The 118,729-nt window shown below is 38.6% G+C and overlaps 1 protein-coding gene across 6 annotated transcripts; it reads left to right on the top strand.

Annotated features, from left to right (window-relative positions):
• The first annotated feature begins 25,989 nt into the window (after positions 1 to 25,989).
• Positions 25,990 to 99,738, top strand: LOC122821699 (BAH and coiled-coil domain-containing protein 1). 6 transcript variants are annotated; one of them, XM_044099831.1, is made up of 29 exons: positions 25,990 to 26,260; positions 29,006 to 29,333; positions 64,049 to 64,231; positions 72,500 to 72,622; positions 72,712 to 74,994; positions 75,459 to 75,570; positions 75,663 to 75,862; positions 76,099 to 76,260; positions 77,927 to 78,180; positions 78,266 to 78,611; positions 79,987 to 80,931; positions 82,620 to 82,789; positions 83,142 to 83,278; positions 83,461 to 83,574; positions 86,789 to 86,903; positions 87,209 to 87,443; positions 87,553 to 87,744; positions 88,590 to 88,763; positions 89,201 to 89,481; positions 89,649 to 89,729; positions 90,501 to 90,627; positions 90,969 to 91,083; positions 91,526 to 91,601; positions 93,917 to 94,025; positions 94,104 to 94,217; positions 95,030 to 95,191; positions 95,933 to 97,179; positions 97,288 to 97,524; positions 97,647 to 99,738. In XM_044099831.1, the coding sequence occupies exons 2-29, from the start codon at positions 29,162 to 29,164 to the stop codon at positions 97,854 to 97,856; spliced, it is 8,676 nt and encodes a 2,891-aa protein (XP_043955766.1). In that variant the 5' UTR covers positions 25,990 to 26,260; positions 29,006 to 29,161; the 3' UTR covers positions 97,857 to 99,738. The 6 variants fall into 6 exon arrangements, with proteins under 6 accessions (XP_043955766.1, XP_043955768.1, XP_043955767.1 ...); XM_044099833.1 differs by lacking the exon at positions 25,990 to 26,260 and adding an exon at positions 28,711 to 28,803 and having other exon boundaries at positions 76,102 to 76,260; XM_044099832.1 differs by lacking the exon at positions 25,990 to 26,260 and adding an exon at positions 28,711 to 28,803 and having other exon boundaries at positions 87,212 to 87,443.
• The last annotated feature ends 18,991 nt before the right edge of the window (positions 99,739 to 118,729 follow it).

The following is a 118,729-nucleotide window of genomic DNA, read 5'->3' as shown; positions in this document are numbered from 1 at the left end:
GGGACAAAAAAAATCTACACCAAAATCAATACAATGAATTTTACACTTTTGTTTTTTTTTTTTTTTGTTTTTTGTTTTTTTACAATGAAATGACATGGCTAGTCTTTGCCCCCAACCTAGTTTTGAACATTTCAGGCATCAGTAATGTTTTGTTGTTTTTTTAATTCACTGACTGACGTTCACTCAAAGTTTTAAAAACACTTTGTCTTTATATATATATATCATTTCTATAATTAGCAATTTAATGTTTTACTCTTATTTATGAGTTCACAATGATATATTTTGAAATAGAGCATACTGATCTTATTTTTTTTTTCTTAACTGTGAACTATCCCTAATATTTTGTGTGGAATAATATAAAATTATTAGATTGAAAATGTGTATTATAAACCTTCCTTTTAAAGTTTATCAGTGTAAATTAATAATTAATGACTTCATGCCCCCTGTGTGTTACAATATGACACAGATAACAACAGATAACAAACTAGTAAAAATAAGAGAAAATATTGAACTATGTCAGATATGTGTTATCATCATACATCAAAAAATTGATACAAGAAAATAGGCTTAATGAATCTTCAGTACAATATTAAAAAAAGTTTAAATCAGCTGTAACTATGGGAAACAAAGCTGGATAAGCACCAAATACAATATTTACACAAAGGTGCCAATTATAGTCAATCACAGTATATTTCCATCTTTCTTTCAGTTAAGAGACTCATAAGTATAAAATTAAGACCTAAGACAAAGTGCTCATAGTTCTTGAAGTCCAGTAATTTCTTAAGAAGAAGACAGAAATTAAAACCAGTGACAATAAAAGTTAAAAGATCTGGTTGACCTTGACATATTTTTTGTTAAACTTTGACAGAAATGTATTTGAACAGCTGCTGCCTTGCTTGAAATGGGGCTTTAGTTGGCATCAGGTAAGCAATTTCCTCATCCTAGCCAACGCAAACATCTGCTTTGCCCTGGCCAATATTAGACAAAACCCCACTAGCTCTGATGCCACCCATAACCACCTTTGAATGGAGACACGCCATATACATTGACCCGGCTAGAGTCGATCTGTTGTAGTGAAATCTGTCATACCTCAGAGAGCTAAACAAGATCTGTACTTAATGCTAAACTGTGCAGTTAATACAAAATTCATTTGACCGCCCTCGCTGTTGCTAGCTTCTCTGATTCTGGACAGAGATATTCCAATTACTCTCAATACAGCTGTCTTCAGTTTTAGTGCTTTCACAGAATGAACAGACTACCCACACAGACATCAGGTCCTGCATACATAGGTCACTGTCTCCAATTCCACTTTATGGCCTGCCTTATTCAGTTTCACACAATGCATTCCAGCGACAATTTACAGTTTTTATTGCAGAGCAAAATTACTGTCGAGGCTCCAATCAGTAATCGTAAGTGTTCACCTCCTAAAACAGGAACAAAAGCAAGCTTAGAAGCAGTTTCCAGAGCCAAACGGTTCAAATCTGTTTCTATATTTTCACATACACTATTTTGCATCTTACTTTAAAGGGTAAGGACAATAAATTTTTTTAAAATATGCAAAAGTACAGACAAGCAGGCCGATCTATGCTTTTCATTCAAACAGTGCAATTCAGGGGGCAAAAAGGAAAAATCAAAAAAAGCAAAGTCATGTTTTTTATGCAATAACCAAATATCGCTCTCTCTCACACACACACACAAATACACAGATACAAATAAACAAAAAAAATAAACAAAACAACATTCCTATTGATGTATTTACACTATATACTTACAGTAAAGTACATATAGAATATTTGATAACAACTGAGGGTAATATAAAATGACACTATTTATTTATTAAACATAACAAAAAAAATTGACTTTTTTTGCAATTTGAAACCTTGAAATTGGCCTGCGTCTCTTTAAGAAGCTCCTGCTATTTACAACACTCCACCTTCAGCACATTATCACACCAATGCCTTTCCATTACTCTGTTTACAATCATCATGAGAGCCTTGATTTAAAGGAACTCAGCATTTCAGCATGTTTGCAGCTTTCTGGAAGTTTGTTCCAGATTAGAGAGACACGAGAAGTGAATGTTGCCTCTCTATGTTTGGTTCTCATGTTGGAGTGTAAGCTACAATTAAACCAGAAGGCCTGAGTGGTTTGGAATGTTGATGCAATGAAAAAGATTATTAATGTATTTAGAAGCTAAGCCATCTCACTGCTGAGAGTCAAGATCGGGACAAACCTCCCTTGTATGATGTCAGGGACCGGCAGATAACTGCTAGAAATATCTCAAGTAAATTTGTTTCAAACTAAAGGGAAATAATAGCTAGTTGGTAGGGTGTCCTAACTTTTTCATCTTGTCAATAACTGAGCTGTGTAGCACCAGGTAATCCTTTGGTGTCCACCTGTAAAAACCACACAATTTGATATTGATACCGTATGTCAACATTTCTTTGAAATACTTGAACATGTGGTGTGTGATCAAATTTTGTTGTGGTTGTATTGGTGGCTTTCCGCTAAACTTGGATCCAAACCTTATTAAAGGGGAATATGCATACATACACACCTTTCCACTCACACACTCTGGATCATCTTGGTAAAACTGTGATGTCTTTGTGGTTCAGTTTTGATCCAATGAGCGGTTAACACTCTCAGGCTTTAGCCCCAGAGCTGAAGAAGTGCAATAGTTTAGAGAGAGCCGTGCTAAATGGGAGGGTTTCAGCTTCACTGGGTCGAGCGAGCACTCAGAGCTTCATTGTATAGACCACTGTTTTCTAAATGGCTTTTATAACTGAATGGGAAAAGGTTGAACTGCAGGAGTGTGTTGTTAGCTCAGAGAGTACAGGGTACTCAGCTATTGCTGTCCTGTGTTGTCTCTACAGCAACTGACCAACCACACTGCCATGTTTCATCGCCATCGGACTGATACGGCGCCGCTTACGGCCACTAAGGTGCAATTTGTTGCATTTGGACTATAACTGTCAGGAAGAGATATAATGTACCCTCACTTAAATCGCATCCCATAATCTGCCCCTCTCCCTGTATTATCCTAATTGAACCCATGGGCAGCCAACGCCATCAAAAGCTGAGCTCATCTGCAAATTAATAAAACATGGGCCCTCACCAGCTCCATGTCTGGGATACAGCTTGGAGCTACTCAGACACACTTAAAGGGAAGAGAGTTTGCGATTGTTATGGAGGCACAATAAAATCCTTTTATTTTGTTTTCAACACTGATGGCTCCCACACTCTCACATGTATTCCCATTGAGCTCTTTTTCCTTCTTCTCGCTTCCTGGGCATAATGGAAAATGCTTATTAAAGCCATCAAATACCATTTACCAAAGCAGGCTTCTGCAGTTTCTTCTAATGCATTGTTGTTAGGTCAGCAGCTATGACGCTTTGAGATGCAGATTCTCACCAATTCAACAGGTGATCAACCACCAGAATGTTTTTTTCTTTTCTTTTTTTTCTTCTTTTTTTCATCATTGCTGATTAATGTGAGGCTATATCGCCCTTAGTCAGGACTGAGACATGCTGGCACCATTTACAAGTGCTACATCAGCTCTAGTACAGGGGGGTAGGTGTTGTCTTTGGGTTTATTTTGAAGCTCTCCTAGACGTGGGAGACAATAGAAGAGGTGGTCATCATAATGAGATCTAGTTCCTAATAACAACACATCCCGCAGGACCCTGAAAAAAGCAGCCAAAGGTTATTAAAGGCATCTATCACATCTGTTGAGTAAGCAGCCTTTCACTCACCAACCCCACCTTCTCTTTTTGTCACTGCTGATGACTCTTCTAAACATGCAACCAAGGCCACTGTGATAAAGCACCAGATTTCAGCGTCATGTTACAACCATAGAAATACTGCCTAATGACATTGCGGAAGGGAAATAATAAATGGTATTCCCTTTGTCCGATACCAAAAATATGAAGTGTGTGCCATTGATCTGTGGTTCATCCTTCAGACTACATATCATGCATTAGCACCTTTTTCTGTTCATTTTGTTTGACTTTTAGCCAGTTGTTCTTTGCTAAATCACTAAAGATTAGTTGAACTGATCATTAGTTCAACTAAAGGTCAGTTCTCATGTGACATTTTCTGTCACATGAGTAAAAGGATAAAATAGGTTATAAAATAGGATAAAGAGTGTTAATGGAAATTTTGAATCTTCCCACAGATTGTCAGTTAAACCAAGGTCTAGACTTTGGCTGGCCCATTCTAACACATGGATATGCTGTTGTATGAACCTTTACTTCATGTTTAAGATCGTAGTCTTTCTGAAGGGCAAACCTCTGACCCAATGTTGCCTCTTTAGCAGTGTCCAACAGGTTTACTTCCAGTATTTCCGCCCATTTTCCATTCAGCTTTGACCAGCATCCCTGTCCCTGCTGAAGAAAACATGTGTGCTAAATTTCTCAGTCATATAACAAAACTGAGCTTTAAACTTCTCCATAGCTTCTTCCCAGCTCTGTGTGGTTTGTTTCTTGGATGTCATGACACATTTTCTTTTTCTAATGTTCTCCAACAAATGTCTGAGATTAAAGTACACAAGAGACTTGTAATCCGAAGGCAGTCGGTTTTACTTGCTTCAGAGTAAAGTGGGCTAAATGCAAATCCATGCCACATTTTTCAGCTCTTTATTGGTTAAAATGTCAAAAGCAATACATTGTTTTTCTTTTACGCTTAATTATCCATAACTTTGATAGGTCTGTCACATTAAAAACTAATAGAACACAGTGAAGTCTGTGATTGCATCATGAGAAAATGTGATGATGTTCAAGGAGAATAATTATTGTATATACAGTTCAAATCAGGCATTTAAAGCATGTGAGCTCCTATTCTTTCCCCAAAAAGAGGTAGGCCATATCCAAAAAAACACTTACATCTGCAGGAGGTCAGAACTCCTCCAACACCAACACAGTGTTTCACACCAGGTACAGCAAGGATGTAAAAATACTCTGTTATAAACAAATGAAGGCTATGTATGTTGTAAGGCCAAGACAACCAGATGAGCATCAAGAGATACTATGAACACTCAAAATTATTCAGAGAAAAAGTTGACAACAGATAAATTGGATCTGAGGTCATTGATATATAGACTCAATCAAAAGAAAACAAATCCCCTCTCCAAAGAAAATTTTGAAGTCTGTGGGAAGACTTCAAAATTTCCATCTTTGGCTGGGGTAATGCTGGAGAATGCTCCCAGTTCTTGACGCACTTGTGTGTCTGGAGCACTTGCAAAGTGAAGAGTGTAAAAATACGAGGAAAATTAAATCAGGTTCCCATGGGCGGAAAATTTAAGAAGCTTAGTTTTCATACATTTATCAGTCAAAATTAAATCAATTAAATAATTAAAACTCCCATCTGGGCTAAGAAAGTACGTAGAATAAAGAAAATCTGTGAAAATAACTTGCAGATCTAAATTAGATTGTACTCAAAGTGTGATCTTTGAAGCTGAGCGTTTAAAAAGGAGAAACCAAACACACCATTTTTCAGACATATTAGACATACTTTAAAATTGCTTCCCAACCGATTCTAAAGGTTTAGTAATTAAATATTTTTACTGAGTCCTTAACTTTGCAGCAATACTTCATACTGAGCATGTGTTTGACAACAGTTTCCATTAAAAGGAACAAACCAGCAGTGTGAGCAGCTTGTGGTTCCTATAGTGGCTTCGTTTAGGACAGAAAGACAGCTAAACACCTCTGTTTGAGAGCTCAAAAAGAAATAAATAACTGACCTTGGATTATCTTGCTTACTTTCAGCAAGAGAAAGAAACTTTTGCATGTTGTTTACTTTTATGTTTCTGCAAACAGAGACTTTAGGAGGTGGAAGCAAAATTAAAGCAATTTCTATTGATTGGAGCTGAGCTCTTTGGTTGGTTTTGGTTTTTACAAGTCAAAACTTATATAAACCAGAAGGAAACAAAGCAATCTGGTTAAACACCTTAGAGGTATAAACCCCCGAAATGTGATTTTTTTATAGATCTCTCCAAAATACCTTTTTCAAGTTTTAACAATTTTAATATTTTTTTATAGTTGTTTCAAATGATAATAGTGGTTGAGACTCCCCAAGAGTGCAGAAAGTAGTTTGCGGCATCTATATTAAAATATTCCCTGCTGCTTTGTGCATAAATAATTTACCTCGCTGAATGGGGTCGTTCTTCACAAAGATGACTGCTCCTTTTGATCCCCAACCTAAAATAAATTTCAATGCTTTCGCTTACCTTCAGCTTTGTTTGTGATTTTCTACCTGATTTGTAACACTAAATGCAACTTCTAGAAGATGAAAGATGGATGGAGGGACAAAACTAAACGAAACAGATGTAATTCGTCCAGTGTGGTCTTTGGATCATTTAGGAGCCATTTGAACTGTTTTCTCGTGAATTACATGAATTACAAAATTCCTGTCGAAACACACACATCCCTTTGAAAAGCTTGTGCTCTGTAATGGAGCAATAAATTGTCTTTTATTGATGGATTGGGAATTGCTTAATTTAAAGACTAAAATCTTGTTCTAGGCAGCCTTGTTGAAATTTGCTGTGTTGACTAACATTTCTAAACGCAAGTCACTCAATGTCATTGCCACTGACCGTAAAAGTGGAGCCAAAAGGACATTAAGTGGTGGATTTATGGCCCCTATATATCTGAGTGCTAAAACCTTGTGAAGTCCCTTCTGGCGCTGTAAGGTTTTGCTTTCTCTGCCTCGCTCTGTTGGGTTTTTTCCCCCTGTTTCTTCAGAGTGTCTACATTTTCCTTTCCCTTTATTTTCATTGGCATTTAAAGAGCACGGTGCGCTGTTCAATGTACTCATTCAATACTGAACTTTTCAACACGGACACATTAGAACACAGACGCATGTACACACAGAAAGCAAGAAAGGAAAGCAGCCATGGACATGCAGAGAGCGGAGTCTGACTCTGCTGCTTCGGGCCACAGCGCGCTGGAAGCCCAGCAAGTTGCAGACATGCGCAGCGGCTCTGAAAGCGCTCCCCCCCCCCCTGCCTGTACTCGTTATTGTAGAAGGGCATTAATTGATCGCTTTGGTTTTCATTCCCTTTTGTGAAGTGGGTTTAGACGTGGCTTTATGGAGGTTGGTGAACTCTATTGAGACCGTCCTCTTTGGCCGGAGCACAGCAGTAAAGCAATCACCGTCTCCACCTTTATTGGTCTAAATTGTAGTTTTTAATCGGCCATTTCCTGAGTTTTCAGTGTCATTACGCTTTTTCATCTGATCCTTGATGTGCATATTTAATTAAAACTTTTTTTTTGGTTTGTTTTTGACATGTCCTATTTATTTCATATGTTTTCCATTAAATTACACATTGTAACATGTTTCTAAGTGATTCAAGAAACAGAAATTTACACTGCCTTAACTTTTTTTTGAGAAATTTTGGAAGGTTTTTCTGTCATCACTAAACATCCACAACTAAATAACGGGAAATAAAAGGAAAATCTCCTTTGGAACTGAGCTTCATCCCACTTACTAAACACCCCGAATTCTAGCGTTATATTTCCCAAAGTGTTCGCAATCCTTCACTTTTCAAGATTTTGTCATGTTACAGCCTCAAACTTCAATGCATTTTCTTTGGATTTTATGTGATAGACCAATACAGAGTAGCCCGTAATTGTTAAATCGAGGGAAGATTACACATGGTTTCCAAAAATGTTCAAAAATGTGTTTTTAAAGCGTGCTTGTATTTAGCCGCTTTTACTAAACTCCAGTGCAACTAATTGCTTTCAGACATCATCTAACCACAGTACACCAGTGTGTAATTTATTCTCAGTTTTTTTTTCTGAGACAAACCTCTGAAAGTGCCAGAGGTTTGTCAGAAAACATCAGTGAACAAACAGCATGATAAAAACCAACACACCAGACAAGTTAGGAGAAAAGCTGTAGAGAGGCTTAAAGTGAGGTCAAACATGTCCCAAGCTTTGAACATCTCATGGTAATAAAGTACAGGTCTGTCATCTGGAAATGTGATGAACATGGCACTACTACAAATTTACCAGGAAATGGCTGTCAACTGAACTGACATGTGGAACAAGACAATGAAACAGAAGCAGCCAAAAGGCCCATGATAACTCTGGAGGAGCTACAGAGATCCACAACTGAAGAGGGAATATCTGCTGTCAGCTCAACTATTAGCCACACACTCCACTAATCTGGCCTTAAATGAAGATAGACTAGAAAACAATATGATCCAAAAGTAATCATGCTGTCAGGATACATTTTTCAGCTGCTGCAGGAAAGCTGACTAAATACAAGGCAATACTGAAGTAAAATTCATTAGAACATATAAAAACATTCCTGTTCTAGGTCTAGTCTTGAGCCTGGATCAAAGGTTCACTTTACAGCAGGACAGTAACTGTAACACACAGATCCCAGCATAATTCATGTGTCAGAATGATCTGGTCAAAGTTCAATCTGCAGCAAGATGTAATCTTCATAGATTCATTTCACTTAACCTGACTGAACCAGAGTTATTTTAAAAAAAAAACAAAAAAAACAAAAAAAACAAAAACAAATCAAATTTAAGCTTTTAGGGTCTCTGTACAAAGCTTTAGGAGGTGTGCTCCAAAAGGCTTGGAGAAAAGATGACTAAGACCCTCTGACTGACTGAGGGGCTCTGAATTCAAATGCAAAACTAGAACATCAAACATTATTCTTATTCAAATTTAAAACGATGTTCTATTTTGGGTTGGTGTGTGGCATAACCCCAAGCTCTTTCTCCAAAAAGTGGAAATGTTCATGGGTATGAATACTTTCTTAGTGAGTACAAGAAAGTAAATTTGATTATTATTGGTTTATCTTGTTTATGTATAAAACTTTAAATTTTATGCACAAATGGTAACAGTCAATGAGTGTTGAAACTTTACATTTCCAATGAATAAACTAATTTATTAAAAAAGAAAGCTATGCTTTTATTTCTATTCCTACCTCATGTGAATGATAAATAGCAGCAGTTCTGCTGTGCAGCTCTAGTTTATGTTCTGCATTTTAATTGGATTAAACTGTGACAAGATCATGAAAGTTTATGAACACACTTGAAGCTATGTTCCACTAATTAAACCTTTCACAGATTTTCCCCTTATTAAACAGCCAGCGTGAACAGTGGAGCTATCAAGATCTTCTGTAACTCCACGGTGTCAGGATCAAATCCTAAAAAAAAATAAAATAAAATAAAAAAAACAGGAACATTACTCAATCTGACACAGATTTCTGCTCTGGCTTCCTTCTTCCTTTTTTCTTTCAAACGCACACATGAACAAGCACAGACCGAGCAACAGCTCACACAGATGGTTTTGAATCCACATCTGGCAACAGCTGGGAGGTGCGAGGACATCTGTTCCACTGTAGGTGGAAACGGAGTGCGTTGTTTCTGCTTTAGTTTTGACCTTTGTGTACATGTTTCTTACTTTTCAATGTAGTTTGGGACAGTAGTGTTTTCACATCACTGATATTTTAGCAGCCCTTCATGTAATTTTCTGGGAGGAAATGTTTTCAGAAATCTCGTAATTCGTAATATTTTTTCATTTTATAATTTGTTTTATCGTTATTTGCTTTATATTTTCAGATGTTTTCTGTCTGATTAATTTATACAGCCGAGCCTGCTTTCAAAAATATTGGGTAGGAAATTGAACTATGTACACATCCATCGCAATATATTAGAATACCATATAAAGTTTATTTATTTCATTTTTCCAGTTCACAAAGGTGAAATTCTTAATCTACAGAAACTAATTATACAGAGCAACATATTTTAAGTGTTGGGGTTTTTTTTTCTAAATTGAGTTTCTTAAAATCAGAATATTATAAAATACCGCTTGAAAATATTTCAATGCAGAAATGTGATGCTGTGGGGTAAACAATAACAGGGAAATACCACTGACTTCTGAGATGAACATCAGTTCCTCCAGAAACTCTCCATGAGAAAAGAAAAGCAAAAATGGTGAATGGTGGAGAAGCTAACTGTCCACAAATGCGAACATTAATAATGGAAAGTTCAGTGGAAGTACAAATAGTGGAAAACGTTTTCAGTCAGTGATTTAGGAAGTCATGTTGGCTGCTGTTGCGCTTTATCAAATCCAAAGTCTCTGCAGGTATCTACCAGGAAATGTTAAATTGCTTCATTCTGTGCTGACAAACTTTAGGGAAATGTCAATTTCACTTACCAGCTAGATGTAGCTCCTGCCCTCACTGTCCAAAGTAGCAAACCTGGTTTTATGACCATAGTTTCATTATATTTGATTTGTCAGCACAATGGTCTGGCCTAAATCCCATGAATGAATGAATGAATGAATGAATGAATGAATGAATGAATGAATGAATTAATTAATTAATTAATTAATTAATTGAAAATGGTTTATTAATACCAGGGGAGGAAATTGGCAGATGTGAGATGGCAGACCAAACAGTACAGAAACACTGAAGGCTGATAATAAAATAATCTGAGCTTCCTTAACAGCTCAAGAGTCCCACAGGCTGATTGTGACCTTGACACAAAGCATTTATGCAGTAATTCATGCAAAAACAAAACAAAACAAAACAAAACATAAAACTGTAATCAAGTATTGAGTGCTTATACATTCCAGTAGCAACTATAGGGATATTTCAGGAGCTTTTTGAAATTTAATTTTAAAAATGTGTTTTTTGAGTGTATTTAGATGCACCTGTGTGAATACAAGAATGTGATCCAAGACAGATCAGTGTTACTCCCAGAAATAGACAGAAAATAACCCAAATAATTACCTTATAAAAGCCCCCTCTCTGCTTCTTCTATCTAAGAAGATACATGAGATCTATTTCCTTTCTCCTCCATCACCTTCTGCTTCTCTACGTCTTGCTTTTCACTTGCTCCATTTTGCGATCAATCTGATGCTCATTTTGTCTAATGAGCTCATTAGGATGTCTTAAGCAATAGTGATGGATTATAATGGCTTTGAAATATCCCACTGATTCACGTCTGTAGCAGGCCGGTAAAGTTGAGGCCCTCCACTGAACCTTGTCTATTGTGGTATGACCTCTCTCGTGGGTAAAATCTCTGTTGCAGCTGCCCTCCCTTCTCATTTTATCCGGGCAAATCCATTTTTAAAGCTTTCTTTAGAACAGTGTGAAAACACATCACAGTTTATTCACTCCTCTCTGCAGCACCTTTCTAGCCTCAGCGCTGTTACATTAAGTCGTATTTTACACAATTACAGAGATGAGCTTGTGAAACCGAATGTTAAATTTAGAAATCCCATCATCCCACCCTATCAAAACAAAGGAAATGTGTTACAGTTGGTCAGCCTGCTGAAAGTCTTTAATTTTTATGGCTCGCCTTTTTTTTAACAGCCATGACTGATGGAGCCATGCGAGTTTAAAGCAGTGGGAGTCCCAGTTTGCAATGCAGGCATGTTCACGGCTCCACCAGTAACACATCTGAGGGTATGATACGGCTTTGTGTGTACTGTTTGTGTGTTTGCATTTGCATATGTAATTGCACGTGCATGGCAGCGGTAGATAGGGTTGAGGAAAAGAAATGTCCACACTTTGCATCCACGTAGATATTGCGGACTCAGCATTCAAGCTTGAATATCTTCAGCAGTTTTAACGGCCCAGTCCTCTGCCGGTGAAGTTTGCATTCCAAATCCTGTCCATAATCTAATGGCCTTTGAAAGTCTGCCACTTCCTCCTGGCTGACAGGTTGTGCATTTGGATCTAATTGAATCCATTTACATCCTGCACAAATGGAAAGCACATGGAGGCCACATCCACCTGGTTCTGATCAGCTACCGAGTTGGGAGAAGCACACTCTTCAGAGTATGCCTCGTGCCAGCAGGGATACGCTACACAGAGCCGACTGAAGAGAAAAGGAAGAAAGGACACGTTTTGATATAACAATTGGTTCTAATTTCAGTTCAGCTGTCTTTTCTGAAGCGTGGCCTGTCCCTGTGTTTAGACTGTGTTCTGTGACTGTTGTTCGCTTTTGCCACAAGGGGGAGTCTGGCAGTAATTTTGAAAGTGTGCATGTTCAAAATGTGTCCAGGTCACTTTAAGTGTATCATTTCTAACTCTCTGCTCCGTTAATGAGAGCATTTCCATGTGCAGTGGAATTCCACTCATGATTGGAGTTCAGGAAATATCTTAAATTGCTTTTCTTGTTTTACCTGTTTGCTTCAGCATGAAAAAAAAACCTATTCAAATTTCTGAACCTTCTCTCCATGTGAAGTTAGTCAACACTGGGCCAATCCCACATTAAGCACAAGTCTTAATGTGGGGTTAAGACTTGTGCTTCATATTTTCAGTTCAGAGTTCACGTAATGTCCCAAATGTGATCAAGAACAGGGAATGACTCCAAATCCTGGACCAGATTATGTGCAGTGTAACTTCAAATCTGAATTCTCAATAGAAACATGATGTGAATACCAAACCAGGTTATTTAAAGTGAACCAAACATCAATTGTGACTCCAACATTGTTGTTTCTAGAACAGCCTGGAAGGATTATTTAGTATGTCAAAAATTTGATTGCCTAACAGGAATAAATATATTGTCAAATGGAAATAATGTTCATATTTCATAAGAAAGCTGTAACTCAGTAAAAAAAAAGAAGTTCCCTTCCAGTTGGAACATTTTTGGTGGAGTACCTGGTAAAACTCTGTACTTATACTGATTAACTTGACATCCATTGTGATATCCACTTTGACTGATTCAGCAAGACAGTTTAAATTGCAAAAATAATCAAACTATGCTGTATGGTTTGTGTTCCCCAACATAGAAAGAGTGGTACCACTCAAAACTCATTTAAGGAAATATATGCATCTTAACCAATCAAGTTTTTGCACAGAGGTGCATCAGCGACATTGTTAAAAGATAAACAACAAACAAATAATTAATAAGGTATATAGCTGCATATTCTGAATCAGAATGAACTTATTATTTTTGTTTTATGATTTGTCCTTTGATGCATTTTCTGTAATAAAAAGTATTACAGATAAGTAATTATTTGCATTGAAAAAGACACTTTAATGACATTTTTGGAAGCATACATTCCTTCTCTGATTGTGATTTTCATAAGCCTTTGACAGTAAATCATATAGTACGAGCGGAAATTCTATGCAGGAACTATTTTCGGTAACCCATTTATATATATATAAAAAAAAATATTTACTGTTTTTTCTGTCTTTTTTTCTTGATGAGACAGATATGCTTTTGTGAGCAGCAGAATGCATCTGCAGTTAAGGAGTGGCTTCTGGATAATTAAAAACATCTCTTTTTTCTTTCATGTATTCCTCGTGGTTTACTTGTCACTCTTTTTTCTGATAGTTCTTTTCTCCTAGTTTAAGTCTGAATGCAAACTTAAATGCAAATGTATGTTTACAAGGTACCTTAATGCTACAACAAACAGATTGTGCCATGCAAATGAGAACGTTTGGGTGCACTTTACCCTCCTAAAAAAGGGTAATTTGAAAAGAACAGTCTGGAAACATTATAGGAAGAGGCAGTGCTACTGTAAGCACTGCTATTGTAATGTTTTAGCCTTAGCATGTCACAGATTTGTCACTATGACTTCAGAAACTTGATAATAAAATGGGATTATGTGACATCTGTAGGCAAGCTTCTCAAAACATATAGAGACCCACATTGTACCTAAACTCTCTGTTGCTAATAATGCACATGAACAGGAAAAAAAATTAAAAATGCTTAGAGGAACAATGTCCAGTTGTGAGGAAGGGAGCGTGTGGTGAAGTAGGGACTCACCCAGGGCACCGTTAATACAAGAACAGTCACTGCAGAGGAAATAATAAAACACTACATTTCAGTCAAACTGTCAGACAATAACTTAGATTTTTTTATTTATTTTACTATCAGTAAGTCTATAAAAAATATATATGTATTTTTTTTAGTTTTACATATTCCATTCTGGTAATTTGTAAATAGCATATTTAGGTTTTAGGCATTAAACCACAATGAGTACTATTAATATGATCTGTGGAATCAGAGGCTGCGCATGTGTACTGCAGCTGAAAAATATATTATTAAAATAACATTTTAATTATTGACAATTTGCATTACAGTTGCTTATTTTCGTATTACAGATTCATGTCTTCTTACAATGTTCTCTCTAACTACCTAGTCCCCTGTTTTGCTCTAGCAATATTTCCTAGAAATAAAAAAGGCAAAAAATATTATTAATTTAAAGTTTTGCTTCATGACTTCACTAGTTCTGGCATGTGGACATTTGAGCACATTTAAGATATTTGCAAGCAGCAGCTTGTTATTTTGGCTCAAACCTTTATTCACTTCAGTTTATAATTTCATTGTAAAGCGTATAAAGGGACTGGGAGTTATAATACAAGCAGTCTCCAGTCTCCAAAGTTAGACTAGTGCTGACTGCCAGCCGTAACCTCATATTTACCACACAGATATTTGACTCATACTCATTTTTTTATCCTTCTTCCTGCAGCACAATATGCCCCATTCATTTTAATTTTAGCATTATTTCAATACAGCATTCTGTCTTTGTAATGCTGTTGTAGTGTAATGAAGTTTTGCTGGCCAGTGTCTACATTGTGGGAACGGCTGCGCTGTGAAGGGTAGCAGCATGTGGAAAGCAGTGTTTATGTGTCTGCATGAATATACAATCTGGTCATTGTAAATGGCCTACATTCATGTGTGTGTGCCTCTGGGGGCGTGTATGTGTGTGTGCAAATGGAATGGGGGCAATGAGTAACACCATGACCTTCATCGGGTTTCCCTCCGTCCATCCCCAGCCCCACTTACGCCACATCTGGTTTGACCATCTCCACCTCAAAACCCCTGCTAGCCACCCCCACCTGCACCTCATCAATCCTCGGTGTCATCATTGCCACATTTCTGGCTATTGCCAAAGTAAGCCACGACGCTAAGATGTGAAAATGATGAATAGACTTTTTCCGGACAGGAAGCTGTCTGCGATGGTTGAAGAGACACCCCACCCTCACTCATCTTTCCCATCTATTTGGCACTTTGTGTTTTTTTTTTTTTTGTTTGCTTTTTTTTCCTGCTGTGCCTCTCTGTTGTCTACCACTCTTGCATGGAGCAAATATGAGTAATTACACTTTCCGATACCCTTAACAAACACTTCATATAATGCATAGATGTGAAATGTTCTTCAGTTATTCACCACAGAGTCCCTGAATGTGACTGAGTTTCTCACAATTGCTCTAACTGAGACATTCCTTCTAAACTGTGATCAGATATGGTTATTAGCTTCACAAATAGTAGTAACTTTTTCTGTCATATGATTTTTAGTGTTTGTAGCAGGGGCATGCGTTAAAGTCCTCAGCCACATGTTTTCTCGAACAGAGCCCGCTCATAAAACCCCTCTATGGTCAGTCCTATGAACTTAAGCTTCCAGCGTCACAGCAAAGAATCACTCTCTTGTTTCCTTACTCCCCCAGGCCAAAGTGGCACTGTTAGATATTTAAGAGATTTAAGCCTTCTTTGTCAAGGCACTGAAACAGCGTTTCTGCATGCCCAAAATTGTGGTATTCTGTGGGGGGTGGTACCATTTTTATGGCTAAATTTCATGTCAACTCAAAGAGTATGTGGCTTTGCAATGTGGTGAATTAATTTAGAGAAAATTAGTACATAATCCACAACTTTAGATTGTCCAACCCTTAAGAGTTGTTTTACTGTTTTTAAGGACTGTCTGCTGCCTTTGACCATTTCTCGTTCAAAATATAAAATATTTAAATTGAAATTTAAGCACGATTAGATACAGATGAGGATGTTTATATCTAAGACTGAGATTCAGAAAACCTCACTGGCACAAAAACACAAAACCCCATTTCAATGTTTTCTTGGCACATAGTAAACACTTTAGATTGAGAAAACCATAAAAATGAAAGAGAGAATAATACATGTAGTGTATTGGAGGGCAATGTAGACATACCAGGGGATAAAACACACGTTACTATAGGTTCACACACACAAAGCTCTCATTTAACCCTTTATGATGCGTCTAGAATTTGTAACAATTTTAATTAGGAAAGGTGCAGGAGAAATCTGCTCCATGGCGGAGCTGAAACTCCAGGGGGGCCTGGAGCCAATTAAAAATATGTGCTGATCAAACAGCCTACCCTCGCCCTACACGAAAATCACCAGAGCCTCTGCTGCCGCAAAGGGACGTCCATGCTCAGGGCCTTTTACTCTCACTGAATGAGATCTGGTGTTGCAGGGCTCCATCCAACTCTCCACAGGCCTGAGACTCAGTTTGTTCCCATCAGCAGTGGGTGACGAAGGAACGATCCAGTGAATGCAGGCCCCTTAAGAGGAATCCTTTAGCTCACAATCAAATGTTTGTGAGGAAATGTCACACACCCATTTGATTTCCAACAGAGATTGGATTTTCTTCCCCTTCCCACATAAGGGAGTTGGCCCAGCCCACTTTTCTTTCACACCTCCAGTGAGAATGTCATATTACATTAGAATTATATGTCAATTTAAAATGACAATGAAGGTTGTTATTAATTACACTGTTCTTTTTGTTTCAGGCAATTCAGACAAAGTTGCCAGACCCAGGAGTGCTCAGAACAGATCCTGTAAATTTAAACAGATATGAAAGATGCTTAGATTTTTCTTTCTTTTTTTATTACAAAATGTAATTTTCTGGAGGAATCCTTCATCTCTGTCACACATTTTTTTTCTCCTCCCTTGGCAAAGTCCATCCTCCCTCTATCATTAGACATTTCTGTCCCTGGTGATTAATGATTCTAATGAGCATGTGCAGCCATTCACTCAACACTACACGTTATCCTATCCTCTCTTGTCTACGCCATGTATAATGTCCTCTAGAGAGAGAGAATACTGAATCCTGGTCATCCTCAGCCAAGAAAAATACAGTCTTTCTGTACGCCTTGTTTAGTATATCATCAAATGAAATACAAATGTATTTTCATCATAAACCATGTTACCCTTTTGTATGCAAGTAGATTATTTGTGGTTGCAATTTTCGTCTGCAGATATCTTAAGTAGAAGACTCATTGAACATCACATTTCAGAATTTTTACAAGCTTTCATTTTCAATTGTGTAAATTGATCTTGGTAAAGATACTTCTTATCATTTCCATGACAAAATAAAGATGTAAAAAGGTATGGATGAAAAGAAAAAGTGAGTATAGAACAGCTGAGAATGCAGGAGAAAAGTTCCCTGGCTGTAATTCACCATAGAAGCAAATTTACAATCGATTTACAAAACCAGTACTTCGATATAGCATCATTTTTGCAGCATTCAGATAGACATTGTGATAACTGCTCCAGTTCTGAGCAGGATTGTCACTTTGAACTACAAAGGTATGCATCAGTATGAACTCCTGCTAACAACTTTGTCACCAAATGACTAGCGATTCTTACCTTAATCCACATAATCAGTTTGTGTTTTAATCATGAGAATTCAACTACTCCACAGTAATAAATCGCAAACTATTATTTCTGAGAATCAGTCTGTCGTGCTTTTAACCTTTTTGAGTCAATCTCTAGCATGTTTCTTCACAAATATGTTATTTCTTCCTAAAAAGACAGTTTACTACAATCCTGGCTGCATATGTGGTGAAACAATTGAATGTATAATACTGATATATAATCATACAGATTAAGCAATAGTCTTGCTTTCATTTGGCTCAGACACAGAAAAAATTGTTTAGTTGAAGATTCCGATGGAGCTGTTAAATAAGGATGGTTATATGAGCATCAGCATACGTTTGTACTGACAAAAGACAATTAAGAAATTATACATATATATATATATATATATTATATTTGTTATATATTTTTATTTTATTTATTTTTGTTTTGCAGCAAAAACTGTAAGCCAGTTCTTATTAAAAATATATTTTTATCAAGAAAACAGTTCATGTCCTAACTACAATAGTTTATTGGACACTGTTGATCCAGATTACACATTAACAAACAACGTATGATACTCATTTATTATTTTTTTTTTAAAGGATGTGGCTACAATGGGCTTTTGTTCTCAGAAAGTGCTAGCTAGGAGAGGCCAATTTATGATTTATTAATGTCTCATTCTCATTCAGGATTTCCAGGTTGTACAGCACTCAACATTTGTTCATGACCGAGATATTTCAACGTTCCTAAATTCCCTCTTTAAAGGAAGGTATTCTGTAATGTCGACTAACTTCAGCATTATATCATGTTATAATATTATTTCTTCATCCAAAAAAGTAGCTGAAGAGTTGCCTTGATTCTTTCAAATCTTTGAATCTCCAGACAATTTATGCAAAACGCCACCTATTTACACAAATTTCCTCCTTGGAGCTCCACCCTCCTCTGTGCTTTCCCCACACAGCTCCACCAAACAAGTGGCAGCAGCAATTAGCTCATCATATGGACTATTTTTCAGTTCAACGCTCCTAAGAATGGTTGTGAACAGTAAAATAAAGGAACATGATTTTGATGACAGAGGCCAATTTCAAGGTGTCAAATTGCAAAGACAGATTTCTTAAGTCTTTGCAATTAAGAAATCATATATATACATATATGTTGTATCTGTTGACATATACAATGTTTTTAAGAGCTGAATGTGAAATAGTTGCTTGATTTGCTATAAAATGGAACCATGTGCCTGGAAAATGCATAATACTCCCTCAACCCTCTAAATTTCTGCTTAATCTTTGTCATGTTTGTTTGGACATTTATTGCCTGATTGGTTCAGATCAGAATCAAAGGTCCACTTAATTCAAAGATTTTAAAATACTATGTGTACAAAAGGCAATATGATTTAGACCTATTAAATCTTTTCATATCAAAGGGTTACTGGGCTTATCAGGGCATATTTTTCTTATTGAAGCGACAATATTTGTTCTGTTGTTTTCCTCCACATATGGCTTGCTGCAAAGATCTGGCATAGTTAAACCTTTATTCTTGGCAGACATCGCAGCCTTGTCAGGTAGACGATGGGAACGATGACTGCATTGTTGAAAATCCATAATAAAAATAAAACTAAAGGCCACCATATCTGTGGGATTTCTGGGTATCAGCCGGAGCGCTGAAACACGGCTCATCACTTTTATGTTGGAGTCGCAATTGGCCATTGGGATGTGAAATTAATATGACAGAGGGGCCATCTGCTGGAAGAGGGGTGGGGTTTGGGGAGGAGTGGGGGGCACAATGGCTACCAGAAAAACTGGTTTAGGTCTTGCAGAGGACATTTTTAATTGGATGCATCATTCGCAAAATAATATACATGTCACATAAACTGATTTGTTGTACTGATGATGGGTTTAGATTTATAGAAGCTTGAAACAAAGACAGGGAGAAACACACAGAAGGGAAGGTGTGTTGTTCATTTTATTATTTTAACCATTAACCCCCTAAATTGGATGGCATTGCATGAATGCTTCATTTTATTCAGATTATTCTGCTTGTTTTCAGAGTCAATGACATGTTAACATGTCCCAACTTCAGTGCACGCTAAGCCTTTTAATTACTTCTCAACCAAGCTACACGTTATCAAAGCAACAGCTTGCCGTGCAGGAAGGCGTAAATAACTGAATACATATTGATCATTCTTCGGGAGGCTGCGATTCAGCAACAGTTTTCAGTGAGGTTGGAGTTTTGCACTGTTTCCACTACTTAGCTCTAATTTGATTTTCTAGTATTAAACATGCTCTTCTTTGAGATTTTAATTTTTATTTCTTCAAGCAAAGGAGCAATTAAGGTACTTTTTATTAATACCAACCTTTTGTGATGTTTCTTACCCTAGATTTGCATCGGCTTTTTTGTTGCATTTAACATGTAAGACCTCTATCTGTTGCTGTAAATCATAGTTTCAAGGTGAAACCCTATTTCGGTTTGTGAAATATGTGTGAAATTTTCTGATAATCTTGTTAATCCTTCAAATAAATCAAATTTGCATTAATATGTTTTAGGGAGATTAAGAGTACATAGCCTAAATTGACTATGCAATTTAGGCTATGCACTAAATTTCATGTTTGGAAATTTTCATGTATTTCCAAACATGAAAATTTTGTGCTTTCATGTTTATTTGCACCTTTCAGCCCCAAAAATAATGTCGTATTGCTTTATCTTTGGAGAAGTTTGCAAATAAGCAGCCTTGATAATTCTCCAGGCTGTTGTGCAAAAGTTCAGAAGCTTGGGTAATTGAAAATAAGATGCCCAATCAACTTATCTGGCTTTCCATAGGCATACTTAAGTATTAGCAGACCTGTTTCAAAGAGTCCAAAGATGATCTTCATCGCTGCTGCTGGTTCAGCTATCTGATGCCTTTGCAACGCTTCTCCAACCTACAGCTGTGTGAGAAATCAATCACTCCACACAAAAATGCCTTGTCCTCTGTAAAACAAGGCTTTTATCGTAGCAAAACATCTGCAAGACATCATGATCAGACTTAAAGATTGTAGGTTAAGTTGATCTAAATATTGTCAAAGTGGCAAAACTCATCTCTTTTATTAGCACGGCTTTAAACGATCAGAAAAAAAGAGTGTATGAAAGTGCTATGTTAAAGGCATAGAAAATTTGCATGGAAATTCCCATAACAATGCCACAGAGGGGAAATCTATATAATACTCTGGTAATTTAGGGGTTAAGTAAACAATGTTTATTTCTTAAAACTGAAAATCAAATGAGAAGATATCTATCAACTGCAATGCAAATAATTAATACAAGTTATATTACTTAAATAATATTTCCTGTTTAGTTTAATGTGTGTGTGCAAGTGTGTGGGTGCGTGTGCGAGTGTGTCTAGGCCCTGATCTGTCTTTCCATTGTATACATTGGCTGTGCTGGCAATGCTTCCAATGATCTTTTGTTTCCAGTCACAGGACATATGATATGAATAAACGAATTGTCTTCTGGCACAGTACCTACACAGCAATGTATTACAGATGCCCTTTTGTAAGTGTTACATTTAAGTTATAATAACCTAAAAATAAAATCATCATGTTTTTAAAATAATGAATAAAATAAAGGGAAGGCAGATCCATGCAGGGCGCAGCTTTAAATACACTGCCGGTCTTCGGTAGGCTTCTGGTTATACCATATGCCACTACAATTCAAGCAGTTATTGTGTAGGACCCCCCTCCTCTCCCACAAATGCCCAAGAACTTACCTCCTCCCATTGCACAGATTTAGATTATGCCAATCCATAATAAGCATAGCAACAAATAAAGAGTTAGTGTATCTTACAAACATTTCTCCTCAGTGTTACGTAATCTCCAAATATATCTCTCCATAGTAAATTACACCACTTTAATTCATGCACAAACACTCACACAAGCACAATCATGTCGAATGTTATCCGCTTTCTTTTCCAGACTTCGTGTAGATAGGGGATGTAACTTGATAAAAAAAATATATATATATATTTAGTCAAACAATCAATTGTGGATATTCTTTTAATTTCTTTATATTTTGACAGATAATCATTTGTCATTTTTATCTAAAATCAGGTAAGCGTTTTAGACTGGAATGATGAGTCATACCCTCATCCTAACCCTATTGGCAAGGAAGATTCCCCTTGTAGTCAAAAGTAACATATAATCAACCATTTTCATTATACTCCAATAGTTTACAGGTAATTTTATACTTTGAAATCAAGGACAATGAATTTGTCTACACCTAAACATCCAAGTCCCCTTTATCCATGTGTAGATGTGGGTGGGAGGCAGAGACTGTCAGTCATCAATGCTTCATTGATCAAGGACAATCCTTGTCATAAAACTGGTCTTTTTCTTAAGAAATCACTCACTTCGTATTAATTATCAGCAAGTCTGCTGCGTGTGGGTGTGCATGCAAGCATACGCATCATTGTGTGTTCCTAAATGTGCAGCTAACCGGTTAACCGCCTCCTTTTTCTCTTCTGCACTGGATCCACTCATTCACTCATTTGACAAGAGCTCATGGACAGCTGAAAAAATTCCAGCACCTTCCAAATACAAAAAAATCTCAACCAACATTTGAGAAGATAGAGGGGATCTTGAGCAAAAAAGGGGAATATTTAATTTATATGCTGGCTTTTACACACACACACACACACACACACACACACACATACATACATACATACATATATATATATATATATATATATATATATATATATATATATATATATATATATATATATATATAATTTTGTTCTGTGAATAACAAATGAAGTGAAGAATTAAATACATAAATATAATACTATTACATGTCAGAAATCAAACACACATCATGATCCTGCACTGCATTTATTCACTTCATCTTGTGAGGTTTTTAAAGCAAATAATGCTGTCCCAGATTTCACCTATACAATTAAACTATATATAATATACATTTTTTTGGGCTACTTTTTTTTATTTTGTGATTCATCGTCACAGAAACCAAAACAAAATGCAATAATGTAGCTTTTTCTTTTCCAAACACATTAAAACCCTCATAATTTTAGCAATCAAGTCATACACAATGAAAATAATAAATAGACAAAAACTCACATTTCAAAAAAGTACAGTATTTACTTTTCTGTACCCCTCGAAATTACGGACAAACAGCCAAACCGCGACTATTATTACAAACAGCATGCAACGCCATCATCCGATTAACTGCATGAGAAAAAAAAGTCTGACTTTTAACAAATTGCGCTGGTTTTTATTTTCACCGCACCGACCAAACAACGACAAACCTCATGCAGACCCATTTTAACACGGTGAAAAGACTCCATGCAGATTTCCTCCATTAAAGCAGGGCGATCCACAGACTGAGTTGTTTTCTCTCCCAGCGCCCTCACGTGAAGCCTCCTTTAGCCCTGAATTCTTCGCTTCACCTCTTTCTTTTTTTTTCTCTTTTTTTTTTCAAACAAATATAAACAGAGATAAAAGCGTTGCTGGTCCACCTTTACACTTAAACTATAGCCTGGATTATTTTAAATATCCAACCTAAAAATTCTCCCTCTATGCAGCATTCCCTTTGATTCACGCTTGACTCATATGGCTTCAGGGCCAATGTGGGTCCGCCTATAGGGCGCCTTGAAACTGTCCCATTTTATCCCCTTTCATCATCTAACCAGGGACGCCTTGAAACGGTGGGGCCAGTTATTGCTTTTTTTCCCCTCCCCGGACAGCCCAATGCGGACTGGCTAACAGCCAATCACAGTCTTGTTTACAATCTATGACTGACAATGCTCTGGCGCCATGCCAACCAATCAGATCACCACATACAAAAGTCGGGGATTCATTTGTAAACATTAGGAGCAATAACCAAAGTCCATGGTAATAACATATCGAGAGATATTGGGTTTGCTGTCTTGTCTGAATGATTCATCGCAGACTTTAAGCAGATTAGTTTAGAAAGTATTTGTCAAAAATCCCCCAGTGCCTGAGCATATGAAAAAACAACATTTTGAAACATCTTTAACTCTCCATTTACTAGAATAGCTGAAAAAAAAATTATATATATATATATATATATATATATATATATATATATATATATATATATATATATATATATATATATATATATATATATATTTCACTTAAGCAATATATTTGTTTAGAATTCCACAATATGCATACATTTTATGCAAAGAGATAAAGCTTGATTTATCCAAGTCAGGAATGGCCACAGAGCCTCCTAGTAATCTTGGAATATCTCCATAAGTGTTGCCAGACCTATTTTATTGAGGCATATGCCCCAGCATTTATCTCTGGTGAACTCCCAGAAAACTCCAGATCAAACTTAAGCAAAATGTTATGACCTTTAAATGGGAAAATGCCTAAAAATCCACTTTAAAATATTACTAGAAAGTCTGATTGCTTGGAAGAAAAATAAAGAGTAATATAAAAGACAAGGGGATTATGGAGAGTACTGTTTGTGCAAACAAGATTGTATTGTGAAGCAAGTTATATAAAATAAATGCATCATACAACTATGAATGTTTATTAAATAGTATATTACAAGTGCAAAAAATGAAGCCACAAGATAGCCAAAATGCCACCACTTAAGGATTTTACAAAAAGATCATCCTGTACCAAAGAATATAAAGGCTATGATTTAGACTGTAAAATTAAGTTGGAAGGAGTTAACATTTTCATTTTATTTTAATGATTGCCATTATCTCTATTGCTCTATAATTATTTTTGATTGGCAACAAAATGCAGCCGGCTCAGAAAGCAAGAAAGATTTTGATATGGGTACGGCTCTATGCCTAGGGTGCCACTGTGTCACAGGGTGGCACAATTATTTGAATAAATGTTTTGGGGTTTTTTTTGTTAGAAATGCTTTTTTTAAATTTTATGTCCAATCAAATATGGGGTGGATGGAAATTTATGCTGTGCATTCAGTAGACTCAATCCCCGTCCATATGGCAAAATTTTTTTCAAAAATGGGATAGTTTTTCTCTATCTGTGCCTCACTCCACAAGGTTACAATGTTATAGGGAATCCTAAATGTTGTTTTTATTTTTTTTATTTTTAATGGGTTCCAGAGTAAAAGTTTGATCTGGACAGAGAAAATAAATATTTTGTGAAAACACTGACATATTAGCTCAATATTTAACCTGACCTATAACCCCAAACACATCGTATGTGTCATACCAAACAACAACAATAGCGGATTACATGTTCATGGTTGTGCTGAAGCTGCTGCTGAACCTCATTATTCAACTTCAAGTAATCCTCTGTATGTTAAACATTTTGGCTGAAACGAGAAGGCTGATGCGTTTCCTTGTTGTGTTTACCAATAAACTAAGGCTTTATGTGCTTGCCCCATAGTCCATGATTAGTGCTATTTCCAAAATAAAGTAAAAAGAAAGTTTTGGGATCTTCTCAGTGATTGAGGGTGGTTAAAAACATACCTGGAAACGATTCCGTGTGGATGTGGGTGGTTTTGAAACTAACAAAATGTTCTTTTGTGGACAGCACCCAAGTTTTATGGTTTACCAGTTAACCAACATTTAAATTGGCCACACCACAGAATCAGTTTTGCTTGAGTCTCTTAGTCAGATTAATCTTTAAACAAATAGAAGTAAATAAACTGTGCAGGCATTTTATTTCTCTGAACTACTATTTTGGTCTTGCAGTCATGTTGGGTGTACAACTTAATACCAGGTCTCGCTAATGTGTGAGAGGAGTAATTTGTTTGTTTATTTAGTTGTACTTGCAAGCAAACTGTCAATTATTTATTCAGATTTATTTACAAACTGATGATTTTACTCTATGATTCCTCTTTGGTCATAATCCGAATCAGTTTTTCTTGAATCTTTTTTCAAGACCCAGCTCAAAATCCTAATTTTAAATTTATAAAACTTTTAAAATCTTTTTAAACTGATGTTCTTCCCAGCAAATTTTAAAAAGCCTCATTCTTGATAAGCACAACAAATATGAAGGTATGAGATGTAAGTTCTGTGAGAAAAGGAGGGCCGCTGCTGCTCTGGGTTCTCTAGCTTAGCTTGCTTATGCCTTGGGCAGGTTTATGGAGAATGGCAGGGTTGTGGTGAGCGCTTTGGATTTTGCAGTCAGCCATATCCATTTTCTATTTACATTAAATGCACAAATTGATTTCCAAATGACTGAATATTGATTAGATTCAAGATTTACTTAAAAAAAATGAATCCTCCCCACCCCCACTGAGCCATGTTGAGTTAAATCTACTTGGTTTATTTTTTCTTTATACTGCAAGATTTTTCTTTGTAAAATAAACATCCAAAAATATATCTAATCTGTGTTTTGGCCTCATTCATCCAACTCCCCTTCCTCTCCCCCTTCCCTCCCTGCCTCTGCTTGACCTCATAGTTCATTTTAGGTTGTGGTCTGATGCACTGAGCGTCATTGTGAACAGTCTCACCATTACGACGCTTTAAATCTGGCGCTTTTCACTCAGTTTGCCATCGTCAGTCAGCACGGCATTGGCTTTCGCTGCGGGCCAATCGCAGGCCACCGAATCTGAGGGCGGCCGGCACGAATCCATTAACATGCACTTATCCAACCAATGGGAGGGCGTGTTTACCCTGCCCCAGAGACGCCGAGGTGCGCAGTTGCATCGGGAGAGAAACCGCTGCTTGGAGATCCGAGCCGCAATCCAGCCAGGCCGGAAGCCCCAGTCCCACTGGCCTCTGCTTTCACAGACTGAAGCAGCAGACTACTGCACAGCCTCAGATGGAGATATTCCACTCTAGCCACACTAATCTCAGATTCTGATTTTTAAATGGGCGTCGCACTTGCACCTTCTGTCCCAGAGTTTTGTGATTTTAGAATTTATTGTTATGCAAGGATTTAACACACCAGTAAGTAGTAATTTTATATACTTGATATTTTTTTTATATTTTAATTTAATAAAAACATTTTAGGGCCTGGCCCCTCGCTATGAGATGACTGAGGCTGTATTTTGTCCAAATTTTCTGGATGTGACATGCTGTGCATTACACACAGCACATTGTTACAATTTTCCAAATAACAAAGCAGGATGTGTCCATCCTCTGGAATAGCCATTAATTTATTATTAAATTTATTATTACTATTATTATTATTGCATGATACAGTTTCTGTAATTACCATCCATTTTCTTAGAGATTTTTTCACCTACGTATTTGTCATTTACTCATCTATAGTTTAGGGGGGATAATAGTTAAAAATAAAGGTTTGTAAGAAGGATTTTGAATTTATATAATCTATTTGTAAATTATACTAAATTGTGGTGTTCGTAAATTGCGATAGGTTGTTACAAATTCCGAGAGGCTAGGTTTTACCGGGGAGGAGAGCGGAATGCATGCCCAAACGCGACCGGCTAAGGAGCACTCTCTGCCGGCCAGCTCATCCGCGGAGGTCGGCTTGTTTTCTCAAGACCCGACCCATAAATCATAATTTGTTTAGCACACGCGGGTAATCTGTAAATGCAGCTGACAGTCGTCAAAATTCTACACTTTTAATTTTTGAAAATTTAAAAATAAAAACGAAACATTTATTTATTTGGTAAGCGAAGCCGTATCGTCTCGTTTGAAAAACGGACCAAACCAAAACACTGATAAATTCAGATTTTGAACCGCATAAAGGTGTAGCTGCTCATAATTCTCGTAAATGCGTCAACTATTTTATTCCTCGCTCATTCCTGGGGAATACAGGATGGAAGGAACAGCATGGCGAGGGGGGAGGTAATGGCCGACTGCAAAGCGCTTTCTCAGTGTGAAGACAAAGGCAGTCCTCCCTGACGGGCGGCCATTCACCTTGGATTCCCCCTTCCAGACCACAAACCTACGACCTAAATGCTGCAGCGTGGCCTTTTTTTTATTGGTAAACGTCTCACCTTGTGAAATCACATGCATGCACACAAATTAACAGAGGAACCTCTCAGCTGAGACGGATTTTTCCTCCCCTTGCATTTGGAGCGATTTTATTGTTGCATTAGCTCTGAATTGTGAACTCCACCTGGAGACAGTAATGATAGAACTGAAATGAAATGGTCATTATAATAACAATATACTTGGTCATTCACATATGCTACAAATGTCATAAATGTATTTTTTATAACTAAATTTATTGCAAGAGGATTTTTTTTTCTGAAGAAGTAGCCCTATGGGTCCTCAGAGTGACACCATGACAAAAAACAAAACAAAACAAAACAACTTGTTTATATTCCTAATAATTTGGTAATACAACCCACATCTGCCTTCTGATTACCTGCTTTACTTTTTAATTACCGGCAATGTTCTCTGAGGGAATGACATGTCTAATTCCCATATTTAACAGCAAAATATATTTTATTGTCATTTTATGAAGACTGTTTTCCAATTTAAACCAAATAATGCATTTTTTTTTTGTTTTGTGTCAGAGGATGTCACTATAATGTATTTACTACTCAATTTGATTACCTGACCTGAAATAGGTCAAGTCAGATAAAGACAGTGAGAGTGCAGTTATTCACACACACACACACACACACACCAACGCATACAGGCACACACACACACACACACTCTAGCAGGGGTGTGCATATGTGTGTGCACGCAAACACACACATACACACACACACACCTACACACTCACATGCAGAGCTGCTGCATATCTTACCAAATGTATAGCAGGGATATTTTTTCACAATAAATATTTATCTTGCTTTGTGACATGTCCTTTTACCTTATGAACTCTGTTCATGTTCATTTAGGCGTCAATATCCCTCCAGTTGAAACAATATCTAAAATATATATTTTTTAATTCTTTTCCAATCCACCAGATTTGTTAAAAAATCTTTTATTAAAATAAATAGGAAAATATTAGATATATTTTTTTTCCATTCACGTTGATTAAAATTAATTTGCAGTAAAACGTGGACAGTTTGGGATTGGAGATAACAGAAGCAGGAAAGATCGTCTGCATCAAGTCGAGACAATGGAAGGAGCATGAGACGGAAGGCAGCGTTGTTTACCTCGGGATGTAGACTGAGTACCATCATTTTAACCCAAATGGATAAACAATATCTTCCCCCTCTTAAAACACAATCATCTGGTAGTTTTTTTAATTTTTTTTATTTTTTGCAAATCAATTTATATAAAAAAAATACACATTATATATTAATATTGTTATTGTTTTGGAGTGATATTTGCAGACATGTCATTTGGATTGGTTATCTGAAAAGATGGTGCAGAATATAAAATTTTAAGACTAGAAGCTTGTTGTGCACGTGCGTGTGCGTGTATGTGTTTGCGTGTACTTCGCCATATCGGTCTATGCATCCCAGGCTGATCAATAGAGCTGAAGCTGAGCCTGCAGTGACGCCTCGCTAGCCGCCTGCATGCATTGTGGCTTCTTTGCCAAGGAGATTTCACTCGAACTGGTAGTTTGTTTGTTTTTTCGCAAAAGCTTTAATGCAAAGACGAGTGGAAAGATTTTAATTAAATAAATAATCATTTTATCATATAGGCACTGAGCCTTTTTAAAAATATAAAATCAGAGTGCAACGTAAGAGTGTTGCATCGTGGTTGAGTTTTTAATTTTCCTGATTGTGACAGTCGCTTTGAATTTCTCTGTCCTGACAGAAAAGATGATCGGGAGCTGCGCTTTTGGCTGGAGAAGCCTGCGATCGACCGAATGCAACACATAGACAACGAAGGGAAAGGATTATTTTATGGGTTTGCATCCGATTTCACTGACCTTCCCCGTCCGGATTTCGGATTACTAAACATTCCCGCGGAATGGAAGGACGGGATTTTGCTGCTCCGGCGCACCTCCTTTCGGAGCGGGGCGCCCTGGTGCACCGAGCCGCCTCTCGGATCGCTCCCTCGGGCCACAGCTCCGTGCAGCACGCCGGTCATTTCCCACCGGGGAAGTACTACCCGTCACACATACCGATGGCTCCCCACTCAGGTCAGTGGAATATCCACGGAGGTTTTGACATTATTCTCTGCTCTTGATGGGGGGTTTCTCTTGTTTCGAATGGAACCTCAGCGTATGTGATATGGGCATTGTGTGGTGTCGTGCAAAGCAGAAAAAAAACATTAGATTTTGCTTCTCGCGAGTAACTTTCGACAGAAATTAACTGCTCAAACATAAACTAATGATATAATAAAATTAAATTTGCATTAAGCTCCTAATTGGACGATTTTTGAATAATCTAAATCTACACTTGAATAAGCTTATTCCAAAAGATAATGAAACAAATAGTGATTTGATTTTAAAATGCCATGCAATTAAAAAAAGAGAGAAAAGAATCCGTCTAGAACCTGGCCTGGTTTTTATACACAATATGTGTGGACTGGTTTTCTCTATCTTGCATGCATTGAGGAGAATCTGCCACTTCACGTAAAACGCATAGGTGTCACCCCAGCGCCATTGCTTAACCAAAACCTCTATAGGTCAAACATTAAAAGTATAAAGCTCGGGTGGAAAGGTCTTTGCTCTACAATGCAAGCTAATGGGGGTGTTAAAGGAATACAAGCAATGCTGGGGGAAAAATCCCATTCTGTATTGGGCTTTGAAGTGTCTGGGTGCAAATGTGTTCACAGTGCATGCGTCAGGTTTAACAAGTGACTTAGGTATCATCTGAACCCAAATGAGCACGTTTACAAACAGGAGAGCATGAAAAGAGTCCAAATGTAGCTCTCAGACTGCACACTGCAGATTTATTAGGAAAAAAACATAAGAAAAACAATTCCACACTATAGCGCCAACCAAGCAGACATTAACAAATCTATATATTTATAGCTTCAATTAATTTTTTAACACTTCAGGGCCACAATTGACACATCTTAGTCATTAGATTAATTTAAGCTTGGCATTATCATGAAAAATACACAAAAGTATATGAAAAAAGCAAATTTTGCAGCTGTTGTAATTGCTTTTATTTTGCAGGTAGATTGTGTTTATGTCAAGCATGCATTTAGTGCATCAAACAGTTTCCCTTCTAAAATGCTGTTCTGTGATAATATGCTAATGAAGCTTCTAAAAAGACGCTTATGATGCATCTGAGTGGTTCTCAGCTCTATAAAAAAAATGGATACATATTTAGCCACTTAAAAGTAATTTTAAGGGCTGTAACTATACAAAATTAAATATTTGTGTAGCTGGTTCAGTTGGATAAGAACACCATGAACCTCCTATATGTATTTTGTCTCATCTTTCCAAACATTTTAGATATCAGTTTATCTATTTCTTGTACACAGTGTTGTGGCAGGCTGACTAAAGATATATATATTTTTTCAAATCAAATGTTTGTGAAGGTTGTGAGTTAATTCTAAAAAATAAATAAATCCAGATAAACAAGAAGCATAATTAGTCATTCAGGAGAATTAATGGGTGCTGTTCACCATTCATCTCTCACCACACATGTTTGCTTTTGGCATTGCTCATGTATCCACGGAGAGCCTGCTGCATTTGTGCATCTTTTTTTTTTTTCTTCTGCATGCAGATGTTTCATTGGAAACATGAAGGCTAACGTTGTTGCAGGTGCTTACACCAATCAGACGTTGCGTGCCTATTGAACAACATCAACATGCAGACCTATCCTCCAAATGTCATCACTGTTCAATGAGCAGCAGAGGTGCTTTATTGTTCTTCTTGTTTCGTCATCAACACATGGGGAGGGACTGAAAAGCGGCCCTGTTATCCTGCACATAAATATGATTTCATTATTTACATTTTCTGCATTTGATTAAATTAACTTACAGGACAGCCTGACATAACTTCACAAGATTTCAAAACCTGTACTGGGTTCTATGAAAATTATTTTGCTATTACATTCAGCTGATTTGCACTATTTGATTTATTGTTTTAATATTATATGAAAATGTCAAGCACTTGACATTTGCATCATAATGCAAATGGGTGGATGAGGGATGGAGCTTAATTTGAAATTATTCATGATTTTCATTTTTCAGGTGGTGATGCACTGAAACAATAGATGTATTATGTTGAAACAGACTGTTCTCGTTTATAAGTTCATGTTTTCAGTGGACTATAAGCATTTTTGTGAAACTGGTTCTCTTTATTACTTTGAAGTAATTTGAACTCAAAGCTGAAAATAATTTTGTTTTGTTTTGTTTTCGGACATATTTATTTATTTAAGAGTAATTAGAAATACACCAATTACGCCTTTTCTCTCCAATATCGATTTCCAATTTTCTTTAAGGACTGACCTGCCATTTCCAATTTTGACTGAGTCAGACTTTTTATTCTTTGGGTCACAAAATAAAAGAAGGAAAAAAAAGACGACGTGCTGCAGGTTCTTTTATAGAGACAGTAATTTTGAATTCAACAGAAAATGGATATAGCAGAGCATATTCTCTTGTTAATGTATGTATCTAGACCAAAGATTTTGAGTTCTTAGTTGGGATGCATGTCTTAAATAGGAAAAAATATTTGACCTATTAGTATTTGACCCTCTCATCACCATTCAGAACATTTAGAATACAACAAAAAGTGAAGGAATTGCAAATTATCTGAATGTCTTAATCAAATTACAAGTTCCATCTCAAGTAATAATATTAAAAGAAAATAGAGATGTCTTTTTATTGGAGCCTGTCTATTGTATTTCATCTACTTTATTGGATTTTTATTTATCTTTTTACGTATTTCTCCTTAATTAATATGAGCAAGTCTGGAGTTTTAGGATGTCAAACTGGTTGAGGGTTGTTCATCTTGATGGGCCAGGTCATTAGCGTTCCTTTGAGTGACCTGTGTGGAAGCAACATAACAACACAAACTGTGTGTGGTGTTTGCTGAGTGTGTTCAGTTTCTCTGCACTTTCTTTCCCTGGGGACTAACTTGCACACTAGTTCACATGAATACTTTACAAAGAGCATGAATATTTCAGGGTTGATGTAAAAATGCACTGAGAGGCAGGTTTGTGATGTGGCTCCATGAAAGGCCTCGTCTGACTTTGCAGAGGTATTTATCGCGAGCGCTTCCGACACCTTTTGCTGTTGAAAAGAGTGACGGCAGCTGCAACACTCTCCCTTGGCATCGTTCCCAGCAGGGTTGCAGAATTTTAAACATATTATGGGAGAAAATATTCTTTTTTTTTTTTTTTTTTTTTCAGTTGCGCAGACTTGTAAGTTTGGCGGTAATTAGGCTACAGCGGGCGCCGGCATGCAGTTCTACCTTCTTACTCGCTGAACCGTGTTGCTTAGAGCCGATGGAGATTCTGTCAGCTCCCATTTGCCTCTGTCCATCTTCACCTACTACAAGTCGGTCATTTGTAACGCACGCCAGGTGGTCGATTTATAGTTTTCACTTGCACTGTGTTCTGGGAATGTGACATTGGAGCGGCTCCTCTCTTTGTGTACTCCCTGAAACAGTAAGACCTTTAAATGCATCTAATGCTGTTTAATTTGGCCTGTTCCTTTACAAGGACTTTGAAATAGAAATTTTATCTCCCATTGGCTCCAGTGCAAAAGTTGGAGACAGACTTGTCTTTGGCTGTAAACCCTGGATTCAGATGTTGGGCAGTGTCAGTGCGCAGAGACACAGTGGGGCTGTCTTCCACTGCTGGCATTTATGGCTGTGGGTTCATCTTTCAGCCATATTGTTCTGATCAGGCCACTCTGGCTGAGGTGTGGCTGTGTGAAAGCAGCGTGGGGGTTCAGAGCTCTGCTCTAAACACCCCATATAATCAAAGGTCATATTTGTGTCATCTTCTTCCGTCGGCCTCTCCTTCCTTTACATCTGTCCTTCCCTCTTTCCATAGGCTTTCCTCCCAGTCTCTTGCCCTCCAATTTTTCAGTCTCCTTTCTTTCCAGCAGGAAGACCCTCGTGTCTGGGAAGCAGTGGTCTTCCTGCCACTTCTGTTTTAGCTACCCTTCTCTGCCTCTGGGCCATTGTTGCAGACCCCAGCTTGGTGTGTGTTTTACAGCTGCTGTTAAAGATAAAAAACAGTCCCTTCCACCCCCTTTATTGTTTACTGGTAGGATGTCCCTGTCATTCCCTTGGTTTTTATGTCCTAGCTGGATATCTTAGACCCTCCCCGCCTCCATACACTCCCTTCAAATGTTAGCCGTCTTGTCTTCTTTTGCCCCCCCGAAGAAGAATAAATAACTTTACAGAGAGTTTTATTGAACGTCTCATTGCAGGACTATCCCATGGTTTGTGATTGTTGAGGAGACCCTTCAAAAACAAACATAGGTGTCTCTGGTGGAGTTAGCAAACCTCGGTGAGTGGTTAACAGTTTTTCAAGGAGAGAGAGGTTTCTGTTTCAAGGCCTTGGTGCTCATGTTTTGTGAGCATTTAAAAGATTGTGCCATACCCTATACCCACCTTATGTCCTTGAGGATCCTTGGCTGTGCTGTTCAAAGGCATAGCTCAGATTTTTTTTAAGTGAGTTTCTGTGAAGTAGATATCAGTAACAATTATCTTACCTGTAATAGACAAAATGTCTTATGGCATGAGTTTGGAGAAGGAAGGGGAAAACATCCTCAGAGAAGTGAAAGGCTATCCATTGGATTTATTTAAAGATGATTTTAGCAACTCAAACTGAGACGTTTCATATCAGTGGGATACAATGGTGTACTAATGAATATTAAGAGTTTCTTTCAGATCGGGGCAGTCCAGGGGACTTGCTGCAAACAGGAGAGAAATGGTGAAAAATGTCATACTTTTATTTTGATTTGATCCATGTTCATGGCATTATTTTTGAAGGTGGACCAAACTGTCCGGACAATGGCATGTAGCTACGTCAACTGCTCATTTTGGCTTTTATCACAAGAAGCTGCCCAGTATGAGCAGCATGCCAGTCAGTGACTTATCCAGACTTGTTTTTCTGTATACAAGCCAAGAATGCAGCAGTAGAGATAAAAATGGCAAAGAAAAAGAGAGTATGACATGCTGGTGTTGCACAGACTCAGAGCGAGGAATTGCAACAATTTATAAGTTTTTAGATCACCTATGTGTCAATAAATCATGTGTCACTTTCACCATTGAGTTCACTTTCAATCTCTCTCACGTGAATCACAGTTGGGTTCACTTGGTAATAAATCGTGACCTCTGTTTTCAAGAGCTTGCATGTTTTTCCAGATCAGAGAAACAAAGTGGACTTTTATGGTAAAAAAAAAAAATAAATAAAAAAATAATAATAATAATAATAATAATAATAATAATAATAATAATAATAATAATAATAATAATAATAATTCTGTTGTAAAACCTTGCCAAATGGTTTAACTGTCACGCAAAAAAACGTTAAGTTAGTTGTTGCTTATTTCCCTGCTGAGTCGCAATTGTTTTACTATTCAAAGTAACGTCGGTTGAGGGTCCCAGATTCCTTTGCCTGCCTCATCGGCTTTCAGTAGATGGACTTAAATGACGAAGAACTTTCTTTGTCATGCCAAGCAATGAAAACACTGTCCCATTCATCCATGTGCACTATCAAACGCTTCTCCAAGTCTCCAACTCTAATCTTCATTTTACAACTTCAACTGACAAAACTTTGTGAAGTAACCCAGTCATTGTTACTTCACAACAATGAGAAAACAGCTACAAACTTAGCTGTCTTCGAACTTACAAAAGAGCAAACATTTATTGCATTTATTATACCATTGTATCTCAAGGCTATGAATTTTGCCATAGTTGGTTGTTTTAAATTGCTAGAATTAGCAAAAACAGGAACAAGTATCCACTGGTAAGGTTGGCTTGCAACCCCTGTCATTCTCAGGCCTAACCAGTCTCGGTCCTTTTCAGGTTCCTTAAATTCTTTGCTGTCAGGCTCTGATGCATAAGCCCAATCAAAACCTTGAAACCAAACCATAACACCTTTCAGTAATGTAAACCAATGCAAAAAAACTGCATTGATAAGACACTAAAGGATTCCTTTTTATCATTTGGGGAGTTGGGATCAGAGAGAACATTGGTCTAGGCTTCCCTGGGTGCATGTGCCAAAAGGACATAATGTCATGTGTAAACCTGAAGGAATTTGAACTTTGTGTGGTTAAGGTAGTATTAAAAGCCTGCAGCAATCTGTTATTTAAAATGATGGCCTCATATCTGACTAACTCCTAGCCATATAACACGTTGAAGATGCCATCACTTTTTTTCTTGTCCAACATATTTATGTAGCTTCCTAACACCAACATTTACTAAAAAGTGTTCCAAGTCTGTCTTTCTAAAGACTTGTGGATGTTCTCAAAAGGCAACTTGGTAAGATGAACTGGAGAAGGTGCTATGACAGGATGTAGGTCACTCATTTAACTTGGTCTCCTCCATGGCCTGTTGTTAGACTCATTTGTGGATCCTTGTGAGATGACGCGGCTCAGGGAGGGCAGTCACTGGAGTCCGCCGTTGCTTGGCATCCTATACCTGGCTAAAATAGCACCTTGCCTGGAGCTGCTACTGCTGGTACCATCTGTCCCCTTCCCCATAACACTACACTCTTGCAAACTGTAACGTTTGGCAAGTCTGGTTAGGTATTGTTGAGAGGTAACCCTCTCAACAATGACTAAATGGCATATAGCCCTTGACATAATCGTGAATAGCTTTTTTCTACAAGAGTAAAATGTTTTCAGTATACTCAAGTATCCATGAAGCCATGGACATTTTTTTCAGTACACATTTTTTTCTTTCCATTCTAGTATGTTTATAAATCAAATCAAAAAATGTATTCTGCCTCTGTTTCAGAAAATTCTCGGGTCATCAGGAAAACTTCTCCAACTGTTTGCGATCTGTCTTTCAGAGAGAATTTCAGCAGCCATGTTAAAACAGATACTTGCTCTTCAAACTGCTTCCTCCCCAAAGTTACACCATGTGGCACAGTGCAACACATCCCTCGCCTCGAGCGTAGGGCGTGCACACAGGTCCAACACAAAGAATATCTACAGGTGAGAGTGACGGACATGAAAATACCTTCCTTTATTGGGTTTCAGAGCATTGGATTTCAAAGCCCTCTCATCTATTATGAACTAAATATAAGGAAGCGAGAAGCTGAATTAGGAATTCAGTAGTTTTATTTCACTTCCTCTGACTAAATGGCATATAGACCGATTCATTTACCCCAAATCAACTAAGTTAGTTCTGTGTTTCCTTTTTCTTTTTACTCCTCCTTCTCTGACCCTCTCCCAACATCAGGCGGCTTCTCATCAAGCCGCCCCAGGCCCACCTCAGTGCGTTGCTGTATTGCATGTGACAGCTGTTAGACATCATTAACGGCTCATGCGTAAAATCCAGATTACTTTTTTTCCCCAATTTTGTTAATGTGAATGCTCAATGAAAAGAAGAAAAAGAAAAAAAAAACAAAAAAGGGGGCAATGGCTTCATTTTTGTCACTTTATTGTCAGTGTAACAACACCTTTGTTAGTGTAGGTGTTGTTAGTGGATGAATAAATGTGTGGCAGTGTTTGGGTTTGTGGGTGGGTGGGATTGCATGTGTGTGTGTGTCTGTGTCTTGGGTTTTTCCAGATGTCCAGCCTCCTTTTCCACAGCTGAGACACCCTGTGGTTGGTTGTGAGGCGGGGACAGGTGCACTGTTAAACCCTCCAACGGCCGAGTTTGTCTCTGCTGAAGTTGAAATATGCTATTAAAATTAACAAGAAATGCACCTCAAACAAATGCAAGTATTTTCTGAAAAATTAGTTTTTGTTTTTTTTTTACTTTCTGGAAAAATGTTAGTGTGGATCATTGTTGCAGGCTTGAATTTTTATTATCGTACAGAATTTTGTTTGAAAAAGAAAACATTCACAGAATCCCGAGGCATTCGCAGTATTTATTTCTGGCCTTGATGCTCCAAACATTTCTTTTTTTGTATTAGAAGCAAATTTGACATCACATTTGCTGTAAAACTGAGTTTTGCTAATATTGTAAAATAGAGAAAAGGCAATTATGGCAAGGTTCATCAAATCCATGCCTCAATGGTTGGTGTCCAGCAACTTGTAGACATTGGTTCAAGCACCTCAATCAAATGGCTGAATTATTTCCCCACCTTACAGTCAAGTTTTCCAGAGTCCTGCTAATGACCTCAGCATTTGATTTGAACCTGCAGGACACCAGCCCTTGAGGCCTGAATTTTAGGATTCCTATATTATGGAGACATCTTAAACTGTCTCAGTCAGTTAACAGTGGTTAATGTTACGAAATGTAAACAACAGTTATTGTGTGTATTTCTTTGATAATGTAGAAAGTTATCCTAACCAAGATATCAAAAAATGCATCCAACATTTTAACACACAGCATGATACATGACCAACCGATAAATTAAAGCAACTTTGTTGTGACTCCACCTTTATAAGTATCTGCTGCAATTGACCTTATGCCAATTCACACCATTGCCAGTGCAACAAAAGGTTTGAGGTACAAAGTGATCAAATTTGCAAAAATACAAAACACTAAAGGGAAAATTATCATTGTAGCAGTCTAAATGAAAAGCCAACATAAGCACAGTTTACTTTTTATGCCCATTGTTCTTCTCCCAACTTTATATTACAACACCTCACTGATACATAAAATATCTAATTTTGAGTCTTCTTCAGTCAGTAATAGACATCCAGTCTGAAAAGGGTTGGTGCATCCTTTTAGCACTTAGGTATTGCCTGTAAATACAATACAGGCAATATTGTATAGCCTGTAAGTTGAATACAAATTCTACTTTTTATTCAGCAATAAAAAAGTTGAATTCTTGAGTTTTCACTTGGATGGATGCCTGTCAAGTCAAGCTGAAAGTCAACTGATTCTAGTCAATTTATCTGTTTATCTTTACTGCTAACAGTAAGTAGAAAGTGTGTGTACAGATGTTAATCTTATAATTGCATTGATAATTGGATAATTGCACTGTCATGGGAACCTTGGAAAGTACTGCTGCAAATGTACAAAGATTTGCCATCAAATCAAGATGCATCATACTTAATAAGGGTGTGGAAGGCCTTTATTCCATATTGAGATGATTAACATCAGGAATTCCAGTGTAATACGTGCCCTGAAACCATCGAGCCAGATGCCTGGATGTCAAATGAAAGGAAACTTGACAGTTTTCACAGATTTCTTCAGCTTCTTTAACTTTTATTAACTAAGATATGTTTTGATTACCCCTATCTTTAACCTCCAGTTATGTCCACATTCTCTTTTACCCTGTCCAAAGTTCTCAAAACTGTAGTCATGGATGAAGATTATGGATTAAAACTACTTTAAACCTGGTAAATATTAGCTGTATAAAAACCCCCTAAAATTCTAGTCTAGAAACAAGGAAACAGATACTTTGTTTTTACTGAAGCTATATGTCAGAAAAAAGGGTCCTTCAATGATAACTTTTAGCACCGATTTGCATTTCTCTTTCATCTGGACCTCTTTGCCTGTTATGACCACTAGGCTACACTGCATCCTCTCTGTAATACAGCATGAGATGTGGGGCAAACAACTGGCTCTGCTGCAACAGATGTGTGTTTGTCTGCTGTTGGTTCATGCATATTAGCTCATATTAGCTCGTCTTGCTGTGCCTATCCAGTGACCTATAGGGGGATGGGAGAAAGAATCGAGGTGGGGGGATGGGATAGACTCTTGTGTGTGTGTGGGTGTGTGCGTGTGTGTGTGTGTGTGCGGGGGGTGGGGGGGGGTTGCGCATATGCATGTGTGTGTGTGTGTGTGTGGTGAAGACGGAGAAAAATCACAGACATGCAACCAGACTGACAGACAGACAGTGCAAAGCGACATCAAGACTAGATGCACACTGTCACATGCTGTTATATACTTACTGGTGCATCTCAACAGAAAAGATGCACACGGGCACACACGCATACACATGCACACACACACACTTGCACTCTGCACAAGCATGTCACACAGATTCACACATCTTGCCTCCCAGGAGGCCGTGGGGCCAGTGGGACAGAGAAAGCTTGAGAGTTTGGTTCATCTGTTTACTTCTAATTATAGAAACAGGACTATTTCTGCAAATGCCGCTCCAGCTTTTTTATATCCTTTAGAGAGAATGAGAAAAAAAGGAAAAGGAGGAAAAAAACAAAGCTTTGACAGCCCTTTCTCACAACAGTGAGCAGTTATCTCATCCCTTCAGCGCCGCTAAAGTCTGCAGTCTCTCAGTACAGTACAAGAGGACACTTAGAGGGGGAGAGCAGCTTGTGTTGTAAACCCTCTCATCTTTGTATAACATGAATGTGCAGATTTACAAGATGACACTTCCTTTATTAGAGAGCCAATAGGCAACTACCCTGATTAAAAGAAAAGAAATACTTCACCTCTGTCCTGTGGGCTCTTACTTTGCTTCCAGAAACAGAGAGAAAGTACTGTCCCTTGCAGCAGCCATAAGTAAAAGAGAATGAGTAGAAGTTATGGATTAGCATTGTATCTAATGTATCTAGTGCTAAAGAGACAGTGCCAAGGTGGAAATTAATCTTCAGTCTTGGTTGCTGATATCCAGCTGAGTTGCTGAGTTGCTGTTGTCTGCCAGGGCTGCCTGGAGGGGAAACATTAAGGGGGCGGGGGGTGGGGGAGAAGCTAAGCCACGGCCTAGGGATGGCAGGTGAGAGCCAGCTCAGGAAGGGATTGGGCTGGTGGTGTTGTGGTTGCAGCTTCTTGCAGGTGCTTTCATAAAGATCCCCCAAGGCCAAACCCACAGCCTGCTGGGTGCAACCTGAGCCAGGTGGACTCCCCCTTCCCCCCATTCCCTTTGTAACACACAAACCAGCGCACCACTGAAATGTACACTTGTGTGTGCTACCTTGCCACTGCCAACTCCACGTGCTTAAGGCTGAGACGTGGCAGGTAAATTAATTGGCTGTGAGGTTCTAATGTAAATGCCGAGATAAAGGTGTGCTGTCTGGCCAAGGCGTAGCGTAACGGGCGCGATGATAGCTCCATTGTGTTGATGTTAAGAGGGGTGTTTAGCAGCAGAGCCAGCAGGGCCTATTCTGGAGGGCTGGATAGCTTCTGATTAATAGTGGGGAATGCTTTGAAGTGACACCCAAGTCCTCACGCTCACAGGCTAATAGCAATACCATCAGTATTTGGAGCATTCCCTCTTCCTCAGTCTTCATTAGACAATTTCCCAGTGCGGCTCTTTCTTACCACCTGGCCCCCTCACACCTGCCTCTTTCTGCGAGGAACTTCCGGGAGTTTTCAGACTTTCACTTATTTTGTAATTGTTTCATGATTTGAGGTTGTTTCTCTTTGTCATGTTTGTGAAACATTTACAGTTTCTTGCCAATAAAGTTCTTACAAGCCTTGAAAATTTGCCCCATTTTGTGACGTTGCCTCTATAAACTTAATAGGGTTTTATTGAAATTTTATGTGATATTCAGAGAATAAGTCACAGTTACTTAAGAGAAATACAGAGAGTCCTTGCTCAAATGGGAGAATTTGTTCACAGAACAAATACTAGTTTTGGCCTATATGGCAGAAATCTTGCGTCAGAGTTTGTAGATTTGCAACAAACCGGCAGAATGAGGGGTTCTGTTCAGATAAGAACAAAATTTAATTTTTGGGTCATATTGAAAATGCAACAAAACAATCAGAAAATCATGGTTGGCGTGGGGATTTCTTAAGCACATCAGGGACTCTGGTCCAAGTTAGACATAAATGTAAATACAGGAAATTGAAGTCTGGTCATTCTCTTCAATAGCCTAGCCGAAGTCCATGCTTAACTACAATTTAAAACCATTAGAAAAAACATAAAAGGGGACACTTACAGTCTTTAGCACATATGCATTGCAAACAAATTCTTATATGTAAATATCATTTTAAAACATGCTATTCTCCTTCCATTTCATGATCACACAAAACTTTGCAAATCTGTTGGAAGTTTGCATTTGTGGACATAGCAAAATGTGGAAAACCTCCAGGAGTACGAGAGTTTTTGCAAAGCACCATACTTTAAGAAGTGAATTGTGGTCCACACTCACAGGGTTGATGTGGCACAAGTGGGACACGGCTGGGGGACTATTACCAGGATCCATTTTGATCTCCCGTGGTGACAGACAAGCCACAGTTGTGGATGTGTTTGCGAGCTAGCTCGTACGTGGGTGCTTGAGTGTGTGCGAGTTTAAAAAGCCATGCCAGGAGAGGCAGGGTTGGGTCTGTCAGCTGTTGGAGTAAAGTAAACTATTAGCGGTGGGACAAGGCAGTGCTTCCAGTGAAGAATTAGAACCAGTTCTAATTGCAGTGAGGTTGGGCTATGATTACATGCTGGCTAATGCACTGACAGACCTCTTACTTGGCTGCCTCTCAGAACGCTGCTGAAATGGCTGAATGCCTTTTGGTTATACAGCATAATGGGAGGGTGTGTGAACACACTTGTGCGCTCGTGTTGGCTATGTGTGGGTGGCTGCCTGTGTGTATATGTGATTAAACTTGCTATAAAGACTTCTTTTTTGCATGTTTTATTTTTAAAGTTTAGCATTTCCCTTATACTGTGTGTGTGTGTTTTCGTGTGATAATGGTGCGCCGCCTGTTCCTCGAGTGGCTGTCATTATTTGTTGTAGAGGCAACTTTTCTTCCTAAATCAAAACTCAGCTGGCACAACTGTCTCTGAGCAGTGGGGAAGGGCTGCATTTGAGATTTTATGCATGCATGTGTTGTATTTGTTTTTGTATGTGTGTGTGTGAGCGTGCATGCCCACGGGAAACGGCAATCAAAGGAGTTGTGTGGTGGAGAGATTGTATGAAAGAAACGAGAGAGGAAACAGAGTGGCAGGCAGATGAGAGGGCAGCATGTGGGGGTGCGGGGATGGAGTGGGATGATGCAGGTGCCTAATTCTACCTCATCCCTGGGCATTTGCATTGCAGCCGTCCATCTTGTCTCAACTGCTGTACTTGTCTGTTGGTGTTGTAGATCCACCTGCTTCAGTTACAACAATGCTTGTAAGTCTTTGACTGCAATTCATATAATAACAAACAGAAACACTTAATCCAGTGTCAATAGAATTCAATAGAATTACTTGGATATTTTCTGTCTATACACGTCTTATCAAAATGCCGAAATATGGAATGCGGCACAAATATATTTTCTGTTTTTGTTTGGGCTGTAATACAGACGTCCTTGCAAGTTTCACCAGCAGTCAGAAGGTCAGAGAAATCATTGACAGGAATTTCCTGGAATTTTGTCATTTTTCTTCGCTGATTGCTTACTAGGTTAGTCAGGGTTCACTAAAACCCTAAGGTTTCTTCGTTCTTACATGCACTTCAAGGTGTTTTATATAAGTGTTAAAGTTACACATTAGGTGTGTTTGAGGAAAACTGCATCGCTGGAGAAATAATAATAAAAAAATAAAAACATTCAGCTTACCAAACAAGTAAATTTATGATTACTTTGCATGTTAACATAAGCATGAACAAAACAAAATAGCTATGCTGATGATGGTCCTCCATCATCCTCGTTTGTATAACCATGGTGACTCATTTCTGTCCTCCTAAGGTTTTCTTATGTCTTGTGAACAGAAGGTTTGGACAATTAAATGTTACAATATCAAGAAGACGAAACTCTTACAACAGTCAGAATTTGGTGGCAGATTTCTAATTTCTGGTTCTTAGCTTTTGCCTCCCAATACTAAATATTGGCCTATTTAGATTTCACTTTAAGAACTTTATTTTAAGAACATATAAAGATTCAAAACAGTTTTCTAGCCTTGAAATTACAGTATAATTGGTCATTCATTATTGATATTAAGAGAAGAGGTGATTTCACGTTTTGTGTCTGACAAAGCAGTTGCTGGTGTATATATTATTTCATAATATTTTGACAAAAAACATTACATTTTGCCAGCATCATCCAATTTTAGCGGTTAACACATTTAGCATTACAAAAATTAGTCTTTTTTTCCCCTTGTGAATGGAGAGTTATTGCCTTAACTCTCAGATTTCCAAAAGGATGTCAATATTTCCAAATAAAGCATGTTTTATAACACAAGTCGAAAGCTCAAAGGGAAGAAAAAAACAGAGCAGCTTGGCTGTACTCCATTTAGCCTTCCTGTTGTTGACTTTAAAGGCTGTTTTTGCTTGCACCCTTACTGAAATACACACAACTCATCCATAATAAGAAATAGAAAGTCTGTCAATAAAGACATATCGAGGCCATTATTTGTCAAAACAATTTAACAGGCTATGTGAAACTTAATTGCCCATTGGTAGATAAAGCAACAGCATTGTAGAGTTTTTATGGAGCAGAAATTCCTTTCACTTATGGCATCAATGTTGACAAAATGTTTTTACACAACAGCAACAGCAGTAAAAGAAGATAAACAGGAAGCACAGTAATGTGACACAATTGTAACCAACATCAAATTAATAGCAGCTTTTAATGACTGTTCAAACAATACTGTGGCTGTTTGTGGAATATTTTAAAATTGTACTATCATCTAACGCAATTGACTAGTGCTACTATAGCTAGCTTCATTGATGCTAGTGTACAAGCCACCTTTCGACCTAATGGCATAAAAACCAAGATTAGTTAATTAGTTATAGTTAATGAAAAAATAGCATACTTTTTTTTATTATTTAGACATAATTTACATATAATTAGACTGTGTATAAGTGATAATAATACTGGAAGGTTTTCAGACTTAGCATGTAATTTGGCAGTTATATCAGTTGCTGACATCTTGTTTCATTTTACGGTTGTTCGGAAACTAAACAACATGTCTTTGAGTTATTTTGGTGATGTGGAAAGTCTAGACCTCTCAGGCTTATGTGTGACAAAGCAGTGAGGTATGATGAGAGGATTGGTCATCCTTGGTTCCTGGACGTTGCCTGGGTAGAACTATGTAATGATGGAAACTGGATGGATAATTTGATTTACACATAAGTAAACTATGCAGCTGCCTGGAATAATTATGATTTTGGCTTTTTTTTTAGTATTTTAACTACTTTGTGTTCTGTTTTGAGTGTGTATGGGTAAATGTGTGTTTTCTCATTAGACAGATCTTCTTTCAGAAAGTGGAGCTGCTTTGAGGATCAATACTGAAACACTGTATGCATCAGTACACACATAAAACACACCCGCACACACTTCTGCTGCACTGTCTCATCTGTCACTTGACAGAGTTTTCTGCTACTCTATGGGCTCTCTTTTCCTCCAAGCAGATGGTGAACACTCAGAATGAAAGCAGATCCTAAGTCCTTTTGGATCTTCATCAGTCCACTGGTCTCTGGATCTGTTGTGAACAGCAGCTCATGTTTCTCCAGCTCTAAGTCAACCTTTTTAGCTCTGCAGCCCTACAGTAGAACAACTCAGCTTTCCATAGAGCATATACATATACATTAGAAATATTACCTGCTGACAGTTTCTCCTATTGGCCATGCTGTTAGTTTTGAGGAAATACTTCAAAGCAAACTGTTCACTTTGGGTTCTACTCTTCTTTAGTGATTACCAAATTCTTTATGGACCACTTTCTCCAGATCTCCCTGTCCTACTTACCTGTAGAAACAGCTGCACTATTCTGTCCTTGGCAATGGGTGTGTGCTTTTATGTGGGCAAAGGAACAGGATTTACTTATGCATGCCTGTTTGTTCCATGCTTGCTTTGGAAGCCTGCGCTGGTCCTAACTGTATGTGATTTTATGAGACTAGCTTCTGTGCCATTAAGCCAGGCTGCTGTGCAGGAGCCAGGGCGAATGGAGAGCTTTAGAGATGCCATTGCAGCACACAACATCTGGGGGGGACTGTGCTGTGCAACTATGAGGGCAGAACACACATGTTCATGTTGGTGTTTGTGTGCATGTAATAGGAGGAAGGTGGTTAGCTTTGGCTGTTAGGAAAAAAAGGAGTTTGGCTTTGTAAGTGAGGCCTCAGACTTCCCTGCATGTTCCTCTTGATTTATGGGCTTGTGTAGGAAATCTCCCATTTGTCACTTTTCATTTCTTTTCCCTAACTTATCCTTCATTTTTTTTATTCCTAAATTTTTGCTCTTATACCAAATGTTGAGATGATTCCTAACAGAAAGGAAGAAATAAAAGCTTTAATGTGCAATTTTTTTCAGCCAGGGCAAATAAAATACTTGTTTTTGTGGCTACGTTTTAGTTAATATTCACACATCATTTTGTTTGAGGTAAGAATGTGTGTCATTGTGTGGCATTTATCCAATACTTCTAAATATTTGAAACCCCTTGTAACTATAATATTTCAGCATTGTTACATTATGCAGTTATTTCTGGTCAGAACAAAACCTTTTAACCAGGTTTGGTTCAAATACCTGGTAAACAGTCATCACAGTTTGATACTGAGTTCATACTGAGGTCAGATTTAATCTGAAGTGTCTCTCTCTTTGTGCGTGTTTGTATGCATTTGAAATAGTAGTGGGTAAGTGTTTAAATTTCATGTCGCTTCTTCCACACTCAGGTGGAAGCTATAAATCTGCCTTTTTCTGGTTTGCTGAGGGTAACGCTGGAGCAGTGGAAGTTTCACTCCTATGTGAAAGTAGGGGAGGAAAGATGTGTGAGGAGAAGAGGAATGGATTGGAGGAAAAACTAAGAAAAAATTAAAATACAGTTTCTTTAACAACTACCAATATTCTAAAAACCTTCAGAAATTTTGTTGTGCTGCAACTATAAATTTTAGTGTATTTTATTTTCTTAATGAGATAGATCACAAAATAGTGCATGATTATCAACAGGAAAAAAATAGCAGTATTTTTAAATACATTTTGAAAAACGTGTTGTAGGGCTGCAAAATAGGTCGTTAAAATATTATCATCTTGAGCTAAATACAGATTATGTACTTTAAGCTGATTTATCATTGTGCTTTTGCTTTTAGCCCAATCTACTCAGTTATCTCTAAATAAAATCTGAAGGCTTCTGGTTGCAATTTACTTTGGGGTAAAAAAAAAAATGAGGAGGTAGATTCACAATTTTGCAGTATTTTGTGTTTCTCTATCATTTACAATCCCAGTAATATTCACTGTTGTTAGTTTTAACATGATAAAATGTAATAAAATGTGATAGGAATACTTTTGCAAGGCGCATAAAAAACATAAAGAGGCTTAATGAAAGACCTGGATGCCATGATTATGGGATTGGCTGATAAAAATCAAGATCTTTCTCAAAGAAGTCAATTTAGCCCCCCTCTTCCTACCCTAATTATAAGTAGATTGCTCCACTGGCTCTTTACTGTACTGATAGCACTGCTCAGCACAAGTCAATATGCAGACTCATGCTGTCTGACTCAATGAGGTTCTGTGTGTGTGTGTGTGTGTGTGTGTGTGTGTGTGTGGTGTGAGAAAAATCTTGAAACTCAGAATTTTTTGAATGCCACTTTTTTTTCTTTTCTCACCCGACAATAACAAAACCAGTACCAGTATGATCCAGCAGGAGGCTCCACTCTCAGAGTCCGCTGGCCATCAGTGAATAAGGCCTCAATGACGGCCGAACTCTGTGGTCAGAGTAAATAAGCAGTGTCGGAGAATGTCAACATGACCAGGCGGCTCCTTCACAGCGTCCACTGTTGACATAACTTCTCTCTTATCTGAGCCGAGCGCCACAATAGAACACTGTGCCAGAGCAAATACAGTAAGAGTTGCAAAACTACACACAAAGCGATTCTAGCACACCGCGGCTGATAGGGAATGCATTGGCGGCACGAGTTAAAGCCACTGCTGCTAATGCAGTGTGTCCAAGGACAACGCATTAAAGATGGCTGTAGATCCATGACAAAGCGGTGCAATCAAGTAAAAAATATGTAAGGCCAACCTTACGGCCTGAAGGAAAGTTATTCCATCAAAGCCATAATGGATGAACAGCTTAGGTTGGAGCATCAATTACCACTTGTGTGTGTGTGTGTGTGTGTGTGTGTATGTCAAAGCAAGCCCAAAGAGACACAAGACACACACATGGAGAGAGAGATGTCACTGGCCCGCTTTTAAACATGTGTATAAGTACCTGTGTCACATTTGCTTTTTTCTGTGTCAAAACATTTCAGTGGAGCTTCTTCCCCTCATTGCCTCACATCACCTTAATAACTCTTCTTTAGTCTCCTTCCCCCGCCTGTCCCCGTCCTCCTTTGCCTCCGTCTCTTTTCTCTCCATTATGGTCTCTGCCAGCTCTAAGACTGAGCTTGGCTCTCTGGCATGTGATAACCTGTTGAAAGCTGTTGCTCTCCCGTGAATATGCAGTCTCCTAACTGAGGTTTATGTCGCTCTTTTCCTTTAAATTGCTGTTTCATTTCACAGAGTCTCTGAATTGTTCAACATATGATATTGGTATACTCTCTCTGCCCGACATAAAGCATAGTGCTACCACTTGGTGCAAAGTTAAAGCTCACATCCATGTGAAAGAATAAGTAAACAGCTTAAAGATAGTTAAATAGCTACTATGGGATTTTGAGTTATTATTTCAGATCCTCTGTGGTGCTATTGAGCATTGCCATTAGGAAAATACATAGTTTTAATTTTACTATGTGTGCATGTGTGTGGTATTTTTGAGTCTTTGTGCTTGTGCTCTTTTTTGAGGATATGCAAAAACAGATCAAATGAGCAGCTGCAGCACATCTGTTAAATTCGATCAAATGGTGCAATCCTCATGTAACCCTGCAAGTGCTCCGTCTTTTCCATTTCCAAATGGCTAGCTAGAGGAGGAGGCAAACACACATAAGTTCACACTTATCGAGGACTAGTTCTAACTTTTACTTCACAAAGGTTAAAAAGGTCACCCTGTAAACATCGTGAAGTAACTTTGCTTTCCCCATATCAAGTAGTTCTTGTTCATTAATTGTAAAATCAAGTTAAAAAAAGAAAAGAAAAATTCTCTGGTCACGGGTCAATTCAGAAATTGATGTCATTCCTTAGATTATAATGTCGGATTTGCCAAACTTACTTGTGTCGGATTTTCTTCTTCTCTCACAACAATTATATTTTAATAATTTGAAACTGCAAAATCTGTGCTATTGTCGTTGCAATATTGATCTTTTTAACCTCTAGAACCCGACGGACCCACCGGTGGGTCCGTCGGGTTCTAGAAGTTAATATTGCGAGTGCAGTGGACTAATTGGCCGTAACACATGCAACAGATGTACAAGTTTAGTCTTCAGGTTGAAATGGTAAAAATCCTAGAAAATGATGGGTCCATTGTAATGTTAGGAAAAAAAGTATGGAAAATGCAAGTTAATTACGATTAACATTTTCATTATTTCCTTCAGTCCTAATTTAAAAATTATTTTTATATATCAGTTTGCGTTTAATTTTGAAATATTTTATTGTTGTTTTAGATATTTTCCTTATAAATACAGTTTTTAGACGCAGATTTTTTTATGCAAAATGTTAGTCTTCAACCATTTTTTACCTCTTAATTACTTCTTAATTATCAACCTAGCTGCTCTCATTTACAAAATTTCTCTGTTAAATCTGAAATAAAAAGAACATTAATCCTATCTTTGTAATTGCAGCCACCTTTGAAGCACAGTGAGGTTTGTTTTTGTTCACCGGTAAATTGCTGATTCTGTTCATATGTCTTCTGACAAAAACAGAAAATTAGAAGCATTAAATTAAAATGCTGCTTCATTCTTCCGCTTGCTGTTTTATACCTGCATACTCACCAGGATGCATTCCCCGCCTGCAGCAGAGTTCCATGCCTTCAAAACAGAGCCAGGTTTTAGTAACTTCTCACCATAATCGTTTTTTTAAGGTTGTGGTTTAAGCCCTTCAATTTATACTAAGTTTAAAATGAGTGAAGAGGAGGCATTCTGGTGGCGTAATGCAATCGTAGAGAAAGTTAATAAAGTGTATTAATAGAGCGGCCTTATCATGCAAACAAGATTTAATGAGTAGCTGGTGATGAAATGCTCTTTCTCTTTCCTTCTAGCTGCTAGAAGGAGAGAGACAACCACTGCTTCTTTGTTTCTTAAAAATGTTTTACTTTTCATAAAGATGACCAGCTGTCATTGCTATAGATTGCAGGAAATGTTTCCAATTTTGCTCATCCCTGCCTGAATATATGGCTACAGATGTCGGGGAAGCATTCCATGGAGAACCAGCGTCAGTGGTCGGAAGGCATTCCTCAACTTTAAATCCTGGTTTGTCAGGAGTGATTCATAAATCTTTTTAATGTACAATTGAGCTGGACTTGTATACATTTGAGAAGATGAGTTACCACAGGTGGAAGGAAAGCAGCTATTTGTTTTGAGTCCAGAAGTAGAGTCAGTTTGATTTTGAGGATTTGCGTCATAAGATGCCAAGGAGAGGCAAACATATTTATGTAGATCTTTGTAAAAGCATATATTCTTTCAAGTTTTTCATTTTAAACCAGAAACCTTAGTGTATTTAATGTTGAATTTTTGCGCAGTGGACCAATACAAATTGTGCATATTTGTGAAGTGGAAGGAAAATGATCGTTTTCCATGTTTTTACAAACAAAATCTGCAAAAACATCTTGCATTTGTGTTAAGTCCCAGTGAACAGATACTTAATAAAATGACCTTCGATCTAAACAAGGTAACTGCACCTCTTGCTGTATGTTTAGGGTTGTCCTGGTGGAAAGTGAAACCTCCACATCACTCTCAGGTTTTTTACAGCCTCTGAAATCTTTACTTTAATATTACCTTGTATTCAACCCATCAACATTGCATAACCACCTGTTTTCTTCTTAATTAAAGTCTCCCCACAACATGATTTTGCCACCACTATATCTTAACTGTGGGGATGGTGTATTTGGTGTATTTTGGCTGACGATCAGTGGTTTTCTGTACACAGTATTTTTCACATAGTTCAAAGTTTTACCTGCGGTCTCATCTGACTGCACTACCTTCTTCCACATGCCTGGCTTGTCAATTACAGAGCGGGTGGAAAACTACAAATCAGACAAATCAGACAGCTTATAGTTTTTCTTTTATTGATGTCTTTTTTTTAATCGCCATTCTTCCATAAAGGCCACATTTTGCAGAGTACATGACCAAAAATTGTCTGGTCAATATACTCTCCCACCTGAGCTGTGGATCTCTGCAGCTCTCCCAGAGATCCGATTGATTTCTTGGCTGCTTGTGCAATCATTGGGTCGACGTTTGGGATATTCTTTGATAACCTTGACCTGCTTTAAGCTGCATCCCTGACCCGTCTTCTGTGCTCCCTGATCTTTGTGACGCTGTTTGTTCTCTGATCTTTTTTTTTTTTTTAACAAACTCTTAAGGCCTTCACAGCTGTGTAGACATTCAGATTTACTTACACACATGTACTGTCTTTACTGTTTAGATAATTGATGAGCTGAATTTTATTTAATGACGTCCGAGCAAAGGGACTTGAATACAAATGCTGACCAGATTCCTCAGATTATCCTCTGAAACTAATTTCAAACCATCATTATGTTTTCTCCAGTTCATAATTAGACACTACTTTATACTGATTTGTTAAGTCCTCTATCAAAAACACTGAAGTTTTTGGTTGGAACAGGCACTGTACTGTGTGTTCTTTACAAGGTAATACTGTGTAATGCTTGGCCTTGGCTTCCCAGGTGCTTCGTCTGTACAGGTTATCAGAGCAAAAACGCCTTGCATTCGTTTTGGCCAGAGCTACAAGAATTAAACATTTCTCCTTTGTTCCCCTTGTGAACCTCACAGCAAATTACACTCATGGCCGCAGAAAGACCTTGGACTTGCTGGCGTGGCGGCTCCCGACTTGTTATCTGCACTGTTCTGCCTCTGTGGCTCTGACAGGCTACATCAGACAGAGAGAAGCCAGAGCAGGGAGCTGCCTTCTGTTTCTCGAGCACGCAACTCCAGGAGTTTATCATATTACAAGCCGCTCCAAGACAACTCAGAGGACAGCAGTGAGGCAAGGCCTTGATGTCCAGCACTGCTCCTCATGACCTAAAGGAGGCGCCGAGCTGCAGATTACAGAGTAAGGTAGAGGATGGGAGGACAAACGGGGAACATGACATTCTGACAAGTCATGGTTTGCTTGTTGAGTGCTCCAATGTTGATTTATCTAATAGAGGGAGGATGAACTTATGACTATCCATAAAATAAGACATTCATTGCACTCCCAGACAAGCAAGAGTAAGGAAACAGCACGCAAGTGGGACAAGCGAAAGGAAGGGAGTGTGAATTTTTTTTTTTTTTTTAAAAAAGGCCCCCAAAATATGAAGTGTTTTCATTTTGAAGTATTTGAACAACACCAAGAAAGAGAAGAGAGCGAGGTGACGAGGGAGGACAGAAATATGGAGCTGAGCATCAGGAGAAAGAGGCAGAGTGATGGAGAGGGTGTGAGGACGGAAAGGGAAAACTGAGAAGCGGAATGAGTGATGGGGCTCAAAGGAGCAGAAGGAGACATGAGGATAAAAGTGAAAAAGGAAAAGACAGCAGGCAAAATCTGCTCCAATGACTTGAACTGCTTGCAGATTTATGTGCTGTTCTGTGTATCATTATACATCAACCCGAGTGGATGCAAAGACTCAACTAATGTGACGGCTGTGAGGTTGCGTGCGTGTATGTGTGTGTTTATTTGTGTATGTATTGCGGCACACTTTTATTCTTCCTCTGCATGCAGTTTATGCCTCCTCCAAAGCAAACTGACTTCTGAGTTTTGCAGAAAGCACTCGCCTGTGGTGAGGCAACATCCACCCACATCCAAACACCATTTTATTTTTTTCCCCCCCAAAGCTTACCTACCTTGCTGGTGCTGGTCTAAAGAAAAGCGGTTTAGACCACCCAGGACCGGGTAGTCAAAACTCTGCTTTGATGTGGCACCAGCATATGTGGTACAATCACAGCCAAAACACACTCACAAAACACAGTTTTACTGCCTCCTGCGCCGCATCGCCGTGCCTCGTTGCTAGAGTGGTGGGATGCTTCAGAAGACAAAGAAGCAGAACGAGAGAGAGAAACAGCCACCTACTGTGCCAGGCAGTGCAGGGCTGAAAAACTGGAGCCGTATGGTCGCCCTCAGGGAGGGGAAACCTGCCCAGTCTAACCACATCTCAATTAAGCAATTAAGTTCAAAAGTTAACAGGGGACTAATTAGAGAGTATAATGCTGAGTACTTGTTTTAATCTGCCTTTTTTTTTTCCGTTCACCAGGCAAATCTGTCCGTGACCTCGCTGGCACGCAACCTACTGTTAGTCACCCATCTATGGTCGGAGCCTTAAATATGAACCCTGCAGTTTCAGACAGATCAGTCATTGTCTGTAAAATAAACCAGATCCATTGTTTGATTCCAACGAAACTAGCTGATTGTGAGAATCTAGTTTTAGAGTTTGCAATTATAGCGATGAGGAAATCATCAAAATATAACCTTTTAGTCATGTACACCGTGGGTATTTTCTGTTTGCCTTTTCGTTTTTAGCCCTGCAGATGGGTTTTATTAGACGCCAAATGAGAGGTTTAGAGCGCTGTTATTGGGCCATTTTACCTCATCATACTCAGAACAATGACTTGCTTTTAAAGCTTGAGGCTGGATCATGTTCCCATCTCTGACAATATGCCTCCAGCAGAAAAATTTTATATTTTTTGCTAAAGAGGAGAACCGGCGCAGCTAGACTGAGGCTTTCAATGAAGAAATATATGAAGGCGGGATGACAGGATTGTAGTCGGGCTGCTTTAAGCCAAATGTGTTTAGATTTAAGCTGACATCCACATACAGGCCCTCACAAAGTTATTTCCATCCTTTGAACAATTTCACATTTCATCATTGAATTCATTGTATTAGAAAATCAATCAATGCGAGATGTTATTGATTAACCTACGTCTTTTGTGTCGAGCATCAGAATTTACTGCAGGAACAGTCGATCCTACTGGCTGAATAATAGATCATTGCAAAATTTGAATTTCTGACATTTGGAGTAAGTTGGTCAATAATTACTTTTCTTCTAAACAGTCATTTGCTATATTAATATGGCACAGAATGATAAGGCGATGATGATATAGCTAATATATTTCATCGCTGTAGTTGCATGTATTTTATTGAATTATTATTTTATAGACCAACCCAAAGTAGCTCTTAATTGTGAAATGAAAAATAAGTATTCGTCAAATAAGTAAACATCAGAAAAAAAGTATTTTGCATAATAGATAGCCCTGTCATTTTGAAACCTTAATAATCAAGTTTATCCAGTGCAGCCAGTTACTTTCAGAAGCAACCGAATCACCTGTATGGAGTTGCAACTTGACCAAATACACCTGGAGTTTGTCATAAGCCAATGGTTAAATATCAACCATAAAAGATCCGTTTTAATGTTTGTCACTTATAGCAGTCTAGTAGTGACAATCTTCTATTCTTCCATATTCTGTTGGGAGAATATGCTTTGAGTACATGAGATCAAAGTTAAACATCTATAGCTCTTTAACTCTCCATTACAAACGTGACATGGTGGTGGCAGCATCATGCTGTGGGAACATTTTTCCTTTTTTTTTTCAAGCAGAGTTTTAGGAAACCCTGTTGTAGGCTACAAAATACTGGAGACTGGGGTGCAGATTTGCATAAATTCCAAACCAAACATACATAGCTACAATGGAAAAGTTTAGATCAAAAAGTTGTTATGTTTTAGAATGGCCCCGTCAAAATCCTAACCTAGATCAATGGACAAACTCTAGCAAGACATAAAACTGATATCACCATGATCCAAAGTGATTTACCTTGAGCTATTTTGAAACAAAGCAGCAAAACGTTAGGCGTCAGTATCGACAAAGCTGCTAGCGACAAAACCTAAAAGACTTGCTGCTGTAATTTCAGCAAAAAGTGTATCGACTCATGGGTGCTGAATACATATGCACGCACACTTTGTGGTTGCAACATGATAACATGAAAAAGGTTCTGCATACAGAGAGGTGAGAAATATCTCTTTGATTCAGTTTGTTTCCCAACAGCCGGCTCTTAAAAACTCCGAAGTGGTTGATTAGCAGTTTGTGTTCTTGCCGGCGTGTTCATGTGTGTGAAAGAGGTGGGAGTGAGAACAGCCAGGATGCAGTCTGAGAGGTGAAGGACTCCCCTGTTGTATGTGAGGCCCTGGAGGATTCATCTCCCCTTCCTCCTCCCTCTCCCTCTCTTACACTCACCCCTTCCTCTGTGAGCTCCACAATGCTGGGAAGAAATGTGTCATTAACGGGGAGGGGGGAGAGACCAAAATAATGTTTATGGGCTCAAGCAGCACTGAAATCATTTTCCATATCAGTGCAACTGCATGGGCCCTGTGGGGGAGTAAATCTGATTTTCTCCTCCCTGTGCCAATGGGAAACATCATGGGAAAGAAAACAGATTGGATTGTTAGAGCGATGGCCTGACGCAGCTGTGGGCGGCTCTTTTTTGTGTTTGGGCGCTTTGCTGTGCGCGCGCGTCTGTGTTTGCTCATAAGTTTAAGTGTGTGTAAAAGAGAAGGGTTGAAAAACGAGAGATGGTGTGTGAGTAAGAGACAGCTAAATGAGGACGATATCATGCACATGTGGATAAACGTTTGCATTGAATTACCATTCAATGCCGTGAAAATGCAGAGTCGGGACTCGACACGTGGCCCTAAATTAATCTCATGTAACAAAGGGTCAGATAGCAAGCATACTTGTTAAACCCCTGTAACCTTTCCATAAAATCATGTCTCTTCTTGTGCCCAGTCTAAAAGAAAAGGTTTAACCAAAAGACAAATAACCCTACTGATTTAGTAAAATGCTAAAGGAAACATTGAGGCACTTGCAGAGAAAAATCACATTGCAATGAAAAAATAAACTAGATTGGAGCAGCCTGTAATTCCCTTCCTAATACATCTTGGAAATTTAAGGGGCAGTTTGCCTACTGTGTGTTGCAACATTATTTTCACTCTGTGTGCTGTTATGTCTGTTTTGTGGGAAGCAGGAACGTGGATGATTTCACTGGTGGGTGTTACGGGAGAGTGATGAGTTTGGAATCTTGGTTGTCCAGATTGTTGTCCTCGACCTGGTGCTGTTTCAAATCTGTCCTCCCACCTTTGGCGCCCCGGTCTGGAATTCACCGTTCTTCTCAGATTTGTCCCAGTGACTCGGCAAACATCTGCACTTCGACACGAATCATAGCCAGCACACCTAAGTGAGCCCAAACCTTTTACTAAGCCCAGTTAATGTGCCATCTGATGCTGCTGCTTTACATTTATTTTCACCGTAGTTCTTAAACTTTATTTCTACCTGGCCCTTCTCAAATCCACGCTCTCCCTCATCACTCAGCTCCTATCACTACAGTCAGAAATGTTTTTTATTCTTAAATGGAAGTCTCTCTCTAGCCTGCTCCTCTGTAAAGCTGCAAATGTCCTGCATGTCCTCTTTATTTAATGTACCAATAAAATATCTCTTCAGCTGGAACTCTTCCAGACATTGCTTTCACTTGCTCACCGGCCACTCCCCATCCGCTCCTCATCAAGATTGGTGATGGCGGCAATAAAACTCTCTGAATAATTACTTTATTATTGATAATTGCTGTAACACCGAGGTCAAGTATACACTGAAAAGATTAGTGACAATTTCCTCTGAATTTATTCATACTCCATGAACTTATTCACATTTTGTAGGGACCAGAAAATGTTTTGGGATTTTTGTTTGATAGACCAGCATAAAATCTACGCTGGCCTTTGTTTTTTTTCCTGACTGTTCAATCTCTGGAAATAGAAAGAAACTAATATTACAGAAACTACAATAATAAACTATAAGTCACGGTGACAAATGGTGGTGGGATCATCGTCTGAAAATGCTTTTCTTTAGCAGAGAGAGCCAAAAGTGGTGATAGGTTGTCATGAGACATTGTTCAGTATAACATCCTATTACATTATGTTCTGATCTGGCTCAAAGACCACAGCAAATGAAGAGGCCTGTTCTAAAATTCCTATAAATATGTTCAACACAAGCTATGCTTAAAGTTTCTAATATGAAGTGTGACTTTGGCGACAAAAGGACTCTGGTGTGCATGGATGGAGGATATATGTGGAAGTTTTGTAATTTACAATCAAAATAATCTAGAAAGCAAAAGCAACAGAATATCTGTGGAGGGGAGCAAAGAGAAGTTAGTTTGCATTAATGGTTTAAATAACTGAAGGCTTTACTAGGTGCTGAAGTGGACGAGGACAGCTATTAGTTCCAAATCAGACTTTTTGTGGAAGAAGAAAGCCATCGTTGATGAAACGTCATCTTGATGGCACAGTCAAGTTGGAAAAGGTATTACGGTCAGTTAAAAATTAAACAGTTGGCCTAGATGCACCCTGTACACAGCAATCTCTTATGCTGGAAGCTGAATTATGGTTTGATAATGAGCTAGAGCAGGCATAGAAGCTAGTGAGAGATGTTTGGAGATACATACACTGCAATCCTGTTAGAAAATGTGCTGCAAAAATTTTAAAATGGGGCATAGATTAATCTTTTAGCATGCATAACAAAGCAGTACAGTGAGAAGTACAATAAAATGTTCAAATCAGGAGTCTCAAACTAAATGTCCCTCAAGCACATTTAGATATGTTTCTAATTCAGTACATCTGAGCCAATATTTAGGTCATAAGAAGACTTCTTTAGAAATTAGTTACATATTTGATTCAGGTTTCTTCCACTAAGGATGCATTTTAAAGTTCAAGGCAGCATGCCTTGAGGACTGTATTTTGAGATGCCATGTTTGGATCAAAGATAATTCAAAGGTTAGAATGGCCAAGTCAAAGTCTAGATCTAAATCTAATTGAGAGTTTCACTAAATGCTGGAAGACAAAAATACGCGAAATTGTGCTTGCAGCAGAATAGGGTTCTGTAACGTATTGAGTCCGAGATTGTATGGATGCTGGTCAAACTCTTCAGATATTCAATTAATCACTTTTCCTTTTACTTAACATTGACATAGTTGGTTGTGTTGGTGTGTCACGCAAAGCCCAAAGGATTGAAGTTGTTGATGTACCGTGACAAAATGTGAAAAAGGTCAATAAGCATTAATAATTTTGCAAATAACCTTAAGCATCTGTACACATAGAGTGAGAGCAGTATTGATGCAAGATGACTGCTTTCTTTGTTGTACTTTTGTGGAGTCAAAGTGTTAAAAATATTTTTGACACTGCAAAATACGTGTCATTTTGCAGTGTCAAAATGACACTGCAAAATGACAGAGGTAGAGGTAAAAGCTTTGATTTTACCTCTAAATACGTCTCAGAAGAAGCATTTCTTTGTGTTTCTGTTCGGGCCTGAGTTCGCTCACTGTTATTTTCAGAATTCCTGCCAAATTACAGTAAGCCATTTGGGTTAATTTATTTAGGATAAGAACCTCTAATCCCAGTCATGTCCTCTTGCATGTCGTGTAAACACTTGTTCAAAGTTTGTAGATAAATCATATGACCTCTCCAAATAAATTGTATTTGGTTTGTACTGCTCCAAAAGGATTTCTAGTCTGCCTTCGCTGTCTTTACCCTATCATCGTTCTGATAGTGAACAAGTGGCTGACCACCAGCCCCACTTTGCAAACACAGGCTGTCAACTTCAGCAAGACGGCTGCCATATGGACTCACAATCGCGCACACAGATGCTCGCATATGCTCGGCAGCTCCCACATGCTCTTTCACATTGAAACTTTCTCACAGTTGCTCTCACACTTATCTGCTCTAAACTCTCCACTCTTACCCCCTTTCTGTCCCCCACTGGATGCTGCCCTGTGTCAAAAGAGTCCTTCTCACTCTCTTCCTCCGTGCATCTATCCACCTATCCTTCCAACTGCTTCTCGCTTTCCACTTCTCCCACCCCCGCGCTGACCACATCCACTAAGCTCACTCCACAGGCACGCAGTGTGGAGAGTGTCGGAGGCGTGCGCTGCTGGCACTTTCCCCCACCCCTGCACTGGGCACGGCTCCAGCGCTGGACTGCCTGATTGCTCTCTATTTCTCGCTCTTGCTTCAGTATACTTCTTGATCAGCCCAGCTTCTCACTAGATAGATGTTACCATCAACTCCCCTCTTGAACAAAAAGAAAAAAAAAAGAAGAAAATATTTGCAACAATTGTTTCTGAGAAGGAATTTGGCTACCAGTTGCACAAATGCTTTCAATATGGCTTTGACTGTTTGAAGGAAATCCCCCCCACTTTAGTAGCCATTTCAAATTCCTACTGGGTTTTATTGTGAGGAAGTAGGCGCTGGGTTAGTCAGTGGCCCTTTGGGATAGCATATGCAGTCTGGCTGTAGCTGCTGGTGTGTACAGTCCCTCACTCCAGTCCAGCTTTTAAAAGTTTAAAAAGCCCAGTTATGTATTTAGGAGTGAACGCTGGTGTGGAAAGTTTGTCTTGATTTTTCATGGACATCTAAATTCCTGGACAGAACTTGGAATTTGCTCGTTAGGAAAGTCTGGTAGGAAAGAAATTGGAGGTCAAATTTTTGTACCAACAGGCATCCTGCTCAATATGTTTTTACTTGGTAAGTCAATATTCCTTTCACTTGGTTTCAGAGTGAGTTTGTTTTGGAATTGTCCCAAGAATACATGCCACAATTGACTGAACCACCAGTGATTATTTCGTTGTAATTATTTTCTTTTACATAAACAGTGGCTCTGAAAAGTTTGCACACTTCTGTTGAAATACAGGGTTTGTGTAATGTCAAATAAATGGGAGAATGATAAGTTATATAAAAAAAATACATGTAACGTTGCATTTATCCTAATTTATAGAATTTACATTGTACTAAAGGTGTAATAACTTGGTTGAAAAAGTGTGTATACTCTTTAAGTGATGCTGTAAATTCTGCATTCATTCTTCTGGAGAACTCACTTCCCATTAATTCTATAAAAATCTGATTTACTTGAAAACAAGTAAACAACAAATTTTTCAGAGTTTTTAATTATTATTATTATTATTATTATTATTATTATTATTATTATTATTATTATTATTATTATTATTATTATTATTATTATTATTATTATTATTATATATTTTAAAATTATTATTATTATTTTTTATATATATATATATTTGCAACCTTTGACCGAAGCCAAAGGTCATTAAGATCACCAATATCTTAATGTACTGTAATGTGTAAAATCCACATGTGCAGATGGGACAAATCAAAGATTTGAAATGGCTTTGTTCAGAACTAAATTCAGCAGCAAATCAGTGTGCATATCTGAGGCAGATTGTGAATAGTAGATGTCCTCACAATTCAAAAGATTTTGAGAAGGCTTGCAAAGTAGAATGGGCAAACATTGTCAAACCAAAATGTGGGATGCTAATCAACTCCTGCCAATGAACAGTGAGTAATGAAATTGAATGAAAGCACACTGCACACTGTTTTTTTTCCTTCTATTTTTCTTTTCATTCTGAGCTCTGAAGTCGTGCATGCTTCTATTGCTTAACAGGGCTAACTGCATACACGTGTGAGAGTCACTCCATAATAACACAGGTAGAGAATGTTTGCTGTAATTATAAAGAACAAAAATTTTACACCACAGTGACTGTCTTCTTCACACACTTCGCCTTTTTGTGTGTCTTGACTGTTTCCAAAGATACGTGGTCTGCTTCTTTTGGCCCATTTTCTGCGGCGCTCCCGGATCACTGAGCAGTGGCGAGCAGGTTTATGCAGTCACACCTGCAATTTTCTCTTTGTCTCCCTTCTCTCGTCACTGTCACTCTCACCTCTCATTGTCTGTCGAGTGTCCTTGTCTAGACGATACGTCTATCCGTCCCTTTAGGCAGCTGTCTGAAAACAAGACTGAGAACCAAAGACTTCCTGGGTTCATTTATCAAAAGCAGAGAAGGAAATGTGATGCACTGGGAAATAATCATGGACAGTGTGTGAATGAGTGTGCATTTCCTAAGGAGAAAATGTTGGTGTGAGTCCAGCATTCAAAAGGACAACATGCCATGGGTGGGTGCTCATTGTCGTCTCCACCGTTTTTATTTCCCAGATTACTTCTTGAACCACGTAAATCTGTTAACATCCTATTATTGTGCAATGCCTTGTTTGGACACCAAGCAACAGCACAACCTTGAGTAATATTAATCAGCAGGGTTGCTAACAGACCAGATTAGTTACCCAAAAAGTACAAAGAGGTGGGGCCTCCCTCCCAGGATCCAAACAATTAAAACCAGATAAAATTTCTTGGTGAGGTGTGTGTGTGTGTGTGTGTGAATACAAGATCTGGGGCTTCATGGTAGGCTGTGGAGGCTGTTGTTGCTGAGCAGCAGGCTGACTGAGTGCATCAGTCCATCGCTTGTTGTAAAGCCTACTTGCCTTGAGCGCTGTTTCTCTTTTGTTCCCATGACAACTGGGCCTTCATTCTTTTGCTCCGCCTCCCAGCCTGCTACTTGCTCCTTTGCATCCTCGTGGGCCTTTGCCTTGGCCCACGTTACCTCACATGCACAGTTGTTAAGTTTTGTTCCGCCGTCATCTTGCATACCTACGTTGAAAACTAGTTAACACCTCCAGTTCAAGAGCTGCTGTGGAATCTGTTAGACCCTCTTTTCATTTATTTTTTTTTCTGCTTTCACATTTCAACCTTTATACAAGACATTAATAAGAGCAGGCATTGCTCTTATTAAGTTTTAGGCTTAAAAGAAGAACGCTATTATTCCTCAATTCATTTGTTTCCCCCTTACCCTAACTCTATAATAGTATCCTATATGAAAGTCCCCCAGAAATTTGCTGTTTCACTTTCATTTCCAGTTTATCAGGGTGTAGCGGGTAAAATACGGTATGATATTGCACTATTGCTTCTTTTAATAAAACAAAATGAAATGACAAACTATTAGATATGTTCATTACTGCTGAGTCAGCAAGCCAGTAACCTGATGTAAAGGTCGGTATGTTATGAAGCCATATTTTCTTCTGCGGCTGATATTGGAAAACTTATTGTTATCCTCTCTGGAATAGATGTGAAGGTCTGATGTAATAGTTGTGGGGAAGGCCTTAGGTATCCCTCCTAAACCCCCCTGGCCCTCTGCCTCAATATAATTTTAAATCGGCCTTAAATCTAGTTTAGTCATTTAAAATCTACTTCCTTGGCATCCTCTTTTCTCATCTCCTCTTTCTTCTTTACTCGTCTCTCTAACACCACCAACTCTCCTCTCAGATGGTTACAAGAGGCTTCGTTCATTCTGTCACCTTCATAGTCTCTCTCTCGCTCTCTCTTTCTCTCTCCCCCTCTCTGTCTTTCTCTCTCTGATGTAAAGCTGTTAATAATGCAGGAGGATTAGCTGATCTATGTGAGCTGGAGGCGATGAGGAAAGCTGGGGTTCCTGGGGGCAACAGGCAAAGGGGACGAGTGTGTGCTGTGTGAAATGCGGCGGCACATAGGAGCCCTAGGTGCCTGGATGACGGAAGCTGGATGCGTGCCTGGTGAGCACGCTGGCCATAATCCCACCCGCCCGACCCGCTTTGCCCTGTAGTTTGGAGAGCTGTGCCAGGAGCCCTCCATGGAGACAGGGTGATATGAGGTGGCACCAGAGAGCAGAACAACAATGGCTTTTGTGGTAGTTTATAATATGTTGCATCAACACACACAATGCTCCTACAACTGAAGAATCCTCTTCTCTGCTTCTATAAGTTACATTCTCTAAATAGTTAAAGAAATGATGGTGTTCTTTCGGGTTATTGCAATTGTGGACCTGTTAGCAGCTCAATTGGGTTATTTTTACATCTGAGTTTATTTATCTTCACAAAAACAGCATCATATGCTTGCAACCCTATTTACACACTTTGTATTGTTTCATCTCTCATTATGAAACCAAAAACTGCAATACGCTTTTTGGGGTTTTGCTCTTTTGGGCTACACCTCTCCTATCTTTCCACATCTGTATGCAAGAACTTTTGCCCATTTTCAACAGCTCAAACATGGCCAGATTGAATGGAGAGCATTTGTGAATATATATTTTTAAGTCTTGCCATAGACTCAATCATTCTATCACTCCTTCTTAGCATTTTAAAGCAGATGAATAGCCATTTTGTTGTTTTGTTTTGGAGTTGCTGTGTCTTCTTTACTTCATAAAGCTATTAATGTAATAATGTATTATACAAAACAATTATATTTTTACAGTATTTAATTTAAATTAAATTCATGTGAATTTTATTTAGTGGCATCAGAGTGAAGGAGGCTCAATATAAAGTTTGTAAAACCTTTGAAAACCAGTTTTCTGCAGTTCAATATTATCCACTTTTATGGGTCTTTTACAAAAAAAAAGAAAAAAAAACCTAAAAGGAGATGACACCTTTGCACGACGTTTCCCTATGCATCTATTAACTAAATTTGTGAGATGACATGAAAGGCTAATTTTATGGAAGTCTATTTTTTATTTTTAACTGTAAGTTAGGAAAATTTGGAGGTCCCGGAGCACTTCCTCCTGTCTTATGGTATGGTAGAAAATGTGGCTCAGATTTTTCAAAATGTATATCCTGACCTACAATAGATGTGTGTGACCTCCTCTGTTAACCCTTTTGTTTTGACCTTTTAGCCACACGCCTGTTTGCTGTTGAGCAAACTGGTGAGTTCAGGCCTTCTGTCTGCCTTGAGGAGGAACTCATTCCCTGCTTACCAGATTAAAACTTCCAGACATTTTGTTCTCGCAGTCAGTGGAAGGGACTCACTCACGTTTGGATTGATTAAAGGTGGAAGAAAATTATGCATGTCACGTTACACATTTTGCAAGATCAACCGTCCTTGGACAAAGATGATTAACTTTCATGGTGTTTCTTAACCCTATGTCTATATTTTTATAGCTTTGCATGTATGATACACACATGTGTGCATGGGTGTGCAAGTGAGGTCTCATATGGGCAACTTCATACATATGCATGAGACCTCATGGTTGTGTCACTTGGGGGAAATGAATGTGTAAAGAACTGGGCTCCCGGGCCCCTCACTCAAGTGCACTGGCGGGCGCGTAATGGGAATGCAATTTAAGCAGTGGTTAATCAGTGTGTTTTCACCAGCTTGCCCAGCAATGCATAATAGACAATCAGCCCCCAGTCACATGGGCGTTGCTACAAATGGTCAATTACTCATCATAGTCTTGTTAAACACAAGGTTCAGCCAGCCAGGGACAGATTGCTCTGCTGGTGCCATTATTATTGGGAAGAACAAAGCAAAGCAACGTTATGAGTCAGAAAGAAATCGTGAGAGAGGAAGGGAAAGAAGAGACAATAGGAATTTGAAAAGGCACGGACATAGTGTATTTCTGCTCATCAGAGAATAACGGAAATGGCTGTTGTGACAAAAAACAAAGAGGAAGGAAGACGGAAAACCAAAAATGGAACTGAAAAAGAGTGAAAGATAGAACTGTTATAGTCATGCTGAGAAATGCAAGAGTGAAAGACAGAAAAGAGAGAGCGGAGGTGAAATGGAGCAAAGCAATAAAATAGATTGAGGGCATGAAAGTGAGAGATGGAGAGAGCAAGATAATGGAGAGAGGGAGAGAAATTGAGAAAGGGACGCTGGGGAGCAGGAGCAAAAGTGTGTGAGAGCGAGAGGGAGAGAGCCTGAGAAAGTGTGTACTCAGCTGTGAGATGAGACCTCTGTCTGCCCATGGGGAGAGGTGCTGTGAGGGGAGAGGACTCCGCTGACAGCGAAGGGGAGGAGAGTCTCACACTCTTTCTCTCTCTCACACACACACAAATATATGAACACACAAGCTCTCATCCTCTCCAAGGCTTAACAATTCAAGCTAAACAGTGAGTATACAACTAGATAGGGTTAAGGTACTTCCTAGATAGGTTGGTCAAAATCATGGCAATAGTCCACTCTTCTAAATCTAATCTTCACTTTCTTTTTTCCCCTTTTGTCCCATCCATGATGCAGGCAGTGGATTGATGGGCAATTCGTCAGCCTCTTTCATGGGGACCTTCCTGGCCAGTAGTTTGGGTTCCCCGCCTTCTCACCCGCCTCACCCCTCCAGGGCGCCCTCCTCCCCCTCTTCGCCATCCTTCCGAGGCGGACCCCACTCCAGCACCTCACAGATCTGGTTTCCCCATTCCCATGAAGGTACCTTACATAACACGAGCATATACACGCTCATGTAGTTATTCCATCACTTCATCACATCGTCAGTAAAAGGTGATACTTGTATCTTGGCAGTTCTGGAGACACAGGTTTGGCTGGTGTATTGTTGTCCTGACATTTCCTATTCTGGGGATTTGTATAAGGCTTCTGCTAAAATTTGCAGTACTTCAACTATAGTTTTGCACCAAAAATAGAAAAAAGAACAGAGTGCTGTGGTTCAATTGTCTGGATAAGGATGCAGGGTCAATAGTTCAGCCAAGGAATCTTGCGGTATTCAATTCATGTCAGCAAGAATGTCGCCCCAGGCTGCGCGTAGCAGCACAAGGAAACTTGGGCCAATAAAAAGTTGCAGAGATTGCAAAGCTTTCTGCCATTGCCTCAATTGCAGCTTAACAAAGGGGCGGTCCCACCCAACACTCAGCATTATAACATCCTAACTGCACAAACATGTGCTCAGACACCCAAAATAAGTACATTGAGGGTTTCATACTCCCAATGTTAGTTTCATCAGAAAGTCAGAGAAGGATGACATTGATATTTTTTTTTGTTTTTGAATATTTACATCCAGGCTAAGAGAGGAAATATAAACAAAAACTTATTCAAATAAAGATCTGAGTAGCGTAGCCTTCTTTAGCAGCTTCCCTGCCCCTGCTTAACAAAATCATCCCCACAACATAAATCAGTCACCACCGTGTGGCAATGGTAGGCTTAATGTGATGTGTGGTGTTAGTTTTCCATCACATATTGTGTTTTGCATTTGGACCAAGCAGTTAAATTTTTACCTCATCTCATTTCATACAGGCTGACCTTATTTGCTGATTATATGTATTTTGGCAACTGTTGGTTTTATGTAAGAGCAAAAGAGAAAAAAAAAAAAAAGAGTAAAACAAATGGTGACCAAACCTTTCAGATACCTTTATTTGTAAAACAAATGCTTGAAAACCACATGTACTTCTTTTTGTTAGTCTGTCACATAAAATCCAAGTAAAACACATTGACGTTTGGGGTTGTAATGTGGGAGTTTGTGGTGTGTGAGTGACTGAATGAATTTTAGAGAAAATCTTTTTGCCTGGCTTTGTACATCTGGTGAGGCGATGAACTTTCTACATTAACACAGTTTCCGTCATAAAAAACATTCTGAATAATCTCTGTATGAGCAGATGTTTCACGCATCAACACAAGAACTCTTCAAAGACATAAAAGTGTTTTAGAAGTAGATCAACAACAGAAACAACTACAAGAACTCTTTAAACTAGTGTACCACCATTATTAAAATGCTTAAGGTACAACCACAGAATACTATGGTATCTTCTGAACTTCAGACTTTACTTCCTCGAACCCACAGACGACGTGTGTGTTTGTTGAAACACCGAATGCTTCTTTCAGCCAAGACATCATTGATTCAGTCAGTTAACAGTTGCTCCAATTCATGGAGAAAATCTCAGCTGAAAAATAAACTTCAATATCGGCTCACTTAGATACATTCTCCCTCCAGGTTCATTTTATGAAGCCTCTCTGTTTGCCTTACCTTACGCTCTTAAGGTTTCATCGTCAAGCACTTTCTTTTGTGGAAAAGAAAAATAATATTAGGAGTGATGATGGCAATGCCAACCCTAATAAAAGTAATGGAGGTGATTATGACTGGGATTATTACTCAGTTGGCAATGGAGGCCATTATCTCTATTGCAGTTTAATTGCATATAACGCACTAAGAGCATGATTGAATCCAGACTGTTCATCAACCACATTCAGCTGTTCCCTCCTCGACATAATTGCACATTGTCTTTTTCCTGTTTTGCATAAAAAGCAAGTCATCAAAATGAGCGGCACAATTACCCAGACTCTCGCCTCTTCTCTCTGGGTGTCAGCAGCCCCCCGCCGGCAGCAGAGCAAGCTCTGACTTCTGCATGTGTCGCCGCATTAGTGTCTCACTTGTGTGCTCTGAGATACTCCGCGGATATTTTTTTCCTTGTCTCCAAGTGTCCTTATAAACAGAGTACTTACATGCAAATTCAAATGTAGTAGTTGAAATTTAAAGTCAGCTACTCGTTTACGATTCACGTTTAAGGTATAGACAGCTTAAACCAGATATTAACATTATTTAAAAAAAGAACTAAACTATCCCCCCCCCCCCTCACTTTCTGACATTAAACTGTAATTTTTTCTGATTAAGGTAAATTGGGATCTCTTTTTTTTTTTCTTTTTTGCAAAATACTGGTAAAAAAAAAATTATATTTAATTTATTTTTCATCTTCTTGCCTTTTCACCTTCACCTTATTGCACACTAAGTGTAAGCTGGGCTTTATTATTTTCCACATGATGTCTTCTTGTGATGTCATGTATTCTGTGAATTTCACTAGTACCCCGTGCAACAAAACTCCCCCATATAGCAAGGTGCTGCCACCACCGCGCTTTAGAGTTGGGATTGTGTTCTAATGTTTTCAAAGTTACCAAGTCTTCCTCCAAATGCACCTGTCTTATTTGAGTGTATTTGCAAACTGTAATCAACACCTGGGCTTTCCCAAATAGTTAAAAAGGATAAACTCAGTGTATATAAACTCCTAAATTTGAAGCAAGCAATCAATAAAACATCTATAAAAAATGATTTCATGATCGTATAATTTAGCTAGTCCATATCATCTTGGTAATCCTGAGTTAATTTGGGAAATGACTAGTATGATTTAATGTCAAACAGTGAGGAGAAACAGTTATGTGGGGGGGAGGTGGGCTTGTACATTGTATGTAAAATCTTTTTATTTTTTTTATTACCAATATATTTTTATTGAGATTTTTCACTTTGGAAATACAAGCATGTAATTATCTGAACAGGTTCTCTTTGTAGTTATTACATGACAGTAATTATTTCACTCAACTCAGAGAAATAAAAATCTAAGAAATAAAGGAAAAACAAAAAAAGAAAAAAACACAGCTTCTCAAAAACAGGGGTATTCACACAGATTACAAATTGGTCAGATATGAATGTACACATCTATACAACATGGCACACCACAGGTTCCAGCAAATCAGAACTCAAACGAAGTCTAAGTCCTTAATAAAATTAATGAAAGGCCCCCAAATCCTCTCGAAAAGATTAAAATGTTGTTTTTTAACTGGAAATGTAATTTCGCATAATGCTTTTCCAGTCTTCCTTACTTTGAAGTGAATTCTTATGTTCTGATTGGCATATAATGTATTTAAAAGTGAAATTAAAAAAAAGCTTAAGCAATGTGCAGGGTCTACAGAAATACTTCTCCAAGTTTTGCTTTGGTAAAAGAAAAAGAATGTAAATGTTAAATCTCACTAGACATGCAAAGCCCACAGTAATCAAAACACACTCTGTCAGATGCACTTGTTCTCACTTTCAAGCCGTCAAATGTTGCTGTTTTGTCAAAGCTGATGGCATCTCTTAAATACGCACATGGTGTCCTTTACTGTTAATTTGGTGATGTAACAATATTTCACACCATTTATTTCTGAAGAGCTGATTTGAGTCCGAGAAAACTGTTGTATCTTGCTAAGTTTATATTTAGTCTCAGATTAGTTTGAACATTTCACTCTGTTTGGTCTGGAACCTCATGTCCAGTGAATATTATAGCAACAAAAAACATAATGTCCTGTCCAAACAAACATCAACATTTTGTAAAATCAAGATTTTATGCTGATCCTCCAATCAACATTCCTCACTCTTCCCTTTCAGATATGTGACTTTAAGATGCTTCTTTCACATACAAATCGTTCTACATATCAATTAGTATACTTTAATTCTTTCTGATTGTATAGGCATACACTTTCACATTAAGAGTAGGGCCTGCTGTAAATTTTGTGATGACAGTTTAGGATTCTAAGACTTTAGTTATGGTCTTGTGGTCTACTTTCAGGGTGAACTTGTATAGATGACCAGAGCTAGGCATGTTTGGGTGTTACTTTAAATCTACAAATGTAAGCTATTTTCAAGACAGTGAAATGGCTGATTTAAAGTTCTCTTGAGACCTCTTCAATACCCTTACAGTCTTGTAAGGATTTTATCATAGTGTAAATTCTCATTTTAACATTCAGAAGCAAAACAGAAATGTCTGAGGTCTGAACAGAGCAATTTTCTTTTAAAAATGCCAAATATTTTATTTCTCATTACATGCACTTGTGATATGCCTTTCTATAGGATTTTAACTATTTTAGATTGCTATAAATATCCAAATTCACTATTATCAGAAGCAGCTTTTATTTCTCTTGCATTTCACAAATAAAAAAAAAGTTTTAATATATTTGGCTTTGTAATTAGCTGTTTGTTGCAAAAACTATTTTGAGAAACCCAGCTTTGCAAGACATGCTTCTAAAGGATATTGGACAAAATACAAAATGAAACTTTTTGTTATTCCTTTACTGACTTAACCTGTCTGTGGGGAAGCACTACCTTGTATAGAACTATAGAGACCATTATAATAGGTACTTTATTTGTTTATTATATATCAGGCCTTTGTGTGAAATGTCATGTTAATTCGCATAACCTTTTTCAGTCAGCTTGGTAGCTGAGTGAAAAAAAATAGAAAACATCTTTGAATCAAACCTGATACAGGCCTGAGGCCAGCTGAATGTGGTTCAAATGATTCACCTTGTGCCAAAAAGAATCTCTCTCATAACTCAGTTTACACTTATAGACATACATGAATGCATCGATCGCCTGCACACTGCTTGTCTAATCCACTCCTGTTTGATACACCTTTCCAAGCCTATCTTCAGTTGTTCTTCTTTTCCTCCTGTGGGTCCTTCCTGTCGGTTTTCCTGTAGAAGGATTTAAGCAGCACTACCCACCCTCCTCCCACCCCAACATGCATCCTTCAACCACCCAACTTTCCCAAGCACAAGTCTGCTTCTTTCATGCTCTCTTTCTCTCTCTTGCCGGCCTGCATCCCTTCCTCTCAATTAGTCAAACCTGAGGAGATACATCACAGTACTGCCCCTCCTCTGCCAAGTATCTCTCGCCTCCTCTGCACTTCTCCACCCCTTCTGTGTCTTGATGGTTCTGTCATTTTTTATCAATTAGCGGCCATGACAGCCAACTTAGGCTGCTCCTCCTCTTCTCTTGGTCTTCATTTGCCCGGCACTGTCCATCAATTTACCTAGCTATGAATTTTTGCAGCCATGTGCATTTGGGTGAGCGATATCATGATATCAGATAGTGATGGTTTGAAAAATTTTGAAGATTTGAGAAATCAGAGAGATTGCCAGTTTTAAAAGTAATAATTGAAGTAGAAAGTAATATCCTAGCAAACATCTGACTCTTATATATATATATATACGCAACAAATGTACTTGATAACTTTGTTTTACATAGAAAATTGTGGAGAACTTAACATACTGACAGCCTTATACAAGCAGAAATTGTATATTAATTCATTTATTCATTATTTATTTTAGATAAACTTCATAAGTAATTGATTGGGCTGGGGAGTACTAACTCTTTTCTTTGTTTTCCATCCAGACACTTCCTCTCTTTTCGTTTTCTGTTGTAATAAGTATTACCTTTTGGATATTCAGAAAAGAAATTCAACTCTGTGTGCTCTGTCTCTTGCCTCTGCTCCTCCCTCAGAATTAAAGGCATGCACTGTTAACACTCCTCTGTCATTTACTTGCTGATGCTGACATGTCTCTGTGCGTCCCTGTGTATGCGGAGAGAGCCTGGCTGTTGTGCAGTCAGCAGACTGCACTAAGACCTTTCTCAAGTCACCTGCTGGAGCAGCAGCAGAGATTAATGGCTGAATGGGCTCCGCCATGCCCAGCAGTCTCCCCCGTGTTGTCCCATCGGAGGGCACGTTGAAACTGAGCAGGCTGGCATTATCGGGCACAGCCAGACCACACTGTGAAAAGGGATTACGCTGTCAATCGTCACGCTCACAAACAACATGCTGCTGGAGAAAAAAAGGCGCTCTCTTGGATAAAGACTGTCGAACTGCGCTCTGCTTTTCTCCCCCTTGAAAATCTGAGAAAAATGTCTTGCTTAAACAAAGGATCCCTCTGCCCCCACCTCAGTTGGTGAATTGGCATAAATCTGAATGCTTATTAATCATCACAGTAAAAAAAGACAAAGTGGGGATGGGAAAAGAGTATTTGAGGTAGAAAAAGCTGTGAAACAGAGGAAAAATTAAAGAAAAAACAACAGTATGCAATTATCGCCCTGTTACCCTGCATAGAAAGCCACACCTCCTGTGTTACTGCCATGCTGTTTGCCCTCTCTGTGCATTTCATTAATTAAGATTGGAGGAAGCAGGGGCTGCAATGAGGCAAGGTCATTAAGCCCACCACAACACTCCTCCCTCTCCTGAGCCAGCTCTCAGCTCCAGCTGCATTGTCAAGAAAGAATTGACTCAACAACCAGGGATGAATTTAAAAGGAAAAAATATATATATCATCAGATAAGGACAAGGCCACACGGAGTGCATTAGTGCTTTCCTGAAAGAAGTTGCATGTTTGTCTTTAATTTAATCTACAGAGTACTGTAAACTGTATAGTACTCTGTTCCTTTTGTCATTGTCTATATTTTCTTTGTGTTGGAAAGTTACATTGGAAGAATTAATGTGCCTTTTTGTGGGCACTAATCTTCTGGTATATTTCTGACTAGAAATTTTACCGTTCTTTTTATCAGCGGTAAACTGATTGGTAAACTGATGAACTAATACATCAATTCATAAACTTGGTTGAAATTAGTTAATTTCCAATTGTGGATGATAGGTTAGACTTTAATGTAGATTCTTCATAGAGTGGACGTTGGGGCATTCCAGAAGCTTAGTGCTACCCTGTTTTATCTATACCATGCCAAATTTAGTTCTGATACTAATTTGGCTTCAGGGTCCTTTTGGAACACCCAAAAGGGTATCCAAGTTTCAACCATCTGTCAATTAAATCGAGGGGGGAGTTGAAGAACTTGGAGGTAGCCCTTGATTAATCTATTGCCCTAGTGCAATAAACCGCCTTCACTCATCTAAACATCAGAACATTCTTCTCCTGCTTGACCGTAAAACCTTTCTGAAGAAGGAATTTGACTTGTTCATATGGGCACTGAAGTGGTTGGTTTTGTTTGAAGATGTTGGTTTTGCTTGAAGATATTGGTTTTGTCGCTTGGGCTCCTTTTTTGGTTGGCACTCCCTCAGACCTTGTTGTGATGCCAGGAGGTTGCTTAGAGATACAGTCAGTGTCTGGTTGGGCTGCAACCTATCTTTAATTTATTCAAATGGATTGGGGTTGTATGTATACAATTTAATCTATGTCTATATATTTGTTCCTAATAGGATTAACAGAAATCCACAATAATTAGAAACTTGTGCAATCTGTTCTGATTTCACAAATGTATTGAGGTTGCTGGTTGCTTGCTATGCAAATAAGAATGGTTTATTTGTATCATTAAAAACTCCCAAATTATGACATTCATATCATTGATGAGTGGACGTTTCAGTCACTGGCATTGCACAGGAATCCCAGAAAAAGCAGGCTCACTATGTCATGTTAGGGTTTTTAAATATTATTTACTTACATGTATCCAACCTTAAAAATAAATAAAAATGGCCAGGCATGCTACATTATCTTTCTAGCACTCCTTAGACCTTATATTTTAATCTTCTTTGAAAATTATTTATACATTCGTGTAAATAGGGTAGTTTAATTTGCATTCACGTGTTTAGAGGCCATAGTTACCCAGTTGCAGTGGTGTTGTCATAGTGATGCCTGTCTAGGCTTTCATCTCAGTCCACATTCTCTCTCTTCTCCACCCTCAAAGTCCTTTGTGCTCTCCAGTGTCCTATTTCATAATGATTATGTTTTTCTGTGGTATTGGTATGAATGTACCACAGATGGCCTTGATTTAAAGAGCGCAGGTGTACTGGCTTATAGGCCCAAAATCCAAGCATCCTTTTACCTCTAAACTAGGTTACTCAGACGAGCTCTCTGTTCACACAAGCCTAAAATCCACCCTCATCGCTACACTCAGATGAGTATAGGTGCTGCTGTTGGTTCTCACGGTGTGATGAAGAATAAGCCGTATGTCTCAAAGAAAAATGTCATATTACACCAATCCCAGAGCTTTTCTTTCATTATCTAAATGCTAAACTCAGGCAGGAAAAGCAAACATTAGAATCACAGCCAGTACTTATTTGCGTATGAACACCAGCAGCTGCACTGGGCCTGAAGGATTACTGCATATAACTCCATCACAGTAGTGGGTGTCGTTTTATCAACCATCTCTTTCCCTGTCTCTTGTAGGTCCAGGATACCCTCGATTTTCAGGGAGTCTGGCCCACACTTTCCTTCCAATGAGCCACTTAGATCACCATGCCAACAGTGGTGTTTTGTATGGGCAGCACCGTTTCTATGACACACAAAAAGGTAAGACGTGCTAATAAGAAGATAGTTGAGAACACATTTATTCATCAAATGTAACCTTCTTTGCTTACATGCCTTCTTTTCTGTTCTAGAAAACTTTTACCTGCGGGGTCTCCCATCCCAGCCATCACTCATTTCAGCCAATCACAGCCTGCCATCAATGTCTAGGACAGGTTCAGGACACTCTCAGGGGTCCTGCAGCAGGGACAGAGATCCAGGCTTGGGGACTGGTATACATAAGGGTCTTAAAGAGGGATCACTAGAGAGAGGGGTAGTACCTATCAAGGACAAGGAAAGATCCAGTGGAAAACAAGATGCTAAAGAGCGACAGCAGCAGCAACAACAACACCAGAATCACCAGACGCCTCAGACCACACACCACCACCATTCCCACACCCATCAGCAGCAGTCTATCTATCCACAGCACCCACTGCCATTAGAGGAGGTCAATAGTCGAGCACTGGAGAGACATAAAGCATCACTCACTATGGAGTACACTAAAGATCACCATCAGACTATGAGCAAGCCCCTTAGTGCTTGTTTACATAATGGCAAGATGCCAAATGGAGATCCAGGAACGACAACAGGGTCGAAAGTCTCCTTGCCAAGCTGTGGTGGAGAGGGCACAGGCCTTCGATCTATGGTAGACGGGGGGAGCAGCCAGGGCAGGCTTATAGGGTCCAATGTCAATGGTCGCTGCACCAAAGAAGGGGTAAGTGGTGAGATGAGGATTAGTGAACAGCCTTCTGATTGTCTGGAAAGGGGTCAGGCACCACTTCATCACTCTCTGCCCTACTCAGTACCAACACCCTTACACATGGGCTCTGCTGCTGGAGGGGCACATAGTCATCCCCATCCTCATGCTCACCCCCATTCACATCCTCATCCAGGGGGATTCCATTGCCTTCAGCTCCACCCCAGCCATCCACACCACCCACATCATTCCCACCATACCCACCACCATCCAGATTTTTTTTGTCCCCCCCCACCTGCTCCTTTGGCCAACCCTGCCTCACAAGACAGAGGGACAATCAATGTAGGACGGGAGCCTAAAGTCACAGGGCCAACATTTGTACCGTCTGTGGCAGATCTAGGGGACAAATCAAATGGACCATTCCAGCTTGGTAACCCTGATTGCCAGGGTGTGGTAAACGGAGGAGGCAGCACCTCCAAGGACAAAGCAATTGAAAAAGGTGGCACTGGGCACCACAGTAACTGGCAGAGAAAACAGCAACAGCAGCATCCATACAGAAAGACAGAGAAGTCTCTAGACTGGATGCAATCTCACCACCAACATGTTCAGCCCTCACAGCTTCCTCCGCAACCCCAACAGCAACAACAAAAAACTCCCCATTCTCAACAACAGCACCAAGTTGTACGATCACGTAGCGCAGAGTGTATTAATAGTTCGGTGGACATGGATGTGTTCAGACCTTCGCTTTCCCAGGGACCAAAGGCGGGGCATTCTGTCCCTCATTCTGTCAATTCCTCTCCTTACAGAGACTGTTCCCATCAGGGACCTCCACCTAATTCTTCCCCACTTGGAAACAAAAACATGGGACAACATGCAGGGGCTGGAGCATCCCATGCTTCCGGAGGCAGCTGCTCATTACAGAGGGAAGGCCAAAAGGTAGCTAGGATTCGTCATCAGCAGCATGGGAGACCTGGCCCTGATGCTCCTTCTCCATCTGAGCTGAACCAGAGTAACAATCAGGAGCTTAAGAGAAAGATGGACATGTCTCCTTATGGGTATAACAACAACAGTGGGCAACATCATCATCAGCAACCTCCTGTACCTCCATGGGGAATGAGGCCTCCACATCACATGTCACAACCTGAGGAGGAGCAGAGGAGGTCATACATGGAGTTAGGAGGCTCTGGTGCACAACACTCACAACGGCAACAGCAGCAACAACAGCAAGGATTAGTGCTCCCTCCTCAACAGCCCCCACCTGCACCCACTCTCAGTCAGCAACAGCCACAGCAGCAACCGGACGCCCAAGGTCCAACTCAGGGCGAGAGCAGTGCCATGAAGAGCCTGCTGAAGTACAGCAACCAGCATCAACCATTGCTTCTTTCTCAGAAGAGCCCATTTGGGGGGCTGGGAAGTCTCAAATCGGGTCCATCAGGGGGTAGCTGTGCTCTTCAGGGCAACAAGCAGACTCTCCCTTCCAGGAAGGGGCCTGCTGATGGTGAGCGCCCTGATTACAGTGTAAGGAGCAGAGAAACGGGGGAGGCGGGTCATGTGGAAAACGAGGTGCGGCAGCCACCAGTGGGAATTGCAGTAGCAGTCGCCAGACAAAGGGAGCCGCCATGTCGTTCAGGAGACAGTCACCCCAACAGCCGGCAGGGACGAGTACATAACTCTGTGAAAGGTAGGATAGAGCAATGCACAACAAAGTAAAGTGTAAGAAATTGTTGAAACAAAGATAAAATTTTAGAAGGCTAAAATGTAAATAAATTGTTATGGTCAATAGAATTCAAAATAATTTTTTATTTAGTTTTGTTATTTGGTCACCTTTTTCAGGGTTTTTTTTTAAACACAAATTTAACTCAAATTTTGATGAATATTGCTGATTACTGTTGAATTTTATTGTAAATATTCGTTCAATTAATATTTTTTTATACTATATCCAGCCTCAACTATCGGGTTTTGCAAACAAACAGAAAGTCCTTTTTTTATTTGCATTGATAGTATAAATGAATTGCACGTGTCCATGTTTCAGAACTTTAAAAAACTTGTAACTTGTATCAGCATGAATTCATATTTTTAATTCATAGTTTCGCGATGAGAAGACTATTAGGAGTATCTGCCTTATATGTAATGTTCGTCTCACAGGATTGCCTCGCTCCATGTATCCTGTGGATCCCAATGAGGAGGAAAGGAAAAGGATAAATGAAGAACAAATGGGTCTCAATTGTCTGGATAGAGATAGAGATCCATACATCAGGTATGTAAATGTAAATCCCAAGGCTACACAAATTTGCTTTGAAAAAACAAACAAAAAAACATGTACTGTATTCCTCTATTTTATAATGACAGGGATAATAAGGACCGTGTGGAGTTTGCAAGGATCCACCCTTCCACCAGCTGCCATGGAGACCTCACTTCTCATCTGATGGTCCCTGGTGGGACATCCCTCCAGTCTGGTCAGTTAGGAGACCCTGCTGCACATTCTGCTCACCATCATTGGATGCCAAGAACTGGAAGTCCGTCCCTTTGGATGACAGGACATTCTTATGGTAAAAAAAAACAACAAAAAAAACTATCTACTGTAACACACGTCTTGTTTGCACCAGTTTCAATTTAAAATATACGTTTTGAAAATGCAAAGAACAAATTCCCTCCTTGCTTTTTGTTACCATTTTGTTTTAAATTAAGCTATTTCAAATGGCCTTTTTATTCTTCGGGGTTTTGAAACTAGTAATCACATTCATATATTAGTTTTGTAATCTCTGTTGTAATAATTTTTGTACAGCAGGTATAGGTCATACACCCTTGCATCAGAACCTGCCTCCAGGTTTTTCTTCAGCCATGCCAGGCCCTCTGCAGCCAGTCCTTCCTCTACCACAGGACCCCTCAGCCCAGTTAGTGGTCCTCCCCTCTGAGCCTACACCCCATCCAGCGCCACATCACTTGGGTATGCCATAATTTTACGCTATCAAATGTAAAAAAAAAAACAAAAAAACAGTGTATAAATAATAAATAAATAATGTTTACTTGTTTGAATGTTTGAAGCAGACATTCAGATGTCTTTTTAAATACACTCCAGTGTGTTTTAGTGTTTGTTTGATCACAATAAATTTAAAGAATTAGTGGTGATCTTGTAAGAAAATGTAATAGAAACAACAAAAGACTTTAGAAGGAAACTCAACATCCTTCCGGACAAAAAGATTTAACTTGCAGAGCTGCAACTGAATGGTTGGGATCAAGTTATATTTATGTGTCAGAATGTCCCCATCAAGTCCCCTAAAGCTAAAGAGGAATGGTGAAGCATTTCAATACCTTAATGTGTGAACTGGTAAATATACTCCAAAAAACATTTGATCAACACACTCAGAGGAGCTATGTACAAATGCTTGCCCCTCGTTTTAGATTTTGATTTGTTAAATATAAAATTGTCTCATTTTTCCACTTCAAAAATCCTGAGAATTTTATGCTCTATTGATTTTGATTAGGATTTTGAGCATAAAACCCTATATTGATATATTGATATATTGATATATATTTTATGCTCTATTGATTTTGATTAGGATTTTGAGCATAAAACCCTATATTGATATATTGACGTTTTTGTCTGTAATATGACAAAAAATTCAAGTAGTATAAATTTTTTTGCACATCATGTGCACTACAATAAACTTTGACTGCTCAGGAGAGAAAAAAATAACAGATGTGACAGAATGATTGCTTTTTGTAAGCCACCATATACACATATTTAGTCAGTAGACAGACAACTTTAATCTGCCTGCTCAGGCTTAGAACCTGCAGTTTAGTCGTTGCTCTGCAGGACTAACAACTGAGAAGGAAATGGATCAACACAAACTACCCTACAGGGAAACATTTGCATATTCAAGTCTGACTCTAATTGTTGGGGTATGACAAAAGAAGGAATTAAGAAAAAAGAAGATGAACCTGTTAATCGGAAATGCATAATAAAGTCACACAGGGAGGGAAAGGGAAAATAAGGTTGCTGTGTGGTTCCTTGAGCATAACATCTGGTATAAGAGAGGAAGTACACTTTGAGACATGGGAATTAGGATTTATGAAATACCCCTTTTCATTGAGGTTTGATTGAGCAGGTGGGACATTTCTGAGTTCCCTGAAGGGACATAGTTCTATTTTCAGCCTGGAGCTTGACCTCTAATCAACCTAACAACAATAATCATCTGGTGTCATTTTACCATTGTTAAAACTTTCCTCCTACATTCCAAAATTCTCAGAGCAGATTGTAAGAAAGTGCTTTTTGTTTTAAACAAAGGAGGGAGAGTGTGGGATTTTTGCTGCCTGGGGAGATCTTGTGCAGTGAAGTCAAAAAATCATTTTTGAAAGGATCGATGTTTCTATGAAATGTGAATACAATGGTTTTTAAATGATCCCTAATGGTTTTTGCTGTTTGACAATTGTCTTCTGACAGGTACATTATGATAGAAAAAGAGAAAACAATTGTTATCTGCATGGCAATGTATTGTAGAGTGCTATACATGGTGATATGAAAAAAGAATGTGTTCATGCATGTGCATGCAAGATCTTTTGTTGAAGCGAAGAGTCCCCTCATTGAATTCCTCTTTCCTTTTTCTCATTAGATGTGATCGAGCAGCAAGGGCTGTGGCCCCCTGTGTATAGCGCGCGGGGTCCACCCTCCCACATGCAACATCCTGCTGTGTACTCCCGATCTCAGTTTCTACGGCAACAGGAGCTGTACGCGTTCCAGCAGCACCAACAGCTCCAACATCAGCACCAGAATCACCAGTCGCAGCAGCTGCAGCTACCTCCTCAGCCTCAACAGCAACACAGGGCTGCACATACCATGCAGCATCAACCCACGCATAACGAACAGGTGGGTATTAAGATTTGGTGTGTGTTTATCGTATTTTAAAGACACACATGATATGTATATAAAACTAAACTTTTTGATATGGTAGATACACAAGAGACCAGACGAGCCGTCAGATGAACTAGAAGAACTGATTACAGAGCCAAGACCATCCAAACCTGCTAAGAACTACTCATATAACCCCCCACAAAGAAGCAACTCACCCCCTGGAGCCTGTGCCACTCACTTGTCCCCTTGTTACCAATCCCCCTCACTGCGCCAACATCCCAGAAGCACTCCTTCTACACCCTGCCCAGCACCCAGCCCCATGGCGGCAACCCCTCACTCTCCTGCAATCAGTCCTGCACCACCTCAGATGCTCAAGGGTCCTGAATCCCAGGATAAGAGGGGCGAAGGACAAGCCCCTCAAGATTACCCAGAATCTCTGGAGCCTGGTAAGCAACAGGGAAAAAAGTCTTTATTGGATCCAAGTGAATCTCAAAATAATCTTCAAAATAATTTCAATCTTTAACTGGTCATTAAACATGGTCATTTCATCCACTTCTGTCCATACTGATGATAATGACTGATGAAAGCCTAAAATCCACTTTCTTTGAAAAGATGGATATTACAAAAGACTGACTGGGAAGTTTTATTTCACAAGATGTAAGCATGAGTCAGTGCTTCAAGAGCTACTTTGGTTACGTTAAGCCACTACCGAACCAGAGACAATTTCTGAAGAGTCTTGCCCGAGTTAATGAGAGAAAGGACTGGACTGTTGCACATTGGTCCAAAGTCATGCTTTAAAAAACAAGTACATGTTACAATTAATCTGGAAATGCGTGTCCCAGAACTTAAAGTAGAAAAGCAGAGGTGCAGAATCCAAGTTGCTAATGGACAAGTGTGAAGTTTCCAAAGTTAATGATATAAAGAGTGATTTCAATGTTTTTACTGGTGTTGGTCTAGCACTTACACCCAAAACAAAAGTATCTACTTTAGTGACAATGGTATCATCATCATTGACTGGCCAGTCACCTGGCCTGAATCTTTGAGATAATCATCAGGACAATATAACTATTGTCCTGTTGTCCAACAGTCATGGAGTCAGACTGTTGGAGGACTCAACAGTCTGACTCCATGCCACGAAACTTTGATAAGCCATTGATGGGTGATATTATCAAAATTACTACCAATATATACTTGACATTGCAAGTTTTCCTTCATAAAACATAAATATCAAAATTAATTAACTTTTAGAGAATATTCAAATATATATATAACTATATATCTAAACTAAAATAAGTCAATTTGCTAACAAAGGAAAAGTTCTCAAGGATTAAGTACCACGCTGAAAATACACTGAATGGTAATCGGCATTCAGTGATCTCTTATTTCAGCTGGTGTTGTGCTAAAAATGTGTGGGTGGCTCTTCTGGAAAGCCCCCAACTGACTAACCAACTCAGAGCTCAGGAAAATGGCTGCCGTCTGTGACGGCTGCATTTGGGACATCGTTTCCTTGGTGATCACCAAGAAATACCTCAGCCATGTCCCCCACCTAGCTCAGCCATTACTCTCTTTTCATCATTATGATGTCTGGCTAATGTTTACTGCATGCCAGAGGAATTTTTAGTGTAGCGGATAAACCAAAGGCCTGGCAGACTTTAAATTAAACACATACAGATTTCTTTGAGCCCCTTTCTGCTGCTGGGAGATAGAGCCAAGAGCATCTTCATTAAGCTGTTATTCACTTCTTAAAACTCTGCACACAAAAATAAAAGCTTGCAATAATTGTCCTCAGCACCTATTATTCATAATTCTGTCTGCTTTTAGATTTGCCTCCAGGATATACATACCCAGCCATCGCCCTGGGATACAGAAATGGACCATCCCCTCAGGATGTTCGCCTGGCTCAACCGGCCGACCTGGAAGCGGTCCAAGCAGAACCTTCAGAGCACGCTCCCCAGTCTCTTGCTGGTCTAGGGGAGGAGTTAGACTGCCAGGTCCCAGTCATACCCCTGACAGAGCCGCTCCCACTCAAGGAAGTGGAGCCAGGAGAGGAGGAAAGCATGAATGAGAGAGCCCTACAACTGAGGGAGGAGGTGGAGGTCACCGCGGTGACGGCAGCCAACTATGTGCCTGAAGAGGAGGGGGCCGACGAACAGTGTTCAGCTGAGGCAGATGTGCTTTCTTGCCCCCCAGTTGTGAACTCAGTCTGTGAGATGGCTTCCTGCCCAGTTCCCCTTGTGACAGAGCAGCCCAGTGGGCCACTTGCTGTCATTACTTTAGAGGAGGAAGACGATGAGGAGGCGGTAGGTGAGGAGAGTCAGGTGCTACATGATCAAAAGGTCAACCTACATGCAGAGCAGGAGTCAGAGCTGCCTGCCATCATAGAGCTTGACCCCGTTTCCCCTGCTGTCTATGAGTCACCATGCTCCCAGCCAGAGGCAGCAAAGAAGAGTGAGCATGAGAATAAGATGACCCCAGAAGACGCCGCAGTAGAATTTCTGTGTCCTTCGCCCGCCTCAACCTCTGTCTGCAGCAATGGCGAAGAAGCTGTTGCTGTGCCCTGCAAACCTTATGTGCCCTGCTACTGGAGTCTGGAGCTGCTGATTGCTGCTGCTTTTTGCACAGATGTACCCCCATTTCCCTTGTTCTCCAGTAGCACACCATCAACTGTGCTATCACAATGCGCCCCCAACAAGGGCATGGAGCTTCTAAGTGAGCTGGCAGATCTGGAGCTGCAGCAGATGAAGCATATCTGTGGAAAAACCCCTGGTGAGTGACAGTGCGTCTTGCATGATTCACTCAGTACTTCTGTTTTGATTTTGGTACAATCACACATGCTAATGAATTTTTATAGGCATAGCCTATAACTTTAAAGCAAAAGAAAATTATACATTTTTCATTTTTGTTGTTACATTGGAAGAGTTTAGTTCAAAACATTCATGTGTTGGATTGGCCCAGTCAAAGCCCAAACCTAAATTCAATTGTAAGTCTGTGACATGACTTGAACACCAAGTTATCCAATCATCCTAATCTGAGTGAGCATGAACTGCTTGGGGAAAACAAACAAACAAACAAAAAACTTTCTCTTTAAATGTGCAGTGGTGGTTGAGACACACTGCAAAATACTTGCAGCTGTAGCTGCTGCAAAATAAACTGAATATAAATGCCTTTAAAAATCTTCTTTAAAAATCCTGCACCATTTTCCTCTCAGTCAACAATTGCATGCTACCGTTTGTTGGTCTGGTACATAAAACTCTAGCAGAATAAATGGAAGTTTGTGGCTGAAACATGACAGAATGTGAAAAAGTTCAAGTTGTTGTATTGACATAGAAAGAGCAACACACTTCTTACCCTTCCTCCTTTTTCTCTTTCTATTGAGACTATCCTGCAAGCTCCCTCCCAGTTACTCATCTCTTCATGCTGATCTCAGGAGCATTTGATGGACTTTAACATGTCCCCAGAGAGGCTCCTTTCATGCTTGCCTTGTGTTGCTCATCTATTGCATGTTAGAAGCACTTTTTATTTTCTAAAACTTGGTTTTAAAGATGCAGAAGCCTCAAGAGAGGAAGGAGAAGAAGCACTGCAGTGCTGAACTCTCAGGAAAGGGTGTGCACCCCCTTTCTTGATGCCTCTCTCTTATGTCCAGTCGAGGAAGCTATCTCACTGTCTAACCATTCGGCAGCTGTTTGATCCACAAGTGCACACGCAGTTAAATCAAAAAGGAGGCACATCAGTTTCTTTTCCATTCCTCCCAAACACAACATGTTATCAAAAGTCTTATTTGCAGTCCCAAAGGCAGTACATGATTTCAAGTCGTTGAGCATTGCCTCGCTAATTAGAGCCTATTGTTTAAAGTGGCTTTAAAAGCATTCTCACTGTTCAAAGCACTGTGTTTTTTTAATTAATACAAAAGAATGTTTTGTATTTACCACAACATAAATACGTGCAACTGCTCCCTTATGAGGGTTCAGAAAAAAATAAAAAATAAAATCACGATTACAGAATAAGGAACATCATTTCTATGATAGAACACTAACAGTTTAAGTCAGTTTAGAGGCACAAAACATTCTTTACCAAGGAAAGAAATAAAAAAAGCAAAAAATTAGTAAATTGTCTTTTTTATTCATTTATATTTGGCAGCAGGCTGCAAATGGCTCAGTTGTTAGTACTGTAATATTGCAGTAAGAGGGTCCTGAGTTTCATGCATGTTTTCTCCATCCATACATTGGTTTTCTCTATGCCATTCTTCCTGTTGTTCAAAAACATGATTAATTTACATTTGTCAATGAGTTTTATTATTCCCAGTTGTTTGTCCAGTGTGTACCCTGCCTCTCTCTCAATGACCGCTAGAGGTAGCCTTTATGCAACATGCTACGATACGCCATGATCATGGCTATCTATAAAAATATGACTGTTATTGTAATAAGCTTAAACATTCGTCCTTTGTTTTCTTACAGAGGAGGACCTGCTCATGTTTGATCTCCACAGTCTTGCCACCTTGGCGACAGCCCGTGCCTTGGAGGCGGGATCACAGGAGAGCAGTAAAACTGGCCCACAGCAAAGCTTTTCAGCTCGTCGGATCTTCAATTTACGAAGAAAGTTCAGCTGGGCTCCTCGTAATGAGCCGGTAAGGCTGAAACTGATGAGAGGAGATCATTCATTTAAATTCTTTCAGTTTCCAATTGACATTATTTATATAGAGCCAACTCATTACAACTGTCATCTTGAAGCACTTTTCAGAAGAAATCTATCTAATAGACAGATTTAAATACACTCCAGATTTCTCCTAGATATCAAACAATGCAGCGAAATTAAGTTATTTATTCAAATTAGTTAAAAGGCTTTCTACATAAGAAAATTTATCCGATTACGTAGTCACACTCTTTTCACAGATTTGTTTTTCTCTGTTGAAAAATCAGCAATGAAACAAATACCAAGCTTTATCTCTAATATTTGCTTTTTTACTCTGTATACTTCAGGTATGCCCAGCTAAAGTTAGCATGGAAACAATGGATGGTCCTGAGCTTGAAATGCGTGTAAAACTGGCTGATATACAACGCCGCTACAAAGAGAAACAAAAGGAGCTGGCCAAACTTCAGAGGAAGCACGATCATCAGTGAGTTTTTTCCATAAAGCTTCATGGCTTTTCAAGCAAACACGGTCAACTTAGTTAAAACTTAAGGTAGCATGCTTCCAGCTTTAGAGAGGATTATATTTAGTGTTTCACAAATAGCACCTTATGGTTTGGATGCAAGTTCCTCTCCCTTCTTGTGTGTTTACATCCTCTTGTGTACACAGGAAGGAGGAAACACCTCGAAGTCCTGCAAGGCGAGGGCCTGGACGTCCAAGGAAGAGGAAGCCCACCCTAACCACGGGTCTTGTGTCCTCAAATGAGGGCCAAAGGAAAGTCAAGTAAGTGTAAATCAGTCCATTTCCGCTTGCCGACTGTAATCAAAGCTTTAATGAAATCACCAGCAACCAGAGATCTCCCTCACTGGCATAAACAGGACATGGGAGCTTTTAGGAATCCCCCCTTTCTTATTTGAACTCTTCTTGATCGAATAAACATGAGGACTATAAGTTATCTTTATTGGTACGCCTTACTCAGATGTGTCTTAAAATGTTTTTCACTTGCAGAAACATTGTCTTATCCAAAAAGAATTAAGATCCAACCTTTAATTCAACTATATTTACCTAATGTTAAGAAATGATGCACTTCACCGAAACCACTGGTGCCAAACTTACTGGTTACCAGTTTGTATATTACTTTTTAAGTTGATAAGAGTTTCTAAAAGCTACTAATTGATGATTCCTCGCTGTCTACTATTTCCTAAACATATGTATATGACATAACAGCCTTTGGACATAAGGCTGATCGAAGAGTTACATGCTTTGTACTTATTAACTGGTTCTTTAGTGATGCCATAAACCTTTCCTGTCCTATCACAAACATATATGTGGAGTTTGACGAACTCTTTTGGGACTTTTACTAAAATTGAGTGATTTTGTCAAATGATAAAAACAAACCCTCTGGAGGAGTAGGTGTGACAAATAATGGATATGCAGAAGAGCCACTGTAAGATATTGCGGGCTACACGTAATAACACTGAAAACGATTCATCACCGTGGGTCTTTGAACACCACCCAACCTTTGGGATCTTTTTTTTTTTTTACTTGTACGACATGGGATTTGTATCTTTGCTTAAAGGGTCCAAAGCAATGTGAATGCTCAAACGGCTTAAAGTAGAAAATTGGGAATGTCAGAAAAATAAACAGACAGATTCTCTTCTGTAAGCACAATATAAGTTTTTGATAGTGGTCACCATCTGAAAAACCATGATTCTGAATGGTTTCTAAACAGGCTTTAATGAGCCTTATCTTTAGGGTTTACATGGAATTAACACACAACAGGCCACCTTAAGGCATTTTCATTTCTCCATCTTCTACCCGCCTTCTCTCTGTGCTTTCTGGGCAACACTCCACAGTGTTCCCAGCTGACCCTCTGCAATGTCACTTCCATTTTGCATCCGCCTGTGCACCTTTGCCCCCTCACCATGCAAACAGTAATCAGATAGGGGACACTGATGATGAGTGACAATGACACCAAGATGAAAAGGTAACAGGCCAGGTCTCTGCGGGGAGGTAGAGAGGGCAGGAATATTGTTTGTACAGGTCAGAATATAGTAAACCTCAGAATATCTCTCACTTGTACAAAACTTTGTTTTTTTCCAAGGCAACCCTGAAGTTTTAATTCACTTTTGTTTGCGCCGTTCAAGTATCTCTCCTTCTGCTAAATATGAATCTCTGCAATTATATATATATGTAGGAGTGTTTTACTGCAAAGTTTCAAAGTGTTTTGCTTTATTTCTAAGTGCTTTTAGGGGGAGAGGGCTGCATTATTATTATAATCATTGCTTACTGGCAAACCCCACTAATCAATTATCCTTATTAGCCACTGCATGCTCAACCCCTGCAGCCCCCTGCAGATGGGAGTCACTGTGTCATGTTGTGTTTGTCAGCAGCAGAGAGCAAGACGTGGCAGGATTTGCCTCACAGGGACAGCTCACAAATCACTGGTACCCCTGTCACTCAGTCTGTCAGTGGGAAACGAAGACAGTCCAACTGCCAAACTACCCACTTCCACAAAAAAAACCACACACAAACACATAAATTCTCTCCTTTTTTTGTTTCAATAGATTACAGGTGCATGTCTGTATTTGCTAATTACGTTATTTCAGCAGAATATTCTCACCCACAGATTTAAATGCACATTTTATGTAAAAAAATATGCAAATGAAGATGAAATAAAATTTGCTGAATATGGTATATTTTATAAAATCAACTTTATTATAGCTAATCAAATATTGCGCTTGCATGATGATGTATTTTTGAACTGCTATATTTAGCTATTATTAATTTGATTTTTATATATAGAGTTAAGCAAAAATTTAGAATAGCCAGTCTGATATTAAAGTCAGCACCTTAACAGATATGTTACCTGAAGATTTCCAGCTGAGGATTGACAAGTCCCCTTTTAGTTTAAATCGTATGACTGTTGTGTGCTTAACAACTGGAATTACTCACAACAGGCAAATTTGCCTCTCCTAAGAGAGGGAAAAGAGTAGCAGACACTTTTCAGTGTCAGCTGTCTACGGTTATCTGAGGACAGGGTAGGGTAGGTGATATGACCCAGACAAACTAGGAGCTGCAGTAGCCAATACAGTTTCCTCTTTACAGTCAGCATCATTGTACAGTGTGAAAAACTATTGGACTTAGTGAAAATTCAGACTTGTTAGATGAACAGAACAATGTGAAAAGCCTACAGCACCGCTTTCCGCCTCTGTGATAAGCTCACAATTGTTGATAGTTGGTAATGCAAAAAAGCTTCACCAAAGGACTGTTGACATGAAGTGATCCACTTTAGGTCAATAATAGGCATAGTTTTTCTTTTAGTGAACAGTAATAAGTTGCCTTCTTTCAGCCAGCTGGACACAGGTGTGCAGATGTAAGGAGGAGTGCTGCTTGTACTTTTAAGCTTCTAGATAAAACTCTTGTTGTTTTGGTCCTTTATTACTATTCTCATTAGAAGCAATTTTGGGAAAAAAAATGTGTCGAAAGTTGTTTGTGGTTTTGAAAACATTTTATTGGTTTCGAAGTGATTGCTTTTTAAAACCACTCATTTACTTTGATGTTGTTACCAGCCCATTACTGACTGTTGAAGGTTTGCTTGTGATGCTTTTCTGTGTTTCTCAGTGCTATGAAAAATTTATTTGTACTGCTGAATGCATATTACTTAAAAAGAAAAAATAAACTTTCATCGGCCTTTAAAAAGATGGCGTTTCTAAAAGTACAAAAGGCTTTTCCTCGAAAAGCTTTAACGCCTCCTATACCATGTTGCTCTCCAGCAATGCTTATTAGAACCAGTTTTTCAAGTGGGTCTCAGACTCTGAGCCCTCCTTGTACTTTTCTGTCACTCTGTGAACCAGACACAGAGAGCATGTTATTAGATACCACAGAGATGTGACTCAAACTGTGTTTTTATCTGTAATGTCCTACCGTCCTATTTTTCTTTCAAGCTAACTCCATTCTCCTCTGATAAATGTCTCTCTCATGTTTTGACTGGCAGGTCGGCGGGGGTGGGGCTCAGCTCGTCGCCTGAGGACCTGGGAGGGGGCAGAGAGACCCAGAGACGGAAGAAGAGGCTGTCCAGTCAAGGCTTTGAGCGAATCAGCACTGTACAGGTCAGGGTCCTCTTGTCCCACTCCCTTTTGTCCTGTGTGCAGCCAGAAATAAAAAAGGCTGCTCTCTTTGTTACTTTGCATTTGATATATTCCTTTGTTGAACACTCTTTCTAATTAGGTACTACCCTCAGGAGTCAAATCCGCTGCTCTCCATATTAATGTCTATTTCATTGAGGCTTCTGCTGTTCTGCTTTTCTCTCAGTGCATGTGCAAATGAGAGCCCTGACATTCAGAAGCTTTTTGTGGCTGCTGTAAGCGGGAGTGTAACTGGCTTTCTCTGTCTCTCTCATGTGTCTCTGTTGTAGCAGATAAAATCCCAGGGCTGCAGAAAAAGCAGTGTTCACAGCGTGCTCAGCTCCAAGCTGGCTGGTGATGTGGCTCAGCTCAAACAGAAGGCCCCGGTGAAAAGGAATCTCTCAGGAACAGGCTCCAGGGACAAGGAAGGTTCACCTTGCAGCTTAAACCTCAAGCATGCACAAAGGAATCAGGGTGGAATCAAAGGTGAATCCAGGCGAGAGTCGGGAGGACAAAGTGATACAGGTACCTACTTTAGTTAATTGTACCTGTGGCCTTTTTTCCTGCTGGCACATTATTGTTTTGCCGACAATGTCAACATTCTTTTTTGGGTTGTTTTTTGCGAACTGCTCAGGAGCCAGTGTGGACAGTACTACCCAAGAAAGCTGGTCGGGACAGGCGCAGCATGGAAACAAGAAAGGATCCACGCAGGGGAAAGGTTCCTCCTATTTTCACCAGGCCAGATCAAAGGTCCTACGTGGTCAGAGGCAGGAAGCAGCAAAGGAGGAGGAAAGCTCCTCCGCTGAGAGTGACTCCTCTGACCAAGGTGAGAACATGTGTGGCATATTCTTTTCTTTCAACTTTTTCCTTAAGAGTTCACTACAACAAATCTTCTGTCTCTATTTAGTCCTGTCCTCTGCAGCCTACCCTCACACAAGCTAACTTCACTTGCTTAATCTACTTCTACTCTCTATATTTACTGTTTGGCAAATTTTAGTTAGAGATTAACTAGCGCAAAACTGCATCCGTTATACCTCTTGTTGATAGTTTTATTATAAGATGCAACAAAATCAGATCATTAAATGCTAAATAAATTCTGCAGTGTGTGAAGTGCATGATACACTTTTCTAGTGAAAGCACAAAAACAAAAAATCCAACTTATGTATTGTGCGAGTGTTTAGTATACTCCACACAATCAATCTTAAAGCCCAGAAGTCATTTTCTCTGATTGTAAATGACTTTAAAAACAAATATTGGCCATGCAAAAAAAGTGCTGATGAATGTTGCAGCAGCCTGGAGTGTTCGTGGATATCCAACACCTCTGTGATTGGCCTTGTTGCCTGCTCTGGGTTAGATGTGCCACCACAGCTGTGGATACTTGGCTGTGAGAGACTTTGACAGCCTGGAGACTTGCAGACTGGGTCAAAGAGCTGTCAGGACAAACACACGCACACACACGCACACACAGTGTTTCGGTTCACACCAGGAAATACCACTGAAGCACTTCATATATCATCTCTACAACTTGTTAAACTCTGTATTAAAGAACTAATGGAGCACCGTGAAATGACGTGCCGCAAGGAGAAACGTTTGTTGTTATAATTGAAACTGATGAGTTTATTACAATGTAGGCTTAAAAGAAACTGGCACAATGTATGCTTTAACCACTAGAAGATGAAGAAGAGGAGGGAAGTTATGAGACAGATGAAGGTCAAGATTTCAGAAGTCAACCTACAAGAGACATCACTTCAGGCTCATTCATGATGGGCCCCAGTCCTTCATCTATCGTGAAACTGGAAGCCAACCAGAAGGCCAGGAACAAAAAACAGAGGCAGGAGCTGTATGGTGAGTCTTCATGTGATACCACATCACATGCCTTGATATTTATCAATCACAACTTCAATTTATTAGGAGCTTAAATCTGATAAGTAGCAAAAAGACCCATGATAGCTCTGGAGAAGCCGTAGACTAATCAAGTGATGTGGTGCCCCTTTCCTTTGGCAGGTATAGCTGTTCATTTGAAAGTGGGCAATTCTGGAAAAGATTGGGACAGAGATTACCCTGATGACGCTAAATATTGTAGCCTGTTATATGAAATCCAGTAAAATGGACAAAGCTTGTGGTTTTAACTTTTCAAAATATAAAAAGTGCAATGGGTATGAATATTTTTAAAGGAATTAGTCAACACAATTGCCCAATATCTTTATTGGAATGACTGATTTAGTGCTCTTTACAATTTGTAGTAAGTTTGGACTAAATGTCTCTCTAATTGAACAATGCAGGGTCCCAGATTCTATCGGTAGCGGAAAGTGAAGTAAAAGTAAAGAAGAAACCCAACAATAGGTTGGGGATTGGCCCTGCTGTGAAAAACCTCCAACACCAGCGACCCGAGGGAGGTAGGAGAACATGTGGACCCAGGTCAAAGGAATCCAGGTGGGGGAGCCTCGGGACGAGAGGCAACCGCTACAGGAAGACCTTTGGAATGGCCACCTTCCCAACGACCAGTGAGAGGCTGAAGAGGGCGACACGCAAGAGCACAATGTTGAGGGGAGCAATCAGTAAGGTATTAGAACTTTTTTTTTTTTTCCTGAATCCAACTCATAAGGACACCAAATGGCGATTCAGTAGCAATAGTCATTTCCATGCACAAAACAGCAAGATCGTCTTCATTTAGGGAAATAGATGCCAGGAATCACGGAACAAAATATTAATGTCTGTCCTCTTCATCAGAGGAGAAGCTGCTGGTCGGTCGGAGCATCTTCTATGCAGAATGATGATGGAAGCAGAGGACAAAAAAGCATGGACCAGCAGGTAACCTTCATATTTAATCCACTAAATAGAAGCATCAAAATGCAAACTTTATTTCACAGTTTTGATATAGTTTGTTCTAAGAATCTAAGACTTTGTTCTAAGTGCTTATACAACCGGATTGGATGGATGGCCTTGGCTACACATAAAATTCATCCCTGACATATCTTTATTTATAAGGGCATTTTTAGATTTTTGTTATCTGATTTGTTGGCCTGCATAAATAATAAAGCCACCGGAGGATGTTCTCTTCATTGAGAGAATGTACTTTTAATTTTGATGCATAAAATCCAAACTGAACTTGAAAAGAAATCTTTCCAGTTTTATGCTCTATCTTCTTGGACCAGGTACAGAAAAACAATAACGTAAAAAGTGCTGTTGTCACGTAATGTTTTTAAAGACTGCTCTTAAAGAGTTTGAGAAGGAATCATTTGTCTGTAAATGTTTTAATAGAGGAATCCTTTTGGTCTCATATTTATGGTAGCGTTAACGTTTCCTTTTTTCTTGTGTTTTGTAAACTGTGTGGACTGCTACCAATCTTGGTTGCTATTCTCTTGTAAAAACTTTTTTTTAAAGAAATAAAAAATCCCATTGATTCATCCTTGATGAATTAAAGGTTGTAGTAATAATAATGATAATAATAATAATAATAATAATAATAATAATAATAATAATAATAATAATAATAATAATAATAATAATAATAATAATAATAATAATAATAGTAATGAATATTATTTTTTTCTTTGATTATTTTTTGTCATATTTTTTCAGTCAAAGGGACGAGCTGTAAGTCGTCTTCTGGAAAGCTTCGTGGCTGACGAGGGCTTTCAGATAGATGGCAGCAGCTTCTCAGAAGAGGAGGAGGACCGTGGTCTTTCAAACAAGAGAAACCCGAAAAGTTAGAAGATTTAATGACAAAAAAAACATACAGATGAAACCAGATATTTTTACGTACAGATAGCTTCTTTCCCTCATTATCTAGCTAAATGTCTCCTGTCTTAGGTCAGTTACAATGATATTTTCATTTCCCTGTGATGTATTTTACCAAATTGAAGTGCGTTTGGAAGGGCTCATTTGACGTAGTTTCAGTTATTGAGGGGGGAAAAAAAGTCACTGTGACGTTTTATACACCACGGGCAAATATCTGGTTTCAGTTGTATCTTGAATCAAAGTTTTAGAAGTTGCATATTTTGTTGACATCTAAGATTAAGTTTTCCAATTTGCTCTTTTCTTGTACAGTTCCTAACTGCAACCTGACCAAAGAACACTTATGTGATGGACTGAAGGTGCTGATCTCCAAGGAGGATGAGCTTCTGTACGCTGCCAGGGTTCACACTCTGGAGATTCCGGATATGTAAGTGGAAAACCAGGATGGTCTTTCAAAAACTTAATAAAATGCCAACTTTTCTCATAACTGTGAATGTTTTGTTTTAGTTGAGTAAAAAAAATTTTTTTAAATCCTCTCAAATGTCATTCATGCAGACAAACACTCTTAAGACCAGGCACAAAACATTGTAATTTTGCATGAGAGGACAAGCAGTATTTTTTTTTTTTTATTTTCTTTCTATCCCCATCTGTGTCTTGTTCTTCCTTGCAAAAAAAAACCCAAAACAAAACATTATCTCATACCAAGCTCTAAATATCAATATCACTCCTTTGGCTCAGGCAGCAAAGAGATGCTATAACAACAGCAGAGTGGGAGTAACATATGACATGGGAGCCAGGCGAACATAATACAAGCCTCTGAAAATAACCATATCTATTTTTCTCTCTCTGCCGTGCTCTTTTTCATTTAGCTTTAGCATTGTTATCGACGGTGAAAGGGGAAACCGACCAAGAATCTATTCACTGGAGCAGTTGCTAAAGGAAGCTGTAAGTTTACCTCACTGCACAAGAACACAATAAAAATAATCTCCTGTCATTTGTGTTAATTTTTCTTAAACAATGGTAAACTTTTTGTAGCAACACAAGTCTCTTTCCTTTCCCCCTTCTCTCTCTGTGAGTCACTGAAGTGGTATAAACATATAAATGGACACGGACAGATGGCCAGGATTTGTAGTTTTATGTGTGAGTGACTGTGAATGTCCGTTAAACCAATCTGTGGGTGGGATAATCCCCCACAACACCTGGGTATATCCTTGTTTTCAAGCTGAAATGTGAGACGTTGTTAACATTAAATCTCTTTAAATACGTGAGCTTGCCTTTTTGACTACTTTTAGTACAAATGGAGTTCACAGTGCAAATTTGTGTTTATTATAGCAAGGGCTAATGTTTAATGAGATGATGGCGGTCTCTTGTATTTGGTCAATAAAAGCAATGGCCATATCACTATACCAGGTGGTATATTTTCAGCATTTCCAAATAGGACAAGGGGTGCTAGGTTTGTATGCAATAGAATATCTAAACAGGAGACTATGTAGGGTAGGGTTTAAGCTGCCTGTTATTGTTTTAGTGTGTGTGTTTTTTTTGGGGGGGGTTGTAATCAGAATAGAGGAAACTGCTTAAAGGTCACATTCGCTGTGCAGGAGCGATCATGATTGTTTTTTAAAGTTAATTACAGTGATATCACTGTCTCAAAGATAGTTCACAAAGATAGTTCAATTGTGTTCATGTTACCGAATGTTCAAATTATTATATTTATATTTTATTTAAAAAGTTTAAAATGTTTTTGTTTTTTTTCATAGGTTTTTTTTTTAGGAAACAAAACTTGCTTTCAGTTGCCTGAAGTGATCAAGAGTATTTTTTATCATTGTGTATTACGTATTTTCTTATAAGCATAATGTGTAGAAGAGCTAAGATAAGTAAAGACTTTATTAGAACTAACAGCTTGTTTGCAATGTATATTTAGGTTGTCCAAGCATGTGCAATAACCAACATCATTATTGTTGGTTTTTACATGGACAGACTGTTGTGTCATCTACCTGTTTTTCATTATTTTTTAAAAGAAATTAATTTTGATAAATCACACCAACAAGTTTCCACTTCATCTTAAACTTATGGAAACTTTTCATGTGTCTTTGATCTTATTTCCATTATTTTATTAGAAGTATGCTTGTGCTCTCGAGTTTTCTAAAAATGTAGCTTGAAGCAGTCATTAAGACATGATTTTACTCTTGTCTGCTGTAGCTAGATATTCCACAGAGACTCTTAGATAATAATTCCTCAGATTCTCATCAGTTTTACAATGTTTTTTTTATTATTATTATTATTATTTTTGGATGATTTATATAGCCTTTTAAAGAGCGGTAACCACAGCAGTACACAACTAAAACTGCATGCACTCATCTTCTACCATCACATCATTGTATCTGTTTTTTCATAGCATTTAAAATTATATTTGTATAAATTTGTAGCATTCTAGTTATAACTTATGAGTTATAATTTATTTGCATGTTAAAGGTTTATTCTTTTTTGGCATTACATTTATTTATTTTTTATTGCTGTTTTTAATGGGTGCAAGATCAAAATTTCCACTTTTAGTTAAACAATTCCAGGCTTAAACTGGACAATAAACCTTCAACTTCACCCTTAAATTTCTCACCAACTTCACCCTGCTTGGTGGATCAAAGCATTTTTTTCTTTCACTTTTAACTCTCCTGTGATTTTAGCACTGAGAATCTCTGCCAACCGTTCCCTTATCTAAACACTCAACACAGAGCAGCTGCTTCTAATTACGACATACTTCCACTTTAAATGTGTCCAAAACCCATTTATTTGACTTTGACACCAATACCGCAATTTTTACTGATCCCCGCACAGCCCTCTCCCCCCTATACACACTCTAACATCCACACCTCATCAGTCAAAAGGTCCCTCACCATGGCAACAGTAAATGAAAGCAACCTGAAAGGGCCCCCAGTGAGCGGCGGATGCTGAGACTGGCTGCATTGTTGGAGGGAGGATCTGGCAACCTGCAATCACAAGCCCTCTATTCAGACCCTCTTTAGTATTACTCAGCAAGTCAGGATTTACTGCATCATGGCTTCCGCTCCTTTCAGCTCTGACTGGCACGTTGGCATGAGATAAGGACCGCTTGGAAACGTGGCACAGTGGCTGTCCATTCACAATGCCCCATTGCTTTCACACTGTTTGTATGTGTGAGTGTGTGTATGCATTCACATCTTTGTTAGAGGACGTTGTCTGCAATCTGTAATGAATCTTAATTATGCTTTTGGTCTGCTTTCAAGGTCTTGGATATACGACCAGAGTCCGAGGCTGTGCTAAGTGATGGAACGAGGGTGTGTGCTTACTGGAGCGAACGCTCACGGTGTCTATACCCCGGCTACGTTCGCAGAGGTGAGACAATAAATACACATTTAACTGAATTTGCGTAGTCGTTATTTAGCAGTAAAATAGCAGGTTTGTCTCTTGCAGGCGGTTCAGTTGATGAGGGGAAGCCAGGAGTGATGGTTGAGTTTGATGATGGAGATCGGGGGAAGATTTCTCTCCCAAACATCCGACTTCTTCCTCCAGGATATCAGATCCAGTGTGGGTAGTCTTGTTTTGTAATTAATGCTCCTACAGTTATTATAAAAGAAGAAAGTACACCCTTTTTAGTACTATATTTAAATAAATAATCTATGTGGGGCTTCAGGCACAAAAGTCTGTGCGGATTTCCCTCTGAATAATGGTGTAGGATTAACTTCAGAAAAGGTCATACACACAAATAAATTCAATAGGTAGTGTAGAAAACTCCTAAACTGCATTTTAATCAGGAAAAAACAACATGTCACAGGCTGGATGTGCACCTGGCATGTTAATATGAGTCTGTGTTAATATGTTCTATTCCAACCATGCTGTTCATAAGAATAAATAATCACGTATGGTCACCTCAACAAGTTGCTTAATTGCTTTTGCCCATCACACATAATTTATAAATTACTTAAATAACAAATCTTTTTTGTTAGCATTAACAAATTTACCCTGCGATTGTATTTTTAGCATTTGTGTGCAGTTGATTTATTGTTTATTATAGAAAAAAAATAATGTAAGGCTTCTTTTCACTATTGATACATCAAAAGATTTGGATGGAAAATGCTTCTTGTTGAGTTTTGCTGTGACCATGCACCTTTTGTGTACGAGGTCTCTTTATTGAATTCAAACAAAATCACATATCACAGATTCCACTGTCACTGTTTACTAAAAATAATACCTAAATGGAAAAAGTTGTGAAAAATTAATCACACCCCAAATCTGGAGTTATGTGTTTTACCTTTGTTACACTTGCAATGCATATAATTTTCTGTATTTTTTTAATCAAATGCTAATTATTTTTTTCTTTTTACATTTCCCTTATTTAGGTGGGGAGTCTTCTCCTGCTCTACTGGCACCAAGTGGAACAGCAGCCAAGAAAAGTTCCAGTCTGGAGCAGGCCCCGATCAGTGACAGACCTTCTGACAGACTGAGCTCCACCAATTCTCTGTCAAACACCCAAGACCTAACTGTTATCAAAAGAAGACCTGGTAAGATTTAATTCGGAGCAGAAAATGATGCTATTCAACTGCTGCCAAGTGCAGCAGAAGTCCCTCTTATTGCCGATAGACTCATAAGTCATGTTGCTTTAATCTTTTATTCAATGACTGGTTTTAGCAACACGCTTGTAAATGTGGGATTAAAAGTACTTGAGATGATTAACTAAACGTGACACGGAATCAAAACAAACTGAGCAGCAGTAAGCAAAATAAGTCATGTGTAATCAACCGTGCAGAAAGACAACACGGTGGAGCTGCTGTCAAATTTTGCACAACTGTGCTTAAAATTAAAAACCATCAGAAAATTTCTTGTGAACATCACACAGTGATAGCAGTGTGGTACTGCTGTCTCTGATCATACAGCTGTATTCACATAAAGCCCACTTAATCGGCAGAAATAAAACATTGTGCTCAGTAACAATACGGATGACAATTGAACATATTTATTAGCAGAATTATTTGCTCAAATCGATGCCACATGTAAAAAAAAAATAAAAAGCAGATCATGAACAATCCCTGGTGCATTCTTTCTTATTGTTTCAGTTTTCTCGAACAATTTACAGCTTACACATCTATTACATATTGTCATCCACACACAATCCACCCTGTGTAAAGTTTCTGCTGAGTTAGTTAAGTTATCCCTAAACACTATAAAACGTGAATGCAGCAGTGTTGGAATTTGCAATATTTTGCTTAAACGCAATGTAGGTAACATTTTGTTGTTTATTCTAGGGAGACCAAAAGGCTCAGGGAAGAAACAAAAGCAGCAACAGGCAGAAAACGCCAACAAAAATCCTCCAGCTTTCCTGGGTTGGAGTTCACTGGGTAACACCCGGAAGAGACCTGCTGACAGTCTGTTTCAGTTTAACGGGGCACCCAGGAAGGCCTTGAGAGGAAAGGAGGATGCCTTGTTCTCTTCTCCTCAAACTCAGTCCCTGACCTCCCAACCAACCAAAGGCCTTTTCAGCAGCAGCTCCTTTGAGGTGGATTCTTTTAGAAGCATTGCAAACGGCTATTCCTCCTTCTGTTCTCAATCTGCAGGGGCAGGACCTGGTTTATCTATGGTTCCCAGGACTGGCATGTACAATGAGAAGCGTAGGCAAGATGACATAGTTGCACCAAGGAGCAGAAAGTCTGGACAGGAATTTCTTGTCAAATTGGACCACGAAGGAGTGACATCTCCCAAGACCAAGAACAGCAAGGCACTGCTGCTGCAAAACGAATATTCCAGTGTGAGCAATATGCCTAAAACTGAGGCATACTCTCACCCAGTCCTGCTGGTAAAAGACAACAAGAAAGGTGGTGCCTCCAGAGTGGAACTCCTTCTAAAAGGAACCACTCCACAAAGAAAGCCCCCTCCTTCTCTGCGGCAGGAGAAATATGGCGATCTGGGCTTCAGTTCTCACAGAGAATGTCACCCTTCCTATTCTGACCTGGATGACGAAGAGGAAGAGGAAGAGGAAGAGAGGAGGCAGGCTGCACTGGCTGCAGCCACAGGAGGACTCAGGATGCCTGGTCGTTTTCTTTCTCGCCTCTCTGTCTCCTCCTCTTCTTCTGCTTCTTCAAGTTCTTCGTCTTCAGGCTCCCTTTCCAGTTCTAGCTTGTGTTCATCAGACAACGATTCATCCTATAGCTCAGATGATGAGGATAGTTCGGCACTGATGCTCCAAAGTTGCCTGTCCTCTCACCAGGGACTGCTGCCATCTGCAGAACCCTCAACTTCTTCAAGGCCTCGGCAGCATTCCTTTGTTGCCAAAGCTGTTGCTGTTTCCAGTGCCAAAGGAGGCCCGTCAGAGCAGTTGTCCAACAGCAAGCCCGTAAAGAGGAAGGAATGCATGGCTGCAGTCTCTAAACCGGCAAAGGAATGCATGAAAAAACCGCGGATGCTTCCAGATGACACTTCATTTATTCCGAGACCCAAGGTATCTGCATTCCTGGCTGGCCGGCAGATGTGGAGGTGGGCCGGAAACCCTACACAGGTGAGAACAGTTATTCACATTTTTACTGCATTCACCAAGCTTGCTTCATAGAAAATATGTGGGGGAAAGACATATAATACAATCAAACCATTTCCTTATTTTCCACAGAGACGAGGATTAAAGGGCAAGGCCCGAAAGCTTTTCTATAAGGCTATTGTCAGAGGAAGAGATACTGTAAGAGTTGGTGATTGTGCTGTTTTCCTCTCGGCCGGACGTCCTAATCTCCCATATGTGGGTCAAATTGAGAATTTCTGGGAATCCTGGACCTCAAGAATGGTTGTCAAAGTCAAATGGTTTTACCACCCTGAGGAGACCAAACTAGGCAAGAGGCATCGTGATGGCAAGGTATGTTGCAATTCTATAAGACTTACTTTTGTTTAAAAATAATAATAAAAATTACTAGTACATAAGATGAAATTGAAATTCCTGATAAACATCCCCATGCTGTGTCTGTGTTTCCTACATAGTACGCCCTTTACCAGTCGTGTCACGAGGATGAGAACGATGTCCAGACAATCTCTCATAAGTGCCGGGTTGTAAGCAGGGAGGAGTACGAGTGTCTGACTCGCAATCAGAAGCCAAACAGTAGTTATCCAGACCTGTACTACCTGGCTGGGACGTACGACCCCACCACCGGTCAGCTGGTCACTGTAGAGGGGGTTTCTATCATGTGCTGAATTGACACTACTGAAGGACTTCTTAGGAGTAAGGCTTGTGAATAGAAAACGATGCCATGGGTGAGTCTGAAAGGTCCACTAACTGAACATCAGTCGCCAAAGCAGGCCTGTCTGCGATTACACACTGGAGCATTCTGGCGCCTATAAAAGTCTGGGTCTTCCTGGGGATCAGAAACTTGAACAAGTGGTGTTTCAATTCCATAATGAATCTATTTTTTTTTAAAAACAGTCTTTCTTGACTGAATACTGGTTTTAAGACTTCTACTTCTGGCTCTTATCCATTGTTTTAGAAAGAGAGCTATGATTGCACTGGATTGTGCAAATTAAAACAAGGTCCAAATCGTCACTGTTGACTACGTTTCAAAAGGCTGGCCTTGTCTGAGTCATTGGAAGAAAATCTTAAGGCACATGGCGTGTCTTCATGCCTTTTCATTCCAGAGAAATTGAAAACACGTAAAGGCAAAAGAGTGTAAAGTTAAAAATGTCTGTAAATATTTTGAAATCTTCCCCAATCAAGCCATACACTTCAGTACCTCTCGCCTGTCTTAACTGTTCAGGTGTACATTGTACAGATCAGTTAATGTATTGTTGTCTCTTGTCTATATGTACATAAAAGCTATTTTATATAGGAGTTTATTGTATATATGAGATGTATCTTTCCATGTTTGCAATTGATTTATTTTTATATGGGTGTAGACTACATTGTATTGTGTTATTTCTTTTTCCCTTTGCTTTGGGGAGTCGAGATTGGAGAGATTAGTGTTGCACTGCGTATGCCCTGCTGAGACAGACCCGAGAAAAAGAGAGCACAGACTGAGGCAGAAGGATTTAATCTGTAACAGGAGAAGACTCACTTTCTCAAAGAAAGTAATCGCCCTGTTAAAAAAAAAGTGTTTTCTTTCAAGTGTTACTTCATTTTTACAAAAATCTTTTTTTATGTCTTTTTTTTCTAACTTATGTATCATGCATCATTATCACAAGGCAGATCCCATCGGACTGCTGTCACGGGTCAAAAATGAGTGTACCATTATGAGACTATGTTTGTGTGCGATAAGTGTCCTAGCATCACTATAATCATGTCCACACAAATAAATAAACAAAACAAAAATAACTGGGTCTTTCAATGAAAATGTGTTTGAGTGTTGCACTCATCAGAGCATAGACTAGCACACCATGGCCTACAAAATACCAAAGTGTCTTTAGAAATTTTATTTCCTTTATTTAAATATTTTTACTGAAGCACTTGTGCAAAATTCAGATCAGAAATCACTGGCAATTTTTAAGAATGCTTGTCCTCCGCTGTGTGCATAAATATTAACTCTGCATTGTGACAATGGTTTGTTCCACATGTACGTGCAGATTTTTTCAATGCAAAAAATATGCATAAAAATGCCACTTCCAGGGATGTGACAATGAAGGTCAATGTACTGGCAAAGATAGATGTTGACAATTTGAAATTAATTATTTTATTCTCATCGCCATCTATGTCTATTTTGTACAGTCCATACACAATCTCAGTGCTAACTGTGAACGACAATCAGATTCACAAAGCAATGGACGAAGTAGGTTCACTCAATCTGAAAAGTTTATTTAATTTGTGCCAAGTACATTTTTTTCTATTTTTGTCTTGTCTGATATGCAAGCTTGAGTATTTTTTGTTGTTGTTGAAAGTTTTATTTTGTTTGCCAACATTTTATTTATTGTCAGTTTGCTGTTTGTCCATGCCAAGAGAGCTTTATGAGAATGTAATTTGTTTTTCTTTGTTTAGTTTTTTTTTATTTTCTTTGTTTTGTTGTGCTGTCGCATTTGCATTCTGGTCCTATAGAGGCCATCTAGTGAAAACAAATAAAGCAACACTGGATTTGTCTAATCCACAAAACAATCTATTAATTGTACATGCCTTTTTTCCCTTCCTTTTTATTTTTGTTTTATTTGGTAGTATATCTGTTTTGCTGTCACTGCAGTCATTTCCCTTCACCACATTGTGGTTTGAACCAGTTTTGTTCTGTCAAATTTGCCTCTGCTGTTTTTAAAATTTTGTTGATTAAGTGATCTAGTAACAAAACGATTTTGGGAAAAAAAGTGAAACAATAACCTTGCTGTTTGTTGTGTATTGAAGTTATTCAAGCAGAAAGCAATGGTCATAAATTGTGATTAAAACAGAGTGAAATATTATTGGGATACTAGGGTTAATCTGGGTAAATCTTTGCAATAATGACTTTTTTTTAAATATGTAAGACAATATAATCAAACTATTCACACAGTAATTTTAAAGTGCTTGTGTAAATGGCCCTACTTCCAAATGGCAAGTCATTTATTTTATAAAAAGTCCACTTACTGCCGAATTGTTTTTCTTGTTCATTCTGATGGTTTTATTTAAGCCTTTGAAAATCAATGAAATAATTTAGTGTCTTACAAAAGTATTCACACCCCTAGAACTTTTTTCACATATTCTCATGCTTTAATGTTTATTTTATAGGGCTTAGATTTGATAGGCCAACACAGAGTAATATATATTTGGGCACTATTAACATTTTATTATTATTTATTATTAAATACAAGCAGTAATTCTGCGGTTTCTGCTACAATTCATTTTATTTAGGAGAACTGGTGAAAATGTCAGGCAAAAGCACATAATACTTTTCAAATAATTTGCAAAACATTTTAATACACTCACATTCCTTCTTCATGACCTTTATTAAATATTTGTGTTGTCTTTTTTACAGAAATCCTACAAACACACTGGTGCAATGATGTTTGAATTTGTGACCTGACAAACTGTGAAAGTGTAAGAGGTATAAAAAAAATGCAATGCACTCTGTGTGAGTTTTGTAGTCCACTGTAAACGGAGACAGTTTTGTTGCAGCATCATATTCAGCCTTCGAGAACTATCATCTCAAAAAAAAGTTCTGTGTTTATTAATGAATCAGTAGCGGTGAGAGAATATCATACAATAGGCCTAAAGAAATATGGAGCCTTAATTTGAAATATAAAGGAGATTACTTAATAGGTGAAACATTGTTTCATTTGCAATTGTGTCATTTATAAATATGTGCAGCATTTTTATAGCAAATGCAAGACACTTATTTTTCTAATTAGGTATAAATAATAGGGTAAAATCTCTCTCTCTCTCTTTCTTTCTCTCTCTCTTTTTCTCTCTCTCTCTTTATATATATATATATTATCTAACCAAATGCTTAATGGAATTTCAGTGTGGAATTGTGATGTCAATTAAAATTACTAAAGTAGTTTCTAGTGGAAAGTAAGTATAAAATAAAATACCTTTTATCCTCAAATTAAAATATTCTTCTGGCCTACGTACATTTTTTTAATTTTTTTTTTTGTTGTTTTTGTTTTTATTAGAGCACAAGATGCCTTCAGCAACATGTGCCCTTCTCCTTTCACAGCCTGGAGCTGCAGGTATATTCCTCTAGCCGCCCACACAAGCCATAACCTACAGCATCTGTCCGTTTGCATACATGCTCATCAGCTTTGACAAAGCCAATGTCTCTAACCTAAATCAGTAAAATATCTCCTGGCTATGCCTGGAGGCATGGAGACAATACGGGTCATTGACCTTTCTCTCCAAACCCAGGGGTCTTCTTTGTCCTGCATGCAGCCAGAGCCCCACCACCACCTTGCCCCCTCAGCCCCAATATGCCCAAGCAGGGGCTAATGGGCACATCAGTCATCTCCAGCAGTGGCCCAGTGAACACAAACAGTTCTGTTTACCACCACAACCTTTTGTGTTGACTGTGGCCACTGCCCCGTGTCTGAGCCGCGGCCTTTCCTGGATCAGCAGCATGAGGGTAAGAGGCTCTCTGCACAGTGTTTGAGTTGAGGAAAAGGTTAAGGTGTCTGAGTGTTAAGGTTAATGTGTTTTGAAATAGTTCTGGTTCATTACCTTTTACGCAGTAAGCATAATATTCATCAGTAATATAATCAAGTAATTCTGATCCATAATACAAACAGTGAGGAGGATAAGGTCACCAAGTGATTACATTTAGACTGCACTCATTTGGAGCAGCTTTTTGAAATATGGGATGAAGGGTATGTTACATATCACTTGACTGACATGTCTGCTTGCCTCACGTTTCATTGCCTGTCTGGTTCAGCTTGGTCAGCATCCAGATTGTGTTCCTCGGTGTCAACAGGAGGAATGCTGTCCTGCACAAATATCTACACCTCATAAATGTCTCACCCTTTGCTTGACCCCGTCTGGCCTTAGAATGTGAGTCGGTTGAGAAAGGGACCAGCAGTCCTGTGTGTGTTGGGGTCTGTGAATCTGAGAGTGAGGAGTAGAAGGGTTGAGGTGAGGTGTTGGGTCTTAACAAGGTGCTAAGAGAAGAGAGCAGAACAAAGGTACACACTTCCTCTTTTTAAAGACCACTTATGCTCTTATCATCTATTTTAAGCATGTGTTGCTGTTGAAAAGGTTCACTTATAATGCATATTTAAACGAAGCGGGTATTTCAAGTTATTCTTGTGTGATGTGAAGTGAAGTCTTTTTGTGGACGTTTTGATGCCAGAGAAGATAATAGTTTCAATGCGCAAATGGACAAATCTTTAAGTAGAAATAAATTATGCAACACTGCTGCGTCTTTGTAAGATAAATGCATTTAATTGAAATGCACTAACAGGTGCAGTGTACAAAACCTCCACCTTCGGATGACTTCCCATAATCATTTTAGTTGCCGTTTGTCACCAGTAACCTTTCAGGTCTAGAGTTTCTTGAAAAATGATTCATGCTCTGTAAATTTTCCCAGAGTAACTAATGTTTCTGTCAGTGATGAACGTGGTGTTTCCATAGATAAATCAACAAAGTTAGGACCAGCAGAAAAGAATCAGCAAGCTCTTCAGGTAAAACAAAAATATAAAATGTATGTTTCAACTTTGCTTTAAGTAATCTTCAGTTTTAAAACTGGTGTTTACATTTCAAAGATTTTAACTTTTCCAGCCTTTCCTTTTTTTTTTTTTTGCAAAGTTCTGTGAAAAGAAAGAATATGCAGCATTTAATAAAACTCCATGCAAGTTTTTGCACATACAAATTTAGATTTTGGGGAGCCTGTTTAAGATTATAGAATGTATGTGGCAATATTAAATTCAAAATATTTTGTATTTTTGTTAATCAGGCACATTTCCAAACAGTATTTTTTGCAAGTGCAGTAAAAGTCATAAAATCATAAAAGGTGGCCTCTTGTAGTATCTGTTTGTAATCACAGGACAGTTGGCACACTTCTTATCTTGTTGGCAGCATTAAAGTGAATAATTTCAAAATTTGTGGTCTTCAATGTCATTAAAGGAGCTACAATCCTAAGTAATTAAGATTACAAAATAAAATTATGTAAAAGATAATTACAGCTCCATGAAATATGAGCTTGTAATTCGGTATCCAGTCAGAAAAAAATAACATAATTTTTTTGCATGTGAACCGTGGTTGGAGTAATGGTTGTTTCAAAATGCACCCCCTCCCTCGTTTCTTCCCAAAGCTGCTATGTAGTGGTGTTTGTGCATTCCTGTGTTGACAACCCCTCCATTTAGTTCTCTGGGGTGTTTACCCCGCTCATGGTAGCAGAGATCCAGACCTCCCTCCCCCTTCTCATTCTGTTTACACTGCTCTTCTCCTCTGTTTACTCTGTGCTCCAGCACCCTGGCGCACCATGCTCCAAACAGCTGTTCCATTATGGAGGGAGCAGCAACTTCAGCCGAGCAGCGCTGCTACACAGCTCTCTGACAGCCCACCACGGTCGCTGCCGTGGCTCCCTTGGCATGCCTGCCATTGTTGCCGTAAAGCCCAGCCTCTTTCAGCTGCCAGAGTGGCTCCTGGGTAGAGTCAGCCATAGAAACTGTCAGAGATTGTCCTCAAACCACACAGCAAATTTGCCAAGTTCAGCTTTTGATCAGCTGGCTCTGTATGGGATTCATTCAAGCTTAAATAAGCAACAATCATATCCAGGTGATAAAGAGAATCCTATCCTGCTCCAGAATTATATAATATGCGGTTTTCCTTCCTCTTCAATACTTTTCCTGATTGCCGTCAGCTAAAGTGAACACTATTGTCTGTCTAAGGTCACACTAACTTCTGAAGCCTCTTATGAATTATATACTTGTTTTTTTTTTACCTTTCACAAGTTTTTTTCTGCTGGTGTGCACAGCTGGTGCTGAATCAGGAGACAGGAAACCTAGGACAGAGGCCACCAAGCATCTGCAGGCTCCCTTTGGAAAGCTGTGGAGCCCTCTGGCTACAGGGACAGGAGACAGTTCATTTATCACAACACAATAGCTGCTGCCTCCAGCTTGTGGAAAACAAGCCTGTCTCAGTCAATGCAGCAATGTTCATACACATGTATAGGAGTAGTAAAATGTAAGTGCGAAATTTTGTGCGTGCTGGACTTTATATATATATATATATATATATATATATATATATATATATATATATATATATATATATATATACTTTAGATTGTTCAGATGGTATGTGTCATCCTTTTGTATTCCATTCTGCGTCCCTTTTTATTTCAAAAGAAAGACATAAATTCCCAAGACCATTAATTGATGTGGTTTTAGATTATCCATTTGGGATAAGCAGTATGGAATTAAGTGTTTTATCTTGACACTCTGATGATGATTAAACTGACAACAACAAGTATTAAAAATGCATTTCTTTTTGAAAGTGAATCTGCACTACGTGCCGTATGTGGTATCAAAGCTACACAACAACCACAACAAAAAAGAAACAACTGGCTGCTTTGGAAATTGCACTAAGCCCCACTCTCTAACTGTGCTCAGTAATAACTTTGAATGCATTTGATTTTTATAATTGGATTTTGATGTAATATTTATAAATGCCCTGATGTTACCAGGAAATATCATTTCCGTTCATACTGTTTTCTAAAACAAAATAAATAAATATTACAATATTTATCACCATAATTATCACCATAATCTTTTTAGACAATTCAACAAATTTTATTATTTCAAAATACTGTGAAATATGTTTAAACTTACAGAAACAACAACTAATAATGGTCTAGGTCAGTTTGAACCAATAAAACGTCAACTCCAATTTCCTACATCTATTGTAATACCTTATAAATTTTATTTCACTCAAAGTTACATAAATGATATTCTTTATTTCCCATTTTATATAGGTTGGGTCATAAATTATAGACATAAATGATCACAAAGATGTACAAATCTCAATGATTTGGTTTTCAATTATTGTTTACCATTTCCTAAAACACCCCGTCTCATTTGACTGTGATTCTGATCCATATTCAGTCCAGCTGATTTATCTAAACATGTGTGATTATGAAGAACAATCAAAACATTGAACTTGTTTTCCTCTGTTGGAAAAATATGATAGCAAACAACAAAAGCTGCCATCTTTCTGCGACTGACAAATTAAAAAAAAGAAAGTGATTGAAAAAAATACAGAAGAAATCTGTCTCAGCCCTGGGATGCACTTGCTTTAAGAACATGATACACTACCGCTTCCTCATGACCTTTCTGCATCACAAAGGCTCATTTGTGCAGCACTTTAAGCTGCTGCAAGCACATGCAGAAAACATCTGCCTTAAATATAAACGGCCAGACACAAAAGAAAAAAATATATATATTTTTGCATGTATGTTTGCATGAGTGGAGAGAGTTTGCATCAGATATGGATTAGAAACAGAGCATGCACCTGTCCATGTTCTGTAAATACTAGTAATTCTAGTTTATAAAAGAATTTCTCTCTGCTGCTAGGCCCCCAGTGCCGCTTTGCAGAGTCCTTAAACACATCTGAGTCCCTCACAGGAGTTCTGCTTTTCTCTCCTCCTCAGTTATATCTTGCACTTTAAAAATATGCACTCTGCTCAGATAACACGCAGTCATAAGCTCCATGACTGGCACGTGGACAACTTATCAAAATGAGTTGAAGGCCCTGGGCAACTAAACAAGGCTTTGATCAGATGTTTTGGAGACATCTCTCGTTTTCCTGCAGACAAATCCAGTGGGGGTTGGTGTGCTAATTTTAAGACAAACTCAAAGTACAAAATGTACCTTGTGATGTGAGAAAGAGAGACGAGTCCATTTATAGTTTCTGTGATATTACAGAGGTGAAATGCAGAAAAGAAAAAAGGCATTTCTAATGTGAAAGAAAAGAAAAGCTGGAGAACAGCATGCATGGATCACACTATGAGATCAGCTGACAAACATCTCTGCAGCCTTAGCGGGGGCAAATCACCATCTGTCCCCTGAATTGCCTGTGACAGATGTTATAGAGGCCCAATTTTACTTTATATTTTCTGTTGAATGTTCACTGTGGAACCTGTCAGTGGGGGAGACTCAAAGAGTGAGCAGACCAAAGAAAGAGATAGAAAAGTCGAGCACAGCATCCAACAGCCTAACGGTGGGGGAGAAAGTGATAGAACAAGACAAAAAAGAAGGATGTAGACGGGAGAAAAAATGAAAATCTAAAAGGACCAATTCAACTGGCAGAGTCCCGCAGAGAATTAACCTTAAGGTAGCCTTGTGTCCAGTTTGTGTCTCTTTGGAGAAAGGCCTCCAGAGTGTGTGCCACTGTACAGACTGACAGTAGCTCAGTGAGTTAGTACTGCTATTGATTTCCATGGTTTTAAAGTCAAAATCAGTGCAATGGTGGTGAATACTCCTGCTAAAAGCAATTTGTCTCCTTTGTGCCTACAGAATTAAATGGATAGTTTATGATTTAAAAAAAAAGTATTAATTAATATTTTACCTGCTGTTTATGAAACCCATATACCCCCCATCTACACAATCCTACTTTTGTTTCAATAGCATTGGGAGAAACAATGCTCCCATAAAGCCTTTTAACAGATTTAACACGATACACAAATTGAAATTTCATTTAAATTATTTTATCCATATCATCCATTTTCTGTTCACCCTTGTCCCTAATGGGGTTGGGAGGGTTGCTGGTGCCTATCTCCAGCTACGTCAATTATTTTATTTAATTTATTTTTTTCAAACAAACAAAAAATAAAAAAATAAATAAAATAAAAATTGACTTGCAATTTTGCATTATCTGTTCGAAAAGGAGCAGGTAGAAGATACAATATCTACTGATTTCCTGTCCCTCCCACACTTATCATTTAAATCATACAAACATTTAAATATTTTAATACCAGATAAGGTTACATTTTTCCACAGTGTATGACATTAGATCAAATTTTTTTATCCTTAAATGTGCAATTAATTATAAATTATTTCCTAGCATTTTTGGTGTTTGAGGCACCCATTCTATGCAACATATTTCCCAATAAGCTTACTTTTGAAAACAGTTTTTTAAAATGCCTCATATTTGCACTTTTTTTAAAAACTCATCATTTAATCCATTCCATAAATCTACCCTACAAAGAAAAACTATTTTTGGTTGGTTTGCTTCAAAATTAAATTCAGATTGTGCCGCCACAGTAAAGTACTATAGCTAATCAACCAGTAGATTGCTAAATTCCACCCCATTCCAGTCATTGGGGGCACGTCTCCTTCTACTTGTTTCTGTCAAATAATTCTTGGCTTTATAAACAACCAGCAAACATGACCAGGGTTTAAAGGTGTTATTTTCAAAGGCTGAAGTCTGAATCTGATCTGGACCAAACAGCAAGTCAGTCTGAAACCAGTCAACACCCTGCTATTAGAGAGCAGTCAACTGAGGTTCATGTGGCAGCCAGAGTCAGAAATCTGAGTGCAGAGCTGCATGCTGATATGATTCTAGACATTCATAAATGCAGCAAAGTGCTTAGTTTATGAAGAACTCTTTCTGTGAGTTTTGATTTACCAAGATTAATTAAAACCACAAGTCAAGTCAAACATATAGTGCATTTCAGCAACAAGGCAGTTAAGTGCTTGACAAGACAAAATACAAACAAAAAAACATAATAAACAAAAAACATTACATTACAGTGGTAAAAGATGAAGAAGCAATGAAAACATGTATGATAATAACAGTAATAATCTGTCTGCTATATTTCATACTTTGAGCTGATTCAAGTTTAAAGACTCTAACTAAATTAGTTTCAGTCTTGAGGGATTTACATATTATGTTACCTTAAGACAGAAATGCAATTATGGTATGGCCAATATCAGTCTCATCTCCCTTATTATGAGCTTTTAAGCAGTTGTCTTTCATTACAAAGCTTTTTTGTCAACTCTCGCCTTCATCAGCTCTACTTATGGTGTGATTCCATATGAACCAGATCAGAGACTCACTGGTTTTAACCCGGGGTCTTTAAGACAGTGTCAGCTTACAGGCCCCACTCTCTTCACTCAGAACATTCTAGAAGTTTTAATAGATGATCAGGGCAGCTGTTGTCGACACTGTGTGATTTACTGTGGTGAAGAGAAAGCTTAATGACTACAAAGCCAGACATTGATGTGCAGTAGATGATGTAACCGGATCAGGTAGCTGCCCTCTGGGAAAGTTACATGCTCTCTAATGTAGTAGTATAAGAAAATACATTTCTTTTAGATTACAACTTCAACATCTAAGAGATCCTTGATAAAGCAATGGCGGCTTATTTCTGCTGTAGACTTCAAATAAAACAATGGGTTAGCTTTGTCACTACTGGTATGACTTCTCCAAAGTCCACACAAAATCTACAAAAGAAAACACACACATAAAACATCCAGATACAATTGTGCTGATTGCTGGCAGGTGGTGCATGCTCAAGGAAATAGAAGATTGCTTAAAACAAACAGCCCCAGCAGACCTAGCACTTCAGCTTGGAGCAGTTGGTGTATTTATGCACAAGCTAGCACTACTGAGACAATACAGCATCCATCTCAGAGGTCAAATGGTACAAATTCTGTTTGCGCATTGAAGACAATGATATCCTCTTTTCCTAGAGTTTTTGACATTGCGGGTATACAAACAATGGCCAGTCTCCTGGCCAAAGAGTCATGTGATGAATTAGACATCCAATGACCTGTGAATCTGCCAAAAAAGAACCAGGATCCTTAGAGATTTATTTTTTATTTTTCCAAATAATGATACTTTGATGAAAATACAAATGTTGGGTCCATATGTCTAAACATTGCTACAGTAATATGCTACCTAAGTATATTTTAAACCAAGTCGACACAAATTCTGATGAAAAGTCTCCTTCTGTGTCATCCAATGGATCTGTGTGCGCAAGCAAAATAAAATTTGTGAATTTTAATATATAGTAACATTAAAAGTATCTTAGAGAAACATAGCACATAGTATAAAATGTCCTATGTTTTATGCTGTCATAAGTTATTTTTGGGTTGTTTGGGTTAAGAACAAAAGGTCGGTTTGAATCGACAAGATTCTGCTCTGAGCTCCAGTGGGTGGAAATAATTATTCAATTCCTTGCTAACAAATTGAAACTTTATTTCTTGTACACAGAGAGAACAAGACTCTATAGTATTACCATGTTACATTATTTTGCTTCCATAAATGTTCATTTAGCTGAAGGGAGCAACTGAACAGAGGACACAGGTTTATTCTAAACAATAATCAGAGAACAAATTTGTATCTTACTACTTTAACATATATGTGTTAATACATGAAAATTGGAGTTGCATTTAAAGAGCCAACACTTTCCATTCAGAGCAAACTAAGTAAATTTAAGGAAAAGGTTTTTTTTTGTTTTTTTGTTTTTTGTGAGGCTTGTCTTTTAAGTAAAGCCTGATATCGTTTTCATATATGCATAAAAGATGGAGACCAAGGTAGGTTTTTTTATTATATTTTCAAATCCTAGACTTCTCAATTATTAATAAATAAAGTTTTTAAAAATAAAATTTAATTTAAATGAATCTGCTCAGTTTGTTGATATTTAGGTCTACAGTTAAAGGGATAATTGAAATCAAAACAAATAAACCCAGATGTTGATCGATTTAGTTAATAAACCACAAATATATCAATGAGGTAGTGTTTAAAGAAAAGTCTGAAATCAGTCTTGATTGCTGAAGTCAAACATCTGTGTAAAATGTGCAATTCTATCATATAGTTGCTATAATGACATGTTCTTGATAGATGTTGATGTCATTGTCATGATTTATTCTAATGATTTTGCTCTTTTTTTATTGTAGTTCATTCCTTCAAATTTCTCAAATTTTCATCACCTTGGGAGGGTGAAATCAGAACATCTAATAGATATTTGTAATCTAGCTTGGACCAGAGCTAATGCAATTGTCCCTTCCCAATGCTGACTCAGTACCAAACCTTTAAATATGCATTGTCACCAAAGTATCATGTTCACACATGAGAGAAAAGCAACAAATGTTCCTGAGCAGTAATCATTGCTGCCACAACTGAAAATCTGTGCCAATTAACTGTTTTGAACCCCAGCACAAACCTTACAGCCTGGGCCCCATTAACGCATCTAGGAATGATGGCTAAATTGTCCACTGGTTCTCAGAGGCTGTCCAGGATGTAATCAAAAACAGACGGAATAATCAGCAGAAGCGCTTTCTGTTCCGGTAAGGATGTCTCCCAAAAGCACATGAATTACACTGAAGCGGGCGCTGGGAACTGTGAATGATGTTGGGCTACCAGAGCCAGCCAAGTCAGTGTCTCCCAATGCCAAGTGAGAGGATGCCAGACACTTCCTGCTGTAAACAATCTACCCACAGACCGAGAAGGAGGGGAGGGAACCTCTCAATGAGAAACAACCGGAGACACAGAAAAGACCCAGTTGCTCAATGAAAATTTCTCTCGTGAACAAATGTGCTCAATTTGTCAGACAAGCTACAAAAGTCTGTTTGAGGAAATGGTGTTTGTGTGTAAGTGTGTGTGTCAGGACAAATGGCAAATCTCTTTGTACTGGAAGTGAACTCAAAGCCAGCGCTTAGAGCTTGACAAAAAAGAAACAAACAAAAAAAAAAGAAAAAAAAACAAGAGCTGAATGTACAGTGCATTGCAAAACTAATTCCCCCCTTTGAGCCTCTTCACATTTTGTTACATTACAGCCACAAACTTTATTGTATTTCATTCAGATTATATCTAGTGGACCAAGACAAACTATTGCATAATAGCAAAATAGATGGTTTTAACCTTTTTCACTGATAAAAATCTGAAAAATTAAAAACAGAAATGCAGTTTTAGTTTCTGGCACATTTGAACCAGAGTGTGTAAAGAAGAAAATTGTGATGTGAGTATGTGTATATATAAAACTAGGCACAAGTCATGTCTACAGTTTGCCACATTGACATCACATACATGTAGAAGAAGATGTTGTAGAGCTGAGCAAAACTGAACTTTTTAACCTTAGTCTAAAGCACAGTGCAGGCAGCATGATGCTATTTTTCAGTCGGGACAAGGCAATGGTCAGAGGAATGAACTAAATATAGGGCAAGCAAACAGAAAAAAAGAAAATGTAGGAGGCAGTAATAATACTAAAGATTCCCTTCAAGAAAGAAAACAAATATCCATTTTGTAAGGTAATAAAAAGCAATCAATTTTGTGGTTGTGATGTCACAAAATACAACCAAACTTTAATCCTAGTGAATTTAGCATGCTAAACACCTCCAATCTTCTCTTCTTTAACAGTTACCTTTGGCCTTTACCATGGGTTTTATTTTATATTCAGAAATATCAAAGAAGAAAGTAGGTTTAAGTCCACAAACCAGAATCACTAGAATTCTGTATTTAAACTGGTTTGGCATTGTCTTCTCTTATGCCTTTGGCTGCAGCACACAAACAGTCCCCTTTCAGAAAAGGCTGGGACACTAAACAAACATGCTCGTTTGACCCTCTAAAAGAACTTTGGGCTATCTAAAACCTTTGAGTCAGCAATGTGTACCATAGATTCTTGTTTTTCCAGCTCAAAGTATTTTCTCCCTTGTTTTCAGAGCGCCATATTTTACTGTCTCTGTGTGTGGGAATGCAGAACAAATTCAGAGGGGAGAAATTAGGAGCTCATCTGGCTCTTTGGAAAGACAGTGCTTTGTATATGAACCTCTGGCAGAGCAGACGTACACGTGAGCAAAAGACAAGCGTTTGCACAAAACGACCATGCATGCATGTACGTGTACTCCCAGGAATATACAAAGAACATGGGAGTTTTGAACGCAGCTCCCCCACAGAGCAAGTGCATTTCTTACATGCCACTTTAAATCACATGATCGCTCTCTTTAAATGAAAGACACATTGAATTGTCAGGATGGCAGCAGCTGAGGCCACATATTAGACCTGATGTCAGGGTCGGTGAACCAAGAATGACACTGATGTGAGAACTCCTGTCCCTCAAAGCTTACCATGTCTACCTCATAGCAAGAGGCCAGCCTGTGCAGCTGAGCTCCATTCACTAGTCTGCAGCTTCATCAATAAGAAACTCAGCCATTTTTACTGCTTGCCTATTTACAGGATGCTTCACCTGAGAGACGGCATCTCTTTGTCGATAATGTATTGCACTGACAGCAATAACCTCGAGTTGAGTTACACCGCTGTCTCCTGCCGCCTGAGCAGCCTTCTGTGTCTGCTCCTTCGAGACAAGTTTGGGTCACTCTTTAAAACAAACGTGGAAATACAACCAACCCTTAAAAAGCTTGAAATTTATTGGTGCTGCGGTAATACGTGACTTCTCAAATTGGACTTATTGAAAGTCTCAATTATGATGCTGTACAGTGCCTTACAGAAGTGCTCACACCCTTTTTTCACATTTTACCACATTATAGCGACAAACATCAATGCATTTTATTGTGTTTTTATTACATAGACAAGGGGCTTTGAGTCCTTTAGGCTTCTGTCTGGTAACTTTAAGATGCATGTCTGTTCCAAAACACCTGAAGCAAATGAATGCTTCATTATGAGGCCTATAAAACTTGATGACATGTAGAGGAGGTAAATCAGTCTTTGGAAGAGCATAAAACACATTGTCTCTAAACAATAAAAGAATATATATATATATATATATATATATATGAATAAGAAATAAAATAAACCCCACATCATGATACTCCCACCTGCACATGTCTTCCCCATGTTCCCATTGGACATGGGAATGACGCCGCAGCAGAGCCAAAGGTTACGTTTTGATTTCATCTGACCAGAGCTCCTTCTTCCACTTGTTTGCTACGGATCCCTGCATGACTTGTGAGAAACTGCAAACTTCAAATGGTTTCATTTTAACCAGAAGTTTATTTTTGAAACTTCACATCCAGGTTTGTGCCATCTGCTTCTTCTAGTTATTCTGTCAAGATGATTCTCGCACCTGACAAGTAAGTCCATACAGCTCCTGAGTTGTCTTCGGCCTCTTAAGTGTTTCTCTGAGATATGATCTCGTTCAGTTATGTGGATGACAATTAATTTTGGAGGTTTGCAGTACTGTCTTAATCTGTTCTTTTTCAGATGATGGATTGAGCAATGCTTTGTTCAAAGCATGGGTTGCTCTTTTGAAATTTGATCCTGCTTTAAACTTCTCCACAACTTTGTGATCTGTTTGTCAAGCTCATTGGACTTCATTGGTCTGTTTGTTCAGGTAAAAACCAAAAACAGAAAAGAAAAGGGAAATAGGGGAATTACTAATTTTGCAGGCACTATAAACCAAACACTTCTGGGTAGAGACTAGCGTGCCTCTAAGGAAATACACCAGGGTTTGTCTTTAGCTGCCTTTGGGGATGTTCGTACTGTAGATGAATGAACAGCTGGTTTGATGGGGTCAGTGAGCACCAAGCTGCTGAGGAAGGAGAATCACAGCCAAGCAAGTCAATTTACATTCTACTTTTTACTGGTTGTCTCATAGTTTGTTCGTTTTCCTCTGCTGGTTTTAGAGGGAGCAGCTGAAAGGTCCAATGGGAGCACAGGAGAGCACAGAAAGGACATTTTTGGATTCCTGTACCTTATGTGGGATGGGCTTGAACTGGCTGCTATTCTGGTTTTATGAACACACATCTGCTTCAAGGACAGAAGTGAGTGGTTTATGTTAAAAATATTCAGAGAAAAAAAACCTACAAAATGTGAAACATAATAGAAAAATATCATCTCAGATTTTTTAAGATGGCTATGTGCAGTGTCCCTCAACACAACTCTTGACTACTTGATGAAAGTGCATTTTTATGAAACCTAAACAGAGCAAGTGCTGGCCCTTTAGCTATAGTATAGGCAGGGAGATGGAGTTTATAGGTGCTAAAGGATACCAACTTGAAAAATGGTCTTATCTAAAAAGGTCTAAGACAGTAATAAATTAAATAATCATGCCAGAAACATTAATCTATGGTTAAGTCATGTATGAGTGGATCAGAGTTTACAGTTTGATCTGTTTAGTGGAGTTAGTGTGTACATGTGTAACGATCTTCACATGTGTTAGTGCAAGCCAATTTGCATGCCAATCACTATTTACCAAAGAACGTAACTAAAGGAAGAAAGTAATGCAAGCATTTGAAAAATGACAATGAGAAAGCTACATCAAATGTAGTATAAAAACTAAAAGCAACAACATTTAAATGGCATCCAGCTATTGCTTACTATATATATATATATATATATATATATATATATATATATATATATATATATATATATATATATATATATGTCTTTAACAGGCTTCTGCTATTGTATTACCATTACATTAAGGGTTGAATTGCACTGTATTTAATTGGAATCTAAGTGTAACTATGCTGCATTGTCATCATCTAAGTCAGGGGTGTCAAACTCCAGTCCTCGAGGGTCGCTGTCCTGCAGTTTTTAGATGTGCCACATGTACAAAACACTGGAATGAAATGACTTAATTACCTCCTCCTTGTGTAGATCAGTTCTCCAGAGCCTTAATGATCTAATTATTCTATTCAGGTATGGGGCAGCAGAGGCACATCTAATAGTTGCAGGACAGCGGCCCTCGAGGACTGGAATCTGAGACCCCTGATCTAAGTAAATCTGAACTGAAATTGGATGTGAATCAGATCTGTTCTTAAAGTGCATTTAGAAAAAGGATAACAAAAAATAAAAAAGTGAATTTATGAAACCTCTGCTATAACTTGGCACAGTATAAGTGAGATGAATTAAATATAACTAATTCTTATTTTTTGTGTGACCTCTTTTTTCTGAGCAGTAAACCCACAATTAAACACACACAACTTTAAGAAAAGGCTATTTCCAATTTACAGACAATGCTGCCCTCTGCTGGCCAAGAATAAATTTTAACAGCAACATACATTTAATGTAAGTTGCAAGCTGACAAAAATATTATTTTATGTTTGCTTCAAAACTAATACATTTAAATCAAAGGTATAAAAGTAATAATTTTAGTGATCAATAAAAAAATTAACAAAATGTCAAAGAAATGTTAGTGATTATACAAAGAGAGATTATTTCAGTAGACAGATGCAGTCCGTGCAATTCTTTTTTTTATTTAGTTTGTGAACACAAACATCATTAAGAGAACAGTTGTCATTTCTGAATTTGGTCTCCGAATTTTAAAATTTTCTTAAACTACTGTTGTACTTTGAAAAAAAAGACCCAATGCTGCCACCCTGTGAGCAGAGGATGAAAACACAGAACCACTTCTGTGTGTGATGTAATTGTGAATTTTAGATGTTTTATTTTTTATATTTACTGAATAATTATGACAATGTGCTTTTATTTGGCAGAATCAAACTTACAGAAAACAATTATTTTAAATGACAATTTCCAGCTCCCACATTTTCTTTAGCTGAAAGGCCGCACAGAAGCCTAAGTATTTGTTTATACAGTTGATGGGTAACTGCATGAACAGAAGTAAAGATAATACAAATCAAAATAAATGTGTTTCCTGAAAGAATGCTGTGTTCAGATGATGAAGTATTTTTGTTAAAGTATTTTACTGAAATACTTAGTTAAAACCTAGAATTATCCCTCAGAGAAAAACATCTAATTTAAGGAGATAGAGGACAGACTGTAAACAACAGAATATTGAACTACAATTTTTTAACCCTGTAAAAGTAAGGAAATCAACTTTACCGAATAACAGTAAGATTTCTTTCACACTGAAACATGGTTCCATAGGAAGTCCAAAGTTGCTGTGATGTTGACTGTTTTGTTATTGTTGTTAGCTTAGTTCTGTTGTTGTTGTTGTTGTGTTTTTCTAATCCATTTTTTGATGCTTTAAAGCCTCTTGGTCAAGGTGGAGGAGCCTAGCAATTACGGAGGGATTTTAAGTCTCCTGAGGAAAGCTGTCAGTAGACTTCCAGTGAGGTGCTCAGTTGATGCTTGAGTAGCAACTGAGACGGTGTACTTCCAAAGCTGGAAAGCTGTGGAATCACTCAGCTGTGTCTAGCAGTTTTTGTAACTTCCCAAACCTGACACCAACAATCAGAAATCTGTAAGGTAGGATTTTGATTTCTCCGTCAAGGGCTGTTGATTTTTGGTGTTTTAAAATGCAATGCTGAAAGACTGTATTCACCTATTATATTTTATTTCATTTTAAAAACAACTTTTTTTTAATAGTTACGCCATTGAGCTTCCTAGGAAAGAGTCTTAACAGGTCTTGTGTTCAAAGGTTGATATACTTAATGTCTCCTGTCAATTCACTGTCTCCAGATGTCCCACAATTATCGCTGTAACAATACATTTTGGTGAGGCTTTCTGACTGCTATCCTTTTTGGCCATCATGAATATATTCTAGTTTAACAGACCATTGCATGGAGGATGATATATCCTCCTGTAATCCTTGCCTCTCTATCTTGTGGGATTCCACAGAGGTTGCTTCTCTGCCCATTATTATTTACACGCTCCTTTCAATGCATTATTCAATCTTTAAATAAAATTTTTTGTCACGTTTATGCTGATGATATTTAGCTGTATGTGGATTCCATGCCGCTTCACCTGGATTCATACCTCAGATTAGTGATTGACTTTCTAGACAGGGTAACTTGTTTTAAACACTAAACAGATGGAGGCCATGAATATAGATCCTCCTGAACAACAGACAAAAATCAATCCCAATCTTGCTTACTTTTTAAAACTCCTAAAATCGGCATTTGTAAGTCAAAATTGTTCTCTGGGTTCTGACTACAATGTAAAATCTCATTCCTGTTTCTATCAAGGAACAGAGATGTGGCCTCCTCAGCTGAACTAGAATGAATTGTCCATACAAGAATCATTAATCCTAACTAGCAGCACTCTGTAGAGCTGCTATGAAAAGTGTTTTGACACAGCAGGTTCTGCAGTTGCAAAACATTAAACACAAGGCAAGGCAGCAGTTCTACCAGCTGCACCTCTGTGCAGGCTATTTACAATGCTTATGTAATTTATTTTATTTTTATTTTTTGTTTTTATTTAATGTTTTTACTTGTTTCATGATTTTTCAAAATAATCAAACAGTTTTCTTGTTTTGAAATTAGTAAACTTTAACAAGGGTCGTAAACATCTGTTTCCCAGAGTGAAAGTGTTGTGAGTAAAAAATGAACGTATCAACTATCTTTAACAAAACAAATGACCTTGTGAAGATTCTGGCTGATACTAAGAGAGTGCTGTCATCCACAAGAAAACAAGAACTGTAAAGAGATGAAAGCTTCTTCTGCAGTGTGCAAGACTTTATATCTCTATTACTCCAAAAGCAACATAAAACCGCAGGACACAGCTTACAAATGCACTTAGAGACAAAGACCTTGAATTTATGAGAACTGTCCTATGGCATTAATATCAAAGTGTTTAGTTATCTTGATCTTCACTTTTAGATGTGCAAAAGGGGACGTTTTCAAGCCCCTCCAACTTTAAAATGTAAGAGTGGAGGCATCTTGTTACAGGAGGGACTAGTACAGCTTCAAAAAAGATGACGTCATGAGGAAACCCTGCAACGTGAGACTATTAAAGCAACATTCAGACATCAGCCAGAAAATTAAAACTTATGCAAAAATGCGTCTTCCAAATGCACAATCACTTAGAGCAAAGATCCAAATTACTTACAAATATCTCAATTGTAACAGAGTCAGTGTTTTAAAATGGCCACCAGAAAGCTCTAATCACAGTCCTATAGGAAATTGATGGGCCAAGTAGAAACATTGTGTGCAGGCAATGTAGCCTGTGTACCTTATTCTGTTACTCTAGTTTAGCTGGAGCACTTTCAGCAAACTACCCAAGTGACTAGAATCACCCAAGGGACAAGCAAACTAAGCTTCATTTGGGGATCCTAAACCTTCAGGGGCCTCCCTTAAATGTATGAATTTTAACACAAAACATTGCTCAAACATTGCTATGTTTCTTTTTTGAGAATGAGAATGCTGTTCAATTTTATCTGACTCTTTCAATATAAATTCACTTTCCTTAAATTATTGAACAATAATATAATTTTCTACAATCTATTACTGAAGTGTTGGCAATGGGTCTGAGACAAATATTTAGATAATATAGAATTCTTGCAGGGTGAATCCTTCCTCATTTATCTAACTTGTATTTACAGTAGACACTTCTCCTGGGCTTTAGCTTCACCATCTTTAGGAAGTTGTAAAAGAAGACAGTAATGCTCTTACGAGGCTTTATCATGGCGTGTGGTGTGACAAAGGTCATAGTGGGGCCTTAGAGTTGCATCTCCCTTTATTACCCAACTACAAGAATAAAACGCAAAGGTTTAGACAGATTAGAAAGAAGAAGCGTGAGAACCAAAGAAGATGAAAGTGAAGAAAATGCAAACTAATGCACATTCAAATTTGTTCTATTCAAATCTTTGGCTAAGCTCACAGACTTCACCTTTGATTTAAATATGTCCAAGAGCTTGAAGCAAATGTCACGCTCCTACAGAGTTCCTGCGGACTAGTAACCTGGAAAATCCTGGCATAGGAACATTAATATAGCTTTTAGATGCATCTGAATCAGTCATCCTTGTACAAATAATTTCAATTCTATATGAAAGAGGTACATTAGGGATACAGTTTTTATCCCATAAACAGCCCTTAGCCACAGATCA

This window comes from Gambusia affinis, linkage group LG19 (genome assembly GCF_019740435.1).
Source record: "Gambusia affinis linkage group LG19, SWU_Gaff_1.0, whole genome shotgun sequence".
NCBI classification, from domain to species: Eukaryota; Metazoa; Chordata; class Actinopteri; order Cyprinodontiformes; family Poeciliidae; genus Gambusia; species Gambusia affinis.
Note: the sequence above shows the minus strand (reverse complement) of the source record. Positions and strands in the feature narration are given on the sequence as shown.

Bases quoted from the DNA above. Each gene is read 5' to 3' on its own strand.
- LOC122821699 (XM_044099831.1), top strand. From the start codon at position 29,162: ATGGAAGGACGGGATTTTGCTGCTCCGGCGCACCTCCTTTCGGAGCGG. The intron at 90,628-90,968 runs GTTAGAAGATTT...TTTCTTGTACAG, and splicing joins AAACAAGAGAAACCCGAAAA to TTCCTAACTGCAACCTGACC. The intron at 94,218-95,029 runs GTGGGTAGTCTT...TCCCTTATTTAG, and splicing joins TCCAGGATATCAGATCCAGT to GTGGGGAGTCTTCTCCTGCT.